Source organism: Accipiter gentilis, chromosome 11, assembly GCF_929443795.1.
Source record: "Accipiter gentilis chromosome 11, bAccGen1.1, whole genome shotgun sequence".
NCBI classification, from domain to species: domain Eukaryota; kingdom Metazoa; phylum Chordata; class Aves; order Accipitriformes; family Accipitridae; genus Astur; species Astur gentilis.
The window spans coordinates 33,223,339-33,367,517 of NC_064890.1; the positions used below are offsets into that span (position 1 = coordinate 33,223,339).

A 144,179-nucleotide genomic window follows, 5' to 3' on the forward strand; every position below is an offset into this window, starting at 1 on the left:
GAAGTATCAAAAATAATGAAGTAGAAATTGTTTACCTCAAGCTGAAAAAACTAGAAGTTGTATAGCCATCTTTAAACTTAGTGTCTAATTTTTAAAGTGGATAAAAATACAAGTTGACCCGTCTTTCATTAAGTGTGTTTACAAGTACCTGTTATTCTTCCCCTGACATGAATGTCTCTTAGCAGTCCAGTCTGCAGCAAAACAAAGCTTTCCAAATGTTTTTTAATGCTGTTAAAGACTTGTGGTCCTGCACCCCAGCGGAGGTAAGGGAGAAGTATGTGCCTCGGAGCATTAGAAAATATCTAAACTAGCTCTGAACAAGCTGCTTAACCACTGGAAGGCAACAACGCTGGAGCACTGCTCCCCTAGGCATCACTCCTTGGCTGAGCCTGGTCTTGAGGGAAAACAGGTCAGAGCGCCTGCCTCAGGCTGGAAGAATTGCTGCTGTTCAGGCTGTTTGCACGGACAAATGTGCCTCTCAATTTTTTTTTCCGAGTACAAGGAAAGGTCTCTATCCGCTGCCAAAGCTTCCAGCTGAAAAATAACGCTATAAAAGGTGGTGGTGGTAAGTGTCATTACTTACATCACTCATTTTGAAGTACCCCGAGCCTCTGCGGGAGCAGGGAGTTCGCAGTGCGCCAGCAATGACACCTTTAGCCCGAAGTTATCCTTGGGTTTTGTGTAAGGGCATGGGGAAGAGATTTAGTTTGAGCTTTAGAGGGAGGTAACGTGAAAGATAGTTTGTAAATGAGGCAGTTTAGAGATCTGTGTTGAACAGTTGGTTGTTGAGGTTTTTTTAAACAAGTATTAAGAAGCAACTAAAGCTGTGGAGAACTTCTATCATCTAACCCTCCCTAAGACATTACACCGTGGGAGAGTACGTACGCTGTATCTCAGGAGATGGTGTAAGATCAGAACTATTGGTGGAGACGTTTCTCCGCGAGACAGTTACTTGCTCCAAAAAGGAGACGGCAGTAGCAAGCAGAGCGTTTCGTTTCTGAGGATCCTGGTTCCCCGTATTCGGAAACGCAGGTAAGAATGGAAGGTCCCAATCATTGTTTGAGCATCCTGGGCAAAGTATTAACAAGTCGGCATCTCTCCTCAAGTCCTGGAAGTCCTGGCAGTCTGGGGGTTGTAAGATACTCAAGCACAACAGGCATTTGGCTGCTAGGGAAGCAAACGCTGCCTGAGCCACCAGAGCAGCCCGCCAGCTGGAAGCATCCCACGAGCCGCCCATTGGCCCACGCGATGTAGCACGGTATTACTTTGATCAGCTTTTCTGTACACAAGACTTGTTTGTACTAGAAGAGTGACTTATATGGTGAATACCACCTCTGGGAGTAAAGGATCGTTTGCTTATTTTACCCTGAAAAATACAAGCAAGTAACTGCTAGTTTGGTTTAGCCTTAGCAATAGCTTCATTTTCTTTGGTGTAAGCCAATACTTGTGTGTCCATTCCCTCCCTTTCTTCTAGCTGCTTTTATTTCCAAATTTCTACATCCTCAAGAAGGGCAAGCTTAGTTCAATTTGCCAGGCTTTTTTAGTAAGAAGCATCTGTTATTTCATTAATTACCTTTCTTCAGGTGGTCAGAAAGCCAATGGCTTTAGCATTTACTGTCTTAATTGGTGGATGTCACTGTTAATTCAAGTAACAGATTTCTGCCCTTTATCTAAAAAACTGAAAGTAGTTTATTGTAACTTAAAAATAGCTCCTACTCCACCTATGAGTTCAAGGCAACTTCTGGGATTACCTACTACTTTATAGGTTTTTGCCAGCTTGCCTTCTACAACCACCCAGCATTTCTCTTCCTTTATGTAAGTGAACTTCAGAAACTATTTTTGGACAAGGAGTGGAACAATAATTAAAAAAAAAATAAAAAATCCACAACCACAGGAGCTGCATATTTGTTGTACTGATATATTCCAGGCTTGTGTGGTTTTTACATTTATATAGTTTACATTTTGCTTGACCCATAAATAACACTTGCAAGATTAAGAGGGCCATAGTTTAGAGAGTATTTACATAGCCCCACCATGCATACAGAGCTTTTAATATCTAGTAGACAAAATTAAGCTGGTTTTTGCACTAAACATTTTTCAATATTTTTCAACTTAAAACCCCTGACTAAAATACAAGCAATATTTCATCCATAATGCTGCTGTTAAATCCCTAACAAATCTAGTTTGATATTGTAACAAACTTCTTCAAATTCAGGGATATAAAAATATTCAGCTTTTAAAATTTTAACTGTACAATATGTACATTAGTATTTGCACTGTTAAATTATGAATACATTTAAGCCTATGAAATACTACATTATAAATATCAATGTTTTTTGATTTAGAATTGCAGCTAATACATTTTAAAACCTGGATAATGCATTTGAAAAGACACAATTCTGGAGCCTAATCCTTTAAGCCCTTATGAAAGTATTTGTTACGTAAGTAGATTCATTGACTTAAATGGGGTTACATGCCTGAGCAAAGGACTCCAGCAGTTGTACCTCTCTCTCTTTCACTGCTGGGGGGCGGGGGGCACGGCCTAAAAACCATCATCCCTCATTGGCAGCTAAATCCAATTCCAGCAGCTGAATTAATATCTTCCTTTAAACAGGCAGAAAAAAAAACCCCAACCCTTACAGAGGGATGGCATTCTTAAAAAGCTGCGGAAGGAAAAACATGAAAGTTAAACATATAAACCATTTACAGCTGCTTTAGGATACATCAAGGCCTCAAGCATTTCAGCTCCCACATTCTGATTTTTGCCTCCTTAACAGTGGACTCTTTGGAAAAGGAGCGTTTTCCCAAATTAAAAAAAAAATAAAAAAAAAATAAAAAATCCAGTTTTTGTAAGGAAACTTCAAAGAGGAAGAGTGAGCTTTATCAATGAAGAAAGGGCACAGTACAGAGCCTTCTTTTTCTTGGTGGTTAAGAGGAAAAAAGTCAAAGATCACCCTGCGTGGGTATAGCTACAGCACAGGACTGACAATTGTATTTATTGATCTTTGTTGAATCCCCTCTCTCAGATAATTCAACATAGGTGAATAGCGAGCATAAAATGTCTACAAAACGTCTGTATCGAGAACTGCAATAACAGTATTTTGACAGCTGAAACATAGTATGTAAACCTAGCAATATCTGAGCAGATCATCATTCGGCATGGTGACATTTCTGAATGTTACTTGTACAATGTAAACTCTGGCAGGGTTATAATTTACACTGGCAAAGCATTAAGAACCTTAGCAACTTGCCTAAGTACAACTATTAATATAAAAAGATGTGGTTCAGACTGGAGCTACAGCGTTGACTGGTCTTCCCAACTGTTAAAAACAAATTAAGAAATGATGCAATTTTTTCCTTTGTGTCCCCTCTTCTTCTTTGATTTGGTTGTCCTTTGTCCAAACTGAGAACTAGATAACGCAGTAGTTGGACCAGAAAGGTCATCTGTATAGTACGGATATCTCAGTGATCGTGGCTGTGGAATTGGCTGTCCCAGAAAATATCCTTCCTCTTCAGAATCAGATGACGAGGATGAAGTTGAACACCAGGAGTCATCTTCGTCACCGTACAATCCAAAAAATTTATCAACCACCTGATTCCGCAGTGCATAATCAGATCTAGTATGGGCATATTGTCCGTACAGCTCCGCATTTTGAATATATGCTCGAATCTCACGTGAGCTTCTGTTTTGAATAAATTTTTCATGATCCTGAGGGGAGTAATAACGAAATCTCTCTCTTGGAGAGCATCTTCTTTCTGTGGCCAAGTTAAGTGCATTATCTGAACGAGACTTCCTACTTCTTCTACGATGATGAGAAGGCCGATTTCCACGCTCTTCAAAATGGTAAACACGCCTACGTGTCCTTTCACTCATTGGAGGCTGACGTATTTCAACATTCTCGTAACTTCCATTATCAATAACATCATCCGAAAACTTCACTTGCTGCGGTCTAGACTGGGATTTAGATCTTCTCAGTACAGGCATATGCACTGGCTTTTCCTCTGGCAAGACCTTTTCCTGACACAACTCTGAGCTCAGGCTCTTCAAGGACTCTGTGCTCCGGTGGAGCATTGAAGAATTCAGAGTTCCCATGTTGCTCATTTTCTCACAGTCCTCTACCTCCAGTTCTTGGAAAGTTTGCAAAGAGTAGAGAGATGGCCGTGGCTTGCCTTCTCCATCCATTGAAGCCCCTGCGGGGGGAATGGAGACAGGAGGAAAAGAAAATGAGAGGACCATCAGAGAGATAAGTATTGTAACAAAATAGTAAACACTTTTCAGTAAAGCAGACCTTATTAGTGGTTTTTGGAAATATTACCAAAAAGACTAGCTTCACAGAAGAACAAGCTTTGTTTTGACTTAAAATGTTTAAGTATTAGCTCTGATTACCAAAGATTTAGATAACATTAGGACATCAAGAGCGGAAGAAATTTAGTTTAAAAATTGTAAACGCATACAGCTAACCCTTTAAGAAAAAAGAATTACTTTAAATTATTCTACAGTCCATGCTTGCCATTTTTAAGGCTAAATATTTCATGTTTCTGGTATCACTTAATTCAGTATTCCAGCTGTTGCTACAGGAAAGCTAGGCTTAACTGCCTTGCAAAGAAGGATCCTTACCCTCCAAAAATCATCAGCAGTAAGCTCGCCTGGTTTACTCCCGGTTTGTGTCCGATGACCCTTCACTCCCACAACAGAAATGTCCTCTGCCCTGTAACCTTCCCAGGTGCAATACCTCTAGTTCCTCCTCCTCCTGTGCCCCCTGAGCCAAACTCCCCTCATTAGTTCCTTGATTACTGCTTGCACAATGCAGCATGGGGTCAGGCCTGAGCTACACGAGTAGCTACAATAATTCAGGTTACAGAAAGAAAGGAATGGAGATGACGATAGGACAACTTTTAAAATGGGTCTCTCATACGTAACTCCCAGGTTTGGGTTTTTTTGTAGGGAAATAGGAAAGGAAGGTTAACACACACACACGCACGCACGCATGCACACACTTGGCATATCTGACTTTTATCCCTTTGGGTAATTTCAATCACGTTTGACAAGGAGGTTCACAAAAGTGGATTATCAGTTTCTCCTTAGTCAATGGAGAAAGATAATCTCATAAACCTCATTTCCTAAGGCTAAGAAGTTTATGATCCTTTCAGATTTTCTACATATTTTTACAAGCAAATCAGGAAATTACCTAAAGTGTTTTGCAGATTATCTTTAATATTATCCTAGTATGTAATGCAACTTCTTGTACTTAAGGTATGGAAAAAAAATCATCTTCATTTGCTTAAAGCGGTGGTTTGTATGTAACAAATGGATAGTTCAAGACCATTCTTACTCTGTTTAACATTATGGATTTTTTTTTTTGTTACAAGCAAAGGAAAGGGAATTCAGAAGGAAAGGAGAAGAATTTAAATAGAATTTGAGTAGCAGAAATGTAATCTTGCTTGATAAAGCTATTGCCTACTTTACATGCATCTCTTGCTACTAAAGCTTTTTAGAAATTAGACACAAAAAGTTCAAAATACTCCAACACGCATGCTTTGGTGGACCCCTCCATCAAAAGCAGTCAATTTTTCCCCCATTACCTGTTATGTTGGACAAAGCCAAAGAATCCATTGAGTCTCGAACACTTTGCTCTTGCTGTTTCAGGTCAGACAAACATTCAAGCGAACCTCCATACCACGGAGTTTGGTCATGTTTGTATCCTGACGCCCCGTGTTCCATGTCTAGCTCCTGGATTTTCCTGCTGCTGGCAGGGCCTGGGTGGCTGCCATAGGCAGAGTCACCCAAGCCATCTTGTGACTGAGCCCAGTACATGTCTGACTGATATTTCTTACTTGCTAGGCTTGGATTATTTTTTTTCAAGTCCAACTTGCTCTTGACCATGCTGTCAGAAATCCAGTGTTCGCTTGATCTAATGTCTACTTCAGCAGGCTGCTGGAAGAGGCTTTTATCACCAAACTTCAGAAGAAGTTGAGTCATGTAGTCTTCGTGCTCAGCCCATTCTTCAGGGTCTTCAGGCATTTCCTGCTCTACTCTTCCTTTCCAGAAGTCTTCGTTAACAAAGCTTGCCTCTTCCCTTGAAAGGCTTAAGTCATCCAGCTTACGAGAAAGAGTATCGTCAGCATTGCCTGAAAGGCCAGGAAATTTGTAATTGAGGGCAGGTGAGAGGAGGAGAGACTGGCGGCACTGGTCAGCTGACCGGCTGCTTTTTCCCATGCGAACGCTCCTCCTGGAATCTCTAGATCGAGCAGACTGAAATGCAGAATCGGAAGAGTCGGAGGCATGAACATCCTCTCCCAAGCTGCAGGTTTTTGAACAGTAAATCTGCCCTTGCTTTGGAAGGAAAGGGCAGCCAAGCAAAGAGGTCTTGCACTGAGCACAAGAAAAGCAAGTCTCTGTCGCATGCCAGTGCTGTCCATCATAGGTCATCTGAGCATGGTCAACACCTGGAAAGGGAGAAAAACCAATGCTTTGGGTTTCTCAAAAAAATCACTTGAAGAATCCACACTTCTGGAACGTGAAATAATTTCATAAATTGGCTTTCCCTTATATATAAGTTTAATGCTTTAAAAGGACAAACTTACCAATGTGTTCCCCACAGGTCTCACAATATTCCGCATAGAGAGATTCGAAACAGTTACAGCAGAACGGTCGCCCATCCTTCATGATATATCTCTGTCCACCCAGGATTGTTTCACACTCGAGGCAACAGAAGTGCTTCATGTGCCAGTGGCGACCCTCAGCTTCTGTACACTCATCAGCAAAAATGATCTTTTCAGAGATAAAAAGTAAACTTAGTTAAGTGGCCAAAACCTCACCTGGGGAGTTGAAGCATACAAAATACCCTAATTGTGCAGTTCGCATGCTAAATTTATTTTTATTTAGCTGCCTTTTGAATACAAAGATAGAAACAACACTGTCCCACAGCAACTGCAGCATTCTGACCTTTTCTGTAACAAAAAAAAACCCAAAAACAAAACAAAAAAGAAAAAATGTGTGTGGTTTTTTTTCTTTAAAAAGATAACATAAGAACTCAACCATTAAAGAAGCTGCTCTCAGGATGATATTTTGGAGTACTTGTACAGATCCTTTTTCTAATTCAATCTACAAGATTCAGGTCTAAATACAAACAGGCACGTGCTTTCTAAATACCGTCACATTGCTTGTAATATTGCCAATTTGACAAGAAATGAAACACCTCAGCCTTCAAACATATCTATGTAGCAGAGTCCTGACTTCCTAAATGAATGCAGCTGAAGTTAGTAATTGCCCAAGTGATGCAGTTTGTTAACAACAGGAGTGCAGATTGGCTGTAAAATGTGAATTATTTACCTCATCGCAGGCTGAACATCGAGGTTTGAGAAGTTCAGCGTGGTGCCTGCCACAGTGAATTTTCCCATCTTGGTAGAAGTAGATAAGGTCAACGAGCAGCTCGTTACACGTGAAGCACACAAAACATGAGGGATGCCAGCACACACCAGGCCCAGCTCTTGAGGCAAAAACTGCAACTTCACCGCCGTTTACTTTTGTACCACACTAGGAACAAAACCAGAAAGTGAACACACTTCCCATCCCAAACTACTACCTTCTAGCATTTAAACTAAATTAAAACACCAAACCCAATATGCAGGTTTTATCCCAAAATTCTGACAAGAGGGAAAAAATTATTCTCAATTCTGGTCTAGACAAACCCTTTGTGAATACAAGTTTATTTTATACATAATAACACTTTTTAAGCATATGCCTGGTTTTGACCTGTCATTACTTTAGTATGAGTCAGCAACAGGGGGTTTTGGGTAGGAAATATATCAAAGCTTCAGTTCATTCCCTGTATCAAAGGTTGTGTTTTGCTTAAGCAAGCACTACCTTCTTTCTATTTACATGCATTTTCAAAAATACTTTTTTTTTTTTTTTTTGGTGTTCCAACATAGCAGAGATAAGCTTACACATAATCTAGAGATACTGCAAGTTTTACATTATTCAGCCCCCTAGCTGGCTTGTGGCACCAGTAGTATTACCTGTTCACAAACTGCATGCATCACTGCTCTTGAGAGTAGTTTAATAGTGCCCCGGCCGAGTGCCTCCTTTTTGCGCTGAGAACTGAACATCTGCAGTTCCTTCTTTTCTTCTTCACTTAAAGACTGGCAGTATCTCACCTTCCAGTGAAAATGCAGGAGAACTTACTTTAGATACTGAGCTTTTAAAGTAATAGATTAATAAGTGCATATATGCAAGAAATTCATCAGGTGTGCTGGCAATCATTAAACTTTTCCATCTTGTCTTCTCTACCATCTTAACGATTAGCTAATATGGCATAATACAAAAGTAGCACGGAGAGAGATTTTGCATTACAGGATAAAAAAACCCACCATACCAAACTAAGAAGTTGTCTAGGCAAGACATAAGATTTTAAAAAGCCAAACCAAAACCTGCTGCCATCCTAAAATAATGGAACGGTCCTAAATCAGCCATAACGTTGTCCTTTATATTTATGGTTAAGTGCCCACAACTAAGTATTGCAGTATACACAAGATCTTAAGTATTGACACCCCCGCCCCCTTCCCTTACAAAGAGCTTGTTTGTTATTTCCACTTCTACTCCAAATTACACTGCATATCTGAGATGCAAACCTTTTACTATCACAAAGCATCCTTTTTGTGTGCTACAATGCAATTCCAGGAATTTGTAGGTTCCTGGTAATTGGTGGGTGGCTGCAAACACTATAAAACCAACTTGTGTTAAGTTTATTGCAGTGACACCAGCCTCCCTAACAAGCAAAGGCAGTGTCCTTCCAGACAGCTCTTATCTGCACACAAGCCAACCGGACAGCTAAACAATGGACTCAGTGTACACACCGTGCTGCTTTATAGGTCAGATGCCACGGTTTAGGCCTGTAATAAATACACGGGTAGGCAATTCTCCACGTAAAAGCCGCCAGGGAGACCTAAGCCCTGATGGTGCATCCTAAATTGTGTATTTACCTCATTATCATGGGGTGGCAGCTGATAGAGAAGTTGTTTAATTCGGTGTTTCTCTCCAGGGCTGTTAACGTAAGGGACCTTCTCCTCTGGCAAGCAGGCGAAATACAGCTGGACCTGACCAGGAGGAACGCAGAGTTCAGACCGAGGGACACGCATCACCCAAGCACCACAACCGTCCTTCAGCTACTGTTTTATCTCGGGTCTCGTTTATGAAGAAGGAAGAAGGTTACGCTACATTAGACCTGTGACAGGGTTTCTGCTGGAAATACGAGACCCAGATGAACCAGCTCAGCAAACCTGAATTGTCTCTGATAAAACTAGCACCCAGCTGCTGAATTGCTTTTCTGGAATGCAATTTGCAGTGACAATTAGGGGGGTATCATAAATTATGCACATTTAATGTTCTCATTATTCCCACCCCCTTCAGGGCTGGTCAACAACCCGGTGGAAATTCCAAGTTTCCCCTCTGCAATTTACCACACAAGGCATGAAGCTTTCCAGAAAACAGCCACTATATAAACAAATTTAATTTGCTCTCTGCATTTTACACATTGTTGAGACAAAAGCTGTTTTGTAGTCTCCTGCTGATCAGGTTCACCCAAAGCATCAGCTTTCATTGCTTCCATGTGGGCTTTGGTAAGAAGGTGGAAACATCCTTCCCTTGGGAGGAGGCTGGATCCAGCCACATTTCAATCAGATGCAAATTAACTACAAAATTTTCACAGGCTGCATGTTTTTGATAAAGAAATCAATATTAGGTGTACACACCTAACAATCTTCACTCTTTTTTTTTTTTTTTTTTCAGAAGAAAATTATGACAGGAAAGCTGTAATGAACACTATGACAAAGCCCAATGGCAAAAAATATTTTTGTGGAACAGCTACAGATTTATTGTTTTTCCTATGCAGTTTCCAGCTTGTCACGAGGCCTGGGGCTGTAAATAAGAGCTGACTATTGGCAAAAATATTACTTGCCATCCAGATTGAAATAACGCTCAGGTCAACAGCTTATTACTGTGCAAGACTGATGAAAAAGAAGCAGTAATCAGTCACTTGACTCAGGAAGCAATCAAAATTATATGAGAAAGGTTGTACGAAACATGACTTGGTCTTCATTTAACCAGAATTTAAACATCAGAAGTCTACTGTAAGCTCACTTACTACTGACTGTATTTCAAGAAGCTGCAGGAAAAGATAACAACGTGCAGTAAGAAGTGAAGCTTTAAAAGGTACTTTACGCCCGTTTCTCAAGTTTATTGCACTGTTCTCAAAATAAGTCATTCTTCTTGGGAAAAAAAATCTTTAGTGAGTTTAAGCTAGCTGGATTATGAGGATATTTTAGGGCATTTAATTGTGCTGGCAGAACGTTAGCTTGCTGTTTGCCTTAAGGTCTGATTCATCAGGATTCTTATATATGCTTAGGTAAGCAATAAAAAGAGTTTCCCTAAAAATAGCGCATTATTTGCCATTCCTGCTGACTTGTTACTTTATTCATGATTAAGAAAATCTCTGCATAGCAAAAAGGAGACATCTTCTGCACCTTTATAACTATGGACTGTATTAGCTTGCCAGCTGAAGGAGGTTTGCTCTGCCTCTGTTAGCAGATGCTACAAAGCCACTCTGTCCATTTAACACTCAAGTCTGAGATCTGGATATTACTGAGTACACAGCTTCAGCACAATCATCAAGTAAATATAGCAATAAATCAAGCAATATTATCAAGTAAATGAATACCATGAGAGGTTCATTTTGATCTCCCACAGCAACTTGCTCATCAGTAATTTCACTTTTATTTCCATTACCGTGATGTTATAAAGAAGGAAGAGGAGAGGGGAAGGAACAGCCCAACCAACCCATGAGTTTCAGCTCCAGAGATCATACAAGAAAAATCCTGGCACGAACAAATGGCAGGCATACAACTATTTAAACAAGTGTAAAATATATTACTACTTGTCACAGTGACAGAACACTTGCGTTTATGTGCGCTGTAGTAACATACATGTTCTAGATGTCAAATGCCTAATTATTTAAAGACTTGGCCAGTACCTCACTGCACTTGTACAAGTAGCACAATGCCACAAGGTATGCTATGAGCTTTAATTTAACCTAGTAACATATTTCAAAGAGAAAGCAAATTTCTAAGCTGCTTTTAGACCTGACAATACATACCTCTGTGGCACACATTCATTGAAAAATATTGACTGGGAACCTTTTTTTTGGAACCTAAAACTCCTCGGTGTTGAGGATTTTAAGCTCTCTAAACACAGCCTCATTAGAATAGGAAACAAAACAAGAAGAGTTCTAGACAAATTTAAGTTTTCTACATTATAAGAATTTAATTAGACTTGTAGAGGCAGTGTATCACTCCCTTAGACAGTCCTTACAAGGCTTATTTTAAAAACGCAGAAGCACAGTTGATACCTGCTCTGGTCTGAGGCCTGGGGGTACCCAGGCATATTCTTCCAAGGCACAGCCAGAGTCATCGTCCGATGTTGAGCTTCGCTGACACCCGAAAACGAGATTGTTGGCTTTGGGCTCCATCTCCAGTGGCATAAGTGTGAAGCGTTAAATATTTCAGCTGCACCTCATCAAGCAATTGATCTGGAGAAAGAGATTAGCAGAGCTTTAATACACCTGAACATGCAACAGCTAATTATCAGTGTAAATGATCTTACAACAGTTCAGTATTCCTTGTGTTGCCCAGAACAATAAATGATTGAAGCATCATTACAACTTGCTACAAGCAATTCAAAAGTGCTTAAGAGAGCTATAAAAATAAAACTACTCAAGAAAAAGAAAACTAGACACACACTACCACATTTGGCAACCACAATGTATTTCAATATTAACGCTTGTCATCTTTTACGCTTCTGCTTGTTTCACATCACAGGTTATATGTAGGTGTACCTAGGAAAGACTCATTGAGCAGATACCAACAAAAGGAATGAGCTCTTAAGCTCAACAGGAGCTCTTCCAGAAGTCATTACTACCACCAATCTAGTAACACAAAAGACATGACAACCGCTTGTCAAAAACTAAAGAAATTGTTGCGAAAAGACGGTTGTGCAAGTAGCATCCTGTTTTTCACAAGGTAGGCATAGAGCAGTGAGCGTCTGCTGGATTCCTCTGAGAACTCTGTTTTAGCTGTATTGGAGCGGAAGGGCGTTGGTCCAGTTAAATATCTGAAAGCCAATTAGGCCAGATTAGGCTCTGTAAAATACATCATGATTGTTCTGTTAATTTAAAACCCTACAGGGAGATGCTTCTGTTGATTCATGAAGCCTGCAAAGCTTAATATCAGTGGGATCATTTTGAGTCACAACTGGCAAAGGCGGCTCTCACCAACATCTGTAGCAGTAGAAAGCTTATTAAGATAAGTATCTTCTTACATTAATTCTAGCAGAAGTTCTTAGGAAATTCAGACCAGGAATTTCAGTGAAATACAGATAATGAAAAGCAAAGAGGATGTACCCTACCACGATAGACATCCTGACCACTGGGGTTAGAAACAAGCTTGCTTTTACAGTACCACGTTACACACCAGCTGTGCCTTCCCCATTTTTGGCAATTCTTTCACCTATGCATCTAAACACAGATGCCATTTCTTCAGTACTAGAACCGAGCTGTAGAAAATTTTAATCTCCTTGACATATAACCTTGCTGGTGGCTCTTAAAGGGGAGAGCAATCTAAAAACTTCCGGTGGGTCCCACATTACATTGCCAGTCTCATCACCACCATATTAGAGAAAATAAGTTGCTGCTAGGTCACAGGTGGTAGAAAGATTTAAGACCGCATACCCAAGTATTCTGCTAGTTACTCAACATGAGTTTCTCTTCCTTCAAGCATGAGGCACTGGTTAGTGCCAGGCTCTGTTGATTCAGTATGTAAACCCAAACCTGCTCCATAAAAAGTGGCCACATGCATCCAAAGCTACAAACTCAATGAAATGACGATATTCAGTATTACACAGTCTATCAATCACCATTTTCAATACGTCTATACATTCTCACACCCAATAAAAAGAGATGGGATTACTTAACTCTTCCGCTGGGCTAGTGCTCCAAAAAATTAGCTTGTTAACTTTACTCCCAAAACTTCTGGTTCAAAAACATATGCACTGTTTCTGGTGCACTGCTAAGATGCCAACACACTTCTATTACACTGCATAGCTGCACTGTAGTAAAAGATTCATTTAATACTTGATGGGGCAAGCAAACCTGCCAACCTCCCCTTTGAGAACAGGCTATGTCTACAAAGCTTGTGAGCTGTCAGGCAAATTTCTGAAATCTTACTCTAGCTGAACAACTGAAGGTTAGCAAAACAGCTTCAGAGCTTAGCATCACCATGTCACAATCTCTGCCAAGGAAGGTGAGAAAAACCAAACTCAATCCTAAAAGCTCAATCCTATATATTTAAAATAGAAAGACAGACATCCCAGTACATACTAGATCCCTTGAATTAGTTTCCTTCAGAGAAAAATGATAAGACAAGTGATACAAAACTGTTTCCCTTCTCCACGTACTAGTAGAAATGAAGTCAAGCATCAGCTATGTTTCTGTTATTGCTTGTGTAAAACTGGGGTATGAGGAAGGAGGGACAGAGGAATACCGTGACACAGTTAAGAACTTGCTCTAGCAAAAAAAGGCAACAGTGCTCACTGTTGCAGATGGATGGGGATGCTCAGGTTGGCAGCTTGTGTCCCGCATCATCTATAACCAATTCTTAAATGTAAAATCACTACGAGTAGCACTGAGAAACCCAAGATGATCTTAGCAGCAGATGAACTGTTTTACAATTTCCCTTCAGAAAGGGCTAGATACCTGGTTTACAATAATATGCCACTCACTGACACCTAAGCTGCTATTTCCAATTCTTACAGCACTACAACATGAGAACTTGTGTTGGTCAAATTATCACTTTTCAAGAACTGACTCCTGCCCAATAACCCAGGAATAAAAGCAGTCACTAGGTGAAACACCTTCACCAACACTTCATTAGGCAGCCTGACCTCAGCCACACCACAGAAAGCAGATCTGAAATGTAATTCAGGCAAAGGGACAGGTTCAAGCACTGCCAGTCCCCCGGCACTCGAGCAGGCTGTACCCCCGGCTTGCTTACACGACACCCACCGCTCACAAGCACAAAGGTAATTCAGTAATTGTTTCTTCGTATTGATTGTTCAAAAACCTGTCTCTGTAAGATCAAAGATTAACTTCTCTGACTTACTTTCTTCTCTTGAAAGACAAGGAAAAAAACCCAGAATCTGAATGCATGAAGACTTGTTAACCTTTCTGAGGATTTTTGAACACTAAGGTTACGTGCTACTTCTACATGGCAAAAAGCAGCGCTGGGTAACACTGGGATTTCAAGTATAGCGAATGTACGTAAGTGCGAGAGCGTTGCCTAATTCCAAAGGAAGACAAGGCATTGGTATGAGAGAAAGACCACGCTGCTTTTCCACGGAGATGGATCCTGCCCAAGTCACCTCTGACCCATCCATTTCAGACAGAACACAGTCCAGGTCCAGCAAGAGAAAACCACAGACCCACAGGCCCACTTCCCAGTGACACAGGGCAGGTTGAAAGTATGGCTGGCTGGTAGAGAATAAAGGAAAAATACACCTCCCCTCCAACTGTTAAATGCAACTTTACAGTCAGGGTGCTCCTCCCCAGATAAGGCGATTGGAAATGTTTAAAGCGAGGTTCCTAAATCTCAATGAACCAAGATTACTCAAAGGACAGCATTCACTTTAAAAGAAAAACACTACCATAGAGCTAATGGTAAGCCAGCTATAAAATGACTGACAGCGCACCATATATCATTATGGTCATGTCACAAATATCGTGGTGTTGCTGACAGTGAGGTTTCTAAAACAGCCCAGCTTAACAGCAGGCTTGCTGCAGAACTGTTTTAGCAATTGCTTGTTTAGGAGTTCTCCTTCCTCTCCTGCTCAAGTGTAATTTGGTTTGCATTTTAAAACTACAGGGTTCTTCCTCCCTGCCCCCCACCACACTCATCCTTCAAAGTGATCTGTTTAAAATGATTACATCCTAAGGAGGATTCAAATGAATATAAACAACAGCTGAAAAAATAAATGCTTTCCGAGGGATGAGTAGAAAGGTGGTCCTTCTACTCCTGCCACGACATCTACAAAACACAGCTAGGATGTTTTGTTTTGCTTTCTTAAAAGTCTGTGGAACGTTTTGAGGTTTTGGCTCTGTTCAAATACTGCCTCTCAAAAAAAGCTTCATAGCCTACAAGGAGGTATTTCACTGACAGCTTGACAAGTATGAATAACATAATTGAATTAAACAGCTAAATTTCATTTCAAAAGAAAAGCAATTAATACCTTTTTTCCACTGATGTATTAAAACAACCGTATTCTGACAGCGTTCTTAAAAGCAAAGACAAACTACACTCCTAATTACAACAAACCTATTGGTACACAAAACATTAGGGTATCAGACTTGGAGCAAAGCTGTTGCTGAACCCCATATGAAGGTTATCCCCGTGCTAGGATTTCCAGCTCACTGATTATGTTCACCCCTGACCAGATAGAAGAGGTCGTGATTTGTGAGCACAGTTAGACAAACATCTCCTTGCCCATCCCCTGCTGTTTTACTCTGTCCTGCAGGGCAAATTGTTTAACAACTTTTTTGTTAGAAGGCTTGTTAACAAGGCTATAGGGGATACAAGATGCATATCACATGCATCCATTCACAATGAAAGCCGAATGAGTTAAGATTAGCATGGCCAGCCCATTCACCTGCTTATTTAATCCCTGGTGCACGATAACTGCATTAGAAGAGCGAGGGTGTAATACAGCGGCAATAAACCACCACAAAATAACTATTAATAATTTAAAAACCATTTCCAATACATCTTACGGGAATGATCAGAAAGCCCCATTCCCTAGCTACAGTACAAATAACCTATTTACGGACAGCTCTGTACTTGGGAAATCTGGATCTGCAGTCGACGAGCAGAATTTGTGTGGGCACCAGCCCACAGCGACCGCTTCAGCTGTTGGGTCCTTCCAGTAACGAGCTATCCAGAGCAGCGGGGAAAGGAATGAAGCCTGCGTACTTGTTCATTCAGCAGGCCTTTAGACGGACCCTAGAAGCAAGGACTGTTTTCCCCTTCCATTGGCCAGCCCACAAGCACCGCCAGAAGAACGAACTGCTTTCCTCCTCTAGCATCCTAGTGCAAAGATCACTTTCCCAACTGGAAGCCGGACGATCCTTCTCGGGATGTTTTCCTTGGACGAGCCATACTGCAAAGGCAGGCTACCTGCGTTAACAAAAGGAGGAAGCACGGTGACAAAAGCATCGCCCCACGCCAACACCTCGGATTTGGATGTCTTACGCTCGGCGCTGCGCAGAACACGACCACAGGCTGCAGTTCGGCAAAAACCAAACCTCTCGCCGAGGAAGCGGTATTCTCACGGATGCTTCCCCCCCCTCCTCTCCTTAAGAGGGTGTACAGATTTAGAAAGAAAGAAATCTTGCCTTTTACAGTCTCCCATTGATTTTTTTTTTTTTTTTAATTCTATTTTAAACAGCAGCCAGACTTTACTCCAATGTACACATATACTCAGGTTTCACCCCGTCACCTGTTGGCTCCCGAACAACACCCTTCTTTGTTAGGGCTCACAGCCCTCATTTGAGACGACTTTCCAGAGAAAACACTTCAAGAAAGTGTTCAATAAGTCACAAGACTGGAGTTGTAAAAAAAACCAAAAAAACCAAAACCCCCAAAACCAACGAAAAAACCTAACGAAATCCCGCGCACAGCCCAGCTTATCCTGACAGACCGGCCGGGACGATGCCTTCTTCTCCAGCAGGCAGAGCTCCCTCAGGGATGGCTGGGGGGTGATATTTCCCATCCCGCCCAAGTTTCAAGGACGTGACGGTGGGTCAGAGGCTCCCGCAGCACCCCCCCCCCCCCCCACCCCCGGTTCCGAAGATACCCCGTCCCCCACCCAGCCGCTCCGGCGAAAAGCAGGACCCCCCCCAAATTAAATTACCTCTTGACAGCACCGGAACGGCGGCGGAGCCGGGAGAAGCGGCTCAGGAGAGGCGATCCCCGCTGCAGACCCGACCCCGCGCTCCGGCTCTTTTCAACCCAGACCCTTTCCCCGTGTCCCCCCCCCCCCGTGTCCGTCCTCCCCCGGGGGGTCTGTAAGGACGGACAGACCCGCTGAGGCGACCGCAGCTCCCAGCTCCGCCACGGAAAGCGGCTCCTTTCCCTTCCCTTCCCTTGCCGGGCAGGTCCGGAGGAGCGGCCAGCGCCAGGCACAGCCCCACAGAGGAAAAAGCAGGGGGTGTGTTTGGGGGGGGGGGGGGGGGGCTCCTCCTGCCCTGTCCCGCCTGCTGGGAGCCCGGCGGGAGAGCTACCTGCGCCGCCCCCCCACCCCCGGCCCTCCTCCTCCTCCTCCTCCTTCTCCCCCGGGGCTGCAAACCGGGGGTGGGGGGTGTGAGCTGCCTCCCCCCGAGCGCCGTCCGCCCCTCACCGTTCCTCCGGGAGGAATTTCTCTTCGCCCCCCCCGCAGCCATCTTCCCTTCAAAGTGCTGCCCGAGGCGGGGGAGGGAAGGAAGAGGCGGGGGGGGGGGGGACACACGGAGCCGCTCCTGCCACCGACCCCCAGGTAGGAAGGGTCGCATCTCGGGGGCAAAGCGGCAAAGACACCCCCCCACGGGAACCCCTTATCTGGGGGGGCCCTGCCGTGGCGGACGGGGAGACGGGGTACTTCGCAGACACTTATCGCTTCCCTCCAGGAAGGGAATTTGCATGAATTTTAAGTTCACTCTTCCAAATTTGAATGCCTTTGCCCGCGGGGTGCGAAGGGGAGCCGGCCCTGAGGGGTAAAGGCGCTGAGAGAAGCATCCCTGTCCCCATCCCCGTCTCCCCCCATATCCCTGTCACCCCCCAAATCCCTGTCCCCATCCTTGTCCCCCTCCTATATCCCTGTTCCCCCCACCCCCGTGCTCATTAACCATCGCCAGACGCAGCCAGACAGAAAGGCAGGCTGATGGATCCGGACCAAGGCCGGGCTTATCTGATCTCAAGCCGCAAAGCCTATCCTGGGTTAACGACGTGAAAAACCAGCCGATCCCCATCACTAAGCCGACCCTGCCGTGAGATGTGCCCAGAGACCTCGCAGTCACTCGCAGAACCGACCGTGGGCGCACGAACGAGGTCCCGCACGGATCCAACCCCGTGAAATCAAAGCTGCAGTCTGCAGCTCCTGCAGCAGGGGAAAAAAAAACCCCAAACCACCAAACCAAACCCCCAAACCTGCTTAAACTCCAGCAAATTAACCAGCTCCAATCCTTCCACACCCCATCTCCCTTCCATAAGCAGTTTCGCTGGTTGTACCACCTCCGTTCTTAAACTGCTAAGTTGTTTTGAGGTCAAAGTTGGCCTATCACTTGGATGAACTAGAGATTTTGTCAGAGCTTTTGTCAGTGCTGGCTTTACAAGACCCAGACTGTTTCTATTCTGTTTGTTGGACTGAGCAGACCCCATCTGGTGGCCAGCTGAACATCTGCCAACTCCATTCATCATTAATCAAAAATGGAAATGTCAGGAATAATGTTTATTCTTCCCCACTACACGACTGAATTAAATACCAACAATTTGCATATATTGTCTACTCCTTTTCCAGGGGTGCCTGACCTTTTCTCAGTAGTTCCCCGCAGCGAGGGCTCACCGCGTCTGCACAGCACATTGCAAAAAGGGGAATCTCATTTGGGGACTTCTGCAACACAACCAACTCAGCTGCCGCAGATGAGTTTGCAACGTTTTCCTGACCTAGAGCCTACCGAAGCCAAAGAAGAGACGCTCCCCGACTCTACCGGGCAGTCAAACTGTCCCCGATCTCGCTAACACTTTCCCTGACACTGAAGTGTTTGAGGGCCTACAGAGATAGTTGGCTGCACTGCTCTTTTTTCCCCAGATTTTTCTGGCTTGAGCACAGAAACTACTATATTGTTCTGGGCAACGCACTTTCAGGTTATCAGGCCAAAACCAACCATTGCGATCTTCTAGCCTGAACTCATGTGGTCATACGCTTTTCCTGAAATTACTGTCTGCGTGAACAAAACATTTGATTTTGATTTAAAAGTACCAGCAATGAAAAACCCACTACAACTCCTGTTAAATCCACTATAGCCCTTGTTCAATTGTTTCAAGTAGTCAATAATTTTAATTTTTTTTTCTTTTTTTTTTTTAAAATCTTGAATTGCTGCATTTCAATGCTCAAATGCTGGATGGTACCATCCCCTTGAATGTTAGGCTTAAGAACCAGCTATCGTAACTCCCCCCAGGCATTCGCAAATTCTGAAAGTCATTCCTTAACTATCTCCTTTGATTCAGGCTACTTTCCACAAGAACAAATGTGTTGCTATGATATTTTTTTTATTTTTACACAACAAATACGACAGCATACATACTTGTTATCTGAAGCATAAACTACTTGTTATCTGAAGCATAAACTATGCTACAGAAGTTGCCTTAAAAAAAAAAAAGCTAAAAAAAGACAGGCACAAACCAACTTGCCCTTTAAGGCATGTTACAAATTCTTGACTGTGGCTGGGTAGAGCTGATCCTTCAAAGAACCGGATGCTTCAAGGGACCTGTAATGGATATAGGTCCTTTTGCCCTAAGGTATTAGCACAAATTTAGCCTAGGTAACAACTTTCCTGTACTACTGACCGGGCCAGGGGTGTTCTTCTGGCCTGTAAGAAATACCCTCAGCTGTATCAGTGTGGTTTCCCAGTTTGCAATTATCCACATCAGGGAACATCCCCTGAGATAACACTGGTAATTGCTACCTTTGTTGGCAGTCACAGAAGAGAGACCAAGGAGCAGAAAATGCATTAACCTCTTGTGCTTCAGAGGCGGCTTCTCTGGGTAGGACAGTGGCATAACACCCACCTCTCAAGCCCAATTAGTTCTGTGGATAAACAGGAGAGTTCATCCTCTACATCATCACCCTTTAATGATCACCACCTCCACTGCAAGAGTTTTAATTAAGGATCATGTCACCTGTTCATTTAAAATAAAAAGTCGCAAGTCAGCTATTGAAGGTGAAAGTACGCAGTAAGGTGAATGGAAGCTAGAACAACAACAAAAAAATATCTGAGTAATAATTCTTCTAGAGAAGTCAATGCGAAACCTATTAAAAATAAACCAGGTTTCGTGTTTTGAAACAAAACCAATCAATAAAGGTTTTGCATGTTTCCAATCGCACATGAGGAGCCCACAAAGCAGGAATTACAACTGCTCCCCAAGGATTTAGGCAAAAATCAAAGCCCACCTACCTAGTGCAGGCAGGTCCAGCCCTTCAGGAACCTGAGGGACAACGACCGGACCAGGTACGCTCCTGCCTGCAGGCTACGGCACAGGGAGCTCTAGGACCTGTTCACAGCACCAAGGTCCTTTCCACCTTCAGTGGGCCTAGGTCTACGAGCCCTTGAGGGAGTGAAGAGGCCAGGCTAAGGGATGCAGTTTCACCAGGGTCTGAACTATCTACTGGAAAACCCAACCCAGTGAAAAAACACCAGTTTAGTTCCTTGGATCTGCCGGTGTTAGCACAAGGGAAAACCAGGACCAGCTCCGAGGAGGCTGGACTGCCGTGGAGCTGCAGGCTCAGCTGTCCATTTCGCTCCCTCTCTCTTCTGGGCAAACAGGGAGTTGGGGGCCTTGCAAACACAAGGGCAAGGGGGTCTTGCTCGGCTGATGCATAAATGGCCTGACCTCCAAGACCACTTTACAGAACGCTCCAATACAAGTGAAATTTAACTACGTTCACCTCGACACATTCAGATACCCTTGTGGACATCCACCCGCATCTCCAGATATTTGAATGTCTTGTCAAACCTGGCCCTAGGCCTCCTCTCACAGGTTAAGAGCATCAGTGTGGAAGTAGGTGGCTTCGTAAGTGGGAACTGTGTGCACAGTTCTACCACTACGTATGATCCCTAGGAGACACCTGACACGCTGGATGCCCTTGAAGCAAAGCTGAAGCCTGGAAGGACCCTAATGGGCCACCAGAGCAAAGCCACCCTTCTCTGTGCTGCTCCGTGCCTACAGCCATGGGTGAAACCTCCTTGTGCTCTCCCCATTCAGCACCGATTCCTCCTGCCCACCCGAACAGGGGGAGTTTGGCACCAACAGTGGATGGCCACGTGCTGCTGGGAGCAGAGGCAGACCAGTCCCCTTTCTGGTGCATCGGGGCCTCTCAACTGTGTCGCTGGCTGGCGTCTTTCTGTGGTTTTTTTTTTTTTGAGGCTGCAAAGAAAGGGCACGGAGGCAGCACCTCGTGAGTTCTGACAGCTCCGAAGTCTGGATCTTTTAAATAACATTTAAAAACACAGAGAAAACCAGCTCTGTAGGGGATGTGCAGGCAATAGACAAGAAATGATATGCAACAGAGGGGGAGAGCTATGGGGCTTAAACGCATGAAACGCAACATGTTAAAAAAATATGGGTAAGACAACTTTTGCCCACCACAGGTTTGTGACTGAGTCAGGGTGCTCAGTTTCCACTCTTTGCTGCATTCCCTGTGATCCTACCGGTCTGCCCTCTGCCTGCCTCAGTGTCGATGGAGCAGCGACAATGCACCAAACAACTTTAGAAAGCAAGGGAAAACATTCAATGGAAATATTAACATCAGATAACAAATCAGGAGACAATCAAGTAGCACGAGACAAGTAATAATAATTAAAAAAAAAAAGGCCCATTTTTATTTTCACCTGCCAAACAATAGCACAGGGATCTGCCGAGGCATCCAGCAACCAGGCATCAAGGAAGGCAACAGCACCTGGACAGCTTGCTATGGAGATCTACACCAGCTACCGCAGGCATGGAGACTGGCCAGCTTCAGCGACTGTGTGTTGGGAATGAACGTCTAAGAGAGGTTTATTTTATTTCCTTTTCTTTTTTTAACGCTCTCAGTGTTGAAGACCAACACACCTTTTAAAACCGCGATCCTACTTTGCTTCAGCAGCAAAGAATTAAAGTTTCATTAAAATGCCCTTCCTTGTTGGATCGGGCTAGGACTTGCTCCTGAACCAACAGGTCTGTTGCCATATCTGGAAACTCGTAACCCCACAGGCTTTTCTGAAGACAGTAATCTTGATTTTATCGTAATTGGCTCCATGCAGCCCACAGTCGCACAGGGCAGAGGTAACCGCCCGGGTGCCCACAATACCACTGCAACCGCCAGCTGACGGGCGCGAGCGTGGCTCTCCTACCCACATCGACACCCTTGGTTAATTAGCACCCTGTTTCCCAGGCTGCACAAGGCACAACAAAATGCGTTGCAACAACATGCGCCTGCAATGCTTTGCCAGTAGCAGAGGCTGACGCAGGGTGGAATCGCTGCCTGGGTTTTTAATAACACCCCAGCGCAAACATCATTATGCAACGGGGAAGGTGTTGCAGGGCTGGTGCTAATGCACTGTTTGCTTATTGAGGGACTTTTCAGGCAGGTATTGTGCCAAAGCCTGTGTAGATGATGAATGATGTCACTCTTATCTGTGTCGAGCTCCATTCTCAGGCCTTGCCTCTGAAGAACTCCTCACAACTTATCTAAATTGGTTTGGAAATTGGTTTAGATTAAAAAATAAAATGGTGCAAGCTGTGTGGCTCTTCTACTATGGTCCACGCACATACACACATGTGAAGGGATACTCACACCAGGAGAGGGGCATCCATGTAAAGAAACTAAAACTAATATTTAAACTAGTATTTAAAAACAAATTTCAAACCCTTTGTGAGTACAGTTTTGTTGCGTGAGTAATGCTCCAGTTACACTCAGTCTGCCCTGTCTCTGATGATGCTTTTTAACAGCCTAAACTTAGGGGAAAAAAAACCCCAGGGGATTGAGTTTAAGCAAAGGCAAAGTTTGACTTGGAAGATTACTACTGCTGCTGCAGCATTATATCCAGAGAAAACAAAATTCAGTTTTAAGCCACAGATGAGATTTGCAAAAGGTTTGCGGTAACCTCCTCTTGCTTAAAATCTTCAGGGAAAATCTAGCAGTCACTGAAGCAGGTACCCAGCAGAGCACTACATTGCCATTTTCCAGAAGCCATACCCACAGCATGCTACAAAGAGAAGAGAGAGAACAATCCTCAGATTCACTGTTAGTTTATTTTACCAAATTAATCTCACAGGCCATCCTCAAGGCAGACAGTGATGCAAGGAGGATGTAAAAAAATGTCAGGTGGATAACGAGATACATTACACCTTTATTAGCTTTCTGTAGTGCAGCAGTTGCAAGAGAAAAAGAGAGACTACCAGATGAGCTGTCAAGACTGAAGGCCACAAAACTCTACCAAAAGGCATCACCAAAAAAAGGTAAGTGTTTCAGTCTTTTGCATAGGAAGATCAATGGCTAAATAATTATCCCAGCCAGGTAAGCCTGGGAACAGTCCTCTCACTTCTTGCTCAGCAAACAAAAACCTGTCTCAAAGCTGGGCAGGCTTCTACCTCAACAGAGGTTCATCACCCTTCTATCCACCCAGCTCATGCTCTCTGCCACTGCTGTTACTGTAGCTTTCTTGATTTTTATAAGGTTTCTTTTTTCTTCATGCTTAAGAAGGCTTGTCATGGGCTCGGCAGCATCCAAATGACACCCTGACCCGAGACACTAATGCATAGTTTTACAATGAGTTTCCATGCTTTGTCACTGCCTTAAAACAGAAGGGATACTAAAATCTCCTCTTTCCCCTTCTTCTCTCCTACCTGTCCAAAAAAGAAGAAAAAAAGAGAAGAAAAAAAAAAAGAAAGTCCTCCACCTAACTGAAGTTCCTTCTATGAGAGCAATGAAGGTTTCCCCCTCACTCCCATGACTTTTGAATGTGTTAGAAATCTCCACAAGCTGGCATCCTGCTAAAAAATTTCCCATTGTCTTGTTTCCCAATGGAAGTGCTGTAACATAAACCATTACCCCAAAATGGGCACCAAGCCAGCCCCTATTTACATGCCTGGGCAAATAAAAACCAATGTTAAGGGGGTTTTGCCCTTAGTACAAGCTTCACCTTACTAACATTAATCAAACTGTGTATGACCAAATAAGATGTGGGGTAAACATGCAAGGTTTAAGCTTGCTGTCTCTTTTCCTAGGAGGGTTATGATTCAGCACGTTTTCTGAGAAACCCGAACAGGCTTTCCACTGAACAGAGTGAGGAATGATGATTTGGGAGGTTACATACTTCACCACCACCACCCCCACCCCCCCAAGTATGATTAGTTTTTTTCTGCTGGTTTAGCTCCCAGAACTGGTTTATTACAGGATGAATTGAGCGCAATTGTCAGTATTAGGGAGGGGATGGGAGTAAAGCCCAGAGGGAGGGTCCCACTCCTGGTCAGTAGCTAGCTATTAAAACTACACTGATACATCAAAACCACATCAAAAGGCAGCCAGGGAAGATGGCTTCACCGGCACTTCTCTCAATTGCCTGCCAAGTGCCCTTGGGATTATGGACACACAGGTATGAACAGAGGAGAAAGATTAGGCAAGAAGTGCTAGATCAGTAAAAACCCCAGACCTAGTAGAGTCACACAGTCCAAAGGCATTTGAAAGAGTCAAATTTCTCCTCCAAGTATTCCCTTCACCACAGACCTAGATGCTTAGGATTGGGTGGTTGGAGACATAAAGCGTTCCTTTCCTTCTCTTCATCTCCACTGCACTTGAAGTTCAAGGCCAAGTGTCTGTTCCAGATGCGAGTTATGCCTGGTTTTCAGCAGGAAATAGTGAAGATCTCAGTTAAACAAATATTCAAATAGAAATCCAGTTACTTATGTTTCTTAGCCAGCGGTCATTACCCTTTCCACACCAACTGGCAAGATATTTAATTGTTACTACAACAGGGAAAAACAGTTTAAGTCCCCTAAATATCAAGCTTCACTTCATCACCAACATGACATTACTATAGACAAGTCTGGAGCCTCCGATATGTGTGTCTTTCCTTAACTGTATTTACAGAAATGTTTGCAGAATAATCATATTTTCAGAGTAAAAGATTTTAGATTATTCATAGTAATGAAAGTCCTTATGTATGAAGCACACAGTACAACTGAAGATTGTTTTAAGAACACTCAACTGGCACTCTTGACATGAGTGACCTTTGTACAAGCATCCATTTATCCTTAAGTCCTTACGGTACTGTCAGCTGCTGAAACAGCAACTGCTTGACAATACCTGACACCTGATACTCAGCTGGCAGCCTCCAAGCTTTAAGCTACACCCACCTGGGCTTGCCAGCATGTCCCAGCTTTTCTTACCAGCTTGCTCAGGAGGATGGATTCCTTCGGATGCGTAGCCTTGAAGTAATAATGCCTGCCTTTGAAAGAGTACCAGAATTTAATGGAAGTGAACAAGTACGATTGCAATCTATGGCCATAGACAACACATGCTTCTAGAACAGACAACCTCCACCCCCATTTTTAAGAATATATTTACATTCAGCCACTACAAAGGGAAGCATTTCATCGTTGCTATGAGTTCCAACATCAGAGGTTGAGGGAATCTGCTCAAGTGTCAGGCCACTTTCACAAAGATAGGTCAGGATTAAATTCTGCAGTTTCCAAGGAAGAAGTTCAATCATTTTCAGGATGAGACAGCAGAAAAACATCCAACCTTTCCACTACATAATGCTTCAGTATCTTTTAAACAGGTTTTGAAAGCAAATATTTGAGGTAGCAATGTGAACTCAAGGCAAAACCCCAAACTGCCACAAATCAGGTTTTGTTAAGTAAAACCTGTGAATATCAGAGCTGCTTGATCTGGCTTCAGATATGTCTGACAGGTGATTTGTCAAGACATGGCATTTTTACAGGTCTGAGAAATCGCAATTGTCACATACAGAGTCTATAAAAAGTCCTGAGAATATTCATGTATGTTTAGGGTTAGTTTAAGTTTTCAACAATTTAGTACCTTTAAACTTGTGTATTTTCCTGACTTGCTTTCCTGTCTACAGCAATTATTGCTGAGACAAGATTAACTCTTAGACAATTAGTAAGCAGAGGAGAGATGAGAATAAGTGTTTCACAACAGCCATATACACATGACTCTCCAGCTTGATGTAATCTTTGGATTTTTGTGTCACATACACATCCCTCCCTCCTCAGTCATCATCTACTTTCTCTTCAGTGGTACTCCTTCATAATTCTCCTACCCTGATATGCAGAACTAATGAGTCAGTGATAATTCAGTGATAATTACATTGTTTTTGTAAATGCAATCAATTGACAACTGGCCTGGACTTTACCTCCACATCGTAACAAGAACTAGAGTGTTCTGAAGGTACTCTGAACCTTGCACCAGCCAAATTTTAAAACAAGAAACACTTTTCCCAACAAAGAGCAGGGTGGGGATTTGGGCAAGAATCACTTTTTAGGTTTGGAAGATTGGCTTTCATCAACAGATATCCCCCCCACACACCTCCATACTGGTGTAAGCTCCATTCACAGAAAGAGGATCTTAACAGATTACTAATGTGCACATTAAAGAAAAGAAAAAAAAGATAAAAGGTTTAAAAAGACAATCTAGTTAAATTAGCTCCAGTTTCATTAAGGAGACTTCAGTTACAGAATGGAGAATCCTGACCTTGTTTTGAGCACTGCCACTGCTTTCTCAACCAGCTTGGTGCCATTATGCAGTCGGATTAGAAAGTCCTTCCACAATCAATTCTTGGTGTGCTGATCAGATAATATCTAAGATTTGGCAAGACTTAGTTACCACACAAAGGTCCAGAGAGGTGCCCACTCAGCGGGAGTGAAACCAGCTCTCGAAGAATTTTACGTAGCCCGTTTGCACCACATTAAACTACAGAAAATAAGGAATGTCCATACCAACCCAGACTGGATCTGTGTCAGGACCACAGAGCCTCCAGTGTTACTCGGCTTCCTCTTGTAAATGAGGTTAAGGCTGGATTTACTTCTCTATGCATCACGGCGGGACGAGTATTCTTGGAGAAATCTGCATAGCCAAAGCCAGCTTGTAGTGCAGGGTTAGAAGCATGCACTTGGCACTGTCTGAAGTACCCAAGCAGGTGATGACTTGTTAAAATTGCAGCTAGATCAACTCCTGCTTGGTACCATGAGACTATGCCACTATCACTGATCAATTCCTCAAGACATGAATGATCAAGTGGCATCAGCTGTGCCACTGGGATGGCACACCTGCAAGAGGAACAACAGACTTCACGAATGAGGAAGAAGAATGCTGGGGGAAGTGGAAGAGGATGGCTAGTACTCTACAGCTTAGATGCTAAAATAAGACCTTTGTACCTAATTACGACCTTATTACTCAGCTGCCACAACTGCAACGGGCAGGTTGCCTCCTCTTGATTTCTCTAATCCACAGAAGACAGTGGAGCTAATGTAAAAAGGTCAAAAACTTAATCAATATGCTGATCATCCCAGCAGTGGATTTTCAATGGAGAACTATTAGAGCGCAGTGAAAATGACTGAGGTTAAGTTTAGGAGATGCAGTTATCCGTAGCTTTTCCCCATTAAGCCTTGTAACTCTCTCAATGAGAATTTCAGAGCATATATACTTCAACTTCTGTGTGAAGTTAATAACTGCACAAGAGACAAACAGTGGAACAAGCCATTCACATCTTGTACTATCAACAAATAAATGCTGGAGAGCAAGTTTTTGGATCCAACTATTACCTCTAATTACACCTATCTCTATGAATAAATGAAAACTAGTTTGCATTTTTTCCCTGATCATTAGCCTCATTTACATAAGTGTTATGAGGCCAGTTCTTTATCCATTAGCGTGAATTAAGCGATACCCTGCTGAGTGCAGGACTGTTCAGACATGCTGACTGCGGAGCAGCTGCTCTCCTCCTTTGGTATTGAATGTTGATTAGCATCATAGCACATTGACACACTGCAGGGCATATCATGTGTCACACTATGGCATACAACATTTAATGAGAACCCAAAGCAAATCCCATAGTTTAGAAAGACAATCTCTGTGCTGAACAGCAAGGCAATAATTAAGCACATGGTCTGTCTTGGGAAAGACTGAATCCCTTAAAACAGTAGGCATTCATGTTTTGGGACAACACTGACTACCTGAGGCAGAGCTGTACGGTTTTTTTAGTTACTCTAAGCAGTACCAAGTGTACCCACTGCCAAATTATCAAATCTAGCCACATTTTCAGCATAACAGTTGTACATTACTCTTGCAATTCTGATCTACGAGACAGAACAGAGCTTCTGTATCATTAGACTTACACAGAACATTTAAAGAAAGACACGGCAGCTGTGAAAACAGTGCACAATACAAAGTCAACTCAAATACTGAGCAAGGTTTAATACAGATCTCCAGTGGAACCTTTACATTCTTTGTCAGCTTTCCTCATCTAAAAGATGGGTTGACACCACCTTGTCTTGCAAAGACTCATTACTTACTTGAATGCTACTTTAACAATACTGTAAAATAGTGCATCATTGTATTATCAACATTTCACTACTTTGACACTATTAAATGGAAGCAAAGAAAAGCTTTTCACAACAGTGGAGAAGTTAACATCACAACCATTCAAATTTATGGAGAAACTCTGGCTATTTTACACAAAACCATGTTTCATGATAAGAAGTAACGACACAAGAATGCTGAAAGCACTGCTGCCTCAACTCATCCGCAAAGCAGCATCCACGAAATACAACAGTTAGTTTGTTCTGAATGACTGAAACTTGATTAGTAGAGTTTTCAGCATGCGCATCTTTTCTCTAGAAGACCAATGCAGCAGCAGAATCCACTTTTCCAGCTAAATAACATGTTTTGCTCTGCGTGGCGCTCTCTTGCTCCTAGGCACTGATGTAAGCAAAACAGGAAAACCCCCTGGGGAAGAGCGGGCCAAGTTTGGTCACTGGAGTTGATCTAATTACCATCATAATTGTACAACTGTTTCAAAAAGCAGAGCTAGAACCCTTGTATGAGAGGTGTTAGAAGAAATTAGACATCACTAATCAGAAGAATGATGATGAAGCATAAAACAACCCGCTACTTTTTATGTGCTGTTCACAATACAGTGACTTTGCAGGACAACATCATAGCATTAACAAGAGGCCAAAAAATTTTACATCTACAGGTCAGTCCATGGACACAGCTAAGAAGGGATACCTCACAACTCTACTTGAAAAGATAAAGGAAAAAAAATAATCACAAAAGGTCTCCAAATTGCACACTCTCTTCTTTTTCTTCTCCCACAACTCCAGGGCACAAAGACATTTTTTGGATTTGGTGGAAAGAAGCCACTTCAGAGGCTGGGCTTTGTATTAAAAGGGGCCTTGCCTTTTAAACTGAGAACAGACCTGGGTTATGCCAGAGATCTTTATAAAATGGGTTCCTGGTTTTGATAGCATCAACCTGCCCATGACCTCAGTAACACTCTTTGCTAGAATGCTGCAGTAAAGAGTAAGAGACGATGCTACCTCTGCAGCAGTATTGTAAAGCAGCGATGCTCAGCTTTGTTTCTGGACAGACCACTGATCTCAGTTGGGTCTCAGAAAGGGTTGCCCATCGCAGCACCTCCTCATCCTTGCTCTTCTTTTTATACCATACCCTAGATTAACTTCTCATGTACTGCATATGCATAATAATCTCACTGCATATTTATCTTGTAGGTGCAGAATGGTGTTCTGGGGACTCCTGTCCCGCTGTCCCCTTGGAGACAGGCAGTCACCAGAAAGGAGGCCCCCAGGAGCAGACTGGGTGGACAGCTGTAGCATGCAGGTCACACTGAGAACTTCTGCTAGATGACAGTGCCGAGAGCCTTCAGCCCCCAGCCCAGGGGCACTGGAGAGCACTCAAGTTGCAGCGTGCATTCAGAGGACCAGCAAGACATGAGCCACGAGCTTTCAGTGCAGCTGCAGCCTGCGCAGTCCCAAATACAGCCAGTTGCTACAGCCAAGAAGCACTTAGGAGTATCTCGGCCCTCCTTTAACAGGAAGGACACTCCAGCCACCTCTGCACCAGTAAATTAAACAGGGCCAGGGCACAAGCTCAAGCACTAGCCTGCAGTCAGCTACACCATCTCACTGGTGGTACGCTCCACGGTGTGGTTTTGAGTAACCAGCACTACTGGACACAGTGTGTGGGACATAGGAAAGGCCATGGACCGTTCCTACCAGGTGGGCCAGAAAAGTTGGGCTTCTTCACCTTCCCTCCACAGCCCCTCAACATTAGCTCAAAGAGGCTTTGAGAACCACTCAGCCCACGCTTTCATGTCGTACCCCAATGCAAGCAGCACACACCCTCAGCTCCCTGATGGGCGTTTCGGATATGTTGAATGGAGAAAAAGACAATCCACCGAAGATGGAATGTCTCTGCAAAGGGACATCACACATCACATGTGTGAATGTCTCTGCAAAGGGCACATGTGTGATGGGGTGCACAGCACAGTGCAACTATGGGCAAGGGCTAGGCACCATGGATTTGGGCAGTCTGGCACCTGGTCTCAGGGTCAGGGGACCACTTGATGCTAAATGAAACACTGCCCGGACAGCTGTAGTCTTGGGCTTCTGAGAAGTCTTCCACCGCCTTTAATAAACACATTTAAAATGTGGAATAGCAGAGTAACTGCTGCCGTCCCTCAATTTTTAGGCTTACATAAGGTTCCTTATAAAACAAAGGTTTGGAACTATGATTTACTCCAACCTGAGTGCTGGAAGTAGTTACAAACTTTAATGCAAAATATCTATGTTATAAAATACTTTCAGAAACTCTTTTGATAGAAACTTTCTGGTAGAATTGAATGTTTAATAAAAATAGCTTTTAGCTATACACATTGGAGAAGCACATGCAGAAAGACCATTGTTACAAGACTGAAAAAAACCCCAAAGTTAGAGAGATTTGAAATTACTTTTTGGAGTTAGGATGATTTTTTTAATGCATCTTACACTTATAAATGAACTCGAGAGTAAATGCAAAGAAGCAAAGAGACTTTCAATGTCACTCACGCAGGCATTAATTTCAGAGGATACTGCTGTTTTCAATCATGTTTAACAGTGTTAATTTTTACTCATTATCAGCAAAACAAAATAAGTACATGCTGAGGATAAGGAAACAGCTTTGTTTATCTTCAAAATCATGTGCTTACCAGAACTAAAGCATGTATTTGCCATATGTCAACCCCTGCCCCCCTTCTTTAAATTACAAATTCATTAATATAGCACAGCAGTGCTACATTGTTAGCAAGGAATAAAGCACATTTTAAAGAGTAATTACGTGGGATAAAACTACTTGGAAGAGAAAGGTTTTCCACTGCAGCAGTGTTTTAGGGAGACCAAAGGGGAAACCTGACACGAAGGAATGTCAGCCTGAACTTGATTAATTTGTACTCAAAGCAATGTATCCCGTCCCCCACTGCAATGGCAGCAGCTTCCCACATCGCTTCGCAATACCCTTCCTTACAGTTTCCTTTTGTTCTATAGGTCATCCACCAGATTGATCTGTTCGGATCGATATATTTAATAGAGCCATATCTTCCCTGTTAATGTTTCAAACTTTGCAACTCAAGCCATCTGTATAGGATGTGTAGCCTGCCAGAGACGGCTGCTTTGCCAAACAGATTGTGTGGGCTGAATATGCAACGTCCCTGTCCAGAACATGCGAAGTCGACTCAAACACTCCCGCAGCCTTTCCACAGGACCCACACTGTGGTTTCCTGGCATGGTCATACTGGAAATATCAGTAGTCCAGGACAGGGACATAACAAGGCTCAAAACCAGGTCAAGTCTGAATTTGTTTCCTTCTCTTTGCTTTTTTGGTACTGAGATTTGAGACAAGAAGTCTAATGATTCAGTTTTATGGCTTAGAAAGAAAAGCCTTGAAATGCTTGAACCCTGCTTTAAATGAAAGCAGATTCTCACCCACACAGAAGCCTAGTGCTTAACAGTGCTTTGCTTACAAACATTATGTTGTTGAGACAAATGTATCTATGAGGTTTAATGTAGAAGAGGGCATTTATTTCTATAGTGAAATGAAAACAAGAGTTTGTTAAATATATTTCCTGTTATATATATTGTTAAATATATATATATTTTTAAACGTTAACAGTGAAAAAGAACTTTGTAACTCTTCTGTGAAGACGCTAAGAATATCCTCACAACTCCTCTCCTTTCCCTTGGGAGTTAGGATGTTCAGCAAGTTTGGCTCTTAAATCAACATACGTTTGTTATTTAAGTTACATTGCCATTGCTTCCTTTCTGTTCTGTGAGAACACGGTATGCCTATTCCTTCCAAGCCTGGAAGCAGCGTCTTTAAACTGTGAATATTACATTACCACACACCTACCAGACTAGAGAGAAAACACTTTTGCTGCATAGAAAGACTGACAACTCTAAACATGCTACAATAAAAAGCAAGGCCTGATAAAAATTCCATTACTTGCTTATCTGGAGAGATTCTTCCCAGTTCAAAGGGTCAATTTCCCAGCAGGGCACCAGCGCTTATCAGCCAGCTCTGCTGAGCCTTTCAATTGCAAAGAGAAGTGTTGCCTCCAACTGGCATGACAATGGCACTATTAAACAGGCACTTCAAAGATATAGATGTTGTAAATGCTTTGATTTTGCCAAGTTCTCTATGCCATCACTATCCAACAGACTTTTTCATGCAGAGGTCAGTCTTCACTAGGCAAATGAAAAGCAGGTAATAAAATAAGTCGTGTGAAATGCAGCAAATCCATCACATGCCTCTACTCCCAAAGCAGGTCCCCATATTTTCCTAGGTAGAGAGAAGCCCGTACCTGACCATGAGAGAATCGGGGCTACTATAGTATAAGGTTCAACTAACCTGCTGTAGCAGGGAGCCAGGGCCAGTAGGACTTGCTTATATCCCACAAACCTGCAACCCTCTTTCCCGCAGGAGAAAACACGCGGACGGTAGTATTACTGAGGAGAACTTGCAGGAGCAGACATTTGGAAGAGCAGATCTATTGATTAGTCGCTTGTCTGACACACCAGCCTGGATTCATTTTAAGCCGGCTGCCTAGGCAGGAAAGCCGGTACTCCCTTGGATGATTAAAGAGACATGGGGTTTGTTCGTTATCTTGCTATATGGAATGAAGGCGAGGAGACCGGGCACAGTCAGCATAGACCGACTGGTCATTCTCCAGTTATCACAAGATCACCAGATACAGATCACACATGTTAAGGTGCATATGTGGTCATCCAACATCTGCCAGTTTGCATCAGCGCTGGATGCACGTACCTTTATCTAGATCTTAGATGACTAGCCTCAGACCTTTCCCAGCATTTGATCCGTGACCTTTCCTCACACATAAACCATATGTTTTACGTAAAACTCTCCTGCCCTGAGAGCAAGAAGTTTGCACGTCATTCATCTTTTAAAATTCCTTTTCACTTAGCTCTCTCCCCACTTTCTTTAGAGCAATGTCCCAAAGTCCCAGCCTTGTTTTTTCAGGCCAACCATCTGCTTGGATGGAGCAGCATCCTTTGGAAAGTGCTCTGCAATCTCTTTAGAACCTCTGCAGTGCAGTTCCCTCGACCTGTTAGCTTGTAACCCTTGGGACACCGGTAACAAGATGTGCCAGAAAAGATTGCAACAACAAGAAGCTTCATTTTCACATGAATAAGGACATGACAGGAAGTTTTTCCACCCAAACCATTTCCTGTCTGATCAACAGGCTGTAGTTTACACATAGGAGTAAACATGTGACCCACAGCAAACAAAGGCCATCGACTCTAAAACATATCTGTTGAAAGCACAAACAGACTATGATTAAATTAAGTTTTAACTCTAGAAAGCAGTTTAAACTCAGATAGGGGTTAGATTCAATCTTCACCAGAGGAATTGCCCTTTTTCTAGTTACTCTAGTTCCCTTCAGAAGGGAAAAGGAAATTTTCACTTGGACCTTCCATGCTCAGTTTATGCAAGCATGGTTAAGAAGGACATGGGACGCAAACGAAAGCTATTACATTATTGCCTGCCAGCCAGTTACACCATACAGCAGAGCCCCACATATTTTCCACCTGTCCCAGCAGCAAATCTGTAAGAGCAGTTCACACCAATGCGTGACACCTTGCAGATGCTGCAGTTCCCTCGCCTTAGTTAACAGGCAGCAACACAAGTATTGCCCAGTGTGCGCCTGTAACACAAGGCACGTTGTAGTTTTAATAAAATTGACTAGGGCAAAATAAAACCCTAATCTCCACTGTTGACAGGCTGATGTGTATTTAACACACAAGTTATAAACAGTTTTGTCTTAGGGCTTTATTCCATCTTGGCTAAAGTATATTTATATACCTTCTCCTTCCATGCCCCTGGCAGCAAAGAAGTACAGCTTGTGGTTGTGACTTGCACACACATAGGCTCTCTTCCTCTCTTTTGTCCTCTCCCTCCTACCTCCCTTCTACTGCATTATATTTCAATTAGTCACAAGAGTACAGCAAAACACACAGCTCTCTGTTCTTAGATGATCTTTTATCTATAAAGATTAGTAGTTGCCTTCTCTCTAGGAGGAGCAACCTTTTCAGAAAGAACCTGCTTTTCAGAGAAGAATAAAGAAGAAAAATTGGAGGAATTAGGTAGGAGATGTTTTAAATATTTATGCTAGCAATGCCTAATAAAAACACTGGTCTTGTTTCCATCAAATATATTCAGAAAGGACTCTCTCAAAGCTTAAAGACAAGCAGCTGTGCCTAAGTCTACACAACCAGCACATACACCAGCAGTCCCTTCTCTAGAGCTGCCCAGTTTCTTTAGCCCTCAGCACTTGAGTGTCAGAGGCAACCTGTACAGGTAGGTCTTTGTGCTTCTATAGACACATTGTTTTAGGTGTACATACTTTGAAATAGGAAGCATTTCAATACCAAGCAATATACCTTGGCCCCAGCAGCTGTGCTTCCCCAGCTACCCACTACAGCACTCTGCCAGAGGATGCTCTAAACCTGTGCCCAAGGAAGGGTTTATTACCCCAATGTTTGCCAAGGACCATCCATCCATTTCCCTCCATCACCAATTAGATGCAACATACTAATTTCTCCCTTTAGAAGAAATTCTAAGCTAGTATTGTTGAAAAATGATCCATGATCCTCAGGGATCTAACAGTGGTTAGTAGGCTTTACAGGAAGAAGAAAGCTAGTACTAAGACTTCAAGTTTAGTAAGCACTACATGCACTCCAGAGCCATGGGTTTCCAACTATATTGCACACATCTGTTTAAAACAAGTCACTTGCAGGGCATTTAATCATCATGCCATTGTGCACTGGTTTTGGCAAGTTTTAAGTAGATAACTATGGGACAGCAGTCTAAGATGCACATGTGATTTTTAACTCAAGGAGAACAGTTAGTTTAATGCCACTCTTCCAACGCATACATAAGCAGGGACCTGACTGAAAACAGCTCTATCATGAAAAGCTTAGTTAAGATCTCATTAGTTAATATCTAGATGGCTCTCCTTGACAACACTGCTTTAACTGCAGTGCAACCTGTCATTTTGTAACTTTACTTGAAAAAGAAACAAATACTGATAGAAGATTTTGCAATGTTCAACTTATCCTAAAACATCTCTCTATTGGTCCAAGATACAGGAATAAGTCTTTATTAAAAATACCACATGTACATGCCTAACTTTATAGCGTAACATATAAGCAAGCCAGGATAGACCTGGGAACTGAACAAAGCAAGATTCGGCATGTAAAGGTTTATCAGAAACTGATGGATTAGGTTTTCTAAAATAGTTACTACTGATGTAGAAGAGCTGATTGCTTCATTGATGTCATCATCTTAAGTTACTCCATCACTCATTTGGGTTTTCTCATCACCTTCTAAGCACATCTCCCTAAAAAAAGTCTTGCTGGAGAGTTATTTCACAGTGTTGGCAAGAAGAAAGTTTTACATCCTTTTTTGCAATTTAAAGTTCACAGCTGCCCACTGTTTTCCTGGGAGAGTGCTTCAAACTGGAAGGCCAGGCTAGTCCACCCGAAAGTTTGGAGGGTTCAAAACTTAGGTATGACTCCAAATGGAGTCAGTGAAGAACATAAGGCAGTAGGCAACATGCCCTTTGCCATATGGCTGCTGGGCTCCTTGCCAGTCATAGCTCAAGAACCAGTACTTGAAATGGTAAGATACAAAGAGTTACAGCCACCTCAGACCGGACCCCTGAGCGCATGCATCTGCAAAGACGTGCGTGCCTACACCGAGCAACAGATCAGAAGCAGAGATTCATGAGCTAGTGGAGACTCAGGCTCATAAATCCACATGATGCAGTGCAGCTGGATATTCAGCTTGGGCCAGCAACGCTATAGCTGCATTTACACAGCTCTTGTGCCGCTAAACTTGGATGTCTCTATTGCATTCCCCCACAGCTTCTGCTTCCAAGGAAGTGCAGCCAATCTGGGAACACTGGGAACACACATCTGGGGTCTAGAAATGCTCCGAGCCAAAGCTGACAGGATGAATCACCATCTTCCTGCCAGCTAAAGGATGGAAGAGATTTAACGACCAACCTCCTCCCCCATCCTAACAAGCAGCTGCGATACCCAGGAGCAGAAGGGGGGATTCAGGTGAAGAGGAGAGCTAATGCAGACAGTCTGGATCTGGAAACAGATGCTCACCGAAGAAAAAAGATACCTAAGAAAAAAGAAAAATGTTCAAAGTGCAAAGCTGTTTAAGGGTAAATTTCAAATAAGACTTCAGTCCTTGACAAAAAACAGAATAAGCTCAGAAAGGATTGTTGCTTTCAGTTAAATCTTTGAATATCGGTGAGGCTATGACAGCTTTAGATGCAAACAGCACTGATCTACCAAATAGCCTAAAAATTATACTGAAGCTTTATTTTAATGATGTCCAATGGGATAAATAAGCAGCAGAGTCAGCACTGGCAGTGTTGGGAAAAAGCCAACACCAACGCAGCAGATTGAGCTGGGACTCAGAAATTGGGAAGAAAGCTTCTCAGGGAGGCCCATAGCCCTAGGCCAAAACACAAGGCACTGCTGCGCAGAGCAGGAGAGGGAAGGGAAAGGCAACAGAAGACAACTTCCATTAAGCCACGTAAATCACTGGAACTACTTACAGGGAGTGAAAAGTATTGGGAAGAGGCCTGACCACACACTGGAGGCTGTTTGAGACTGCTTTCCTTTCCTTTCCCTTCCCTCTTCTTTCATATTAAAGAGTTAATATGAAGCAATACAACTGTGTTTTCTTTGTTTTGCCCACTTGAAATGCTTTCCTTTTGAGCACAGGGGACAGGAGGCAGAGAAACACCACCATGCTGTCCTCCCAATTCTGCTCCCCATACCCCACTGTGCTAGTCTGGAGGACCCTGGTCCCCCAGGCACCAGCAGTGCCGGGAAAGGGGACAGCAGGAGCAGGCTCGGTGACAGCATCTGCACTTCCAGAGGCTGCCCTTGCAGTGGAAGCACCACCGGGGCAGAGCCACCTTCCCCCAAAAGGCAGAGCTTTCAGAACAGCAAGCCGGAAAGCCTTGGTACACCATGGTTAGAGAGAACAGGCTGCTCAATGGAGAACATACTCTACTATACATGCAGCCTAGCACCTCCTGTTCACTCCTCTGCCCAGGGATCAGGGATAGCCAGCACCACCGCCAGGCTTTGCATCAAACTTCTTTCTGCTTAAGACCTAATGGGGCTTCAGCTCTTGACTATTTGGTGATGGCAACAATATCCATGGCAGCCTGCCTGGCAAAAGGAGGACCCTGCCCCATCATCAGTCTTACTATTCAAAGTGACAAGAAAAGCCATCTCGGTTTTTACAGCATCACTGCAGTATTGACCCAGACACACTCCCTCTTTCATTTGAAAAGATGTAAAATGAAGTAACCTCAACACTCTGGTTACTATTCTCAGGACAGGACTCAGAAGTGCTGGGAGGCAAAGATCTTCAGCCAGGACAACAGGCCACACAGACTGTGAGCTACAACAAAGACACACTTGGCTTCATGCTCTCGCTACACATACATACAAGATATACACTGCATGTGTGGGTATGTATGTATACATACACAGATAGGCAAGACTATATGCAGGCAAGATGATTCCAGAGCACTTAAGGACACAACAGCAGACAGGCTGAGACAAGTATGTAATAACACAATTTAGAAGAGCAAGCTGACAGCTAAAAGATGCAAAGTAGTTTATTCTAAAAAGTACCTCCGTCTATTTTATGGTGGAATAATTCATTTTGTATTCAGTAAAATTTGTTTCTGGAGTAATTCATGCAAACAGGCTTCAGATAACTTTCTTAATTATTTGTGTGGGTACAAGGTGAGTTTGACCTGAAATAAGCTAACTTGAAATCCCCACCAAGCTTAACAAGCCTTAAATTGTTGGGTTTTTTCCTTTATTTTATTCTATGGCTAGAGCCTAAATAGCTATAGCTATAGTTTGTATAAAGCCATGGCTGCTTTTCTTAAAGTGCTAACCTCACAGCCAGGTGACACAGGTCTTCCAGCCACCTGATTTGCTGTACTCCAGAGCTCTGAACCAGACATGGACTGTTGAAGGAGAAGCAAATCCTCTTCTACTTGGACCAAGAACCATCCACAGAACTTACATTTCATAAAGTTTCACCAACAAAGAAAAAAGGTTAACCTCTCTCATTGCCAGCCTTGAAACAGGCTTACTGAGTATGCAGACTCACACTTGTTCTGGCGAGCAGCACGAAGATCTGTTTTGTTTCTACCACAAACTCTTGCAGTCACTGGAAAGCCTGAACACAAGCACGTATCTGTGACCACATTTTGCTTCACCAGGGCAAACAAATTGTGGGTACTCCTCTCCCCAGCAAGAAAGATTTCTGGAGCTCATCTTTGGAACTTTGTCTGTGCTGCATTTCCAGTGCATAGCACTAAGCACATATGAATTAAATTGTCAAGTAAGACTACCTCCCCTACCTCTCCAAAAAAAACCCTCAAGAAATCCTGCATCTCAAACCACATCCTTATTAAAAAAATTAATAAGTAAATAGTCAGAAGGGTGTGTGCAAGCCACTAAACCGAAATTCCTAAACTGTAATCCTTTCCAACAATAAAACTTTCTGCTTCTGCCAAACCACTTGGTCCATCTGTTTCACTTTCTTTACTGTAAAAAGGAGAACATGGCTTCCTCCACTTCACAAAAGCAGCCTGTGGACTCGACATTTATAGTGTCCTTTTCTGAGTAAGCTTTTTCACACTAAAGCTTCAGGTTTTGTCTAACAGAAAGCTCAGGTAATTGTACAAGCATTAGTTCTTGTGCCATTGTCATAAACACAGGATTATCTGCTTTTAGTTCCTGTTCACAAAACAGCTGGAAAAAAAATTTAGGTATTGACTGGGATTTTCTTGAGGGTTGAGGGATGGAGGAGAGCACCTTCCCACATAAAATGCCACTGCTGTCTTGAAAATTCTAAATTCTGAAGAACCAGAAAAGCAGTTCAGCTGAACTGCTTCCAGGTTTCAGCATTTCATTTGAAAGATCAACCTCTTTCCTGAGAATCCAGAACTTGGAGAAAGCCTAAGTATTTACTCTTATGTCTTCTCATCATGAAGAGAAACCTAATGTAATAAAAGTAGAATTTCTTTTTAGTTAGTCAGTAAAGAACTGATTAATAATTTTTAATACTTCAGTGATGTAAATTTTGAAGAAATTCCATTTCTGGTCCTGTACCTTGGTAAACCTTCAAAAAACACATGCTGTGGAGAACATGGCCACCAGTCCATCAAGATCTAGGCAACTAATTGAACAACCTTCATACCTAAGGCAAGAAACAATTATTTAAAGAAATGATACCACTTAACTGCAACCATTTTTAGGCCTCCTACTTCGGGGTATGAAGCAAAGGTGGCTTGAGAGCAACTTCAAAAATGTCTTCTGTAGGCTACCTTTAGAGGAATTGTTCCTGTGGGTGGATATATGTAAATCAGAGTTCCTGCTCCTCAGGGTTTCATATGGAAACATTTACCAAGTTATACCAGCATAAATGGCTGTAAAATATCAGAACAAACCTTCTCCTTCAACATTAGATACTTCACCTCAGATTTTATTTGTAATTAAAATGTTCCACAGGAAATAATAACCATAGCCTTAATTAGGTAATTAAACCTGTTCTTGAAGACTTATGTAATGCAAAAGAACAATCATGCAGATGGAAAAGTTTAAACCTACTAATTATATGCATGCACAAGTTACAAGAAAAAGCTTCTTTCTTAAATCTCTTTTTTTAACTTTGGCAAAATTACATGTTCAACAACCAGCTGCTGTGCATCTCAAGTGAAGAGCTTACTAATGCAAACCTTCTATATCACAGTGCTGCACTAAAAGACACACCAACTAATTCTCATAGAATTAGAAGACTCAGAGCAAGTAAATCAAAGATTCACAAAAAACTTATGTTTGCTTTCTAGATCCTCACATGCTTAGATGTGCCAGGAGTTCAGAATAACTTATCTCTACATCGACTGTAGATGTTCCTTCCCCACCTGCCTGTCCCACCCTTCTCCAGGATGAGTGGTAATAAGGATGTCTCAGATGCTCATGAAGCAGCTGTTAAACCATCCTAGTTTAGAGTTATAAAAAGTACAGGATTAAAAAGGGTGGGGAAAAAAATCAAGTACAATTCTTTTTCTTAGTGGATAAGTGTTCATACAGTTGTAAATGAGCTCTGAAAATTTAAGACAAGGATTTGCCCCATGCTGAGGAGCTTTACAGATATTAAAGGGATTTTAAAATGGGTGCTTTTCATTCTCTTTTGCAACTCATTGCTCAAAATATGTACAGGCCAAGTTGGGATCTGCATTTCAAAATTAACTTTCCTATCATTAGCCTGTGGTTTCATGAACATCCGAAAAAGTATAACTGCAGTTACACCTATTTGTATAGGAATGCACTTCCCTAAAGCATGTAGATTAGTTTACACCAGTGCCTCAAGTAAACAGGCAGTGGTATGTTACAGCAAGTCAGCTGGTTCTCAAAAGCTTTTTAAATAGTCTTGTCTTTCCTCACAGAACTTGGACCACAGAAAGGGAGAAAACATTGGTCTTCCACACAGCTCCCTCTGCTGATTAGAAAGAACTTCATACTTTGTCACATTGCAAAACATTCATAGACCATTCAGCCATACAGATTTTATAAGAGGTCAGAAATACTTGAGTGTTATTATATAAACATTTAAACAACAAGTCTTAGGGTGGGGCAGCGGAAAAAAGCATCCAAACAAGTCAGCCTTGTGTGCCCAAAAGCTACTCAGTTCCATGAAAACCCTGGGGGAAAAAACCCACCACGCCCCCCCCCCCCCCCCCCCCCCCAAACCCCACAACAACAAAACAACAAACCAACTAAATTCACATCTCCCAACTGAAACAAAACTAACCATACTGAAACCTCATGGAGAAGTCCAGTTTTTCAGAAGCTGGGACAATAACAATGCCAAACTTACTTGTATTTACTAGCCAGGGTTTCCCAGAAGTGTTGAGTAATTTGAGATTCTTATCCCAAGATCACATAGGCATCTTGGTATCAAGAAAAATGCAAGTCATCTTGTCGATAAAGGAAGTAGCAAATAAAGAAAAATGGAAAACCAAGCAACTTCCCTAGGTCCTAGATTGAGTCCTATCCCCAGAGAACAGATGCTACCCATCCCATTGCCGTATTTATTGCAACTTTAAAATGCTTATATTTTGCTTTTCTCTTTTCAGTAGAAATTTGCCTGAGTTTAAATGTATAGATTTTCATTTACGAACTGAAGGCTGATCTCTCAGCATTAAACACTGATGAAAGTTTCACCAAATATTAAGAACTAAAAAAGTTATCAGCCATTTTAAGACAATCTTACAACAATACTTCCAAATACATCACGTGGTGCACTTGTGCCTGGAACTTAAGAATCCTGACAAGGATTTCATTTGAAGCCTTAGGGGCTAGAAATCGCAGTTTCCTTCTTTTTCAGTAATATTTGCTTATACAAAGTCTTAGCAACATTTGTTACTAGTAAAGAGTACAACTAGACAGAAATCTACTTAGAGAAATCCATATGTGGTGAATACTCCATAGATCAATCAATGTGGGTCTAAATTAAGAAAGTCATCTGCAATGCAACAGAGAAGACAACATAAGAACAGTAAGAAGTTTTATACTAGTCAGTTATCTGGTTTTAATTTGGTTTTAGAAAAAAGTAATGGTTAATAACCCACTGCCCATCAGAAAAACACTAAGGTTTTCTCTGACCTAAGAAGCTACAACTGTAGACAAGATACTTAGTAGTTACTTCACCTGACCCAGTCAGCAAGGATTCACTTGTGCACATTTAGATGACATGAGAGTATAGTGGTGTAAGAATTGTGATCATCAGCATCTGTATTAATACTTCGAAATTGCAATTCATGGCCAGGTTGTATCTGTTCTTTCAGCTAAGTCCTTTATAAAATCTATGTATGCCTAACACTTTCTTCATATTATAGTTCTCTCTGTGCAGCATGTAAGACTCTCAGTGTGTGCTCTCCTCACTTCTTGTAGCATATTAAACAGACAGTGGTCAACAACTGCTCTTTGAAGATGGGTCTTCCCAAGTATTCATCTTGCCACTTTGATTTAGTAAGACAGTCTGTGTTTATTCCTGCCTCTATGGGTCCCCCAGTCTTGTAACTGGACCACGAAAGAGTGGATCAGTAGCCCTCCTTTCTCTCTTCCTGGGAGTGACACAGACTGAAATATCACTGGCTTAACAGCGTGAGGCCTCTCAGCATGAACCATTATTATTTTATTTTAAGATCAGTGGAAGTAGCTACTAGGTGTAACAACGCCTGTAGAGAAATAAGAAAACCATGCTTCGCAGCTGCTTATGCTTCAGGCCAAAGGCTATGTTTCCAGCAGCAAGACAACCCCACGAGTGCTTACCTGGCTTTTGTAGCCAGGTTCTGGTTACTGTAAGGCCTTTATCTTGGCCTTCCACAAACAGATCTCCAATTACAGGCAAGCATGTCCATATACATCCATTTTTCTTACTGTAATTCCATTCAGAATTCCTTCCTGTTTAAGTGTTTCCCTACAGGTATCTTGAAACTCATGAAATGGATGCATAAAAATACCAGTTTTAAACACACTTCTCCCAAGGAATACCAATCATCTCTAGCTTCAGAAATGTTGATGTCCTTTGGGAATGGCTAGACAGAGCCATCTCCTGGCTAGACACTAAACACAACTTCTGTAAATATACACCTTTATGTCTGTGAACAAGCTATTTGTCCATTGCAAGAGAAATCCTTTGTGCAGATTCAAGGGTTGGTTTCAAAGGATAGTCTTCATATCTGTGTACTGTAGTTCCTCAGAACAATCATTTAGTAAGTACTTAGATGATTGAGAACAACACACCCTGTTTGCTACTAGGTTTTTGTAGAGTATAGACATGAAGTTAACAGCAACCCTGGAGTAAAAAACCCAAGCCCTAAATCTCTCCTGCTCTTTGAGAAACACTGACACAGCAGTAAAGCTTTATCCACTTGTCATTAACAGAAGTCCCAGAAGAAAATCCACAGTCCAGGAGATAAATCACACGCAACCCAGTCAGTACTATGAGGCATCCCACCCTGCAACCCTGTCTGATTTCCTTAGGCACAACACAGGGATAATTAAACTCAGTTACCATGATCAATTGGTAAAAACAAGTAATAGCTATGTTTTGGGGATCTTGTTCAGGCTATATGATCAAGTTAAAGTGATGAGTTTAGCCCTGTTTAAGTTTCTAAATATCTCATGTTGTGGATTTGCTTTTGAAAAATAGAAATAATAGTATCCTTAGACAGCATTCCATCTTTTGCTTTAGTAGGTTTCAAAGCTGTAATTATTGCTTCTTAGACAGAAGTCAGTATTAGAACGCTTTCTAAAACCTCTTCTCTGCACAATATATCTACAACCCATATGCTAGAGTCATTTTCCTATTTCTACCAACATGGAAGAAAGATGTGAGCATGGCAAACAAGCCTTCTTCAGTATTTGAGCATATCTCTAGGTTCCTTGTTAAAACAACACCCAGGACACCTAACAGATTTGAGAGGTTACAGATAATTGAACAAAATCCACTTATTTAACAGTTTATGTTAGTTTCCCTCCCTCCTCAAAAAAGGTATGTCCATCTCTTCTGAATGGTTGCAAACATTGACCCACCTGTAAACATAAACAGTGCAAACACTACACACATTAAGGCGGGTAGGGAAAGATGCCACAATCATTAGGCTGAAGCTTAGCAGCATCATGAAATATAGTGGAATAAAAAACTTGCCATGCCAGTGAGAGCAATCTGTCATCAGTATCTTCTCCAGATTGTGAGTGCAAGCAGTAAGCAACTGCAGCCCCTTGAATCAAACTTTATTTTATATTGCTCCATGTAAGCCCTCACCTCAGAGGGACTAGAGGCTTTTAGATCCTAGTTTTAACTACAGCTGAGCAACTATCCTTCTGTTCCCTTATTAGAGGCATATGAGGCTCAGAAGCCTCTTAAAATACACTCTTCAGCCACCACTGGAGTGATCTACTGTCCATATAACCACTTTCAAAAGATTTGTGGTTTTGACCCTTGAAGTGAAAAATGCAGCTTTCTCTGTAAAATCCTCATGAGTTGCCCTTGATACATAAGCTCTTGCTGCAAAGGAAATGTTCTGAAGAAGTGTCAAAACACAGCGTTTCCAAAGTCTTGGTTTTCCTGCGTACCCACCATTCTTAAGATGGCAGGAGCACTGGCAACAGGAGCAGCTTGTGGCCCTGCGCCAGCCTGGGAGCCGTTTCAAAGTGGATCACATATACCAGGATTTGGGGATCTCAGGCTAGAGCAGTGTGCGACTGAGGTCAACGAAGTGAAGCAGAGCACTTTGGTCCTGCATTAAGGCTGCCGTCCCCTCCTACACGGGTGCATGAGCAACAGCTAGATCATTGGAAGCATTTCACGTAGGCAGTCTGGCAAGTCACAGATGTCACTTTTAAGCAACACAGACATTATTCATAGCCAGTCACTGCTTGCTATCTACAGATAACTGATTGCATTCAGACCAGATTGGAAACAAGGTTAGCTAAAAAAAAGAAAAAAGAGCCAGACAATCTGTTCTCTCAGAGCTCCAGTTATTCCTGTATGCAGAAAGTGGGAAAGACTTCAACAGCCGGGACCCACACTTCAGCACAATAGCTGCTCAAAGTCAAGAATACAGCAAGATAATGCATTACTAGCCAAGTGCTGTACAAACCTCAGCAACTAGAGTTTGAGTCTGCTTTTTACGGCAGCTGGAGAATCTGACAACTTGGTTTTCCAGTCCTTGCCTGGTCTTTATTTGTGTAATTTTTTTTTTTTTAAAACATTCAGACTTTCTGCACACAGTATAACACTAGAAGAGATCACGAAACAGTTCAACTGGCCATGTGAAGATGCAGGGACTGTTTTGCATTTCTAAATTGCATGAATAAATCTGGTGCCTTTTTTTTTCCTTCTTAAGATTTATATTTACAAGAGTACACAGGAAAATTCAAACACAGTGAGAACAGCAGAGAGTATCTACATCAGCTCATCATCACTTAACTACAGGTATCACCTGAAATGAACCGATTTCTACACCTATTATATTCTTGGCTTCTTCGCTAAAGCATGGTGTGGTGTACTTATTACACAGCTGCAATCAGGATCTCCCTTCCCTAGGAGCAGAATATAATGAAGTTACAATTTTTGGCAAGTACTTCATAGCCACAACTTGCCTAGATCAAGTTTAATCTCTGTTTAGTTCAAAAATTTATGAAGTTTGTTATCACAAGTTTTTGGGACTCAAAATAACATACTGCAATCAAGAAGTTTGCTCTCTGAAAGAATATACTAATATTTTAAAAATGTAGTTGTGTTCACAGTATTTAAAATCACATGGAACTTACTCTATGACTTTTTTTTGGTAACTTAACCATTAGATCACAAAGCTGAACCACTAACAAAATGTTTTATGCAGGTGTCTACAAAAACAGAAATTCATGTCAGAGCACCATCCTTTAAATAAGTCAGTTAACTTTAATACTCTGTAACACTTCTCTCTTCATTGAGGAACTCATCTCTGCCAATACCAAACCCCAGTACTTAGTAAAGCTGAATGAGGAAGCAACACAGTTTGGCACTGCACTTCTCTACAAGTCCTCAGATGTGGGACCTCCAAAATCCTCATTAAAAGCATAGTAGTGGACACACAGTACGAATGCAGTGAACTTTCTTTTAAGCCTTCTGGTTTTTCTACTTTTGTACACCCAATGTATACAAGAAGCTGTTTATAAACACCAGACCTGAGTTTGCATTTGTGGGTACAATACAGATCAAGTGATCAAACTATGGATAGAACACACAGGAGATGTTTACAAAAGCATATGGCACAATCACAATGAAGAGAGACTAATTTTAGCATTCAAGATCTAGCAAGTTCCAGCAATTTTTAGAAGTTGATGATTATTGTAAAGCATTCCTAAATCTTTTGCTGCTATCCTTATGCGTATGACACAAACGAGACACACAAAGCCAAACTCTCTTCCTTTGGAAAACGTAAACTCAAGCACTGGAGTCTTTTCCCAGCACTTTCAAGAAAACAAAACAAAACCCAACCAAAACCCCACAAACCAAAGTAAGTTACAGTACCCTAGAAAAAGACTCAGAAGATTGGATGGCGAACTAAGAACCCAACATGCCAATGACTACATACAAAATATTTTATTGATTTTTTTTTATTTGAATTAATTCCATCTCACTGCCTAACACACATTAAAGAAAGGCACTAGGGAAAAACATTGTCAGATTTTATCTACAGGAAAAACATTAAAATAAAAAGTCTGTCATGTAGGAGACTTCAGCTTTACTAATTACTTCCCTCATCCTAGACCTAGAAGATCTGAGGATATGCCTTTTTTTCCCAGGGCATGTACTCTTTACTTATCATTTGGGTTTAGACCCATTATTATCCATAGTTTAGACTGAAACCTCCCTGAAGTGGCTGAGATCTACCCAATCCACCCTATACTCCATCTCCTCCACTGGGGAGGGGCAGTAAATTTTGGCAAAGAGGCCAGGGGTGACAGCCATGCTGATGCAGACAAGGCAGGCAAAGGGTTCCAATCCGTAATAAACTTTGCGCCACCAAGAGCAGTAACCACCCGTAACAGCATCCCCAACTACTTTAGCGCATGCCATCATCTCTGAGGTCCATCTCACTACACAGGAAAGTTGTAAGAGTGAGCCAATAAGAAGAGCAGAAAGAGAGAAGTAGTGTACCTGCAGAACAAGACAAAGCAAGACATGTGAGAACTGGATAACTGGGGACTTTCAAGGCACAACTTAAACACATTTATCTTTGGGATGCTGCAGGGACTCTGCCTTCTTCCTCTGTGCTGACTGCGTGCAGTCTCCTTCTGCCACCATTGGCACTCAGCTGATCACATGGTAGAACTGTGCAAGAATTTAAACAAGCAGAAACCTAACTCTACCAAAAGAAAAAGAGAAAAAAGTGAAATTTCCTGTTGATTTGATTCTTTGAACCAATTCACCATGAGGTCAGACAAGCAGTAATGCCACTGCAAGGGGCAAGACAGACCACAGTGGCACACTTACCTAAATAATGCTCTAAGCCAGTGGAACTGTGCACACTTTTCTGTTCTCAAACTATCATCCTTGCATCTGTATGTGTGAATCCACTTTCACATTCAGAGTGATACCCCAAATCTTTCTCCTCTTTTGCATTTGCACCTTGGGGTAGGGGAGGAGGAAGACAAAGATAAATTTACTGTAGGTAGGAATTAACTGTTTGTATTAGTTAAGAGTACTGGAGTTTTAAAGCATAATATATGACCTTCTATAACCAAAATACCTGAACACTCACTCTATACAAAATTAAACAGGGATTAACAACTTACAGAACAAATCAAAAAGTTTTACTTGCTTATCTGGAACAATGTAGACTGACTGAACAGTAATGACTCACATGCTAGACAGTAACACACAAAAAAGTGCGCTTCCTTTGGAGCTTGGATTTGAGCATCAGTGCAAAACAGTGGAATTCCTCGAAAGGACATGTTTTCTCTGCGTGGCCAACTTACATACCAGCACTCCCTGGCAACAGGCCTATTTTGCTCAGATACCTTGAACAGTTCTCTAACCACCCTCAGACACCCAGAAGAGCCATAGGAATCAAAGGACAGCCTCCGTGATAATCCCTACCCAAATCCAAATTCCACTAAATTGCTGTAGATATCTTTGGGCATCTGAAATTTCAGAGTTGTTCTTTAAAGCATAGCTATGACTTATCAAACTCCCCCTTTACTGCCAAAATACCTGGAAGGAACGCGCACGTGTAAAAATTTTGCCTGAAAGGGTATGAACATGCAACTTAGCTGCTTCAAGTGAGCATGATGCAGATGTGCCAAATATAAAACCAAAACAAACTCAAAGGTTCAAGTTGAGCTGCAAGACTTCTACTCGTTCAGAATGAGCAGCTTCTCAACCTTATTTCATACCATGCAGGTTTAGGAGATTACAATCTTTGCCTTTTATTTATATTTTCCTCTGGAAGTACTCTAGACTGGCACTCATAAGCAGTTGCTTCTGAAGACTTTCCTGATCTTGTAACATTTTGAGAACAAGTCCCTGACCATTCATGGGCCATGGATATGAGTAGTCTGCTGTTCCACATAATCATAGAATGGTTTGGGTTGGAAGGAACCTTTAAAGATCATCTAGGTCCAACCCTCCTGCCATGGGCAGGGACACCTTCCACTAGACCAGGGTGCTGAAAGCCCCATCCAACCTGGCCTTGAACAATTCCAGGGAGGGGGCAGCCACAACCTTTCTGGGCAACCTCTTCCAGTGCCTCACCACCCTCACAGTAAAGAATTTCTTCCTAATATCTAAATCTAAATCCACCCTCTTTCTGTTTAAAACCATTACCCCTCGTCCTATCACTACACTCCCTGTTCAAGAGTCCCTCTCCATCTTTCCTGTAGGCTCCCTTTAAGTACTGGAAGGCTGCTAGTAAGGTGTGCCTGGAGCCCTCTCTTCTCCAGGCCGAACAACCTCAGTTCTCTCAACCTATCCTCATAGAAGATGTGCTCCAGCCCCAGATCATCTTCATGGCCCTCCTCTGGACCCCCTCAAGCAGGTTCATGTCTTTCTTACGTTGGGAACCCCAGACCTGAACACAGTACTCCAGGTAGGACCTCATAAGAGTGGAGTAGAGGGGCAGAATCATCTCGCGACCTGCTGGCCACACTTCTTTTGATGCAGCCCAGAATGCAATTGGCTTTCTGGGCTGTGAGCACACATTGCTGGCTTGTATTCAGTTTTTCATCTGCTATTACTCCCAAGTCCTTCTCCACATGGGTGCTCTCAATCCACTCATCGCCCAAGCCTGTGTATGTGCTTGGGATTGCCCTGACCCATGTGCAGGACCTTGCACTTGGCCTCGCTGAACTTCATGAGGTTTGCATGGGCCCACCTCTCAAGCCTGTCAAGGTCCCTCTGCATGGCATCCCTTCCCTCTAGCACGTCAACCGCACCACACAGCTTGGTGTCATCGGCAAACTGGCCAAGTTGCCTTAGCATGACAGAGCTCAATTGTCCATCACTTATGGCACACCCCTAAACAGCAACATGAAGCCTGTAGTTCATGAATACAGCTTCTAAATTAATATTTTAGGAGGTATTTTCAAACGAAAACCAACTTAGAGCCTAGTTGAATCTTAATCACCTTCTAACAATGCTGCAAGATATTGTTACTCAAGTGCCACTTTGACAACCATGCAGCCATCTACTTCAGCAACCTGGCACCCATGAATGAAGCCAGCTGTACAAACAGGTCAACATATGCTTTGCAACCAATCATGATGCAGTACAGCACCCTCGATGAATAACTATAAACACAAGGGAAGGAAAATTGTGTTTTTCTATTATCCCCATTCTTCTAGTGGGAACACATAATTTACTGAAGACATTCTAATTTATGAAGATACAATTTGTAGAAACATTGCTTTATTTACAAAGAGACCTGCTGCATGCTGCAGATATCCAAATGCTGCACTGACACAGGGTGGTCCAAATTCAGTTGAGCCTGCTTTGAGAAGGCTAGATCAAATGACCTCCTGAGGTTGTTTCCAACCAGAACAATTCAACAAAAGCACCTGTACTTTCTCCTGTGGGGAACACAGTGAATAACTGTGCCAGCTCTCACACAGGATTTGTATCAGGGTTGACCTGACACAAGTAAGCGTGAATAATAAAATAAGTCTTAAGGGTCCAAAACTCAGTTTTCCAATGATCCATGGGTGCAAAGACTGATGTTTTACAATTGTGATCAAACTCCCCCATCCAGCATGGTGGCTGCTTCAGTTTGGTGACAACAGGCTTGAAGTGCTACAGAACTTGTCCTCCATTAAATTGAATTTGTAACATTTTGAGCATGATGTCCATTGTATTTGCTTTTTAAAGCAAACTATAGGTGGTGCAGATACAAGCACTGCTCATACAGTAACTTTGTTTCCTGATGAGTACAACACCCTGGTTAAGTTATCCTTTGAAGGGTACAACTCCCACTTAGGTCAGAGCTATACTGCCATTTCATTACCAGCTGTATCAGGTCACTATAATCTTGTTTCTATTAAAATGAAAGGAGGAACTGTTCGTAAAGTAGATAAGGTAATTACTTTCTCTTCTCCGTCTCTCCAGATTCTCAGTTAGTTGATCTTTACCTCTTGCATCTTTACTGTGCCCCCACGAGTCCCATTCTCTTGTAATCACCACTGTAATCATCAAGGACTCAAGTTCTTCAGTGGGAGAAGAGTAGACCCAAGTCTGGACCAAGTTAATCACTAGTAGGTAAGAACATATGCAATACTTTAGATGGAAATGAGTCTTGTTATTGAATAAGTTTAATTTTCAAGATGTCCTCCTGACAGACCCTACTGATAAGAAAAAAGGACTGGGGAAAAAAAGAAAAGCACACTCACACTTGAAATTCTTCAATTCTTGAATGGATGCTTTAAGTACAGATGCAAAAAATGTACTTTTGGTGGAATAAACACAATCTTGTATAAGTCTGCCAAAGTAATCAATACTTGCCAGATGTCACTCTATCCCAATAATTTAAGACATTCCTTCGCAATAGTGCAGTAACATTTTATGGGACAAGCCAAAAGCAAATCACATGAACAGATGCAGCTTAAGCATAATCTATAAATTGAGTATGAACAATTCAAGAAAAACAATGGATTTTAAGTGACATTTTTTGCCATCATTAGGGTACAGATGTTTGATTAAAGATGTATTTGGTCTTAAGGGAGAAGCTTCCAAAGACGTTGCCAGTAGTAGTCCAAAGTTGTCAAGTCCGATTATTTTTACATAAGGTAAATTTGCCCAAGAGTTGCCTTCATGAAACATCAGCTTAGAAGAGTTAAGAACTTCAGAGCTGGAAATGCTACAGAAAATGGCCTTTTTCATTGGTTTAGATATTCATTTTGTTTTATGAGCTAGGTTCCCCAGCAGTACTACATACTTCTGTGAAACATTTTGTCCAGATGCTGCCCTGATGCACCATATGGTGGCTTTACAGAAGCAGCTCACAAACTAGGTCCATCAAATGAACTCAATCCTACTGGGGGGGGGGGACGGGACAGCCAGTGGCACCAGAGCTATACATTCTACAGAAAGGGACAGGGAATAGCCTAGGTTTTCATGAAAAAATAGCTTTATGAAACAAAGAGGTGCTGTGTGGAGACAGCAGTCTTCAGTAGTCATTGATGTAATGTCAGCCCTCCAGTGAACTTACTTGATCTTCCAGAAGAAAAAAAAAAACCCACCACAACCCTGTCCTTGCTTTTCAGTGCATTTTGTCTTATTTCAAGAAACATTTCTGACATTTGGTAGAAGCTTCAGTGAAGGGGATAGAGCTGTCTGCCTTTTAAAGAGACTTTTTTAAGATTGAAGCAACACTGAGATGAGAATAATTTTATTTACATCACTAGGCTTTCCTAGAGCTAACAATCCTGCCAAATCTTAGCTTGCTTTCATCACAACACAGACATTGAACTTTGGAATATCAACTGCAAACTGTTGCCTGTATTGTCAATTTTTTGTATTCCTGTACTACTCTTTACATATTGGGGTACAGAGAGCACATTATCTACTTGGAGGTGAAAGAAGTGTTACCCAATCAATATTAGCTTCCAAAATTCACGCTAGGAGAATTAAAAACAAAAATCCCACATGACCACAGCCTGTCATCCCCTGAAGGCATGTGTCATGCTGCCAGACATGATTAGAATGTGATAAGAAAAGAATTTTAAAAACACTAAAGATCATGTACAGGAAGCAGCTTCAGGGTTATGACTTATCAATCGAATCTATTTCTAGCTTTGTAACTAATAAGAAGTGGTCAGTCAGACAAAACATTCTGTTAGTACTTGCAGTAAGACTTATGTATATTCTAAGTTCCAAATAAAAGTATCTGTATTTTTAAAAGCAAAGCATATTTGTTAAGAAACCTTAGTCATTATAAGAAAAAAAACTGTTCAAAAAGTAAGGGCCAGTTCCATTCCTCCCTTGTTCTGAAGGTGTCTCTGTCTATTTGTCAAACATACCCATTACTGGGCAAAATTATTTCTAGCTATTTGTTATTCACACTCTTTTGGTGTGAAATATGGGCAACTTTGATGCTTGAAGACAGTTTCTTGAGCAGGTTGCTCAAGACCAAGAGGATCACAGGCATTACACACTTTATCATTACATACTGAATCCTGAAGTGCTCCAACTGCTGCTGAAGTTCAAAGGACTCGCATCTCAGATGCAACTACATTGTTTTTAAAAGTTCTTTTTTTTAAAAAACTTATCTTTCAGGCATATTTGAAGCTGTGCATTGTCTGATGAAAAATGAATGCTAATGCAATAATAGTCAAACATTTGGGGCTTGGTTTCCTTTTTAAAAGCAGTACTGCATCACTGAGCACTTCTCTATGGCAATATTGATGCCTCGTGATCGCACAATAAAACTAGCATCAGGGCTGAGCAATGCTTCACTTAAAGCAAGATGTCACTTAAGAGACATCCCATTTTCTAGAAGCGCATAGGAGTTGACTATTTTTACTTTTCAGTTGTTGTTGGTGGTGGTTTGTTCTTATTTACTTGCCCTTTCCCACTGGCTAATGAGTACTTCCCAGACTGCGCTTATCTGTACATATTCTGCACCAGTAAGTCCTGTAATTTGGAAACATTTTTGAGAGTCCCTCATTACACGTTGAGTTTCAATCCATTTTAACACCTTATAAGATGCTCAGCACCGCAGATCTAACTCCCTGTCACCCAATGGCCAAGTTACATACTAGGTAAAGTACGCTTCATAGCAGCTCTTGCTTCTACGTCCCCATATTGCACTTTTGGCCAGTCAAGAGGCAATTGGCAATGTTCTCTGTTCAAATGCAGAACAGGATGACAACAGCAATAAAAGAAACCTTACAGGAGGCCCATGAATCGCTTCATTTTTTCCAATATGAGAGAGTGGAACAGCATGTTCCCATCAGTAGCTTACTCCTCTAACAAACCAAAAAGCAGGTGTGAACGACATTAAATAGGGACTGCTAGAGACATACAATTAAAACCTGGCATTTATCTGCAATTATAGCTTCTTAGGACAGAGGAGACAGTAGCATCACATAGATATAGCTGTATTTAGAGTCCGCGTATAAATTTGTCAGCAACAAACAACTGGGAGGAAAGGATGTGGAAGAGAAAGGCAGAAGGAAGACAGAAGGATTCCTCGAGGAGGTTAAACTGCTGCCACACACAAATACCCTGTTAAACACTGACCAAGGGTTTGTGTGCCATGTGGGAGAATGTTAATTGTTTACAGGTACTCAGGGCTGGACGACTTGGATGAATACCAGGAAGCAGCATTGAGAAAGTCCATTGTACAATTAAGAAGGGAGAGGAATCGCTGAAGGAGGCACTTTCATTTAAGCCCATCCTGCTAGTTCCTAACCTAATTATTTACCACTGAGGGTTTCCTTTCCCAAGATTGAATTCAAGGAACAAAAAAACACCCCGAAAGAATGTTTTCTTTCTCTTGTGGGAAGAAGGGTACAACAGGAGACAGGTCTTGTTTGGTGTAGCACTAACCAGTATTTGTAGAAGATAAAAAAAAAAAGCCCTGGTCCATTTGAGAATGGCTTCAACACCTGCCACTCAGGTGATTCAATTATTAGTACCTGTCTCACAGCCCCATCAGAAGTCTACAAAAGCCAGCAACACTTTTCATGTTAACAGGGTAATGCTTACAAGAACTTAGCTAAAAACTCAAATATGCCTACAATTCTGAGAAATGACCGTTCCCTTTTTAAACAATATTTTGGTCAAGTTGGCCAGATGCTTGAGTTCTGTACTGCCAGCAATTCCTCTCCATTTCTTTTCTGCAGAAGATGTTCTGAATGCTTATTTATTTCACCCGAGTGTAACAACCTACCTGAAGTCTCAGTGGCCTCCTGAGGCACCCTTTCTCCTTCCAAGGCCTTTAGAGGGAACCTGTGGCAGCCACAGCCCGCATCCCAAGCGGGATTAATCCGCAGGCCTGAATTTAGCACCTGCCCATCCTTCCTTCAAAAGCAGGACCAACAGTTACTGACCCCAAATGGCCTCTTCATGATTATCAACAGAACGCATTTCTGCGGCAGTCTGGGGCAGGCCTATCTCGCTCCCATACCTTCAGGACAGGCTCACTTCAGCGCAAAAGCTCCCCAGGAATGAGGGTGATAAGGAAGCGCTCCTTTGGCTATTCGGCAGAGCCCATTTTTTCCTCCCTCTGCTGTCTCCAGGCCTGGCTAAACTAGTTTGGGCAGCTTACTGGGGGGCCTAGAGAAAAAAAAAAACACATCAAAGTGCTTGCTTTTCTTCTGTCATCTCCTCTGCTTGTGGAGGGGCTGTTCTTAGGCTCCTGCCTCCATCTACGCACTCGGACCACCGACACCCTCACGGAGCTGCCACCGCAACAACAGGCAACACACGTCCTCATCCCACCAGAGGGTCTTCTGGGGAACAAAAGCCTGCTGAGGAAAAGCTTGCTCTCCAGGCACGGAGTGCCACAGCCTGCCGGGCTCCTGCCGTACCCCTCCGGTCAGCTGGGGCAAGCCGAGGCCGAAGGCTTCGTTTCACTTCACGTTCTCCAGCTCTACCTGCAAAGTCACATCCACCTTCTCCCCACAGAAAGAAAAATAAAAAATGAAGCAAGATGTCACCCCAAAGGATGTGCATCTAAATGTATCTTTGAGCATATGGGCTGGGACCTGCAAGCTTGTTCCCTTTTCCTTTGGGTTTCAGTACAGTTTTGAACAGTGGCAAATTAACAGAGGCACAGCAAGCAGAGGAATGGGGGAAAAAAAAAAATTCCTCCATTTTTTGAAGCGGCAGGTTGCCGTCTGTCCTTCAAATTCATTTATTTCACTCATTTCAAGCAGGATTCTAATAACTTGAGGGAAATGAAAAAAGCGCGCTCTTCATTTTGCTCCCAGCATCACAGCGAACAGGAGGAATCCGAAACTTCACTCTTGAAATACAGTCAGGCAGAAACGCTTCGAGTGCCAAAAAAGCGCACACACACACACAAAAACAACAAAAAACCCGCGGCGTCGCTTCGACACCTTCTCCCGTAGGACCGGCTTCCCACAGCGCCCGGCGGGAAGCGGGCTCACCGCCAGCCTACGGGCGCCATCTAGCGCCGCTCCCGCCCTTTTCTGCCCCGGCCGCCCCGAGCCGCCCCTCCCGCCCTCGTTTCCTCTCAGGCTGAGGCGAACGGCGAAACGAGCTCTCGTTATCGTTCTGCCCGGCTAGAAATGAAGCCGCCATCACAAGTCACACCAACTCCCGTGCGGCTGCAACGCCACCGCACCTCTCCCGGGTGCCAGAGCCCTAACACCACAGGTCCTGAGCTTTCCGTACCCCACCAGTCAGCTAGGACATCTGCCACCATCTTGGGTGTCTGGACACTGCGTTTGCCTGACCAGACGCGGCCATTGCCCTTCTCATCGCAATGGCCTGCCTCTCAGCCCTTCCCTGGAGTCACCAACTGCAGGAGAGCCCAGGCAGGCACCATCACGCTAGTCTGGTTTTCTTTGCAGAACCAGAAAGGTAGTTGGAGCTCAAGCCCCGTATTTCAGTATTTAAGTGAAAACATCCAGGACTGTCACTAACTCTACATATTTTTCATCTATGCAGTTTTAAGGTGACTATCCTCAAGCATCTCTCCTGCAGGCAGCCAGCACAGCACTGACTTGAGATCCACCTGCACCTTCTCAGGCAGGTACGCTCTGCCCTCCATGTTGTTAACGCACCTTCCCATGCTGGCCCAACAGCTACAGAAACGCTTCAGTTTTGGAGATGTGGATCTCAGGCTTTCTTATAGAAGTGTGCTTGGTGCTCATCTATTGCGTTACAGGTGTAGTGTGTGCAGACAGGTTCACGTGTCTTCCAAGATGTTTTTCTTACGGGCCAAATTCATAGCCGTACCAAGCTGTGTGAATACTTCGGTCAGAAATTTAGAGATAGTTGTTTTGCAGTGTGTCCTCCTGGTACTTATTTTATTCTGCAAAGTGTGGCAGAACAAACTAACTTGCAGGTGAGGGCTGCAACTGTTCCACAGGAAAGAAAAAAAATTGAGGCCACCAGAACGCTGTTAGACATCAATGTTACAAAATTGTCTTTAGCTAGTAATTTTGGAATGCTGACAAGAAGTAATCTTTTCTACGTACCCTTCCACTGTGTACCAATTTTTAATCATTTTTACCTTCCTTAACCAGGACACAGTTGGATAAAAACTGAGAGGCTGCTGGCATTATTTAAAACATTGCTTTACTTCACCCCCCCACCCCCACTTTTGTCCTTAACACATGCATATTCTTAAAGAGTTTTAAACACTTTCTTATAGTGTACACTATGACATGCACCTGTAACTGAACAGAAGGATTACTCAAGAATAATCTATTCACACTCCTGACCCCATACGTTTTTGCTTACTGCCACAGAAGACACAGGTGCCAAGCATCTATCAGAGGCCTCTTGTCAGAAAGCATTTGTGTGAGAAAAAGCTAGCTTTTATAGATGCCTGGAAGAGGTACGCAGTGACCTATTCAGTAGTCATAGTTTTTAGGATACCTACATACAAATCAAGACTGCAAGCAAATGGCTCTGGAACTATTTACCAGAAGGACTGCTTCCTAAAATTTACCTTGGGTTCTATGACAGCTCCTCAAAACTATCTCTAAACAAGTTCAAGCTCTGATCTCGAAATACATCTCCATTTCCTGAGGTCAAGTCTTATTCCACCAGTTTCACAACAGGCAAAAAGTTACTTAAGTCTCCTCACAGACTTTAGTCACCAACCTTATTACGCGATACTGTCTTTGACTAGTTGTCAACCACAACAAATAAACAGCCAGAAGCATGCTTTTCTATTCCCTTATCTTTTTCAATGGAAGCTGCTTCATCCCTGAAACTGATAAGGTGCTTCATATTGCTTGGCAAAGCTTTCAGCCTTTTTTTCAAGCTTGCTGTATATACTAATTTGCATTAGAGACTAATTTTTCCAGATATTCTCATACTCCAGCCACAGCAGCCTTTTGTTTCTCTTGTACCCGAAGATGACTTCGCACACCAGACCTTATGCTTTGAAAGTACTACCAAAAGTAGTTTCTCTTCCAGACATGCATTGCAGCCTCCACAGTAATAACTCTCAGAAGAGCTTAAAAATGCTCCAGGAATGGTATAGCAGAACGACTCCCAAAGCTATCAGATTAAAAACGAGTAAAACCTGCCACCCCCTGCACATCTCTGCATTCAGAAGGCTGTCAGTTCCCTAGTCTGCAACAAGGACTGCTCCACCAGAACAAAGCTGAGAAGCTTCCAGCTGAGAAAAGTTTATTTGATCGACAAGCATACGTATCCCTATAATACACACTTCTCTCCCCCCCCCCATCAGCTATAGGCAAGCACTACTGCACATGATCACAGCAGTTCACAGCAGCAGTGGTTTAGTCTCCATCATCATGCTACCTCACTGCTAGACAGCTATACTTCAAAAAAGCCACAGTTAAAGCAACAATCAATTCACTATGATAAACGCTCATTTTTTTCCCATGGTAAGTAATGCAAAACCTTGCAAGGACACGGGAGAACTTGTTATTGGAATCAATAGCTGTAGTCAAGAGGTCAGAAGCCGGTTGCGCATCGCCTCTGTGACTGGGAAGCCACACTGAAGATGGAGGTCTGCAACACGGCAACCTCGTGCAGCACAGAACGCTTCTGTGGCATCTTCTGTCCCTGATACTTCCCTGATACATAAGGCCACCACATACTAGCTAAGCAACCTTGTGACTTTTTTGGCGGGAGTGGTGGATTAAAAGTTGAAGGGGAAAGCTAAAGGACTGAACAGCACAAGAGGCTAAACACCACAGGGTTTTCACTCTCATCATAATCAAGTTAGAGATAAATGTTAAGTGATAGACTAAGCCTACCACATTCTTCAAGTTTAAAGAGACTCCCTTGTGGACACCTGCGATTTGCTACTCAAGCAGGAAACAAAAATTCAAATAAACCAATAGATCTACTCCAAGTTAGAATACATTACAAGACTCAACTATTTCATGTTATTTTTTTAAACTATAAAAAGAGGCAGTCAAAGCAACGTTTCAGTTAGGTAGAGAATGCTGCATTAATTTCAAAAACTAAATAGTGGTAAAGTTGGAGTCTGTTGCAGTGGTTAATGAATGAGGTGACTGTTTTCAAAGATATCCACACATGTACAGATCATAGCTAGCATGAACAGTTTTTACAGCACTGCTGTATAATCTCATTCAGTTATTTGACTACTGATGGTAATTAAGGACCAGAATCCATTGCCAAAAAATAAACAAATGCGAGCAACCACCAAAACTTAGGCAATGGCAGAAATTGTGTGTGGCTATTCCAGGTTTATTGCCAAGTACTTAGCTGTTCAGAGAAAATCTTAAGTTAAAATAAGTTCTTGAGTAAGTACAAAATCTAAGATTGGAGCCAAACACTTTACAAGCATAGGAAAAACAACGATAACCGAGAAAGTTTGTTTACGTAGAATTAGTATCTTGAACCTGGATAATGAGGAATAAGATTCACAGATCAGAACTACAACAAGATTCACAGATCGGAACTACTACAGCAATAGAAAACCACAAAGAAAGTTTAAGTTGTATGGATAGAGCCAATCCAGCCTTCTTTCCTTCAGGACTTGCACTGGAATACAGCTATACCCCAGACTTTTTGTAGGATCTGACCCTAGTAAGGTAAGTACTTTACCATTCATATTGCTTGTTAACTACCAAACCTGATGTAGTAGTACTGAGGTATTAAATCAAAGAAATGTGCATCATGATTAGGGGTGCTAGCTGTAATGTATTATATATGAAAATGAAACATTATGTACGAAGAGAAACAAGCATAGCAACTGATATCTACAAACTAAAGTCACAGTGGCACATTGAACAATTTTAGGTTAACCAGACTCACTTAAAAATAGAAACCAGAGGCTGGGCTCTTCTCTCACCCCATTTTACATGTCTTTACTTCCATTGATTTCGAGTGGAGTTCTTCACAATTTATGCCATTGTGAGAGGAGAATCAAGCCTTGTGTGTTTGAAAGGAAACAGCAGACATGTTTCCCACCAGAGTGCAGGGGGAGATTTTAAAAAAAAAAACACAAGTATATGAACTGTGAAACCGATAGAGTACACAAGCGAAGGCAGGCAAAGAGGCTCTAGCTGGGGGTGGTGGTGGGGAACTTGCAGCTTATCCAGGGTGTTTTGAAGACTGGGGATTGGTATTAAGAAGTCAGAAGCCCAGTCATGAAACTGGGTTTAAAATAAGATTTTAGAAATAAGTATTTTCTTTCCACGGACACCACTGATTTATATTTTCCTACAGTTATTCCATAAAATGAGGAGTAGGTGATTTTCTTTGCTAAGGACAGAGACTTTCCATTCCCAGAAACTGGAAGGCTGGGCAGAGGCCTTAACTATTTACATCACTAGAAATGGTGCCTAACCATCACTCAAGCTCAAACTGATCTTCCAAAACCCTTCAGGATCATCCAGACAACTAATTTTACAGTAGGTAGAAAGAGCAACACTCGTGACTGGAACTCAATTCAGACAAAGGACTAGATGATTTACAGGTGACAAAACCACCTCATGGTTTGGACCCACGGCACAACAGAAGCTGCAGCTTTATGGTCTATTTTTTGGGGTAGCAGCACATGGTTAGGAAGCTGCTCTTTCACCACCCTGGTGAGCAACTCTGTGTACTAACACAATCCTTGTACCAGTCTGTGCTGTTCTGGGAAGCTCCCTTAAAACAAAAAGCAAGAAAACTCCCAAACCCACAAATGTTTGCAAACCATCTCCATGTCCCTGCTCAAGCTGCGACAGCACAACTAAGTGACAGTGCAAGGGAAATAACTTGAGTATTTTACAGAGGGAATACAGACTTACTATATTGTTTTATCAGGTTTATATACCATAGAAATGCAAGATTGAAGTAATTCATACTCATTCAGCACCCAACACTGACAGAATATTACTGTAACTGCCTGTTTGGAAATGCTTTTTCCCCCACTCATGTGCACAACTGGTGCTGCAGCTCACATACTGGTTTGTAAGTCTCCCCCTGCACTCCAGTAGGAAGACGTGCCAGCAATTTCCTTTTAAAAACAAGTCTAGATTCCCTTCTCACAGTTGCATTAAATATTGGCTGATTTAATACATGACAAAGCAGGAAGAAGATAAGTGCACAGAATTGCAGGAAGGAGGATGACTGCTACCTGCAGAAAAAAAAATGTTGCATAATTCAAGATATACCTGCTGATTTTCATGAGACCTCTTCTTTCAAAGCATTAGTCTCCTTCCAGAGGCCATGGGAAGATGGAAAGAGACCAAGAACAAACACATCTGCCCTTGAATATCCAACTTTGAGTGTTTCAGAGTTAGTTTAAATGCTGAACACTGACTTCCACATCAAAGTAAGGAAAAAAAAAAAGCCTTACATGAACAGAAGCCTGGTATCACCTCAATTCCTAAAATAAGGCCACCAAGTATACCTTTCTACTATACCACAGTCAAAGCGTCCTCATCATAGCAGTACCTCTTTACAGCATCAGCTCCAGGCTAATAAGACATCAACTAATAGGTCAAAAAGGTTTATAAACAGCTACAGTATGAGACAGACAGGGAGACATTAAAAACTAACCTACCAAAATTACAGCCTAAAAGATGGCAGATTCAGAACTAGGCATAGAGCTCTGAGTGTCAGGGGAGATTTTGCAAAGAAATCTGAAAAGCAATAAATCTGCAGCAACGAAACAGATGCCTGCTTGTCACTGTGGTCACTTCAGTTCAATCAAATACCCGCACTGCTCAAGTTCTATATGTTAACAGCTACCCTGAAACTGTAAGAGCTGTTCTTGCATGAAATCAAGAGTTTTATATAACTGGAAAATCATATATTGAGAAAGAAATGGCCTATTAGCCTGGACCACTGAACTACAGTTTCACACCACCTGAAATCCCCTCGAAAGATTGTCCAAGCAGATTGTCTGTATAAAAGGTCAGGAGGTAAAGCTTGATGTTTACTAGATTCACAACCAGCTAAATCAGCCATTCAGCTCACTAACCTACTCGGCAGCACCGCGAGCGCTTCCACAGCTTTTTGGCTGCTCGTGCTTGAACACAACAGTGGCACGTAGGGCTCCCTCTTACCACACGGATGCTCACTCCAGCCTCACCCTAGTACACTGCTCACTTCCCCAGAGCCTCTTGCAAAAGGGGACTCACACTCTCTGGGATCCAGCTAAAGAGAAGAGCTGCCATGATACAACTGCTTGCTTTCTTAGGCAGTTCACATTTCTCCTGACTAGTAGTGGTGCCTCCCAGTAGATACCGTCTGAAATCCAAACCTGCACCGAGCTGCTAAGAGGACAGAACAAAGCTGCATCCTGGGTAACAACATTCTTACCAGGCTGGAAGTTATGTACTTTTCTGGTAGATGAGAGCCTGGTCTGCTTCCTACATGTTTGGCAGTACTCTAAGACGTTTGTTGGCTATTGGCCTGCCAAGCTGTTTAGGCTTATAAGTTCCTTTGCACTCTCTTTATACTATTAATTTTGTTAAATGTAAACATATCCTCTCTGTATCTTATTCCCATATTCCATATGCACAGGACGAACTCATTTCAGTCCTAGGATGAATGGGAACTCAGTATTTATCACACAGATCCACCATGCTTTGCAAACAAGACTGAAAAAAACCCTCTCGCAATGAAGTTATCCATATGATCTTTCTGATGAGCAAAGCATGAGGAAACAGTTCAAAGCTCTCAGAAAGCCATATGTATACTTTTACAAAAGACATCTGCAATTCACCAGCGAGATTCTAGACCTAGCATAATTCATTTAGCAGTCTGTATATAGAGATGCAAATACACTAGGTTCAGACATTTCTTCAATACCTTCAGAAAATTCATTTTAACGTACATAAATATTCACACTTTGAATAGTCATCTCAGCATGCGAAGCTTTTGTTTTTCCTACAAAAATACCGATTCCTGCAAGGAGGCTGAAATAAAGTAAAAATACATTAGTCCTGAAGTATGTACATAAACACATGCAATTTCTTTACATAAACACTTTTGAACTTGTGGGTGATTAACTGTAACACTTGATTACAAAAAGAGATCTTTAAAAAACATCTTCACTAATCACGCACTAATTTTTAACATACTTGAAAACAAGTCAGCTTTTGCTGTGGTTAGACAAGTCGATCCACACTTGAAAGTGCAAGGCAGCTTTCAATTTGTGCCACGGTTATTGTGCATTCATGTTGCTACAGAAATGGGCCATGGGTGAGGGCAGTGTCCGACTACTCCATGCGCTCGACAGGTTGAGCAAGAGTGCCTGGGTGCCTCGGTGAAGTCTCTTGCTGAGCTAGCACCACCTCTGTCGCAGGAGTACTTTGTTCATGAAGAGATTAGGGGAGGATAAAATGGGTAGAGCTGAACACTTATGGCGCTTATGTCAAAGGTGGTTTACATTGCTCCAATGAGGAGCATGGGAATACAGAAGAGATGTGCGCTTTGAGGAGTGGTGCGCCAGTATCTGTCTAGATATGTTTAAAGATTCAATTGCACATTTCTTAACATGCAAGTTTTTCATGTCAGTCTTTTTAAGACTGGTGAGAGAAGATGCAGCTTTCCCACAGAACAAGAGGACGGGAGAATCCTACCACGCAGCATGATCTGAAGTCTACCTTGCTATATTCATAGCTGCATCTATGTTCTTATTTTCTTTTTAAAACACTCAAACACCTTCAGAAATGAAGACGTTTGGACAATGAAGACTCCCTTTAAGAAAACTTAAGGGACTAACATCACCCTGCTTAAAAAAAAATCTCTAAGTTTATTATAAGCATCATGATATTGACATGCAGATTTTTAATCATGCTGGTTGCAATTATACAAATCAGTGATCAAATCCACTGAGAAGTCAGTTTTCATATACACCACATTAACACAAACATTAGAGATGGATTTGGCACGTTGCCGTCAGAGAAGCCTAGTTCTGGAATCATGTAATGCTAAGATTGGGGCTACTTGATGCAAGATTAGAAGGCAACAAGCTCAAAAAGGTGGTTATAAAAACATCACAGGAAACAAAATTTATTTTAAATAAAAGCAAAGCAATCATATTTCAATATTTGGATGGCAGTTGGAAATGCTTTTTTGGCATGCAGCTATTCCACGAAGCCAATATTGTGTGTAACTGGAAACATTTCAAAAAAACAGAATTGTTACTAAAGTCAAAGACTGTAATTGCAAGCTGTGGGATCTGTGCTTAGATAAAAGAGGGGCAACTGAATAAAACTGTTACAGATATAAACCTACAAGCACACTCCATAATACTCTTATCACTTTATTGCCAACTCAGTGGAACTAGAGAGCAAGGCAGGGCCAGGGGGAGAAGAGAAGGAAAATGAACGAGAGAAGCACACACGGCAGAACAGCAAGAGCTATCAGGTGCTATAAATCAATGTTTCAAACACAAACCTTAGACAGGAGTACATGACTTTGGTACAGAACAACTGAAATAACACAGCTCCAGCTTTTGTTGATGTGTAATCCACTGGAAATGAAAGGCCTGCCTGAGAGACTGTCTACCCCAGGTTTACTAGCTAGCAAAACAGTCTGAGCTTGATAGGTTCAAAATTATCTTGAAAAGCAACTCACCAGTCTTACAGTCATATTTAAGAACTTTTAAGGAGTTAGCTTTCCAGGCAGAGTTCCAAGAAAAGGTAAACTAGCAAAAAGCTGTCATTTACAGATATTTTAAAAATACTAAAAATGTTTGTATTGGCTCATACCTCTTGTATCTGAGCACTTCACTCATTTTGTACATTTAAAAAAGCCTCCTTGCATAAGAACGTGCTTGAAGTATTGTCGGTTTGTGCTGAGAAGTCATTTGTTCATTTAGTTTTGCCAAAAAATGTATGAGGTATTTAGCGCACAATACAAACAAGAAAAATACAAAGAGGAAGAGTTATAGCAGATCACTGGTGAGATTTTCTTCAGTAATCAGAAATATCCTTTGACAACGAACCAGCAGCCAAAGAGCTGTTCCTGTAAAAAAACACGTAATTTTGGCAAATTGTGATCTGATAGTCCATCTGGGAATTTCTGCCAGAAGTGCCACGACTTCAGTGTGCTATCACTTGCAAAACATGTTTCTTCCCATCATTCTTCAGCCACAAGGTGGGAGGGGGAAAGATGAGCGATAGCTGTGCTGTATCCTTCCAAGCTGGTTCTTCCCACTATACAACTCCTAATCCAAACAATTTAAGCACACAAGTAAAAGCTACTCATTTCTGTAAACATTTCCAGGACCAGGACCTAAGCATGCACAGCTTACACCAAGCATTTACTAATGACTAGAGCTAACCTCAAGTTTACCTCCGTTCAAAGAGCATAAGCAGAAAACAGTGCTGGCCAAACTGAAGCTTAAGGCTTAATACAAGGGGGTAAACTGATACCAATATAAGTCACTTGGTCATTACGCACCCATCTCGATCAAGTATTCTTAATGCAATATTGTATTATGCAACAATTTTCCCAGAAACACAAATGATGCTTTGTAATTTTTTTTAAAAAAGTAATGTTTCGGAGCATGTTTTTATACCCCAACAGCAGGGTTCTCTTTACTTTAGGATAAGGTAGTGGTAGAAAACAGAAACAAAACCCAGCTTGCCCGTTTGTTTGTTTTAAATGGACTTCACCACTGCACATACAATTAACTCCAGAATGCACAAGACGGCATCCAAGCAAAGAGAGGCTTTAAATTTAAGCGCAACTCTCAGCCTGCTCGGTTAGAAGCCACGTATAGCAGCCGTTGACAATGTATTACACAAGATCCGTATTACAAAGCGAAGGACTTTCAGGCTAGGATACAAAGGCTGCAGCATTAGAAAGGGTCAAAGCAATCTGCAAAGACATAATATGAACCAAAGCCATTTAAATTACTCTGTAAAATGGAGACGTTCATTAGCATAGAAAAGTTTCACAGGAAAACAATGACAAAGTAAAAGCCATCTGATTTTCATATGCTAATTAATTAAATATGCCAAATGCATTTAATCTCTTATTATAACCATAGGGGGAGACAGACCAAACTCTTGAAGTTCTGAAAAGCCAGGTCATTAGCGTGCCAAGTCGTTCTTCAGATCTCCTCCTTATATACAAATTTACATTTCCAACTTATTATACATGTAAGTAAAACCTGGCTCCCCCCCTCCCACTCCCTCCTTTTCTCCTTCTTTGGAAGACACTTGCTACCTCCTACTCCTGTATTCTAAACGGCTTATTAAATGTTAGAAAGAACTCGTTTGCTAGGAAAAAAACCAACAAAAAAAGCACAGAAGCCGTTTTGCCAAAAGCCCGAGTTAAACGCCCCAGTCCCACTAAGATGCAGCATAAGCTAGTTGAAAATGAGATTAATAACATTCTTGCACATATGCATAAAAATCCATACATAGTTTGTCATCTTTCACTTTTAAGTTCAGATGACATTTCTAGCCATTTCTTGCCTTTCCAAACAAGAAAAGGATTCTGATGTTTATGTAAGGTTCTTCTTGCTTAATAAATCTTAAATCGAAACAGATTTTTTTTTAAACAATTACCTTCTTCAGAGTTATCATACTACAGGATATTAGGAAAAACCAGACTCTCCTGTTGCTTTTACCCACATCTGACTCCAATCTTAATAGTTTAGCTATTAACCCTGTAAGGTCCCCACACACACACACCTTTCCCAGTTGATGTTAAAATTTTTATGTGACTGATCTGAGCTTACTCATTACAAAAACCTTTTGTTATACAGAAAGAGAGCAGCTCCGTGGACCTTGATTTACAGGACACAATTAACCGTGCTGTTGGCAGAACCGCACCAGCCCTGCTCATCCGGGGCTCTGCAGTGAGAAATGAAAGAATCTGTCACTGCAGGCAGAGTAAACTGCTCTCCTTCTCTCCTCTCCCCTTCCTTCCCTTTCCAAGCCCACTCTGACCTGCTGACATTTGGGGATGAAAACCCGGCCACTGTCATACACCCGTGCTGTAGAACAGCAATACAAGTCACAATAATTCCTCCTCGAAATAATAATAATAACTAGAGCTAAAGGGGGACCCCCCCCCCCCATCCTGCTAGAAAATCTCAGCAGTCACTCCGAGTTTGCCATGCAAAACATGCAGTTTCAAGACCTCGGTTACCAGCTAAAGAGCGAAACCGGGGAACTTTGCCAGCAGCAACGCTAGCCATTTATTTTTGCCACCTTTTACGTTTTAGCACGTCGGGAATATGCATTGTTAAACTCCAAATCCTCTGTACAAACATTTCTCAGAGAGCTTGTAAAATATCCCCCCCTCCCCGCTGCGTTTCCTGGCTCTCCGGTTGATGGCATTTAGAAACACTGGTACCGGCGGGGGCTTTATTTTGCTTTCCTCGGCCCCCCCGCCGGGGTCCAATGACAGATTCCTCTCCAAGGCCAGACCCGGCCCCCCCAGAGCTCAGACCCCAACGAAGGCGACCTGGATTCGGCCCACCCCGGCCGGATGATTAGATAAATGGTGGCTGAACACATATAGCCGGGGGAAGGAGGCTCCGGGAGCGTCCGCCGCCGTTCCAGAGCTCTCTTTTCCTCGAGGAAAGCTCCCGCATCCTTCACCCTCCTCTTCGGACCGGCGGCCCCGGTCCGCAGCGCTACCCCCCCCGGCCCCAGCCCCGCTCTCCCCAGCCCCCGTCCAACAACTCCGGGCAGGACGGCGCTGCCGAGTGCCGGCTCCGGGCTCCGGGGGGGACACGACACGCTCCTCACGGGCACGTCCCGGCGATGTAAAGCCCGGGCGGGGCGCAGGACCCCCGCCGCAGGGCGGGATACCGCGGGAAGGGGCTCCGCCGCCAGCAGCGGCACGGTCCCGGCGGCGGCCGGGCTTCCCCGCCGAACCCCACCAGCGGGCGTCCCGCCGCAGAGCTGCTCATCCAAACCCCTCTCCCTTCCCCGGCGAGCCGCCGGCTTACCGAACCACGGCGACGTATCCCCCCCTCCCCGGGTCGGCGAGGGGCGGCGGGGGGTCCCGTCACATCGACAAACGGGGGAAAGCGGGGGAACCCGGCTCTGCCCCGTAGGAGTCAGCGCCGGCGGGAGACCCGCATCGCCGGGGCAGCGTCGCGGAGGGGACCGACCGCTCCGAACCTCCTCGTCCTCCTCCTCCTCCGCCGGCAGCCGCCGCCGCCGCCGCCGCGAGTGGCCGAGCCCCGCGCCCGCTCCCCGCCCTAATGGGGCTCCGCCGCCCCGCGCCCGGGACGGCGACATGAGCGTTCCGCCGCCCCCATTGGCTACCGCCCGCAGAGCCCGCCAATCGCCGTCGGGCCGGGGCGGGGCGGGCGGCTCGGGAAACCCGGCGGGGCGGGGCGGGGCGGGGCGGGGCGGGGCGGGGCGGGGCGGGGCGGGGCGGGGCGGGGCGGCAGGGAGGTGGCGCGCTGCCGTTTGAAGCTCCCGGTTTTCACAGAAGTCGTGAAAATCCTTTTTCTCTCCCCCCCCCCCCCCCCTAATTTGGGAAGGGCAGGGACCGCGGTCAGACGGAGCTCTGAGGCCGATCGCCGGCTTTCGCCGAGGGAAAGTGAATTAAAAACTTGCCCCGCTGATCCCTGCAAGGGTAGGCGATGGAGCCTGCTCCGGATGTCTTTGGGGCCCACGGGATGGTCGGTGGGTTGCGCATCCCCACCGATTGACCCCACGGCCCTCGCCATCCCCTCGCCCTTCCTGAAAGATTTGGCAGGGGAGGGCACTGCCCAAAGCAAAGCAACCCTGGTGTGAAGGTAAATAAGACGGTAGAACGAACGGGATAGGCGTTAAAGGGACACAGAAGGAGCCAGGTAGAGATTTAAATCCTGTCCCTTCTATTCTTAGGAGCACTTTTGGTATCAGCGTAAGCCATCGGAGTTTGCAGCCCCTGTTTTCAGTCTCACGCGCTTCACGCTTTTTAGGCAACGCGAATTGGGCTCCTGGTTCTCTAGTGGTCTCGCAGTGTTTAAATCCTCTATGAAAAAAAAAATCAAGCAGAAGGATGAGTAACAATGAAGACGCTTAACTTCGTGCTCTATTTTTTTCTATAGATGCAAATTGCAAGGTGAGGTAATTTTACCAGACTGACTTCTAAGCGAACACAAACTCCCCCCACTTGGTGAAACAAATGTGCTTGGAGCCGTGAAAGCTTAATATAAAGCTGAAATTTGGTCTGTTGTCTGGCAGCGTCTCTCTCGATTCCCTAAACAAGGAATTATTTGAGGTTAGGAAATGGCAGTTTGCCCTTCATGTTTTGAAGCACATTGGGTTTTCCTGTGTTAGCAGAGTAAGTTTCTTATCTGGAATCCAATCTGGTCAAAATCATCTTTCTGTATATGAAAAAATAAAAATGTATCTCACGGGAAACAACTTCAGACTACAACCCTAGGCTACATCTTTATTACCAGCAAGAGTGTTAAACCTACTTATCACCTTAAAAGTTTCAGCTGCAATCCTAACCCTTGGGTGCTCTGCTCTGCTCTTTCCTTGCAGCCCGTATGTAGTATCGCCATCGCATTGCTGAACGCTTCCTTTTAAATCTTAACCAAGTCTGAAAATAAACACTTCCAGATTGCATCTGCGTGGAATTTTTTGGAGAGAAAGCAAAAAGATGCTGGTACAGGCAGGTGAAACTTCAGAAGAGGCGGCCTCCACCACTCTTGCCATCAGAATGAATTTGTATTTCTCCTGTAATTTAAGAAAAAACATGAAGGATGACGTAGAAGTGTGAAAAAAAAGAAATTCTAAAGGTAACACGAAGGAAAGGATGGCAAAGATGGCAAAAGGGCTGCTTGTAGCCAACTGCTGCTATGGAGCTGTTTGTCCCTATCCTGTGTTCTTCCCTGCCACCTTCTCAAGCATTTCTGTAGCACTTATCTCTAAGATCTAAATACGTTTAGACTGTGCTGGCAGCATTGCATGATTTCCGTCATTTACTTCTTCCCACTTCAGGTTCCAAAGGCATAGGAAATAAGATTGCTTGGCTTTTAAATAACCTTGTCAAAGGTGTTTACAGTCGTATATTAGTAGATCTGAATCTGGAATGAAAGAATTTATGGCCAATTCGCTCTTTCAAGTTGTGTATCTGTTTATCTGATCCTCACTTACAAATGCCTCTAATTAAGCTATAAACTCTTAGTTTCTACTTAACCATATGGGTAGCCGGGGAAGTTTGCTGCAGTAATGTAATTTACCTGTTCTACAGCCATGTCTGCAATGCAAATCCAGCATAACTGCTTTAACAGTGTTACAACCTGCTCTCTTTTTCACAACATGGACAGAAATAAAGCATGTCCCCGTTACCAAGTGTAGTTCTGATGAAACAGCACAGTCAGTTTTCTCTTTGGACCTACGGGACTTTGTCTGTGTCAGGGAGAAAATATTCCCACAACCCTGCAAACAGTAGGAAATAAGATAAAAAAATAAAATCTGCAAATGCAAGTCCCGGGGAAGGGGCTACAATAGTCTCCATCAATTTTTTTGCACTTTCCGTGGGAGCCACTTGGCTCTCCTGTGACTTTGTTGCATCCTACCCTCACCTACCATTTGCAGTTTTTAGTTGCATGCACTTTTCATTCAACTTGAGGTCTGCATAATTTGAGGATGGGGTCCACTCTGCCACTGGAGTGGGTTGAGAGATGGTACAAGGAAAACTGGCACATAAAAAGGGCCCAGAGTTACAATATCGATTTGTATATCTATATTTTATTAAATATTTCAAAAATACTTATGCAAGAAAAACCACATAAACTACAGATCAGCAAGTTTAAAAGGGGCTTGAGTCCCAGCTTTGTTACCTTAACATAGCAAAAACCCCAGCTTCCTTGGGACTGTTACCTATTGTATGAAAAATGTATTCTAAAGTATGTTCTATATTTAGGATTTTTCTCTAGAAAGTAATGCTGACGGTTATCATTAATTTCTTGTAAGAAATGCAACTTTTGGCCTGTGTTGCAGGAGCTTAAAATTTAAAAATGTGAACTATGAAAAGTTTTTGTGTGATTTTGAAGTAAGGGGAAAAGCATCCATATAGATTCACACAGGTGCCCTGGAAGGAAATGCCTAGAGCAATCCACCAGACCTTCTTTTCCAATCCTACCTCTTCCAGTGAACACTTTAAACATTTCTTATCATCTTGAAAGTATCCTGTGTTTTCATATTGAGACCTTACATACGGAGTTGCAACCGCAGCTGCAGGTAGGTGAACAAAACCAGCTCCTTAGCTAGGTAGCAAAAATATAATCTAGCGCTGATGTAGCTTTGAGGCTGGCCCGATCTGGAAGAGCTGGCTGGAGCAGATGGTCCCCGGAGGTCCCATCCGACCCTGATCCTATGATCTAGAGCTGTTGGATTCAGCCAATACAGAAGATACAGGTCTGACTGTGCTGTCGAATTACTAAAGCAGTTTAAGTCTTGGGGAATAGAAAAAGGCTGTGCCTGGAGATGGAGAGCTTGAATGAAGTATAACGGTCTTTATACTGACATTAGGCCACCCCACAGGTGCTTACCTGGTGGTTTTAATGTGTATTTAAAACAAAAATTTGTGTTAGATTAGGGGCAAGATTTTGATTATTTGCAAGGTCAGATTGTACTGTTTTGTTTTGGTTTAGCTTTCCTCTGTGGTGTGAAGCATAGGCCAGCTTTACTGGGGGATTTTGGAGGAGGAGCAATGCTTTGATTTCTGCTGCTCACTTTCTACAACACCGCACATTGGGTTTATACTTTTTATTTCTTAGTCTTTCTTCAGGAAGGGAGCCCGCAATGGGTACAATGGCCATCCTTTTCCTATTTGTACTTCTAAGTAGTAGTAGGAATGCCTCAGTTTCCCTGTTTGCATGCAGAGAATAAAACTGTCCTATGCCACATGGGTCTTGTAAGTCTTAGTTAATCTTTGTGCAGCACTTGAGCTTTTCAGACAAAAAGCTGTATAGAAGCGCATCACTGATTAATATCAACAAGAGCACCTTGTTCTAGTTCTGCGTTGGGTGTTTCTGGGCCACTTCAACTGGAATCAAATCATGTGGGCCAGCGGAAGCTATTAGGCATAAATTTTCAAATGCTGGTTCTCATAAACCCAACTCTTTTCTTTGGCTTGTACCCAGCAATATGTTCTTGACCAGTTGTACAGGTTTGGCTTAAAAACCCAAGTCTTAATAGCAAGTTTCCAAAATGTCGTTGGTTAAGAGGGTTGCTTTCTCCGTTACCTTAGCAGGTGTACAGCTTTCCTCCTCTCTATCCTCAGGAGTCTCAACAATCTACATCAGACCTACTCCGAGCGCTGGGTGCTCTTTGCAGGGTAGTTGGAAACCTGGTCACCAGTCATTCAAATCAGGCATAGACTGAGGAGTCCTATGACTCCATCTTAGTGTCCAGGTTTGATTTCTTTTCCTACGTAAACCTGGGTGTAACATGCATGGAGGGAGGGAATTGCATCCTGATGTGGAGTCAGGACAAAGCTGGAATGCATGCTTGCATTTGGGAGAGAGGATGGCTTCTCAGGTTTTCCAGTTCAAGTATTGTTCCGGGCTACAGGGTTTCCTTTTCTGATTTATTTTTGCAATAGTCCTTTGGTTTTGTGTAAGAGCTCTCCTGCTGATTTTTGCCTGTTTTGTTTGTCTCGGCCTTATCCTATAGCTCCATAATTTTTTCAGCTATGTGGTCCTTCCTGATCTCTGTTTAAAAGTCAGCCGAATCCTTGCGCGGCCAGATGAAAAAAGGTTCTTAATTCCCAGGCATCTTCCCCAGCTGTTTAACTCTCTCTGTCCTCTCTACCTGGGCTAAAATGTTATCCTTAAACGAAGGCTTCACACCCTGCCTTTGATCACAGACTTCTCCATTGGTTCTTCTAGCCTAGTTATCTCCTGCAGACTGGGATAAAATGGGCGACTGAACCCAGATGAAAAGAGCAACATTTAGTTTACAATTCACGTAAGTAATCCCAGTCCCGTTTCTGAGATCCACTGCTGTGCCTTGTGCTCCTTCCCACCGGAGCTGGAGTCAGTCCTGCTAGCTGCAGTGAGCTTTGGAGCAGCTCTTGGAAAACATCCCAACGTTTCTATAGCTATTCCAGCCGCGGTTGACTGTACTCTGCCTTCTGAGAGGTCTCAGATGAATCTGGTTGTATTCAAGAAATAATGGCAAAACTCCCTGTGTTTCTCTAGTTCCAGATGAATACTCGGAAATCCGGTGGTCCTTTGCATATCTATTTCCCGGTCCCACCAGGCATTAGAGTCCTAACCGTGTGCCTGGGAGGCTACCATGGATTTTTCACCACGGTTTCCCCAAGAGGGTGGTGGCCATTTCGTTGCCTGGAGGTGTTTCTGTTTGAACAGGAGACACCGAGACTGAACAACCTTCTGTTGTCCCCACTTTGAGGGATGGAACAGCTTTGAGAGCATGTCTGATCCCACATCCACCGAGACACTTGATGATTAGCCGTTTCATAAGATCAACCCAGATTTATAAGTACTACACAGAAAAAAAACTTGATAGAAGGCAATAAATATTATTTTGGGTAAATGTCCGTGATGATTTTAAGGATCTTTTGTTCTTATTAAATTAAATTTACTTAAAAATTACACTTTGAGAAGCCAGGGTGTTAGAAGTTAAGGATAATACACCGTATCATTTGTCCTTTTCCATCTCTATAGTGGCACAAGCATAAATCACAACCCTAACTTGATTAGCTTTTGTTTCACTGTGTTACAGTTTTAACATTATTAAAACAGAGTTCGTTATTTAACTGTGCAGAAGATCTTAATCTTTTACTTATATGTAAATTGCAAAGTACAATCGCTAAACAAATTGATTGAATACCATTGATTATTCATCAAATAATTGTGACAAATCATGTAATCAATTATTCATCATCCTCAGAGAAGAATAGATGACATGAAGAATAAGCTGTAATTAAGGTAAAACAGTATTGGATTCTGTACTGATAATTTCTTTTGAAATTACAATTCTTGCAATTAAATCAAATTGAAATTAAAATGTGAGTAGCCTGATTGAGGCACTGAGTATGATTGTACAAAAGTGTAATCTGCTAGAGTCTATTCATGTATGGGGACACAGTCGCCATTTGCTGCCTGAAATATTTTCTATTTTTCCCCATGCATTACTTCTGTCTAATGCAAGGATGCTGTTATGATTATGGATTCTAGTCTCCTCCATTATTATGTGAGTGATGCACCAGTTACAAAAAGTAAAACACCTTCTTAAAAACAAATTAAACATTTAATTCCCATGCTAGATTTATCTTTAGCCTAATTTGTGTTTTTTCATACTAAGCGCCACACAGAATCTAGATTCAAAATGGACATGGATAAATTCACATTGCTGTAAGAATTTGGTTTTGAAAATCTTATAGAGTTTTGACTTCATTCATTGATTTATTATTTCCATGAATACAGGACCTGACCTGGTGGGCATTTAAATCAATGGGAAAATCTCCTTTTGTCTTCAGTCATGTAACATACCTGGAAAAAGTATCTCTAGGAAACAAAAAAACCATCAGCATTAGTCTTCATCAAAACCACTCTTAATGAAATAATTTCTCAGTCAGTTAGACTCAGGTAAAAGTGAAGTCTGATTTTGACAGCAGTCCCCAACACGTATGAATGCTGTCTTGAAATAGCCAGCATTTATTGACTATCACGCTAAAAATGAAATGGTCTTCCACCTGAAAAAGTAAACTGGAAGGTCACTAATGTAGCAAATTGTGTTTCTTTTTCAAATTCAAAAAATATTTCAGAAGGACTGATAAAGTTAGGGGATTTTTTGATACCAGGGATGAACTGCTGTCTAAAAGTAATCGTTATTCAAGCTATATAACTGAATGCAGCTACTAGTTGCAAGTAATAACCTCACATGACATTGCTTTGATGCTGATAGGATGAGTGCGGTAATACACAGAGTACAAGTATTTAGGTAGATTTGAAATTCATGTACTGGGAATAGGCTTTCAGTTATGATTAGGCCTATGATTTCAATATGAGTTGTCTCACAGTTTTTTAGGTCTTTTTTTGCTTCAGTGACATGCATTGTATCAATCAGTTCAGAAGCCATACAGGCAAAGTTTGCAAGTAATATACACACACATGGAAAAATGTATTCCATTGCTTAAATAGCCATTATTTTGAAAAATGAAAAGGGGGAACAGAATTCAATCAGATTTAAATAGCATTTTAGCTAGACCTCTAAAGTGAGGCAGAAATGGTAATGTCATCAGAAGTATTTCTTTTCTCTCTCCTCTCTGCTAGACAATATACATTTTATTGGGTCTTTATTTTAAGTATCAATGAATGAATGATTTTCAACATTTGTTGAAAGTAATTTTGGAAAATGAATGTGAAAAAAACCAGACCCAAAATAAAGTAAAAAATACTCAGATTTATATTACTGAAAGCATACAATAAATTGCTGTGTTTTAAATGCATATCATGTTTTCAGTATTTGATGTTCATTATTCAAATTATTTGTGTTCCCATGTATTAAGCTGCATGACGTTGTTTCTATTTTCTTATTGGGTAAAGGCATTATGCTGCTCGTATGTGCACAGAGAAATTTAAGATTCTGCTTCCTTTAGCAGTTTGCAATGACTTTGAAATGCATTTTCAGAAAACATTTGATTTGTAAAACTTGGTAACATGGGAGTTCACGGAAACATAAAAGCCGCGAGTAAATAAATCAAAGGATGTTTTCTGGAGATGGTGAAGAGCCAGAAATCCAACAGAAGGAAAAGGGGATAATGAGTGGGCAGCATTTCTGAAAATCAGAAATGTTTACAGCATTTGAATGCTTGTTCTTTTTTCCCCCAGTATTTGCCAGATTCAGATAACAAGTATCTTCACTGAAGATGCAAACCAAATAGTTGATCTATTTTTCAGGTTTCTTCTCTTCCATGGAATGTCACAACACCATTTGCTATATAGCCGTGACAGCTCCCTTTAGCACTAAGTCTCTCTCTAGGTCTAGTTAGAGGGGAGTGTTGCCAAATTTTTGTACTTCTTCATTCTCCATCCTGTAAGGTTCATTGTATATTAATTGCCTCTGTGAAGTGTCAATAATTAAGTAAGCTGAGGTACTGGATGTAAAAAGGCATCCTTGTTCCTTTGGAGGTGTCATTTTCTCAGGCACTGCCTATCTTATCTGTCAAGGTTGACATGTGAAAATATGTCAAGTCGCCTGATTTGTCAGCTAAATATGCCTTATATTTCTTTGCTTGCATTTTATGTAGTTAAACCTGATATAATGGAAACTCCAGAAAGTCAAAACACTGGAGTCAGCGAAGCAGGATTTGGCAAACTCACACTGAATTATTTGGCCAGTTTAAGGTAATTGGGAAGAAAATTTCTCAGGACCGACTGCACTCTTCAGATTGTTTTGAGATTCTCTGTAATACAATATGATCTTATTCTGTACATTCTTTAATCGCATCAAAGGAAACCACCTGAGCCAATGCACTTAAAATTCGTTACAAAAATTACAGAATCACAACCTTTTGTAAAATCTTCAGCACATTTCCTTCGTACTTAGAAAACTATTTTCTTGTGAGTGTGTTAGTTGGGATCCTTTTCATTCTTCTCATTGTACTAATCATCTGAGAAATTTGCTCACCCACAAAGATATCTTACAAAGTCCCTATTCTTTCATCCAGTGGCAAAACTGTATCTTGAAATGTAATCAGCGGGAAATTTGTCAGGATTAGTCAGTACTTGTCAAATCTACGTTAAACCATGGCAATATCTCACTGACCTCTAGCTCATGATTTATCAAATGTAGCTAACACACACACAAAATGAAAACAGATTTTAAAAGGGGGAAAAGAGGGATGAAATGGCATTCATTAAGTGAGAGCATTTTCTTTTCTTATCTATGTGGTTTCGAAGTTAAGACTTGGTCAAAGACATTGCAGACAATACCAACACAGTGAGGAGAGCACTTTCTTTAGAAAATGTGTATCTGCATTGGTACTTCCTAAAAAAAGGTGGCCTTGGCTTGGAAAATCGAGGGGGTCTATGCCCGTTGGAAGAGGTTCAGGCCCAGATCCACATAGCTGGTGGTGGAGAGTGTGATTCCCACCTTTCGTACATCAGCCTGGTCACCAGAACACGAACCTGAGGCTTGGCTACCTTGCTTCTCTTCCATCCACAGCTTAAGGGCTAAAATTCCTATCTATCTCCTACCTTGCAAGGGAATGACCTGAAAACCCTGCTGGAGAGGCAGGGTGCTGGGCAGGAGGGTGACCATTCATTTGACCAGGGAGGGTGTAAGAGGGAGCGGGATCAAGGAGGAATAAGGAACTATAGGTACAAGAAAACACAACTGGAGACCTGGCATTATCTGCCTTCCCAGCGCTGTTTCTTATTTTACTCATCACCGTTTAACTCCTGCTGTACGAGCATCCTGAAGTTGGATGGTGATGCAGCTTTGACTGGGGCAGAAAGAGTTTTGCTCTCCCTTATTCCCTTGTTGTTACTCTACTCAGGGAAATTACTTCATCCTAGGCCTGCCGCTTAGCCAAGTGCTTTAAACAAGAACGTATTAAGTAAATAATAGATAACCACTGCAGGACATCTTTAAAATAATGAGAAGCGAGTCACTGAGAGCCAAAGGGATAACTTAAGCGTCTAAATCCAGATGAGGTTTCAGGTTGTCATTCATTAAATCGCTTAGGCAGGTATCTGGGAAGTGACTAGAAGAGAGGTGGGATCTCAGTTTTACCTTGTGCTATGACATTTGCTATTAGGTTCCCCTCCCCTGACATACCATCCCCGTACCACCTGCTCGCTCAGCACCTCCGTTGCTGTGTGTGGCACTGTCAGGAGGTGCCCGCCAGGACCAGGACCTTGTGCAACAGATTCCATTCTGAGAGCAAGAGAGCATCCAAAAATGAGGGGTGCAGTGCTGTGTCCAGAACTGTTTTTATCAATCTGACTCCTACAAGCAAAAATTTTGAGCTTTCTGAAATCTGATTTACTGTCCGCAGAAATGGAAGAGAAACATGCTCCTGTGTTTTTGTTTCACAAACAAAAGTAAAATAGCAGGTGCAAGGTAATATGTGCGTATGTACAAAATGTATATGAAGTAGCAGATGTGTTTGGTGCATGAGTTTGGACTTGGTAATCCTGGAACAAGCCGTTTCTCTCTCCTTGATTCACAAAAAAAATGAAGGGGACAAACTCTGCCCTCAGATACTCACCCATGACTCCTGCTGAGGTCAGTGAGAATTGGCTGTGTTACTCTGGAAGCAGAATTTTGCCTCGAAAACGGAATCTAGTAGAAACCATGCTACTCTCTTCACTGCTAGAAATTTGCTGGCCTTGCTTTCTTTACCTGCTCCCCCCCCCCCCCCAATTCAAATGGAGAATGTTGACCTTGTGCACAGGTACCTTTGAGATGCTGGGTTACTATCAGTGTGCAAAATGAGCCGCCTTCGATGCAGGAGACTTGCAGAAGGTGTGGTGGAGGGTGAGAAGACAGTGTGCCAGTAAATACATTCAAGGAGGGGGAGATGAAACAGTCGAGAGAAATCTTGAAACAATCATCAAAATCAATGCCATTGGGGGACATTGTTGGACATGTTGCACTTCACTCGATTCCTTTGACTGATTCCCGGTTACACATCAACGTGGTGGAGAGCTCTGCTCTCTGGGACTCTGCCCCTGAATCTCTGAGATGCATGTGAGTCTTCATGCCCCACGTGCAAGATCCAAGTCACAGAGAAGTCCTCTAATAGGACTTCCAGAGATAAAAAGATGTAAATAACTTAAGTACAATTTCGTTGACGAGTGCGGTAATAATGGAAGATGTAAGGCTGCTAATCCAGTCCCTAGGACCAAGTGATTGAAGAAAATATATAAAGAATAACCTCCAAGCTAAAAAGGGTAACTAGAGTCTACTGAGCTTCTCGCCATCATCCTATCTTGTCCTATTGCTGCTCCACTCAGCAGTAGCAAAGTTCTTAACTGTTACTCCTGTTTCATAGACAACCTCCATTTTCTCTCCCTGCCATTTTTCAGGCAGCTGTCTCTTGATTGCTAGGTTTCCTAACTCTCCTGAGTGTTTCATCCTGATTTCATGTGGGACTTCTATATTCTTTGCTCTGAATCTCATGGGGACCTCCACTGCCTGGATGTTTTTCATAATTTCCCAGATACTAAAGTATAGGACACACCATTGCAATTTGGGATGCAGCACCTCTCTTCCCCAGCTATTCCCTCTTCAGCCTTACTCAGTAGGCTGGACCTAGTTTTAAAGATACTGTCATGTGGAAGTACTCATTGTGTTTCGTAACATTGACTAGGTAGAATTTATACTCATAAACAGGTAACCATTCTTCCTCTTTCTTACCTATGCAATGCTGTAGTATCAGAAAGCCAATAGATTACCACAAAATAGACATAGAGGAGCTGGGTCCATTGGAAAATGTGAAAATGTTAAGTTCAAACCCAAAGTGCACATTCATCTCAAAACTGAATTTCCATGTGAGTACACGATCTTTCGTAGGAGCCTCTGGGTTCGTCTTAACTCATAACACCTATGTCATCCTGTACAGTTTTCGTTCAAGGAATTTGATCCATGCTCTATGCCTAAATGCAGGGGTGAAAAATGCATTGTTTTCATTTAGATTTCCTCATTTTCTTACTGGTCCTGGGGTAACTCCAGCAGCTGGTTCTAAATGGGTAGTATATATTTATACTAAGAACTACAATAAACTGTCTCGGAAACCGAGGCCAAACTTCAAGCTTGCCTCTCGTGTGAATGAGTGATTACCCGATTTTACTACTTAAGTATGGAACTGTGAGTGTAACTGATAGCTGCCTGTTTAAGCACAGCTTGGTCACGAAAAGTAATGAGAAACAGTGATAAAGTGGATATTTTATGAAAGGGAGTGCCAGGGAATTCCTGGTTGAAGAGATAAAAGAAGTCACCGGAAAGCGGCTCTAGACACAACACATCTGCTGCTAGGGCGACTGAATACGACCAGCCTGACGGGCTGCCCGGGAGAGGTGGGAAGAAATAGTTTTGCCCTATTTTAAGACTTCTTGGTAGGAAGAGCGTGTCCAACAGCCACTGAGGTCCCAGTGGGGTAAGAGGTCGAGTCCTTGCACGCTGCCTCTGCCATGTCACGGGGAACCCAGCCCCGGGGGAAGCCCACAGGACTCCTTCCCTCTCGCTGGCGATCTTTTCTGTCGGCACGTGGAAGAGGGAGAACCCCATCTTAACCCCACAGGAGGGAAAAAGAAGAGGGGATCAGGAAAAGACCCAGCAGTTCAGAAGGGCTGTGGGCCTTGCTGCCCCATCGCTGCTCTTCTCATTTTGCTGTCTCAGAAGAAGGCATCTGCCAAAACCTCCATCCCTCTTCAGGACAAGGAGGAGGGGAGGGGGATGAACCCTCCCTGGACTGACCCCGTTAGACGTGGAGCCTCCGATGCTGCAGAAGGAGCAGGGGTGATGCTAGGTCAAGAAACAGATGTGAGGCTGGCGGCTCAACTCATCTAGAGCTGGAGAAGGTGGGCTTGCTTTCGCTCTCTTTGCTGCTTGCAAAGTTAAGTTGTAGGTGTGGGGATGAACGTCGCCGAATTGAGGGGAAACTGAGGGAGACGGAACGCTCAGATGAAGCCACCGTGAGCTGACCACAGGTGGGGCTCCCAAGTGGAGGTCTTGTAAAGAACTTCCAAATCTACTTCTCCGTATTCTTTGTATTTTGGATCTGGCACCACTGTAAATATCGTATGGATATCTGGCAAGGGAAGATATGATCTAAGAATATGATCTAAACTTTCTAATGAAAAATGAAAGAACCAGAAAAAAAGCATCTATGGATTTGGGAGCTCATCACATATTGGCCTGGGGTACGAGACATGACTTTTAAGCGCTTGAGGTTGACAGGAGTTGGCAAATATTGATTCAAAGCTCCAGGGTGTAATGTGACAGGGAAACGCTCCTTTGAGATCACTAATATATGTCCTGGGGAAAGGAGCACATGCTATAGCTTTTGGAGAGTAAGCGAGAACATCCACTAATTGTGCTTTCCTTCAGGTTCCTGTAGGAATAGGGGTTTTTGTTTTCTTTTTCCCCAGCCAGTTTCTGTAGGCAGGCCAGGCTTTTTAAATTCTCTGTACAATCATAATGCAGCTGTAGTTCTGGGAGATATCACCGCACACACTTTTCCCCCTGGTATTTCAGTTAGACTGGAAACTTTATTTTCTTGCATTGAAAAAAAAAAAAAAATTAAAGTCCTTGCACATAAGATGTATCACACACAGTCTTTGAAATCACAAGGTTTGGGAGAGGAAGCTTAGCTGGAAGATATTCAGCTGAGATGAGAAATAATGTCTACAATAAATTTCATTTTCAATTTTTCTCAATATCTCCCTGTTTTCCAACACACAGCTTTGATAAGAAAGGATAGGACATATAATTACCCATTTTCTCTCCCTGTTCTTGCATTTATACTTATAAAAGCCGTATATTTTGGAAAGCCTGCAATGTGGGAAAACAATAAAACATTATGTCTGTTTAGCCAGAAAAAGACGATATTAAAAAATCTCTGAATGCTCAGATGAATTCTCAGCCTGATCTAAAACAGAACGGGGGGGGGGGGGGGGGGGGAGAAAAAAAAATCACCAGAGTTTCATAAATTCTAGGTACAGCTTTGACAGAAACTGTAGTATAGGGGCCAGATCATGTGCTTTGCATCACAGAGTCAGCAGTTTCTGGCCGTAGTGTGGGCATATCTGTTCCTAGAGAGACAGGGGTGTGCCTGGGAGACTCTTCTGGGGAGCTGAGCCCCTGCCTGCTGTTCCGATCTCCTGTGGCTGAAATAAACCTGGAAGAACATTTTCACAATTAAAAATGACGCTGTTAAAAAACCAGGAGTATTCCCCCTTCTGGTTTTTGACCAGCTCTAGCTGTTACTAGCTGATGTAAAGCTAAGCCTGCCTGGTGTGTGGTCCGCGAACGCAGCCAAGGATTTGGGCTGGCGCGTCTGACTCTGGTCCGAGTTACGCCGACGTATGCCGAGCGGGACCGAAACCTGCTAGCGGAGCTGCAGGAAAGCCGGATCAGACTGATCCGTGCCAGAGAACTAAATAGCGGGAGGCGAGAGCAACGTGGAGAAGAAGCTGCCTCCGACTGCTCGCCCCCACCTGCGATGTGACCAAGAGTGGGTGCAGGTCGCTGGGCAGCGTTGCCCCCAGGTCCCGCTCCTGCAGCGTGGGACACAGCTGCCTTTGTCGGTGGGTCACGGTGCTGCAGTTCCAAGAGCATCCTCTGTTAAAAGAAGTAATTTCCTCTCCGTTTGGGCTCCCGGGGCTCTGAAGAGTTAATGTCCTGGAATTAGATCAGTTCAAAAAGAACTTGATTGATGAGGGACTTGCACCTTTATGACCCAAAACCAAACCAGGATTTGGTCTTTGGTCAAATGCTACGTTTGTTATGGAAGATTTTTAGTTCTCACGTTCGATCTAACTCTATGCTCCTCAGCTAATACGCGGCAGTTCTAAAGCACAGTAGTGTATCAGCGAGTTTATGGTCTCAAGCAACCTGAAAACGAGAGCTATATGTTGCAGTAAAATATTGACATGAAGTGTTCCTTTTTTTTTTTTTTTTTTAATACAGGCTCCAGGTCTTTTGTGTTTAATGTCTGAGTAAGATATACGATACTAGGAGATGCGAAGTATAAACTCTAGCAGATTCGTATTAGTTAGAAAGTATGCAAAAAAAGGCAGTACAGAATGTCCATTGAGTACAATGGAAAATCCTCACGATAAATCAATTCCCAGATTTCTGCCTTGCTGCTGTTAAGAACAAGTGGTTTAAAAGACCAAACTCCCCAAAACCCAGTTGGGAAAAAGCCTATTAAAGTAGGGTGGGGAGAACTGAAATCAATCTCCTCAATTAATCCTCTGTTTGGACTCCTTTTAAAGCTTTAGCACATGTTATTTTTCTTTAAAGGGGGATTTAGTACTTGGGCAAATGTTCCCACATATCAGCAAATGTAAAGTCACTTCTTCACTTTTTCCATAGCCTTCCTGATTAATGAGGAAAAATATTTTTATTTTGAATAAAGGTCTATTACTTCCTGATAATTTTCATGCTTGAACCTGATCTCTGGTAAACTAATATAAATCAGGAGCAACTTGGTGGAAACCAGTGAAGTAAGATTAGCATGGGAGCAGAGCTGTACCCATAATACTCTTGCAATAGATCTCTCTCCTCTCTTAAATTTCTGCAAAAGTATGCAAGCCAACAGCATGAATCAAGTATAATTAAGAGCAGAATTTAGCCCAAAAGGTTGCATGTAAGATGACACGCATTGCTGTGGCAGCAGACTGATGTCGCATGCACACAGAAGTCTTTACTTTCTCCCTGTACCAATGAGAAAATCCAAGAGTTGTGAAAAAGAAAGCAATTATTCAGGAGTAAACATTGAAATCAGTCATGGAGCAGTGTGGAGAATACACAGTATTACTGAGCAAGTAAATTGCAATTTATATTACTGGTGCTTTTTGAACCTTTGTTCCAGTATGAAACTCCTTCTGCAAGAAAAGTAACATGAAAGACAAAGCTGCAGCAAAGAAAATACATTAACTTTTGCAATGGTTTCATGTGTTTTCTTGCTATTTAAATGTAATGTTTATCTAATAAATAGTATTTCAGTGTTAAACAGTAACTCTCTGTCCCATTTTGAAAGTCAGAGCGTCCTTCAGGAGTTGCTATGATGCCTTTGAAAGCAGTTTTTCTCTAATGAAAAGACATACTATGTCACTGGAACAGGGTCCCGAGGAAGGCTGCCCACCACTTTCAGCCTCTGGGTAATCTGGCCTCAAACACAACCCTGTGTCAATCTTTCTCGCTTGCTCGCTTTCTTCCTCGTCTGGAGTGTAAACTAAGGAGTACCTTGGAAAGAAAGTTTACCACGACAATACCACAGTCCAAAGTCAAGCCATTAGTCACTGCATGAATAGGTTTCAAAAAAATAAATGTTTTTCTACCGCTTTTTCCGTGGGGCAAAAAAATAGAAATGATTTTTCACACTTTCAGGTCTTGCCTGCTGAAGTACAGTGCAATATTCATGTCTTTACTTCATTAGGGCTACTTACTTGCCTAAAACTATGTGTGCGCTTAAGCACGTTGTTGAATTAATGCCGTAAGTGGTAGCACCCCCCGCCCCCTGCCACAGAAAACAAGCCTAAAGAGAAATGAAATGACTATTCTGCAACTGTGAGGTTTAAAAACAAGCTCCTCTTCTAATTCTTAAACAGAGGAAATTAAATTCATACTTTCCAGTACGGTTAATCCTGAGCTGTTTGACATATTTGAACATTAGCCATTTGCACTGGGGTATAAACCGAGTGTGGCTTTCAGAAATGCACTATTCCTGTAGACTGTTGATCCAAATTGACTGTCAAAAGTTATCTGAAGAATTTCAGCAGCTGACCTGTTTTATCATGGCCACCAGCTGCTAAAAGCTGTAGATGGTGATGAGAGCTTAGGTGAGAGAAAAGGATATGGAGAGAAGTTAAAAGACAGGAGGGCAGAGAAGCTTTGTGAGCTCTTCAGGTCTTTGGCCCTCATTTCTTGCTCATTAAAGAGAAATTGTGGCTGAGGGATACCTACTGAGTTGGGCCCTTGGGGTGGAGCCATTCAGAGAGAACAGGGGAATGGTAAGCTACGATATTTATTTCAAGCAAATAAAATAAAGGGTTATACACTTCATGCCTTGTGTTAAACTGTTCATAATCCAGAAACAATAAGGATAAAGCTGATTAAGCCAAGGTGACTCAAATTGGGATTTGTCTCACAGGACTTTAGTATAGATAACCATGTTTACGGTAGCCAACAAACCCCCTACGCAGCTACTGGAGAGAAAGAAACATTAGAGTAAAAATCATCTGGCCATCATTAGCTGAGATGCCTGTTTCTTTCTGTTAATGGTAAAGGGAACTAACTCGGATATAGTCAGATATGTTTCATTAGGTGAGCCCTGTTCTCTTTGTTTCTAACTGTGGATTAGGCAGGAGGAGAATAAAGGAGTTAACTTTTCTAGATTCCTCAGCAGATTTCGATTTGAGGTTCCCAAGTCCCTGTAGTTAGCAAGACTTGTATAAAAGGTCACCTTCACTGCTCACAACGTGATTTTTATTACTAGAAAGAGGTAATCACTTAGGGCAACAACAGAGTACCAAAAAATATCCAGCTGTTCCCTTCTTCCATTGCCTCACTCTTTTCCCAAGCTGCATTTTTTATTGTCTCGAACAGGACAAAAAGGAGCGTGAGAATGAATTAAGACAATGAACAAGCACTTTGCTGAGCAAGTGGGAGATGTGGCTGAATGTTAATATATATTTTCTGTCACCACTGTTTCTCTTACTCCTTCTTGTCCACTCCAAGCAAGGGGAATGCAATTGGCTTATCATGACAATCTTGAAATAAGTCTTCTGATTTATACGATTGTAGCACTGCTCTTTTGTGTCATAAAATTCCCGTAGAGATGTGGACAAAGTGGGTAAATACTTACTGGCAGCAGTGATGGCGTGCTTGTATCTATTATCTAAAATCAAAAAGGCCTAGAGAAAATGGTGGCCTGAACTTTTTTTTTTCCATGTTGCACAGAGGAGGGGATGGAGCATGGGAATGGGACAGAGGAATTCCTGAGATCTGAACTCTGTTTGGATGCTGAGTCTGTGGCCTCGGGCTAGTCTGGCCTTTCAGTACTTCAGCGACTGACACCCTATAAATACACAAATAATAGATAGGAACAGCTTAGGTCTGGATTTCATCCTGGCCTCAGAAGGCATGAACCCAGGAGCTGCAGACAGTAGGTCTCCTGACAATCTGCCTTACGGCCCCTGAGCCACAACACTGAGTGCTGCAGTCACTTTCCATCTTATTCCTAAAATACCTATGCAGCAAGGCTTCGAAGTGGTACATCACCCCTCTGCCCACCTTTCCTCATCAATAGAATGGGGCTAATAATAGAAATATTTTTCTTTTACCTGTGCTTATTTACAAGACTGTCAAGACTTAAATCAATGACAGAATAAGCAATAAGCCACTATCCTTCCAAAAGTTGTCTGAAATCAGAAGTGCCTGTGTGCCAGTGACCAACAAAACACCACGTGCCAGATAGTGAACATCTTCTGTTGGTGAGCAGATGCTCACACAAGGGGTTACACTGAAGTCAGCAGAGGTTCACACAACTTTTGGCTATTTTGAGTAGGGGGACCACGGTCTGGTCCTGTATTGCTCCTGATGTTAGAGTAACATTAGTGATGAAAGATGTCTAATCAGTACTAAAGAACTGTGAGACTTTAAAAAAAGAGAAGAACTATTTAACAACAGATAAAATTGTGAAAGAAATGGAGGAGTGACGTAGGAAAAAAGTGATTACTTAAGATATCTAACAAACCATTGCAAGAGGTTTTGCTATAATTATATAGCAGGTTTAATAATACATAAACTCTGATGTTCTGTTGGAATTAATTGATGTAAAGCATCGGCGTGGATTTTTTCCCTCCCTCTCTTGCTGGTGTTTGTAATTCAGAAGAATGAAAGGAACCTGATTACTAATTGGGAAGAGTTCAATAGGTTACATTTTCTGAGAGAGTTGTGCTTCCACAAACTCATCGTGGCCAGATCCTCTCAACCCAGCTCAGACAAAATTCCCAGCAAAACTCAGCATTAACGTGCTTCAGGATTAGGTCTTGTCTTTGTTACCTGCCTCTGCCTTTGGGGTCACTTAAGGTTGCCTGTAGCCCCAAGTGAACGAATTACTTTTAAATAAGAAGTTTCTTTGAAGCTGCAGCATGAAAGGGGATATATATAGCGGATTACAATACACTACACATAGCATAAAATCACCCAGCACATACCAAAAGAGCTGACTGTAGGCTGCAAAGCTCAGCCCGAGACTCAAAGTTCACCCAATCTGGGTAACGTCAGCGCCGAGAGGACTGGCGCGGTGTTGCGTTGCCCGTGGACCATTGCGCAGGAGGCTCAGCCCGGGGGAAAATCAGGAACTGCTAACCTCGTCTCCTCCTGCCATCAGCACGTCCCCTGGTACACGAGGGCAGCCCATGGGATGCCACCTCTGGATCTTCTGGTGGGGGCAACCGGGCTGCACGCTCCGGCTGGGTCTCGCCCTCTTCCACGGGAGCCGATGTCTTATCATCATCCACGCCGCACACGTAAGGATTCATCCCCACACTCCCTTGCTCCACAGGAGAAAAACAAGCAACGAATGATAAAATTGCTCTCTCCGGACTCCTCTCCAGCGTATGCCTGTATCTATTTTGTGGTATGCGTTAGAGAGCAAGCCCTGATGGCGTTTGCAGATCCATGTCCATAGGGCTTATTGCTAGCACAAATCTGCCCTTAAGCCGAGACTTGCATTAGAAGGTCACTGCGATGCCCTTATCTCATATAGCAACATAAAGCAATCACATTGTGGTCTTAGGTCCGCCCCAGGTTGCTTTTAAGGACCACTTCTAGTCAAACAGATCTCTGGGGCTTAGAGATGTAAGTAGTTTACTTCTGTAAGAAGCAGAGGCCAGAGGCCGAGAAGCTCTGATCCCTTGGGAAGTGAAGGCAGGACATTTGTTTGCCGAAAGGAGAGCTGCTGGTTTGCTGTGTTTGATTTGCAGTCTCCTGCTGAGGCAATAAATGTTCAGAACCGCTGGCATCATTATGTGCTGCTGCCTGAAGTCTTCACTGTACCAGGAGCCATGCAACGCAACTTAAAAGGTGAACAAAAAAGAGCTTTGCTTCCAGCCAGGACAAGGATAAATAGTAGAAACAATTAAAATCTGCTAACCTGCTCTCGAGTTTGCCAGAAACTGGTGAGCTAAAATGTGGTGGCAAAATAAACGCCAGCTGCTAGCTCGGGGCGTGAGCGAGAGCTGAGCGTGAGCCCGGACACCGGTGCTGCTCTGCGGTGAGCGCGGTGGTCCCGCTTCACCCGCATCTCGGCGGAAAAGCTTTTTGGTGCTCCTGCATCCCTGCTGAGCGACACTGCAGAGGCTTCTCCAGGCACCGGGGGGAAGCTTATCGACTAGTCTCTTCACAGCACACTGACTGTTAATAAGTGAATTTTGCCCCTGCATGGTTCAGGAAACGTGTGGATAGGAGTCACCCAAATATTGTCCAATATGTGCTGAAGCAGAGGTTGTAGTCTGTAAGGTATGCTGCTCTAAGCCTTTGAAATCCCATCAGCAATATGTTTACTCTGCAGCTGTGTCTTCACGTAGTTCGAGGGGAAAAGGGTTGGTTGTACAAATTGGCTTTATAGGAAAAGCCACGCACGCCTGAGTAATCCGTATTGTTCATGCTTCATCTTCAGGTGCGAATGCTGCCAGCTAGAGAGCAAACTTTGGGTTTATACATACTCTTCATGGATGTGGTCCTACCGTGGGTGAGAATGATAGGGGCTGTTGTAAGAAAGAGCTCATGTCGTACTTGCTGCAGTGCCTTGAAGTTCACCCGGAGTCTGCCACGGTCTTTGTGTAACAGCCCGAGTCCTTGTAACAGGAGCAGATTTGGGGATAGACCCACGCTGCATGGCCGAGGCCCTCTTTTGACTTCCCAAGGTTGCTAGAAGGAGTAATACGTCAGATAACCTGCTCATCACTTGTGCCTAGTGTTGGAGTACTGTTTCCCCTCTGTCTTATGTGTAGAGGAACTGCTAAGCTTAGCATAAAGAGAGAAACGCAGTTAGAGCACACATGACTAACATTAGAAAATCATTCTTGAGGCTTTCACTCACTGAAAATTACAAAAAAAAAAATAAATCTCAGGCCCTTGAGACAAACACTTTGATGTAGCTTGAAAAATAACAGAAAAGCTGCTCTGAGTGCTGGGCAACCCACCAAGAGTTCATAAGTTAATAAGACTCAAGAAAGCATTACTGTAAGCAGCATTTCAGTTTTGGGCCTTAAATTAGGCATACATTTTCCATAATGAAGAGAAATGCATGCCTGGGATTTAAAGAAAATGCGAAGAAGGTTATGGGAATAGGGCATAGTAGAAAAAATTTCCCTATTATGCCTCGTGCCTCTCTGCACACTAACATCACCAAAACCGTCAACAACAAAACCCAAGATGCTGAATTTGTCTTTCAGCAGCGATGGAAGGTGTTCGGTCTGGGATTGTGATTTATGGCTATTCCAGTGACTAAAATGGACCATGGCCTCTGAGGGCGTCGAGTAGTGGCCCTTGGCACTCTGAGGGCAAACAACACGGCACAGCTCAAGCCGCAGTGTTTTTCCTCTCCAAACAAGGTGGTTCCCCCCCATGTTGCCAATTAGGAAGAATCCTTCGTAAGGACTCTCACCCAGATGCGAAGAGTGTGAGCTGTGATGGACAGAGATCACGGGGAGCTTGCTGACAGCTAGACAGAATGGACAACCATGTGCAGGTATTTCAGCCTGGTCCTGTTGAAGTTGCTAGAATAAACCAATAAAAACTGAGACCCATATGATGGGTCTCCTACGGTCACATTTGAGCGATATGCTGATGTGTCCCATGGAAAGTCTTTGCATGATGTCGTCAAAAAGATTTTCTGAGGAAAAATGGGAGTTCACGGACTCTTTTTTATTATTATTTATGTATTTATTTATTAATTTTAGGAGTTTGGATGACTCCGTTATTGTGCTACTGAAGTCACACTGCTCAGTGTGGACAGCCTCATAACATCCTGTGTGATAAGGGAAACTATTTTATGAATAGGGAATCAGATGCAGAGCGGGAATTTGTGGTTAGATCATCAGAGAAGAATATCTGAAGCATCCTTCCTTGAAATTGGATCACTTTTCTGCTGCATTGGTTCATCTTTTTTAGTTCTAGAAAAGATAACAATCTATTAACTCCATGGAAATCTCACCAACCTTTCTAAAGAACTGTAGAGCATACTTCAGTATGTTCCTCGTCATTTAATCTCTGGCTCAGCCAGAGAAGCTTGTCCTGTATTTTCAACTACTTTAACAAGACAACGATATTTGAAATGAAATATTTTTAATTGAATTGCCACTGAATCAATAAATATTTCAGAATAATAACTTGTGAGCATTCTTCTCAATAAGTCAGTAGATAATCATATCAATGTGCAGAGAGAAAAGGAATGTTAGTGGCACAAACTAGGGACTTATGTCTGAGCCGTGTGGGCACAAGGTAATGCTGGGACTGAAAGCAGGTTTAGGTCCAGCCTCAAATCAGCATAACGTATTCTAGAGATCCAGTTGCTCTTTCAAAATCAAGAGTTTTGAGCAAATTGGTCTGTCTGAGAAAATGCTTGTAATACATATGTTGCTGTGTGCTGTTTAAAAGTTTGTGTCTTACCCCTGAAAGACGGCAGTAAATGATCCCTAGGTGTGTAAATAATTTCTAGATCTACATAGTCAGTTTTGGGATAGAACACTGCTACGTTCTTACAAGCTATATTTAATTACATTTTAATTAATTTATCTTCTCAGCTACTTAATCAAATGTTATTTCCAGCCATGAAACTGGATAGGGGCTGGTGGAGGTTCACATTTATTTGACAGATCTCGCTTTTGTGGCTTTCTAGGTGACAAATTAGTCTGACTTTTGCAGTGCTCTGGCGACTGTAGTGATCCAAATATACTTTCTCGAATTCACAGCACCTTGTTTTCCTTAATGCTCTTCTTTTTTTGAGTCTTCGAAGACATCTGTACATAATCTTTTCTACAGGTGTTCAGCTGTGGTCTCATCTGTAGAGAGACCTAAGGAGGATTTGTGTTGAGCTGGTCTGCATCTTATCCATTCACAATATGCTAGAGAACGTCTTTAAGAAATTCACTGACTGATACCTACACCTGATATTTGGACTAATGTAAATGAGCTTTCGAAGGCATAAGCAATGCTTTAAGATTCCAGTGCTCAGGATGTTTTGCTGGCTTTTTATATCACCAGGGACATCACTAACATGAAAACTAAAAATTATTCATGTTATGCAGCCACTCAAAAGGAGTGGCATGATAAACAAGGGTGCGATACACATTTGCTTTTGTTTGATATTGGCCAATGTTTTGTCTCGCATCCCAGCCTTCTGATGCGTACAGCTATTCATAGACTATGTCAGAACTGCCTCCTTCATTAAATTAATCCTGATGTTTGTATCTGACGAAGCTGGAAACCTCTTCCAAATTATATTGCATCATGTATCTTTGAGATATTTTTCTTCACAGTGTTTCAACATTATTTGTGTGGTTCAGTACCTGAGTTGTAGATGCAAGTAGAAGCTTGGTCTCCACGTGTGTCTTAGTGTCTGCTGTCTGCAACCCCAAAATGTGAGTCATGCAAAGAAGGTTCTGTAGGGAATTTGTGATGGAGGTCCATGATTAATTTTATATTTTTTATATGAATAAGACTTGGTTATCAGAAATATTAAGTATGATTTTAATACTTCTAAAACTAAGAATCCCGCTTGGTTTAAACCCTTCAGAGATGAAACATGCCTATTACTTCGAACAGTATGAGCTTTTTAGGTGAAGGTTTTGTTATCAAACATTTTCCAGTATTTGATTCCAGTAAAGGAATTGTTTGTAAAGGAACCAAGATTTTAAAGCTCATCTGAAAATCTATGTGGGTGTGCTCACCAGAAAAAGAAATCCCTCTGAAAGTATGGATATATGAAATCTGTTGCTTAGATGTATTTATTTATGTTGATTCAAAATTTGCTAGGAATGGAAATGAAGTCTTTAAAAAATGGTAACTAAATCAAAAGCTACCAACATTTTGTCAGACACACGTATTTCTGCTGATCACAAAATAATAATAATGATGCATTTGAAGTATTTTCATCAATGAACTTACGCCTTGGGACCAAGGAAACGTTTGGCCTGTGGTCTGTTGTGTACCAAAGACAAACAGACTAAAATGGTTGTCTTGGTCTGATTAAGCCTGTTTCAGAATAAAAGTGTGAAATCTATGACTCAGCTACTGGTTCTTTGAACAAAAAAGTAGAGAAAAAATACTTAAACAAAGTGCTCAGCTGTTGTTATGGTGACACATTAAACTATCCAGTCATTCTGGTTTGGATCCAGAAGCAATTAAAGATGTAAGGAAGGTGTGCTCCCATTTTGGAGCACTTCAAACTTTCTGCGAGCTGTAGCCGAGAAATATCTTTAGAATGAGGATGAGAATTGTCACAATAAAATAAAATACAGAATCTACATTGAAGTCATTTATAAGCTAGGAAATACCAAAATTAAGATGCTTGTGCAACCTCAGCTCACTTCCTTTGCTGTGCCCTTTGTATGTTTTTCTTTACATGATCACACACCTCATTTAGCAGATATGCAGCAAGCACCAAATAAGCAATTGAAGTGTTCCAAGGAAAGATCTCACTTCCAGGACAGCAAGAACAGTGCAGGGTGATACCAAACAGGGCCTGAACAGTATCGACAGAGCGATCTCCCTCCCTCTTTTGGGGCAGTTTCTCTATAGCAGAGCTGCTAAGTGCATAGGGGCACCAGCGGCATCTCTGTGACCGTAAGACACGTGTATGCGTGTGTGGATGTGTGTATACATAAATACATATTTTCACTTAAGATTTTTCGGTGTAAGGTGTCTGAAATATGAAGGCGATGTTGCAGACTGATGGTTTTATAAGATGATAGCGAGGGTATCTGTTGTACGCTTACACGTGAGCACGTACTACGTGGCTTCCTGGGAACCAAACCTCTCCCAGTAAGGAGCAGTTCCTGAAGTAAACTATCCCCAGAACCGCACCCTGCTTTTGCTTAGGGAGCATCACTTTTTTCACTTGAAAAGTGAATCAACGTATGAGCAGCGTGGATAATCGTGGGTCTAAGTGATTTGAGGAATCCTCTGCAACCCCATGAGACCAATGCTTATTTCTGATAGTCTGAATGACTGCCCCTGGTGAGTTGGGCATTTCTCCTTTGCCTCAAAAAATCTGTTTTCCTAGAAAACTGTCTTTTACACAACTAGATCCACCTCCATAAATGTGGTTGTCAAGGAAAATGGTAAAATAACTGAGGAATATTCGCACCAGAAGCTGTAAGCTGCTCAAGAGCAGCAGGAATCCTATAAGGTGCTCTGTATTTGTGCTGTGCAATGAACCTTGGGACCACATTACTGGCTGATCCCAAAGTGTTACTTTATTAAACATCGCCACTATGAAATTGTCATAGCAATAAGATGGTGGTGACTCTGGAGGCAGTGGCAGCAGAGTAGCTGCTGCCATTATTTGTGCTGTAACCCCTGTGTGGATGAGCAGGGGATTTAAACACTTTCATATGGCATCCTGATGGTAAAAGCATTTCCCTTTTGCAGCATGTACGTGAGTTAAAACATTTTTAAATACAAAGTGGAATGCAAGAGGAATCCTTGCAGCTCCCAAGTACAGCGCAGTCTACGTGGGGAGAAAATGTATTAGGACTCGAGATCCTAGCGGAGTCAGTTCTGCTAATGCAAACCACGTATGGCTTTGGTTTTGCCATTCTGGGAGCAGGTATAGTATAGCTCCTAGAAAATACTGGGCGTAATCTCTGTCTAAAATAGAATACTGGGGGGCAAAAAGGGGTTGGTTGTGTGGTATGTCTGAAAGTGGGGCAGCTATCGAAGCAAGAAGGAGACTGAAGAAGCAGACACCCCTGCGAGTCATTCTTACCGTTCTCCTAAAGCAGCAGCCTCGTCTTTGGCTTCAGTGGATCCGGGAAGGGCTCAAAATTTGTGTTGTGGTCTGATAACATTCCAGGCCAAACACGTGTCATTTCCTCGGTTAGCCTCTTCAACTCCTCTCTTTCAGGGTCGTATTAAAGCACTTGAGAACGTGTGCCCATGGTTTGGCTGAGCGGGAGTCAGCGTTGTCCTCTCTGAGTACAGGACAGCAGAGGAAGAAGACGACCAAACGAAGAACCTACCTGCCTGTTGCTGTCGGTTGCATCTCTCCGAGACCGAAGGGAAGGGACAGGACGCAGAAAGGGTCGCGGTCAGGCAAGGGACTCAGCCTGAGATCCAGCGTCTGGCAGAAAGCCTAAGTTTCAGATTTGTGAGAAACTGTCTGGGGGAGAGAAACATCTTTACACGAGATGTGAAACAGGAGGGCCTGAGGGAGGCTTGGAGAGAAGCCCAAGAATGAGCACAGCCTGCTGCAGTCATCGGCTCCGGTCGGGGCCTCCCTTCTTCCACTCGCGTGAAACTATTTCTATTGTCATTAAGCCTTAAAAAGCTGTTGTGTATCTGGATGTGCACGTGTGTGTGTGTGCATGTGTTTGCAAAAGTGACATGTTTAACTTCAGATCTGACGATGTGCCTTTGGCAGATTCAATGTAAAAATTAACTTGCTCTGTGCCTTTTTTTTTTTTTTTTAAAGAATAAAACAAAACCAGATTGAGCTTTTACACTTAAAGCCCTAAGAAAATCATAAAAGTGAATTATGGGGTGAGAATTAATCTTTAAAGGAAAGCTTTACACTGGAGTAAACTTGGAACATTTATACATAAAATATTACATATAACATTTATGTGTATAAAATCTGCTGAACTGGCCAATTTCTGACTATTATATAAACTTTATGCATTTGAGAAAGCAGACTTTCTTTCACAAAAAATAATTTGTTCTAGCTTCTATTATAAAATAATAATCCCTCGGTATCAACACTTGACGCTATTGTCACAAGCTGTCTCCTCCGTGTGCTGTTTGGTTAAATAATTTGTCCTTTGTAGATTGAGCATGAAGTGCATTGGTCTAGCAAGCTAAAAACACGATGCAAGCCAGGAGAAGAAAAAAGATAAGGTTGGGAAGGGAGCATGTACTCCAGACAAAGGACACACACCATTTTGGGGTGCAGAACTCGTATCTGAACGACTCCACGTTCAAGGTTAGCTTGGAGAGGGAGTCGGGGTCTGGGCAGACAGTGAGTCCCCAGATTTAATCTTCCTGACGTAAGACAGAGCCCGGGTTTTATGGCCAACCTTTGAGGTGCCTCAAAGAAGGGGCTGGGAGAGGGTCCCCAGGGAAGGCAGCATGCAGCAGCACGGAGCTGAGGACCGGAGAAGCGTTGGGAATCCTCCATCAGGAGAAAGCCGCCTCTGCTCCTGCTCTTCCCCGCGCTTGGCTGCTTGGGGTCCTGAGCACACGCTTGGCAGCCTGGGGCTGGGACCCCCAAGGGATGTCCCGAGGGAGGACTGTGAGTGGCAGTCATACTTCTCCAGCATCTCCAGCACGGTCCAACTTCTCCGGCATCTTCAGCACGGTCCAACAGATGAGTACCACCTCCTGGAGCAGTGAGACCTCCTTGGAGATGGTAGGTTGGCTTTCCAGAGTAACTGGACCCATACAAAGGACCGGACGCACGTGAAGCGAACGGACCTAGATAGATAAAGGTCCTCCACTGTGCGCAGTGCTGTCCTTATGAGGAAGGAATGATGGAGAACAAAAGAAAACGCGAGGGATATCAGTGCTGGCAATTCGCGCCTGGATGTGCTCACATAGCATAATGACAAGGTCTTAGAAAAGGCAGTGCATTGCAGAATAGCCCGCAAAAGCTAATAGGCATAAACAGGCATTTCTTAGCCTGTTTGTAGAAAGACTGGCAATTTTTGCAGGTTGTCTAGTATTGGGCTACTCCGCAGCAATTCTGCAAATCCACTGTTTGAAAGCTACAACTTGTTTTTGCAGAAATTATTACAAAATGATACAAAAAGTAGATGAAGGACAGAGACTGTTCACAGAATTGTAAGCTGTAGAACTGTTAATTTTTTTCTTACTCAAAACTAGAACAGAAACTAAGCATTTCAGTGCCCTCAGAGAAATCCAGCATATATGATCTTCTCTAATTGCCTGCCAGGGAAAAGCTGTGGTTATGAAGCAATCACTGATCTGATCCCATAGCAGCTTTTCCTAAGTCAAAATATTCTGTTTTCTTTTCACTTTGCAAGTATTGCGTCGTTTTAAAGAATTTCCGAATGTCCTTTTCACAATGAAGCAAGCATCAACACTGGATTAACAGAATCAAGGTTTATATCCTGGAATGATAGGAAGAAAATAGATGAAACATTTAATTGAATTGCAGATGTTATGTCTAGAAAAGCAAAATACTCTGAGAGTAATTGAGTAGGTTGCCATCTACACTAAGCAGAGATTTTTGAAACAGAATACATATGGAGAATGCAAATGTGGAGAATGCAAACATCTGTGTTGAATGTTAGTTTCCAGTGGTATCAAGGAATACACATGTTTTTCTTAGATTTTAGAACTTAGTGGTATCAGTGGAAATAAAATACAATGTCTGATTATATTGCTGAAGTCAGCAGAGGAAGAATGCAGAAGAATCTTATTCTCCTTCCTGAGAGACATCTATAATAAATCATTAGTGGTATATTAAAAAGTAGATTATAGCCATGGGACCAAGTGTTTTCCTATTCACCAAAGGAATAAAAAAGGAGGATATTGAATTATGAACAATATCAATCGGCATTTCAAAGTATGAAAACATCAAAATGATCTGTATGTTGTTCAATCCCTTAAACTTCAGAGCATTTTAAACAACATCTGGTGGATAGAAAAAGAGAAGAGAATTTTTTAGGGAATATTTGTAGTATTGAAACTATAAATTATGCTTTCTAGTTTTCTAAAACAAGCAGTTATTCTGAACACTGAGACGTGATGATTGCGTGGAGTCAGTAGTCCATCATCGAATTTTAGCTTCTCAGGTAAGAAGAAATATAGAATTGCAGATGTTATATTAAACCATTCATCTTACCATTCATTTACATTTCAGCTTGCAGCACAGAAGTCTGAATAACTAAGAAGATTTTAATTAAATCAAAGGACAAAGCATGACAATTTAATGACCTGATATGAAACCTCATATGTTTCCATTGGCCCCAGGAGTCTTCTTGAAGAGAAAACAGTAAGAATCAGATTTTCTGATCTGTGTGGGCTTGGACAGCCTGTTCCCAGGAACAATGACTAGGAATTGGGATTTATTTCCTATTGGTGCTCAAACCCCACCCAAATTGCATCAATTCTGGATTAAATAGATACTGCAATTATATTAATTAGGCAAACATGCCAAGTTAATTATGAAAGTTACCTTTGTTTGACTGCAGGAGGGCCTTGTTAGGGCCCAGCCACATTTTCTGGCTTGAGATAAAATCAACATGGCAAGTCTTGGTCTTTTCTGGTTTTGAAAACAAAACAAATGATTATTCATCCCCTCTTTTCTGTTCACAGCGAAACCATCTCTGTGGTTTAATTCTAGCTCGGGCTGATAACACACCAATCTTCTTGACACACTAAGACGGAAATGGCATTTGGATCGCTGCTATGGCTTGGCAGGAGCTCTTGATGTGATGCCTGCACTTTGTCAGATGGCTCGGGAAATTCCGCAGCCGATACTCAAAGCTCTAGTTCAGGCAGGGATTTCCAATCCCTGATAAGTGTGAAGTTCACAAGAAGTTAGCCACCCTACATTTTCTGCATCTGGTGGCTGTGTCAAGGCTTGCATGACATATGCTGGTGGCCAGAGCTCCACTTAACACCAGACTTCGTTACGGCAGTCTGGGACGGTGAACGATTTGACTACCTACCTTCCTCTTATTGAAATGGAAGTTGAAGGCCCCTTACTAAAGGTGGTGTAGTAGCTGAACCTGATGCAGAAAAGACAACCCAAATACTAGAATATCTGGTTATGTAAGTATTGAAATGACTAATCAGGTAATTATGAATATGATTCAGAAAACATTCCATAAAATTAATTAATTTGCTCTTCTTTTCAAAGAGACAGGTTTAGAAAACACGGGTAGTTGGGAAATGCTTTATTTAGTTAAGAAAAAGGAATAATGAGCGGGGACCTTGAAAAGTTTCACTATATTTGAAATATACCTGGAACTGGTACAATCGAGGGGAATGATCAATTGTCTTCTAGAGTAAAGTTTGGTTTAAACTAGTCAGCTGAGGCTTCATCAAGAGAATGTAGGTTAGGTAGTAGGAATGCATTTTCAATGATCAGCACACCCTGATAGTACAGGAACAGCTATCTGGGGAAGTTTTAGACTCTCTTCTATTAGAAAACTTTAAGAACATGTTACACAAAATTTTCTCAGATGTATTCTGTTTGTATTAATTCTTTAACACAGGAGAAAGTTGGATTCAGACCTTACTTTTCTATGACTTGAGGATTCTAAAGGAAATGGCCAATATTATCCAGGAGATTATATGGGATGGACATAAAGATCCACAGTAGAAAGTAGTCTGTAGATAGTAGAAAACTATATGAATTTGTTTATATTTTATGAATTTATCCCATACATAAAGACAGGAGTTCAGACCCAATGCTGTTGATTTGAAGAACATTGCGTTACTCTATTATTTTATTGACTTAGTCAGACTCCCAGAATGAATCATTTTCTTAGCTTAAATAAGTCAATCACATCTGGAGCTGGTCAGAATATTTTCAGTGAAATGAAATATGTCACTTCATCAAAGCCAAAATGTTGTATCAACATATCAGTTTTGACAAATATTTCTTGAGAAAGTTTTTGCCTGGGGTTCCCTTGTCACTTTCGGCCAGAGGAGAAAGAACTTGAGCTGAAAAGATCAGGTTTTCTATCCAGACACAGACATTTCATAACAATTTCCATTTGCAAAAATGTTTGAGGGGTTTATTTTCATTCCTCTGAATAGTGAAAACAAATTCTGAAACCTCGAATTTTACAGCAAAATGGAATCCTTGTCCTCCGAAAAGCTTTAATCACATCTGAGCATACAAAATGCTGATTCAGTAGGTCATATTTAGAGGATTTAGGTATACCAGAAGGCACAAAATCAGGAAACCGTGAGAAATGTAGCCGTAGCTTGATATTAGTCTTCTTTTTCCTTGAAATAGCATTCATTTACCAAACAGCATGTAAACATCATTGAATTTGACTCTTGCCATAAAGATATCTCTACAAAACATGCATGATAGCGCATTCTATATCTTTGACACCAAGGATTAGTGAAGTGCGTAGCAAAGTCCTTCCTAAATGATGTAGGATACAGATTGGGCTCTAGGTGATTAAAGGAACACTAGAAATCTGTTTTCTTTAGCTCATTTAAAATTTGTGGGCGCTTCAGTTATTCAGTCACGGTTAAAACATTTCGACTGCTCCAAGGGAAAAAACCCAAACCTGCTTGTACCAGCTGGAACGGGAGGTTCCGTCGCGCCGGCGAAGCTCATTAGCTGCTCGATTGCATTCTGGAAGAAATGGGCACTGCACATGACTGTGCAGGAAAGAGGAAGGTACAGCCGGGACAGACGCTGCCCTTACCCTCCCCGGCTGGCATTTTATAGCCGTATTTCTGTAACCCATTTGTAGCCATTAGAAAATGATCTTGCAGAATATGTATTTTAAGTAGTTATTACTAAACAGGGCAACTCCTGTGGCTGGAACACATATAGTGACTTTTTCAAAATGAAGGAGACAAAATACTGTAACAAAAAGAGATTCTGAAGTTCTACTGTAGGAAACAAAGCCTGTAAAAAAAAAAAAAAAAGTGGGTTAAAAAAGCGTTTCTGAGTGCTTCCTGCACTGCATCTTGAGAAAGATCATTTCCTTCCAACACGAAGGAGCCATGTGTCAGGGGAAGAGGCTGAAGTCTGTCTTCCAGTTCTCACACAAAATTTTCATAGCGGTATCCACACAGGCAGTACGTGTGCTCCCCACGTGTACAGACCAGTACGACCAGTGGTAGGAACGCCTTCAGAGAAGGCAGCGCTGGGGCTGAGACCCACCTTGGGGTGGAGGAGCCTTACCAGAATAGCAGGACCACTGCTCCTGCCCCGTCGTCTTCTCCACGGGTGGGTTATGCCAGAAACTGCTGAGGGGCAGCAGAACCAGCACGTGAGAAAAGGCTGTCGGGGGGAAAAAAAATATTCAGGAGATATTGATTTCAGGAAAGGGAGCGCTAATGCTGCACGGAGCCAGATGTGTGACCACATATACGCATGTGAGATTGTTCCCGTTATTCTCTAGGAGTGGAGTAATGCTGCGTATCAGTAGAGCTCATATTGCAATGCAGGCGGTAATTTTTCTGTAGGGAATTGGTTTAATCAGTTTACAGAAACATTAAAGCATAAAGTGCAGTTTTCCAGTAACCATCTTATAATGAAGAATGTTACTGGGTGAATTCTCTGCAAAGAAGGATAAAATCCACAGCTCTTATTTTATTTTTGTCCCCTTGCAGTTCACCTTTAACTCGGAAGGTCCGGAATTTTTTTCTTAAGCTGTTTTTACAGCAGAAGTTCAGATTTTAAGGAGTCTGGAAGACTCCATTTTATCTGTAGAGCTAATGGCACTATGCTGCGATAAGACTTGAAAGTGAAAGCTGAACAACAGAAAGGAGGAGAGATTAAGGATTTTATTTCGGTTGGTACACGGATTAGTTTCAATGGATTTATGGCTGTTGTTTACAATTACGGAGCCAACTTCGCTGATGCCTGTGTCTCTGATTTAGTGGTACCTATTGCCAAACCACATCACTGAGAGCTCTGGTAAGGCTTCAGAAGCCTTAATAGAGAGGGTGCACGCTGTTGGCAGCCTCAGCCTAAAAGCCAGAGATAAACTGAGACTAGAAACCGATGTACAGCTTCACCTTCTGGCTCTCCAGAAACTGACAACTTTATACCACGTTTTTGGCCTATCTTCTTAATATGTGGAAATAAAATCACAGCTGTTATCTTGTCTGAGACTTGTAGATCTACTGCTGAGCGAGAGGGTAATTCTTATTTCTTACACATGCCGCTGCGTTTGTTCTGATTGCTTCTTTTTAAACGAAGTTGCTAAAAATACATTTATTTTCTGATTCAGAAGCAACAGTGAACAATGTTCATGAAACACTCCTAAAGAGGAAAAAAGATAAAATCTTCACGCAGCTGGCAGGATATACAAGATAAAGTGTTTTTTAAAAGGAATAATTAGGGGAAAGATGCTCTTTGCTAGAATAATTGAATAAAACCTTTAATACAGATGATAGCCAATGACTCAGTGAAAAAGGAAACCTGAATTTTAAATATTAAGGACAACATCTATCTTTGCCTAGATCTGGACATTATTGGCGCTCTCCATAAATCATCCTATTTTTAATTTAATATGAGCATCTGTAAGGTCCAGAGATAAATTAATTGCTGCCAGATTTAAATAATACGCTTGGTTTCAGGCATTTCCTGGGGATTAATGACAGGTTAGGGGGAGCCGAGGGCCTAAAGTTCAGCCAGAAACCATTAACCTCAGGTTATCATTAACCTCAGGAAACACCCTACGTCTCAGCCGTGTCTGCTTCTACAGAATGGAAATGAAAAGCGTAGTGCCATGTATTTCTTTTAGGGGTTGATGCCATTCCGGGTGGTACGTACGGAGAATTTTAACAGCCGACATTCTACCTGGTTAGATGGCACGACTCAAAACGTGTGCATCCACTTGGCTTATCATGGCTCCTCCAAAAGGAGGAGTTCAATGCCAATGATATATTGTATGGATGCCTTTTGTTTGGGAGCCAAATGATAAATCCGTAGAAGCCCACGGAAACCCAGGCGTACGTTAGCACGGGGTGGGTTGACACCTGGAGGTCAACGTTGGGGTGGCACATGCACCTTCCCGGGGCGTGTGGACCGCATCTTCTGGTCCCTGTTCTCAGCTGTTGTGCAGCAACGTTTGGGCGCAGGGAAGCTGGCCTCATGTTTCTTAATTTAAGCGGTAGAAAATTGTGTCTGGAGGAAAATTTCAGGGTTCCCAACTCGACTTATTAAGATCCGAATTTTGACCTACTTTAAAATTGCAGAGACCTCTGGAGACGTAGTATCTGGATACAGAAAATAAGAACAATATTTATAGGAAAGATTTTATGCATTTTTCAGCCTGAAGCTTTCCAAGCATTTTACGAGCATTTATTAATTAACACCTACAACATGCCTGTGAGATAACGTGTTAGCCCTGCTCCGTGCTAGTAATGACATCAGAGGTGACACCAGAGGAAATCTGGGGAGGGAGGAAGGAGATGGCACCACAGGGGGACGGGGCTCTGAGAATTCCCACTTCTCCCTTGTCTCTGCGGTGGATGTGGGGTATATTCCGGGCTCTGTCCACACAGACAGGGGAAATTGGGAGCTGAGACTAGTGCTGTATATAAGGGCTTGGAAAAATATCACTATGAGATGCCATTCTTATGAAAAAGAAGGGAGCAATTTAATTTAAGCTAATTTCAACGCACAGCCAGTGTGTGTCAGAGAGAGGGAACAAGTTGCTGGTGAGACTATGGTGGTTTTCAAGCACCGGTCCAATGAGTACTTGGGCTATGGACAGGTTCTGGTGGGCTGTAGCAGCTACCCGGGTGTGCAGCGGGGTTTGGATTTGTCTTTCTAAGCCCCAGATTCCCTTACTTAATGTTAACCGTATACAAATTGGTGTCTAGCTCGAGCTAGGCATTTAGGCTTCCTCTGTAGTCAACGTAGAGTCTTCCATAGTTTTAAAATAAGTGTCTAAAATACTTGCTTCCTTTGGAATTGCCCAGTTTTCCCCACCGATTTTAGTGCGGGATTCTAAAAGGCCATTTTTCAAACAGCTGAAGTTAGTTGGGGTGAATACGAGAGCAGGAGAAGGCCAGGGTAATCCCAGTGAGGGGACAGCAAAATGTCCGGCTGGCTGTCAACTGCACGAAGACTGTTGGTTTGGGGACTGGACAAATAACCTATATTTACACACAAGCACACATACACCAGTTCGCCTTAGGCAGCAAAAAGGCCGCAAGCTCATGTTGGCTTCGTGGAGGGAGATGATGGATGAGTGCAGAGAGATACACTGGGAACAACACTTGCAACACAGATTAATCTTAGTGAAACTTGGTATGCTGACAGGGCTGCTCTTTGTTTTCTGGTCTGTTCAACTGGGTTTAGCTCAATGTTCATTTTTTATGATAGTCCTTACGTGCACAAATCTATAGTATCGTATATAGCTAGACGGTTTGTATCTGCTTTTCATTATAATGCAACTTCTCTGTACATTACTAAAATATGTTTTAATATATAAATCTTATCTAGTTTATGTTTTTGTAGCCTACGTGTTACTTTTTTCTTTTTTGCTCTTTATGTTCAGATCTTCTTATTACCATATTTTAAATGCTTCTCCTGCCAGGCTGCTTTAATTATGCTAAGGGCAAAGCCCACTCCTTTAAACCTGTGACAATTCTGCAGATAACCGTAGAGCACTTTTTCATGGATTTCAGTTGCTAAAAAGAAATGGCACAGCTGTCTTTTAAAGCACATTAGGTCAAAACTGTGGCCAAACTGCAGCAGTATGACTGGAAAAAAAGGGCTCCCTGGAAGCTGGTAACAGAAGAATTTTCTAAAGAAAGAAAACTCCAAATATAGAGCACACAACATCTTTCCAGAAGCTGGCAGAAAACAAAGGATTAAACTTAACTAAATCTCTCTCCTGCTTTTAGTCCACAGTTGGCTGCAAAGAAGCAGTATTAGGCCAGCTGTACAACGCAACCTAATTCCACACAAAACATAATAGCAGTGGGCTATGGAGAGTTGGAGTCTGACTTTCATGTGGGCCGGTGGGATAAGATATCTCTGGTTTATTAGAGCTTGTGATTCCTAGGCCCTATACTTTTGATTTTAGTAAATCTTGCCGTATCTGAGCTTTACCGAGTTGAAGGACAAAATATTGACACCGCTTTCTGCTTGCACACAAGGAAGGAATGTGAACTCTCCTCATTCTACCAAATACCCTCTCCTCCACCTGGCCTTTAGTGCTATTGGAATTGCTCACTTTTGCAGTTCATCCTGTTTTTCACAATACTCATGCAAGTCTCGCAGAGGCGGGCGTTACTAATCCGAGACGGATGTCTTCTACTGCAGTTCCCGGAGTGAGTAATGCCACGCTGGTCTCTGTGAAGGTGGTGAGGCTTCTCCCCAGGTTTTGGAGGCCAGACAAAAACTCTGCTGTGTAAGCAAGATGGGGAGAGTAAGCAATGAGGCTCAAGAGCCCCTGAAGGCAGGGATGGTTAGCTTTTTAATGCTCTTTAGTCACTTTTTTTTTTTTCCCCAGCCCCACTTTTGGAGGTAGAGCAACAGCTGTGCAGCGATACCATCCCTCAGGCGGAGTTGCCAACCCAGTCTGGTCCTACACTTCTTCCTCTTAATTCCTCCTCGGACAAAAGAGTGCCCCGATCGGCTTGACCGTCCAAAAACCCACGCTCTCATGGACCAGGTCAAATAGCCTTTGGGCTGGCAGAGGGTCACACCTGTGTGATGGCGTGCCGCGGAAAGAGTTGGAGGTCCTGCATTCCCAGAGCTACTGGGAAATGAATCCCTTTTTGAGCAGATGGAGAGCAGAGCTACATCTGAAGCAATACTTTCTATAGAAAATAGAAACCCATAAAACAAAGAGACACACTTCCAAATCCAGCATCAGATCTCTAAATCAGAAAGCAGTCAAAATATTGCAGTTATTTTTTGGACATGATGCTTTAGGACTAATTTTGTAATTTCTTTCATCTTTTAATTCCTTTTGCCTAAAATGTGCAATTTATGTCTTTATTGTATACATGCCTATATGTTACATACATGTAATATGCATTCACTCTGAAATGGCACTCCCCAAATCATTCTCAATTCCTATGACAGCAGTGTCATACAGACAGCTAAATTAGCGTATTAGAGAATTTCAAAGATACTGATTCTCAAAAGGGGAAGATACAATGTCACTCATTCCTACCCAGGTCAAACAAGTTATATAAACCACCAAATAGAGTTTACAAAATGAACCCTATGTAAGTAGTCTAATATTCCAGGTTCATGCATCCTTATTTCAATTGTCTGGAACTAAAAGCAAAAGGATACTCGATATCATTAAAAATAAATGGAGGTTATAATTGCTTAAAAGATTATAGCATAAAATTTGCATGACTGATGTGCTGCAAAATGCAAGAGGGATTTGCTATACAGAATTTAATGTTGCTTTGCTTGTAGATGCAGCTTGCATTCAGGCATATCAAGAAATAAGATCATTTAATGGTTTATTCATTCTATTTAACAGAATATATCCATGGCCCATCATCCACATATTCACCTGCTGTCAGCTGCTATTGAGCTCTGTAATGAACAGCTGTGGAAAGGGCAAAAAACGTACAACAACCTCTGGCTATTTGCATTTAAGATACTTAGTTCCGTGTGAGAAGAATGACATGTAATCAACTAGGCACACGGGTAAAAATAGCAGACTCCAATTCTGCCTACCATTTTTCTCTTCCCTTAGAGATGTTTACAAAATTCATGAATTATTTGCATTTCGACTTTCAGAACAACATGCAATTTTGATAGGGCAAAGGGTTAGATTCTGTCAGTCTTGTTTCCGAGGGGTAAGCGGAGAAGGAAAGCACTTCTCGGCGTGCACCGTGGGAGCAGAGTCTGAGCTGTTGCTGTCGGGAGAGAAAGTCTCATTAACAGGTCGGTGATAGAGAGCGATGCCCGCGCAGCAGGGGCAACACCTCGATGAAGAAGCAGATTTAGATAACCGGAGTAGTAACTGTTGGAGTTGTACTGGTCGGTAATGGTCTCTGCGGAAGGAGGTGGGACACCTATTAAAATCTGCAGGAGGTGTCGCGCAGCGACTCCCGGAGCATCTCTGCCTGAAATGGGATTGCAGCTCCCTTCCCTCTGTGGTGCGTGCAGGTCGCTGAAGCAGTCCTCGAAAATACTGGACACCAGCCCCGTGAAGGCCCTGAGTGACTTCAGAGAGGCTGAGAGTGCTCCTGGATTTCAGTGGGAGCTGGGAGCCAAACCAGAAAGCCGGAAAACAGGAGACGGCGAGCGGCAGGATCCCCCGCCTGTGAGCCCTGCTGTTGGAAGCTGAACAATAACTAAGCCTGTTCTCAGATAAAATTCTCGTAGAAGTTGCCAGGCATCCGTCGATTGGGAAAATACGAGGGCTCATTTGATACCAACGGCAGTGTTATCTGCTATTATCTACTACGGGTTAGAAAATTGTATTTTAAAGGTTATTTACTAGAAACAGCAGGAACATTTAGCTCTCCAGTCATAGTCAGTAAAATCTGGCCAAAGGAAATACACCCAAGCTTTTCCAAATAACAAACAAAGATTCTTTGGTTGTGTGCCTTTTAAGTTTCCTCTCAGCTTGAGGGTAGTATGTAATAGATGGAAATAATAAAAAAGATACAGAGAAAGTGGTGTTCCATGAACCAATTTGCAGGAGACCATGTGACTTTGATGGTTGGAAAAATAATAAGATTACAGTGGAAGCTTGTAAATATTAGGTGTAGCTTCTAAAATCGTTTTTAACCAGTCGAAATGATGACTAAATCATTCCAAGAATCTGAAATAAAAATATTAGATATTATAAAGCATTTATGGCTTTACTAAGTAGGAGAAGAACCAGTCTGATCTGAGAGTTAAAAGCACCATAAAAAAAAGGTCGAACAGCCACCTTTCTGCAGCCACTTACACCAAAATGGGCTCATTTTAAACCCCCAGATTTTTAGACAAATTTGCAGCATACAGTGAAAATCAAGAACATTACCCATTTGGAAAACAGTTGAAATAATTCTCTGGTTAGTTCTAAAACCAGGTTACTGTCAGCATTTCAGTAAAGAGACTTCTGCAAGCATGTGCAGAACTGCATGAACTGGAAAGGCCATTTTCAGAACGAATCGTCCCGCTCTTACCAGTCCGTGACCTGCAGATGGAAAAGGCAAAAAGCTTTTTGACCTAGAATCACAACAGCAGTGTCTCTTTTCCTCTGTGGCGTGATGGTGAGTGGAACTGAGTCATACTGAGCATCATCACTCGGTACCGGTGGCGCTGAGGAAACAGTGTCAAGAGGGAAGGGGACTCAAAAGACATCGTCTTACTCAAGATGTGATTTCTTTCCCTTGGAGGCTCCATGCACAGCGTGGGAGTCCTGCATTTGGCCCCTGCCTCCCCTTCCCATGCACAGAGGATGGTACCCTGCTCTCTTCTGAAGGACATGGCCCCAAGCTAAAGCCTTAGCATCTGGGCGTCTTCCTCCTGGCACATGAGCTGAAGATCAGACGTGTCCTTCACCATGTGAGAGGACAAGGCGCTGCCTGGTATGTTAGAAAAACACGGGAGGATAATCAGGAGGAAGAACTGAGGAAGAGTTGCTTGATTCTTCTGCAGTTTACAGAGCCTGAGAATAGCTCGGCTCATCTGGGTAAGAGAAGAAAAGCACAGGGTAGACGTTAACTGTCTTATATGCTGGAAATAACTGCAGTGAAATCAAAAGATCTTTTTTTAGTGTGAGTAAGGTAACATGAGAGGCTCTGGGTGTAGAAGTGACTTACTCAGAAGCGCCGTCAGACCAAACAATTTAAACTTCAGATATACTATGAGATTAGTGTCAAAATATTTCTGGCTACAAAGATGGAAATGCAAAAGAGAAATGGCAAAAAGCTTCTATAAACAGCTCGATATCCAAGTTAACAAAATGTGCCTGCTAGCTTTATTCCCAAACGCAACGGAAACCCAGATGAGAGCTGGGATTTAGGGGTTTTTGCGCTGCTCTCCTCCTGTCCCCGGCACAACCCTCAGGACCCAGGCCCAGATTCACAGTCCTGGGCTCAGAGACGGAAGGAGGTAGAGCCTGAATAGTGTCCCGTGACTTGAGAGCCTCTTTCCTTTTGCAAACTAAACCAGCAACAACCTGGCCTCAGATTTGTCTCTCAGGTTGAGAAACCCACAAAAGCAAAGAAAGCAACTTACATGGAAACTGGGACCGTATTCCAGCCCCAGTAGCTCCTTTGGATGCTTTTCCTTTTATAAGCACAAAGGTCAGGAAATCAGCCTAGATTCCAGCTGCTGCTCAAAACGTCCATGCTCCCATGGCTTCAGCTCAGACAATTAATGCTGCTTAAATGTCCCCGTCTGAGGGCGGAATTGGTTTCTCGTCTGGGTTAGAAACCAGACATGAGCTCTATGCCTCAGCTCCATCAAAGCCATTCTCCTCTCCATGCCCCTTATGTGCAGTGCCTATAGAATTATCAATCAACTGCTAATGGAAAAATAGTCATGCAGGCTGGCTTGCTCCACGCGCGGTACTCCCCTTGCATACCCCGTCACACCCGCCTTTTGTTTAAACATTTGTAGACTGAAACATCCTGTCGAGCCCCGTTCTGTGGGAGAACATATTTGTGAGACAAAGCAATGCTGTGGTCTACCAGGAGGTCTATGACTCTCTCAGTGAATTATTCACTACTTTGCTGTGGACTACATGCCAGGTCACCCGTGTTCACAGCAGAGAATGAAGCATTATTCATTATCAAACCTTTGGTTTTCTCTTCTAGGAAGTTCTTCCCCCCCCCCCCCAACCCCCGTTGCCCTTTCAGGTTTTAACAAGACATTGCATTCTTTCAGACTTCCCCTGGGCAGCAGTTTTTTGCACTTGCAGAGGTACGACAATAATAGGTAGAAAGCCAGAGCAGTTGTAAATTGTAGCAGTTAATGTCAAATTGATGGGGCAGTGATCAAATGAAGTTCATAACCACAGAACGCAACCTGGGGGTGGAATGCTCTTTCAAAGATTGCTAATGACAGGGTTATAAAATCATAAAATAGAAGGCTTTTTCCACTCTGAAAGTTTGAAAGAATTTATTTGGCTGACCGAAGGTATTAGCGGTGTTAGGGTCAGACTTTTATAAGACATTTAGCGCAATTGCTAATCAATGAGGAGACTGACCGGTCCATTTTGAAAAGGCACTGAGGGAACAACACCTGCATTGTGTTTCTACTCTTGGACACTCCGAGTGCACCTTTAATGATCTTTAGGTCCTCTAGTATGGTGCTGTTTAATTAGAAACTGCTGACACAAAAGGAGAGCAACGCTTGACTAAAAAGAGCAGTTTTGGGGATTTCAGATCTGCCTTTTAACCACCAGCATTCAAGAAACCAAAGCGGTGGGCAACGTCACAACGTTAGCACAAGGGAAAACGTTTATAGCTCATCAAAGCTGGACAGTACACAGCTGTACCCCAGCTGGGCTTTCCAACCACAGTGCTAGAAATGTCTCACAGAGGAAAAAAGAGGTTAGATCCATGAAAATATCGTAAGATAAATAGGCACGGAAAATATTGAAGACATCCCACTGCAGTTTACGTAGGGAAGTGAGGAATGAACAGTGCAAATGAGGCTTATGCTTTTCTAGATGGATCCTTCTGTATTTTCAGATTTATTTGTTTGTTTCTTTGTTTATTTTTGTGGCTTTTGCTTCAGTTACTGAGAATAATCTGTCACATGATTTATCATGCTCTCCTTACTTGTTTGTGCTTATCTTGGTCAAGAAAGAGCAAAGCCAGGAAAAATGCTTAGCTTGGAACTGGCCTTTCCCCCCCCTCATGGCAGAGCATGGAAAAGGGGAAAAATCTACTTGTAAAAGCTACAACATGACCAGGTTTTCATTGGAGAGGGGTTAACACCCTCAGATTGACACATGGCCTCTAGCAGCTAGACAAACTTCTTGGCTTCCCTACCAAGGTGCCAGCCTTGGTCATTCAGATATATGAATCACCGGAGTCCCTAGAAGTCCACACCCCGCAGAAACGGGGCTCGTCTCTTTGCACGGTCACTGTGTTTGGAAAAGATGCAGGCGCACAGCAGTTTCTGGCGTTGTTCATTAAAATCAGCCGTCCGATTTCTGACGTGACGGAGGACCGTGCCAAACAGTGATTTTTTTCTTTCACTTCCAGTCTTCCTGCTCCTGCCCTATTGCCTACTCTTCACAGCGGGGCTTTTGAAGCTGGAAGACACCTAGAAGCTGGTTAGGTGCTGTTTCACTGTGCAGCCCTCTGATTACTTCTTTCCCTGCTCCCAAAGGCTTGGCACCATCAAATTGCATCTTTTGCAGTTTGTGGCCCTTTGAATTGGATGACAATCATCTCACAAAATGCACCCTTCTGAAATGTACCTTCCAGTGTTGAGATTCAGGTCTTTAAAGGTTTTCAGGTCTTTAAAGCCTGTTGGGCAACTCTAGATGCTGCAGACATACCCTTGTGGGCTTTGCGTTGCCTAAGGAGTACCTGTGATAGCTGTCAGCTCCACAAGGCTTTTTTGCAAACTCCGCCAGATGCTTATTGGTTTAAGTTAGGTCTTCATATAAGGGAAGAAAAAACACAACCCCACTTTTCTCCATTAGTATATAGTATTAGATATCAGGCTCCTGTGTTGAGAGCATAATACAGATGTTCTGCTGTGTAGGTCTGCTTGGCTGATACATAGCTAGCAACCATTTACATTGTCTGTTAAGAAATAGATCATCGTGAGTCAGCAAATAACTCAGGGCTGGGTGCCGTCAGGTAGTGCTAAATTAGTTGTTGGTCAGCTAGTCATTCTGGTATCACACAGTTTTGTACTGCGGATGCCCTGTGGAAATGGTCTTGGGAGAGCAAGTAGGTTGAGAGACGCAGATATGTAACCTGGTTGTGATTTTTGGGAATAGAAGGCAGCTGATTCCTTCAGTGCAAAACCTGGAGAATATTCTCCTTCTGGTAAGTAATTTACACTTTGGCAAAGAATGCTCGAGATCTACAGCGTCAGTGACAACAGCAAGCTGCCTGTTGCATCTTTCCATAACATCTGCTACCACATCCATCAGCTGGTGATGTTTTCACAAAAGTGAGCTGTGAAATGGATTAAAACGTTGATGTAAGAAGTAGCATTATGCTTGTAATTAATATTCCATTGTTAATATTGCATTGAGGTGAATGAGTGCAGGTCACATATCAAAGCTGTTGCTTTCACAGTGTTTGCAACATCAGAGAACTGATATTGGCTACCTGACATTTTCCTTTACTGTTAATTATGCTAATGATTTTAATACACTGAAAAAGAAAGCTTAGATTTCTGGAGCAGGAATATGTGGCTGATTTAGAAAGAATAACAATTATGTTGAAACATATGAAGTGATGGTGTGGCATTACAAGTGACCGCGCTAGAAATCCTAAGGAGGAAGGCAATTTCAAATGGAATAGGCAGCCCCTGGTTTATTGCAGGGATATTGGGTAGAGTATCTCCAGTTTTTCTATGTTTGTTTTTCAAACAAGGTCTTCAAGTTACAGTGTCTGGAACTGACCTGTTGTTTCTTAAATGCTGGGCTTTGTGAGTAACCTGGTAAGAATTTTATCAGGCCATCCATCTCATGCTTTGTGAACACAGAAATCTGGAGTCTTGCAATCCATGAGTGAAACCCATTTCCTAGAGAACATCCTACTTATTCCTGGTTGTCCAGTGACAGGACCAGAGGCAGTGGGCACAAACAGAAACACTTTTTCACTGTGAGGGTGACCGAGCACTGGCCCAGGTTGCCCAGGGAGGCTGTGGAGTCTCCATCCTTGGAGATACTCCAAAGCCGGCTGGACACGGTCCTGCGGGACCAGCCCAGGGTGGCCCTGCCTGAGCAGTTGGGGTTGGAGCAGATGACCTCCAGAGATGCCTCCCAACCTCAACCATGCCATGATTGTGGGATTCTGTCTTTTCCTTTAGGTTGGTTTTCAAGACCCATTACTACCACAATGTCCATACCAAACTGCTGGCTTGTGGAAGGTGCCCACCGGTATTATTAGGATCTCTTGCTTCTCTTCCTAAAAGAGGACGGGCCCAAGTCGCACTAAGCCAAGCTGTCCCGCCATATGACCTTCCTTTTCGCTGCTTCTCCCTTTCAAGCCCTCTTTGTTTGCTTGCACCAACTTGTCACATTTTATTTTAAGATCCTAAAATATTCTGGGAAGGACCTATTTCTCAGATAGTGTTTGAACAGCAGGTAGAACTGGGCTTCCCTAGTATGACAAGCTACTGCCAGAAGAGACAGTGCTGTTACTAAATGCCACCCTGCTGGGCATATTCTTGAAACCAAACATCTTCTCTAATTAAATGTAGATCTCCAGCATTTTCTCTTTTCCCTTAAAAAAAAAAAAAAAAAAAAGATTAAAAATTAATTAACCCAGTCTTTTTGTAAAGGCGTGTGACTCAGCTGCACTAAATTAGGGTCAGGTTTGTGCCTTCATACCTCTCAGCTGTGTTACATCAGGAATCACAGGGACAAACGCCGTTTTTTTCAGGGCTTAGAGGCTATAGGAGCAGTCACGGAGTTTAGCATGAGTAATGAAAGTAAAGCTGTGTTAAAAAGTTCCCTCATGTTATTACTTGGCAGTTCATTAAGATATACCTTGTTTACCTGCTGCAGCCTGCACACCAGATTTAGCTCTCTGCAGGAATCTGAAGGCATTTAACGTGAAGAAGCTGTGAAATGCAATGGAAAACAAAACACTTCTGCTTTGTGCTTTTATGAAAAGCAAGGTACTTAAACAGTGACTTGAGAGCCTGCTCATCCCTTCCAGATTTTTCCCCATGGCAGATACAAGTGTGGAACAGAAAAGCAGAAAAACAGATCGGATGATCTTTACTTACTGGCAGGCTGGGAAACATGGTACGTTTCCTATTCAGCTCTTTGGGCTTTCTGTGAGACGGTATAATCTCCTTTGGCTTGTTAACCACTGCTGAAGCAGGCCAGAATTCATCTGCATTCTTGTGCTGCTCAGTGACCCTCCAGTGATGTCAGGTAAGAACACAATTTTAATTAAAAATCTCAATTTTCAAGCACATTTCACAGTTAATACATGGCAAGAAATTCTGACCAGCTACATTATTTCGCTAAGTAGTATGGGTTCAGCTGTCTTCTTAATCACCTTTGAAGCAAAAAGTCACAGCTTCACTCCTGAAAAATGTGACTTCACAGAACAATGAATACATGAACGGCCGATCTGCTGTACGCACCAGGAGTTCCCCATTTGGAGGAAACGTCAAGTGTGTGAGAACAAGAAAACATCCTGTGTTTAAAGATTTTAAAAGCCCGTGATGGCAGTGTGATATAGTATACGGCAAATTGCTATGTAGTATACAATAAATTGCAGGTTAAAGTGTTCCCAAGTTATTTGTTTTACTTGTTCCGGGTTTTTAGGTCTTTATGAGCCCATCACAATAGGCACCCATGAGACATCAGTGACTTTATCATTAGTCCAAGCTCCTCAAGATCTAGGAAAGCATTACCCACCCTGTTATACCGAGGGGCATGAGGTATCAGGGCCCAGATCTCCAGCTGGTATAACTGGTCCACAGAAGCAGAGAAACCTCTCACAGAGCTACAAGGATTTGCATCTGCGCATCCAGGGATCACCTCAGGTTGCGCAGAAATCCTGTGGCCCAGCTGGGAACTGAATTCACATCTCTGAATTGCGGGCTCAGGTTCAGCCTCCTCACCTGCCCACAGTGCCTGTAAATACTGTTAAATATTTATTTTGTCCATTCACAGGCCGTCGTGCTCTCAGTAAGGATGGTTGGCTGCCCATGTCAGCTCCAGCTGGCCCTTCAGGAGCTCGCACAGTGAATGAGAACCTTTCGTGCTCAACAACCATTCTTCCACTTTTTTTGACTGTGTTGTGGTTGACTGCTCCCCCATCCAAGGCTTTTCAACATTTTCAATGAATCAAGAAAAAGCAGTTCTGGGCTGCTTGCAACATTTAATTCACCTTGAATAATTTGGTTTCATTTTGGGACATCGTAAAAAAACCCCAAGGGCCAGATTCACAAGAGGAATGAGGTAATGATGAGAAGCTGGTATTAAAGCTCTTTCTCCCTCCTGTGCCCTAGATCCCAGTGCTGGACATTCACTCATATGTGGGAAACCTTGGGTCCGACTGCATCTTTGTCTGGTCCACAGCAGGAATTTTAACCCCAGGCCGCCCCACTCAGAAAATATCACAAGTGTTAAGCTGCAGTGTGAGCTGAGGCAAGGGTCTCATGACACTTCTGTTATGGCTGGACTACTTAACAACAAAAACTTAAATAGTTATTAGATAAAAGATAATATACATATCTCTAAGATGGTGATTAGGTCATCTGACAAGGGGAACTTCAGATTTTTAGTGGCTGCTTCAGTGAATGTTTATTTATGAACATGAGTGGAAGGATGTCAACAAGAGAGAATAAATGAGCCACATCATTACCTATCGCCCAGACCCCAGCACCAAGGAGCCCTCGTGGGAAGCTGTGCACTTAGTTATATTTCTGACCTGATGTTTGTCCTACCCACCCGACAATACAGCCTTGGTGTGAGAGTGGGGAAAGGGGCCATTGGCTCCTCTATGAAGTTTATACTCTAGGAATTCAAACCAGAATTTGCAAATCATAGAATGGTTTGGGTTGGAAGGGACCCTAAAGATGATCTAGTTCCAACCCCTCCTGCCACGGGCAGGGACACCTTCCACTAGACCAGGTTGCTCAAAGCCCCATCCAACCTGACCTTGAATGTTTCCAGGGATGGGGCAGCCACAACCTCTCTGGGCAACCTCTTCCAGTGCCTCACCACCCTCACAGTGACAAATTTCTTCCTTACATCTAATCTAAAGCTACCTTCTTTCAGTTTAAAGCCATTAACCCTTGTCTTATCACTACAATCCCTGGTAAAAAAATCCCTCCCTGTCTTTCCTGCAGGCCCCCTTTAGGTACTGGCAGGCTGCTGTAAGGTCTCCCCAGAACCTTCTCTTCTCCAGGCTGAACAACCCCAACTCTCTCAGCCTGTCTTCATAGGAGAGGTGCTCCAGCCCTCTGACCATCTTCATGGCCCTTCTATGGGCTCGCTCCAACAGGTCCGTGTCCTTCTTATGCTGGGGGCCCCAGAGCTGGATGCGGTACTGCAGGTGGGGTCTCACCAGAGCGGAGCAGAGGGGGAGAACCACGTACCTTGACCTGCTGGCCACACTTCTTTTCCTGCAGCCCAGGATACAGTCGGCTTTCTCAGCTGCACGTGCACATTGCCGGGTCAGGTTGAGCTTCTTGTCTACCGACAGCCCCAAGGCCTTCTCCTCAGGGCTGCTCCCAATCCATTCTCTGCTCAGCCTGTATTTTTGCTTGGGATTGCCCTGACCCATCTGCAGTTTTGGAGCAGACTAACTCTTCAGCAACAAAAGTCATCATCCACCTCTAGTTGTACGATTGCTTTTAAAGTAGAAGGCTGAGAGAAAGCAGTAATGTCCACCAGAACGTAACACCCTGAGCTGGCCCAGTGTTCAGTTAGGCAAAAAAAATAATTAAGAAAACATCACCCAACTTGCAAGATAAGGATGGATGACTGGGAAGGTAATTGTCAAATGTTGAAGGCTACATTTTCCATTTCTTCCCCCTCACCTGCCCTTCCCCGCCAGGGGACTCAGAAAAATGAGGTTTCTAGATCGTAATCTCCAGAGAATTCCTTATAAACCCCTTGGATAGGTTTCAGTTTTTAACATTGTACTGAACCAACTGTTATTCTTCTGAACAAAGAAGCAAAAAAAATCAAAAGCTTTCAACTAGGTCATGCTAGTATTATCATGAGTGAGTGTGAGTGGTATCATTTCACACATACTGCATCTCTCAATTAAGGAAAATGCCAGACTTCTGTTAGCAAGACAGCTGGTGGTACTCAGTGACTAAATATAGTACTGTCATCACCTAGGAGTACAGCCAGGACGTTTTAATGGTTGGGACAACTGATATTTTGGTTTAGCCAAAACAATTTTTAATCATATGCTATTATTTTAAATAACCAGTGTAAGAAATCAGTGAATGAATGTATTTTAAATATATTTTACCGATTTTATTTATTAAGTCGATTTTCAACTAATATGCAACTGATTTTAAAGAAATTACACACATTGTGCACATTTGGGATAGAAAAAACAGCTAAGTAAATACAGCTGGCATTCAGCTGATTCTCCGATTGTCTGTACATTAGATAGACTAAACTCCTTTAGACAGTCTTTTTATTGTGTGTACAGTCCCTTGATCGGTAGGGCTTGGGTCCTGCGGGGAGTGATTATTAGGGATGGCTCCATTGCTCAGGAGAGGCAAAGCTACAAGTAAATATATGTAGCGCATCTTAAGTGGAGCCTCATCCAGTTCACCCCATACTTGATGAAAATGCTTTAATCTGCAGTTACGGCTGGATTAGGTCCTAAATTCTGGCAGTTCGCAGTGAATTTACCTTCCTAAAAAAGTCTTCCAGGCAGAGGGAAAAAGATTTCTCGGTTCTCACCTCTCCAGGAATGTCCCAGGCATTTCACATTTTTGTGTTAGCACTCTTTGTACATGCTGTGGACCAAGCCAAAAAAAAGATACGCAATTAGGTATTCCTAAGGATGAATGGAAACAGCTTTCTGCACATAATGCTGTTGTAACTTTAAGGTCCGTAAGCCTGAGCCTGCCAGGTTTACAAACAAGGGCTGTGCTCATGTGTAGCTGGGGTGCAGAAATGAAGTGTCTATTTCTTCCCTCTTTCCAAAAAAGATTGGGTTTACGTCTGGTTCAGCTATGACTGAGTAGGTATTTAAAAATATTTATTAACAGTTTTATTGCTTTATTTCTGCTGCCAGTTCTAAACAATAGGGGCCAGGAACACCAGGTTTGTTTGTACTTATATTAATCCATGGCTGTCTGCAGATTTACCTGCAGAGGTATCCTCTGCACCCAGTGGATTAGAGAAGGAGTCGTTAGTCCTGCTACGTGTTGAATGTGAGCTGAAAAACGATAATGCTAGATAGCTTTCTCAAAATGAGCTACCAGTGTGAAAACCTGACTGTTTACCTCTGTGCTAACATTAGCGACAGGTTTTTTCAGCATCTGTCTTTCGTTACCTTCCTTAGCCAGAGCAACGAAGAGCATTTTAACATTAAGGATTTTGCGCGTGTGATTAAAAAAAAAAGAGATAGAAGCTAGAGAGAGAAAGAGAAAAGCTTTAATACATCACAGAGTACTTGTAAAGGCAAGCTTTTTATCCATGCAGCCAAGGTAATGTGGGCAGCAGCGGTGCAAATTTCCCTCTTGGTCCCTTGCCCAATTTCCCCTCCAGCCTCCCCGCAGCCTTGGCCCTGGCGGGACTGTTTTGCTTTGGATCCACACCTGGGTGAAGGCTAACTCCGGCAGGGCCACCAGCAGGCACGCCGCAGCTGATCACTTGTTTCGGTCACTCCTTTACTTCAAATGTGAACTTAAGAGCTGGTGCGTATCTCGCCGCGGAGCACAGTAAACAGAGAGGCGTGCGTACGCTTTGTTCTGTCGCTGCCGCTCACCAAATTGTTTGCATCCAGCCGAGGGGGCTCAGCTGAACGGGGAATAAACTCGTATTTTCCTGAAGGCGACAAGAGCACTTTGTGCTTCTGCTGGTAGCTATCAGCACCAGCCTCCCTTCCTTGGGCCCTGGGGGAAACCAAAACTGCATCAAGCTTTGTAAGGGAAACAAAGTTCTTCTCTTTGTTGCTCTCTACCAAGGGTGTTTCTCTGCTCTAGTACTGGAAAAATAACAATAATCTGGAGGAAATCGTGTTTTCTGCTGCCTGGTGCTGTTGCGCTGGCTTGAGGGGAGGGCTGAACTGTACGTCCAGCTGCCAACATCTGGGAAGCACCCCTGCCTGCTCACCGGAGAGGACCAAAGACCTCGTCTTCTTCTGGTCTTTTCCTCTCTTGCCATTGCAGCTGAAGAAGATCCTGGAAGATTGAGTATCAGTGGTAGACAAGTTTTGCTTTTGGATTATTCTCTTGCTTGAATCGTTTTCAGGCAGACACCTACAGCAAGGACAATGAACATATCCTTCTGTTGAAAAGCATTATTTTTTCCCACCCATTCGCTCTTTGTTTGCTGGACAGGTTTTTAGCTGTTATTGCTTTAATAGCTCCGAGTTTGTCACAAAAATACAGTATTGTTTGCGAATGATGTAATAATTACAATCATAACCAATAAATCTATCCTTTGTGTGATGCTGCTAGGCTTATCGCTCCGGTTTTAACCTTACCGGAACCGATAACTTCAAAGCTTTAGTTGGTAAATTATGATAGCCTTTTCTCTTTTAATAGAATTTTTTTCATTACTTCCGTGCTAAATTTGTTATTTAAAATAACTTTTTTTGAACACAACAGAAAGGTGTAACTGGGAAGCATTAATTTGTGCTTGAAAGGTGTATTTAAATTTTTTCTTTAAAATGAACACAGACTGTGACCTAGTTTTTATAAACAGAGAAAGCAATAAATGCCAGATCTGAAAAAGTGGATTTAGCCAGATAGTATTCTAACTTTTTAATTATTTTTTTTTTTTAATGTAAGAGATGATTTCACCTATTTACATACTGCTAGAGGCTAAGGGGAAAAAAGCATTCATCCTGAGCTGAGTTCAGAGCGTCTGCTTTGCCAAAAAATAAAGCCAAACACATTATTATACAGGCCTTCTCAAAGTCTCGGCAGCATCAGGAATACACTTGAAAGAAGAGGAGCTGGTCTGGTTCGTCAGTCTGGCAAGTACCAATGGCAAAAAGTCCATCGTCTACCAGCCAATATGTCCCTGCACAGTCAGTCCTACAGCCGTGAGGGGTCTGCGCAGCATTTCCACTCCCAGGGCCCGAGCCCCTGTTAGTGCCTGAGCCCCTGTTGGCTCTGCTAGGGAGAAAGGCAGGAGGTGAAATATATCGCAAAGATCATTTTTCTACATAATATTAAATTTGCTCAGCATAAAATTTTACAAGCATATCCTGGACCACCCAAAAGCTGTAGTGATTAATCCAGAGATCTCCCTTGTCCTTTACATGATTACTTTTAAATGTTCTTTCACTGCGATATACTTTAGATGGTTAAACGTAGCCACATGGAACGTGTTTGTAAAATACATGTGTAATCTAAAGTATACATGCAATCTAAAGGCTTGCTTCTCTTGTTACAGTAGAGCTCCAGACATAAACTCCTTTTTTTCAGGAATTCAACGGTTAGATGGAGAAACCTCTCCAAAGTTGAAAACCAAGACTGATGAATTTAAAAACCTGAGACACAAATGCAGACTTGTTTTTAATTTACTAGACTGAAAAACACTTAGTTTAGTGGGTACACAAGCCGGCCTATCTTTACAACTGTTTTTTTGGCAGATAATTGGTTAACTCTCGTAGCAATGGCCTTTTTGAATACCAGAGAAAGCACCCCCAAAAATGGACATAATTTGTTTTATGGGGAGGGGGGAAAGATTTGGTCTTTTTTTTCCATGAAAAATTCCAGGGCTTAAGCGAATACGTTCACCTAGCAGTTACACCGACGTGAATCGATACGTAAACCCGTATGTGTAAGACAGCTATGAGTACTAAAAGTAACAACTCTGAGCTATTAAGACGTCTAAGTGTGTCTTTACATAAAAGCCTTAAAGAGCTGCACAGGGAGTCATTATAGCGTATTATGTCAGGACCTTACTTACTCAACATGTAGAAGTTGACACCGACACCGTCAGCTGTGATGTAAAACGCTTGGAGGCCGGTTTCTCAGGGCAGGCATTTCCAAAAAGTTCAGCGCCCACCAGTTCCCACGTAGGCAGCTAAATGAAGTGATGAAACTTTAAATGCTCTCAGCTTTCGTGGGAGCTGGTAGATGCCGGGTGGATTTAAATCGTAGGCGCTGAAGTCCTTTGAAAAATCCAGCTTTCCCTGGCGTAGATTTGTGCTCCCCGGAGGGGTGATGAGGGGGACCGCGTTGGGTACCGGTGACCTGTGGAGGTGGGTGCTGAGGAGGGGGTCTTCTAAGCCCCCGCCGGGACGCCTAAAGCAGGCTGAAGGAACAACCCCTGCTCTGTCTGTAACGTCCGCGCCATAGCACAGAGTTAGGGAGCTAATTAAAAAAGAGAAAGCTAAGGACTACCTGCTCTGGAAATGCCCTCGCTCAGATCATAGGATAACACTGTATTTACTGTGTGAACACGGTATCTGCCGCAGCAGAGTCTTATTCTGAATGTTTTCAGACATCCCGTTCCAGTACACACGAAGGCCAGCGCAACTCACAGAATGCCTTTTGTACCCTAGTAATTTTATTTTAAAAAGATGCAAACAAAACAACGTGTTAGATTACATCCTGGGACTGGTCTTCAGATGTTTTATGCTATTGCTCCAGCAATAAAAGGCACGTTAAGCTCCTGAGGCCAGAGCGAGCCTAGCTATTTTCGGCACCTCTGGCAGGCTGGAGCGGAGCCGAGGCACCTGGCTGCTGGGGACCCCTTCGGAAAGGCTGTCCCCCACCGCGGCCGGCTGGCCCCTCGCTCTGGACCCCCAGCTCCCTGTGGGGGCACAAATATCCCCGTCACCGCAGGGGACGGGCTTTGTTCGCGGCGTCGGAGGGGGAGACCGCGGAAGGAAAAGCCGTCAAGGGCCGTCAGACCCGAAGACACCAGGAATTACGCCGCGGTGAGGCGCTTTCCGAAGGCGAGGGCACGGCTTTGCCCCTCCACCCCCAGCTGAGCCTCTCAGTGGTCAGCAGTGTCTCCTGGTCAGCATTCAGTTCGAATGCTGTTTCAGAGTTAATTAACCTCATATTTCCCCCTGGTCGACTGTTTCACAACAACTGTTTCAGTTGTTTTCCCATCCTAAGTCGTGGTGGCAAAACCTCCTCCCCTGCCGTGCACAGGTGGGTACCTACTGTCTAGAGTAAACTCCGAATTTTAGATCCCAACTGGACAAAAATATCTATGCGCAGTCTTGACTTAATTGCATACGCTGCAGAGGAAACATCGCTATGCCTGGCATTTCTGTTGGCCGCATCTAGGTAGTTCTGCGCACAGCATGGGAACATTAAATTGCTCTTTGGTACCGACGTGTAATGAAGCCCCAGTGACATTGCACTTAATACATCCTTAATTTTGGGACTTGCTAGCATCTGTGTGCTGTACTTTGCAGCTTCAATGGTCTTTTTCTACAATTTCAGGGGCACACGTAATAGAACGATACTGTGTCTGACTGATTTGAGTAATAGATGTGTGATCCGATGCATCTTTCTCCTGTCTAATAGGAGATGAAGTCGAGATAATTTTTCAGTATGGTGCATTAGGATATTATTTCATGACAGTCCATCGCAGAGATTATTCTACATTCTTTGCAAAAAGCCATGGAAAAGTTTGACCCCCTGCAAATTAATTGTAAGTTACACAGAGAGAAATGGATCTTCTGCAGGTAAAAGAAAAACAGGAATGATGACTTGGAAGAATAATAATTAAAGAAGATAAGGTATCTTATTCCTTCTCAGGCTCTTTCATCTTAACTGACATTCTAAGAAATGGGCAATCTGAAATCTATGATTTATTACCTTAGAAGTTTTAGGACTTGCCTTTTTTTTCTTAAGCTTTGTCAGATTTTAAACTTCCACGAGATTCTGCCTTAAGTCCTTTGAGAATTAATAAGCGAAATGTTCCAGTTGCAGAGAGAGACACATTTTTCACGCTTCCCTCCCTCCCAGTGACTTGTTTTCCGTGTTCAGCCTCCTCAGAATGAAAGGGGGGAAAAATTGCAGCCAGCAATGTCAGTTCGTGTTATTATTCTAGATATAGAAATGCCTTAGCCAGCATTTATACAAAGCTTGGTAGAGTGTAATAAAAAAAGACTGAATCTCTTATGACTTCCTTATTTTACTTGTTATTTTCCCAAGTTCAGACAAAAGGGTGAGGTTCATCTGACTTATGTTGAACTACATAAAACTTAAGTTTCTCACTAAGCTGTTTGCCTAAGTTGTCCCCGCAGTCCCATCTCCCCATAGTTGAGGATAAATGTCTCCAGATGGTGATTTATCCCCTTCTGGCACTACCGGGGTGACTCGCACTGTGGAAAGTCCATCTCTGCACTGGGTGCAAAGGACCATCAAGCTGACCAGCCTAACTGGTGCCTACATTTTGGGTGGCTAGAGTTTGGTCTGATTCGTCCTCCTCTAAGTTCAGCTTTTCATTTAGGAAAGCTGGGGGGCAGAGTACCCGAGAAGACTGCAGACTCGGTCACAAAAGCATCCCCTCCCTTACCAGATTTCCAAGGAGGTGGCCACCACGGTGTTTCCCGCCTCATGCCATCGTTCTTCCTGGTCATGGTGGCTACCATGGTGTTTCCTGTATTTGTATACATATATATATACAAATACACATGATTCTATATTTTAGATCTGGTCAAATACAGAAAACAAACAAGCAAGCAGAAAAATCCAGGAACAAATGGTGAATGAAAAAAAAAACGTGAAAGGATTGAGCTGGTCACTGCTTTATGATTCACTAAGTCGGTCTCTTTACAAATGAGTTGAAATTAATTTCCTGGTATGAATAAATCCCCAAAGTCTCATGAATTTTAGTATGAATTATTCTGAATGCCTTAAAATTCAGTTGGGAAGTGAATTAATCATTCTTCCTTATTTTCTTGTTGACAAAGTCTTCCTTCTCATTCAATCAAGGCGAGGACTACACAGTGGGTTCCTAGCTGTGCTCAGCGAATGTTGAGTAGCACCCATCAGCTGAAAGTTTGTCACAGAAAATATTTGGTGGATCCTTGAGTACGCAGAATGCATTAGAATGAAATCAGAATTTATTTGCAAGTGATTCACTGACTGCAGAAATGTCTGCATTTATAATGAGTAGTTTAACAGTCTCCACACACTTTCATGGTTTATATGGGGCACATCTGTCATTTAATTAAAAAAAGGAAATATGAATTAAGTATAGAGATTTGATCAAGCCATGTGTATTTTAGGAAGGTATTAGTATGGATGACAGCCCTCTGCACATTGTTCTAGTACATAACTTACCTGAGGAATGTGGTCAAAATGACATTATGACTACTTCTAATACGACCAGATTCTGCAGTCCTCACAAATGCGCAGTGTATATTAAAGCTCGAGAAAACTTCATGTATGTTTTTGTTGGTATGAGAAGGGGTAAGAACATACGTGTGCTTTTGTGTTCATGTATGTTAACGAATACATATACATATTTATCTTTAGTGTATTATATAGTATATCGCAGTCCTTGTATAGTATATGTATTATTTTATGATAATATATCTTCCCAGACTGCACAGCATTTTTCTTCTCTGCTTGAGTCTGCACTGAATGACACACTTTTGCTTGAAGAGAAATCTGGAGTTTGCATAGTCTGAATGCATCTTGAGGAGATTTTGTTCTACCTACATGGCAATCTGAAATGAAATGTGGACAAATGTCTTTCCCAAACAAAGCTAGGTAGGAAAGAGTGAAAGAAATGGCTTCATTTTCTTCCTCTCTTTTATAATATTTATTCACCATCTGGAAGTTGAGAAGTGTTGTGACTACGCATTTTTTTTAATGTGATACCTTCAGTTCAGTTCTTTTTCTACAGTTGCTATAATGACGTTATTGACGCTGATGTTATCGATAAATTTCTATAAACCAAATCTTGCTCTGACAATGCAGGACTCTCCTACCTGGTCGTCCAGTTCCTGCTGGCCACCCCTTGTCTATGCACCCACCTATGAATGCCAGCGTGTGCAAGTGCCTTCTGTACCCGGGCCGGCATTTATAGGTCAGGGCTGACCTTTGGATAGTCTGGGAAGGCACGATCAGATCCAGAGCACAACTGAGCTGCTGTGAGATGAGCATTAGTTCTGTGGTTAGTCTGTAATTACATGGCTGGTTTGTGATGGAAATTACCGGTTACACCGAAGGGTTCTGCAGCCACTTGGGACCACGTTCATGGGGTTAACGTCAAGTTCAGGTTCTTTATTTCTGTGTATTAACCAGTCTTCCAAAGTCGCTTTGCCAGGGTGGATTATTCGAAGGACATTGCATGTCCACAGCCTGTGCATGTTCCATATAATCGAACAATGAACATCCTGGGGGGGTTATACGGAGGGCCAAAATCCCCGTTGGCATGGCTCCACGGGCTCGTTAGTGTTACACCAGCAGGGGAGCTGACCCCAGCCCTTGCTCAGCGATTTGGCAGGCCACCTCGCCATGAGGACATTCCAGCGCTTCCAGGGACATGAATTTGGAACAAAGAGTTATTTCAGCGAGACGAGGTTGACAATTGTTTGGTTTTTAAAGAATTACCACATAATGTTAAAATAGTGTCTTGCCTTAATGCAAAATCTTGATGCGGTGGTATCTTATGATCTATTAATCTGGGAAAAAATGTAAACCAAAAGATAATAAATGTAAACAGCGATTAAACCGCAAGCATTCCTCGGAGTAAATGACAATATAATTAAACTTGAACTCCACAATGCAGATTCTTTCAGTGCATAATTGAAATTGTGTAAGATGCTTTGGCAATATGTTTAACATTAACTTAAAGCAAGTAATTTTAGGCACCAGGGTCTGATCTTTCTCTTACTGACATCAGTTGTGCAGCTCCCGCAGGCTGTGTCTGTGCTATGGCTTCTTCATGACGTGCCTCACGGACCCGTTCCCGGAGAGTCCCCCTCTGTGTCCTGGCTCCGTGCTGGAAGGGGATGGAGCTGCACACCATGCCTCTCCGGAGCTGGGGTCCCTTCAAACGAAACCGGAGCATGCAGGCAGCGTGGGGAGCTGCGGGGTGATCTGTTGGGAAAGCCAGGGAGAAGGAACGCCGGCGTGCCCAGCACACCTTCCCACAGCTGGCATGCCCTCCTGGGGCATGTGTTCAACCAGAGGTCCAGCTGGCCCTCTTGTCTGTCTCTGATATCAGCTGAAAATGTATGCTTGGGAAGAGTGTTAAAAAAGAGTAAGCACGTAGTATTGCTCCCCCAGAATATCCTCCTGTACATCTGCAGCCTTCAGGTTTGGGACTTCGGATCTACTTTCAACTGATGTACCAGTGGTCCTTCCTGCTGGGCAGCATGCATGCCTGGGAACCAGGACTCTGGCAGTTCTTGCTAGAGAGACCCCAAGCTTTTGCTTGAGGTCTTCAGCTAATGAACAGAAACTCCCACATTCAAGGAGACTGGATGACAGTTTAAAGCTTCCTTTGCCTTGCTCCCTGCAGATAGCTTTTGAGACATCTTGGCCATGGGAAACACTTAAAGCCCACACTTCATAGGCTCATGTTGCCAGCTCGAGGAGCACCAGCATCGCAGGAGCTGCGGTCCCATGCCATTTTCAGGGCAGAGAAGCTCAGGCAGGAGGCTCATCCCGTGGGCACTGCTGCACACCTGAGACCTAGCTGGGAAGATGTCTCTGGCTGATGCATCTGCCTTGCCCCAGCCCCAGATGACAGCCTGAGCCCCTCTGAGGTACTTGGGGTGGTCTTAGGACAAGCGAGGGCACTCCTGGCTAACCTGTACTGCTGTGACTACACTGCAGGTAGGCATGCGCTCAGCTCCGTAGTTAAGAGTGAAATAAAATAGGGCGTTGATGATAAGTGAGGAAAGATAGGGAAAAAGAAGACAGGTCCTCACTGGAGAACTCTAGGGACTGACTGCCTTGACCTCAGCACCTAAGAACCATCAACAGCCACAGCCAGCACTGCCAACTAAACAGCATCGGTTCCATAGTATTGCGTGATTAAAGAAACATAAATGATAAATAAATATACAAATAGAAGTAACTATATACATAAAAAAAAAAAAAAATAAAATTGCTTATAGCTCCTTGCTGTGCTCTAGAATGAGGCTTGCTGGGAAAGCTGTGAATTTGGGGTTTAGTGGGGGCTACAGGGTTGCCAGGCTGTGGTTCCCAGAGCATGGGACAACAGCCTCTGGGGACCTGGCTGGTCACATGCTAACGGCTCCTCTTCGTTGTTTCCAGCCCCTAAATTACAGCCACAAGAACCAAGAGTTATATTAAGTGCATTCTTAGCGTAGTGGTTCCTCAGGCTCTTCCCATAGTGAGGAGAGACACAATTTCTACATGGGCTTTGTGACTGAGAGTAGCATCCAGGAGATCTCAGCCCAGGAGTGAGGCTGGGCATAAAGTTGTGGACCAAACTGTGAAAAATTCTGGAGACTTGCTTAATGCTGGTAGTAGTTCACATGACTGACACTTAGGCAATAGTGGTTTCCCAGAAGTAGGAGCTGGTGGATTTGTGAAGATGGTTCTTTCTGAATCCATCTAAAAAAGCATTTTTCGGAGATAAACAAAGAATGTACAAACATTTTTATTGAGATTCTCCTCCCTTCTACAGAAACCTGATTTAAACTACTGCTAGACTCATACCACACGCACAGGAACAGATCACAGATTAAAATAAACAAGCAAGCAAAAGTGAATATATATATACTTCTTCCTACCATCTCTCCCCTCAAGGATGGTTTTATGGCTGTTCAAATGTACACAGTTGGGCTTTTGGGAGGACATTTAAACTGGAGTTCAAAATCCTGGATTTGCCCACAAGTGGTTTAAACCTTTTGATAGTTGATACTCAATGTTAATGTGACCAGTCGGCATGCATAGCAAACAGCTGGCAGCGAGTGCCAGCTAGCTGAACTTGTTTCACTTCCTTGCTGTTGTCACTGGCTTGAGAAATACCTTATTTTTTGGAAATTATCTTACTTTTTAAAAGAAGAACAATTGACAGAGTCAGCCAAGGGACAAGAACAAACCAACTTCTTCTGTTAATGTTTTCCAAAATGGAAGTGAAAGTCAGGTAGAACTCTCTTTAAAGTTTATATGATTCGGTTAAAAAAAAATTAGATCATATATCTTCATGGCACAGATTTAAGTCAAGTTACCAATGCCGTCGATCACAGAGTTACAGGTTTGGAGTTCTAATTAAACCCGAGGTAAACAACTTGTAAAAATTCCTTATGCAATTCACACACTCCTGATTTTCAGCCACAGATAACTAGTGATCCCTGCACCTCCGACCCCACGTGGCGTGGTCCAGCATTCAAACGGGTTAAAATTACACTGGTACAATGTAGAGAGATGAGCAGTGGATTCTCAGGAAAACTTTTTATGTTGGAAAATAGGAGAACAGTTGCTTTTCTCAATGCGAGTGGATGCTTCTCGCTGGAGTATTCTGTGCCGACCCAGAATGCCAACCCTGCTCAGAGCCTGGAAATGGCTGTTTTGGAGGCTTGGCTTGAGGTAGCCCGTGCCGCAGAAGGTTGCCTTTTCCTCTCTCCTGGGCAGAGACTTGAATTCCTGCTTTCTGCTGGCCCGCTTAGCTGTTTTCTGGCTGCCGTATGCACGCGAAGGACTGGATCCTGTTGAGAAAATGGATCTCAAGGAAACTTTAAAAAGACATCTCTTCTTGAAGAGATGCTGCAGTAGCACAGCCTTGGGCACTGCGGGCGGCCGAGGAGTTGCCGTTCGTGCAGCTGTGCTGCCCTTAGCGCTGCAAAATGGCTTGTTCTATATTTAACTCGGAAAGGAGACGACAGGGAATGTGGCTGCTGCGTATGAAATACTGACTGCACCAGGCAAGGTAATTAGGACACTTCATGAGGAGGCAGCAAGAAGTTTAAAGCCGAGAAGAGGTTGCGCTTTTTCACATGAGGGGGAACGAATTTGTGGACACAGCTGCACCACGCTGTTAGCGCTCAGATGTTAAAAGGACAGAAATGGGACTAGAAGAATTTAATAGTGGGGAAATTTGTAGAGAGGCTTAAAATGCTAGTCTTTCAGAGAAAATAGGTCTTGGTGAAACAGAAAATGTTCTTGCACTTTTCTCCCTCAGTTTTTTTGTTGTTTTCCCCCTTCAGACTGGATCCCAGACGAGCAGCGTTGCTAGTCGGTGCCAGGATGGCGTGTCTTGTATTCCCATGGCGATGTCAGCTAAAATTCAGAGTAAGTTTATGCCATTTAACCAAACCAAACACGTGGGAGAAAAGGTAAAAAATGGTGCATCAGTTTGACTGAATACTTACAGATACTATGAGACTGAAAAAAACACATACCAACCACATTGCTCTAGCCACAGTTTCAGCCGCAAACGGTTTTATCTTTCCATTTTTAGGAAAGGTCAAGAAAAGTTTAGGTCACCTTTTCATATGCCTAGGAGACAGCTTTTCTTCTCATACTTCCCAGCCACAACATTTGTCTGGATGCCGCAGCAGAGGGGCTGCTGATGGGAAGCTCTCCCTGTCAGTCCATCACGTCGGGGTTGTGTTTTGCCCTGGAACCCACATTTGTAACCGGGGCACGCTGCAAAGCTTTTCCCTCGGCTTTGTCGGGGAGGGGGAAAAAGGAGGATTCGGGAGGATGGGGAGCTTGTAACCCAGGTTTGGGGACAGACCGGTTTCCCTACATGGGCACCGATGATGGATGGAAGTGGGTTGTACCTGATGCGTTTTTGTTTTGGGGAGTTCATAAAGAGCTATCTAGAGCTTGGGATGAACCTCCCCATTAAATGGTCTCAAAATGAATCTAGGTAAATAAAGCAGTATTTCTATCTTGCAATGTCAGTACCACAATACTGCAAAGCAACCCTCATTTCACACTCCTGCTGGACATTTTGGGGCTTTGTAAGCACGTTTGCTCCATTCGGAGCAATGTCTCTCTGTGCTGCTGCTTTATAAAAGAAGCATAAAGACGGGAAGCATCCCACCCCAGTCAAGTCATTGCAATGGGGGAAACTCCGACAGCCACTGTTCAAAAGAAAAGGACTGGACAGTTCAGCTGATCTCTTCCATTTGTATTAGTTTTAGGTACCAGTTGCTATGGCAGTAGAGGAAACGATTTCAAACTGTGTCCTTTTCGAATCTGCAGAATTCTTTTGTGTTTCAGCAACACAGAGAGCGTTTCTAGTTAGTGCCAGACATATATTGGACATATTTTGTTTTGTGGCTGAGCAGTGACCAGCTTAAGCTTTGTTTTAGATTGGCTGGAGATTTCACTGGATATTTCATTTCTAAGTTATTTCTGCCTTTAAAATGGTATCCTTCAAAAAGGACAAATTTTAAAATATAAAGATAAAATATATTTTTAAAATATGAAGTATTTTAGCCACTTTCATTTTTGCTCATTCAAAATATCCATGCAATAAGATCTGCCTTTATAAAAGCTGCCAAAAATCTGAACTTTTTCAGTGGCTGTTTTAGCTACTAAAAGAATTGAAGAAATTAATTCAGCCATCTGCATTTTTAAACACAGCTTACTTCTTCAGTCCTTGCTAAAATGCTGTTCCCACAGAGTTCATTCTAAGTTGTTGTAAAGATATTCTCACCTTTGGGGATTTGCAGGAATGAGTCCAACATGTATGTTTTTAATGACTTTTTTTTTTTTTTGTTAGTAGTATCTTATAGTCATTCGCCCTTTGCTGCCTCCCACTTTGCATAATGGTTATTAGGCTCTCACTGAGAAATGGTCTCTTAGAAATGACATACAGAAATTAAGGAAGGAGAGCCAGCAACAGAACGCTTAAAGATAACGATGATGAGGATGCTGAAAGAGAAGTCAGCAAGATAGGAAATAAGGGGATTCGGAGGTCAGCGGAGCGGGAGTGAGCAGGAAATGGAGGGAGGAACTGAGGGGCAGAAGCAGCTGATAAATTCATTGACTTGCATTTTCTTAGGGTAGTATTTCCTCCATTGACATCAGCGGCCGAGGCTGCGTCGCCTCGCATGCAAAACCTCCAGTCGGAGTACCTGACAAACGCTGCCTGGTGACTCTGCACTTACGTTCCTTCTGCACGTCTTAAACAGGTGAAAATCCTGCTTGCTCTATAACAGAGATGTAAAAACATCCAGGGACAAAAGGAGGAGAAACATTTGCTTCACTAAGTGACATCTAGAAAATTCAAGTATTCGGTCAAGTCAGACCTGTTTATAACAAGCACTGGCCAGCTGAGGTTTAATTTTCCTTCTCTCGGGCATAATAATTTCACAAAGATTATGAATCTTTCTGACAAAAGGGAAACGGTGAAGGTATATCCATGGGCTACTTCACTGCAAATCTTAAAGGCTTTCCATATTTTAGAGAAATTAGGTTTATTTTAAAACGAGACTTGAAAGACTGTATTTTATTAGAAAACTAACAATGAACAAAGGATTGAATAAATAAAGCAAAGGAATGTTTTAGAACATATTAAGCGATTAATTTGCTAAGACTTGTCATCTGGTAGTGGGTAGAAAATGAAAAGTAAGTTTCCAATTTTGCAACATAAACACAGTTTATGCACATTTCATGCACATAGACAGTGCATGAAATAGGTGCTAATCAACATTTATTTGGGAATGTAACTGCTGAATTAATTTTTCAGAAGCCGCTTGGACTGGATCTCATTAAGTAGCCTTCCTCTCTGTTCACTGTGGGATACACAAACCGTAACATGTTCTCACAGCTGCTCAAAAGGAGAGTTTCTAGGTTTATGCAGTATTTGTTAACCACGTGCAAAGATCGGCTGTAAAACAATATGGGTTAAACTAAATTAGTAAAAGAGCATAACCCTCATCAAACTACATTGTCCTGTGTTCATCACCCAGAGCATATATAGAATCCATTAAAAAAAGAGCAATACATAAACCTTAGAGCAACCGGTGCCATGTTTGCAAATACAGCCTTCATTCTGGTTTCCCTCAATACCCTTCACAAAGCCGTATTTTAAGAGCATGCCCAGCCTGGGACGGGCACTCTAGGACCTGGCACTGTGCTAGACGGACCTTTCTTCTGCCCCAAACTCTGATACTCTGATGGTGGCCTTTTGCGTAATTAATTCCCTTTCAGTGGCCTTTCTAGGCCATTTGCACATCCCTCTGATTCTGACAGGAGAGGGTCCGTCTGCATCCTGCGCCTGGTCCCTGCTCCCCCAGTGCCTTCCACCAGCGCCCACTGTTTTCCCTCAGGGGAGACGTCCCCATGCTCTCTCTGCCTCCAGCGCTGATATTAAGCAATGTATAAATGCATAAAGAATGACCCAAACCTGTAATCCTGTGAAAATGTTCCCACGTTAATTTGGCAAAATTTCTCTTGCATAAAAGCATCTTGATTGGCATTTCTTTTATTACCTTTTAAAATTTGTTATTAATAGAAATCAACAGTAGCTGTTCCACTGCCTTTGATAGCAGACTGCTGGGAGCATAATTGCTCAGGATGTCTGCTTACACTTCTAACGTATTGTCACAAAGTCAGCTTTCTTTTAATCCTCGGCAATGACTAGGTATTCCAAAACTTACTAGAAATGATGACTAATATGAAAGAGATCCTTGTCTGGCTCTTTTAAAATTAATACATGGGAATTATCTGATTTTGTTGATATTAAATCTTCATCTGGAATCTGCTGCTTAGCATCCTCTTTACAAATGGTTATAATTGGTATGCAAAATATTTTATCATATATCTAAATCTGTCTTTTTCCCAACCACAAGACCAGAAATATTTATTAAGTACTTCTGCCCTCTTGTACTAAAACTATTGTTAGGACTTCTTTTATTTTAGTTATACTTAAATTTTGTTTTGTCCTTAATCTTTTTTTTGCTGTAGATTTTATCTTGTGTCCTGTTTCCTGCCTTATTCACTTCCCACTGTACCGTGATATTTGATGCTGTCAACTTTCTTGCTTTTCCATTTGTTTTAATAATTTTGTGAATTTATTTATTACATTTTCCTTCTAATTTATTCTTTTTTTTTTTTTTTAAAACAAAGCAGAACATTGTCTCTGTCTCTCTCAACTGCAGATTTTTGGCACCCGAGAGAGTGTACTTAAATTCCCAATTAGCATGAGTATTTTTTATCTCTAAAAGAAAATGCGGGCTTGATGACAGAAGTACCGTTTAAGTACTATTTAAGATTCAAAGCCATGTGATCGGGCTAGAGAACCAAAAAGGCACTCTCTGGCCTTGTAAGCAGTAGGAAAATTCAGGAGTACTGCACTTGGATCATGAATATAGAGTTGCATATTTTTTCCTGAGCTTGCATTGATAACATTCCTCTGCAGCTGTTCTAGTAAAGAAGGCTGAACCCTGTCCAGAAACTTTGCACGCCTGCACTGCTTTGAAGTGTAGCTTGTCGGTAACGGCTTTCGGTTAAGTGTTTCGGACATAAAACCTCTTCCACAGGCCTGTGCAAAATGCACGAGTGCATTTTGTCCTTTGTTTTATTCCTTCTTCTTTTGCAAGTAAGTGTTTACAATATTCTTACACTAAACCCAGCATTTGTTACCTTTCAAAAAGGAACACCGTTGATCTTGGGAGGCTGGACGACTACTGCGCAGTTTTTCTCAGCTATGCCCCAGTAATACATAGCTGACGAGAAAGTCACGGCGTCAAAGAAAACTGGCAGTTGCCAAGTCGAGAACAAAAGGAAGGAGTCACCTCTCGGTGTCCTGCAAGGTTCATTCATAGGTCTTCATGTCATGGAACGCTGCGGAAGATAACATCATAGACCTGTTCAAGAAAGGGTTTGATGGATTCGTGGGATAAAAGTCTGTTGAGGGATATTAGATAGAAAGACACCATCTCAGATTCACAGAGATGCTGAACACTGGGGACATCCAGAGAAATCACTGCTTTCTGCTCGCCCCATGCCTATACCGTTTCCTGGGCGTCCACTGCTGGGCACTTTTGGAGACTCTTGCTGGGGTTGATGGACTTTTGGTCTGACCCGCATGGCTGCCCTCTGCAATTAATCCTGTTTGAGTCAACGGAAATAGAAGAACAATTTGGACTGGCAGCAAGGCTTGACCTGCATGTTTTTTTGTGGAAGTGTTTATAATTCTGATAAACCAAGACTGAAATTAAAGACTAAAGGAAACACAATAACTCTTCCCCTGGTTCTTCTTATTGTGGTTTCATTCCTTTGTTTCTTGATGTGGATTCCAGAAAATTAATTGAGCATTAAGACCTAAAGAGCAGTACTTTTGGGGCTGATTATTGCACGCCTCAGCTGCTGTAATAAGGTATGAGTTAATGACTTTAACCAGCTGAAAAGTGCAACAATTTCCCTGTAAATTCAGTGCCTGGAGTTACTTATTGCCTGATCACCTAGTCTGTCGCCCAAGAAAAAGAAGGAATTGAAAAAGCAGAAACTTACTGCTATTGCATTTAAGGAGTGTTAAATAAAAATAAGTTTAAAAATAAATCCAGATTCTTGCACTTCCTGGACATTATTGTCCTGTGCATGACATACCTGGCAGTGAGTCAGCACATTGCGCTCACGTCTGAAGTTTGGAAGCTGTTTCATAACTAAAGAGAAACCTGTGACCAATCTGTAAAGGCAGCCAGGCCTGAATCTGGCAGCATCGCACATTGTAATATTGGTGTTAGATCAGGCTTGGCTGGTACGGGGATTGCTATCGAGTTGAATTTTGAGCACCGTCCTGCTTAGCTGTGTGTGTGCTACTTGTAGGTCAGTTAGTGCTATCAGTAACTTTCCCTCTCAGCTCCGTTTGCAGGAAATGAGCAAAAATCCTGTCTGCCGTGAGTGCTTTTCAATACAAGACAGAAAAAAGGGTAAGCTGAAACTTGGTGCCCCTCGTGTTCCTGGCACCCTGCCTCCCCTACACAGGAGGGCTACGTGGTTTTTCTCATATGGACAGCTGCATTTGTAAAAAGTGGAGTGACTGGCCAGTGAAAATTCCAAGGTTCGACAGGACCGTCCCAGCAATGTGAAGGACTGAAAGGCTTATTTTTGGATTTCAACCTCCTCAAGACAAAGGCCATCCTTTCATCTGTATTTTTACAATGCTTGGAGCAATGGTCTCTGCTCCTCATTGGAAACTGTGCCTGCTGTAACACCGTCTGCGTTTATTAATAGCAATAACAACAAAAGGCGGAAGCTAATGGAGACAAAGGATGGTGAGTTGCAGTAATTTATGTTCTTTTCCCAGTTTTGTCACATACTTGCTATGTGACCTTCAAGAAGTTATTTAATCTCTCTTTTTCAAAGTTCCTCCGGAGACGGACGATAACGGCGCTTAGCAAGGGTGTCGGGAGGCTTAATTCGGAAGCGCTTGTGAAGCCCGCCGGTCTCGGCAGAGGGGACGTGTTCTGTACGTGGCACGGTGGCAAAGGATCTGCAGGGAATGCGAGCGGGTCATCAAAACAAGACGTCTCAATGTTGAAAAATGTCAGACTGACCCTTTCTGCCACCTCCGTATAGTTTGGAGACAGACATGGTAAAACGAGGGAATTCCTGCCCGAAGCAACGCCACAACAGGAAACATTCCCTAAAGGGGAATGGAAAGGGAAACATTCCCCTTGAGCAAGCAAAGAGAAAATGTCCCCCAAGAAGAGCAAGCCTGCCCTGAGTACACGGGCGATTGCTACCGCCAGGACCCCAAATCTCCTCTCCTTTACACCGGAGGGGTCTCTCGGCCTTTGGCAAAGGCTCAGATGAGGGCGGGTGGTTGACCTTGACTCAGCCCTTACCCCACTGATCACCACGGACGCAGGTCTTCTCGGCGGTGGCGGTGCTGGGGCGGGCGGCTGGCGAGCTCCGAGAAACCATCTGCCAGGTCCCGTTATCTCCCAAGGCACGCCTGCGAAGGGAGCTGGCTGGGGACGTGATTTACGGCGTGAAGGCTGGATGCCATCCCTCGTTCTGCCAGCGGGGTGGTGGTGGCGAGAAACGCCACCTCCTCCAGGAAGGGATGGCTGGAGCCGGGGTCCTGACGGTGCGGGATTGAACCGCTAACAGACTTGGATGTGGTACAAGCAAAACCTCCTTCTTCCCGTAACCGATCTGCAGCTCTGAGGATCTTATTTTGAAGGACCTCCGGGAGAAACCGCCCTTCCTTTCTCCTGGTTTATCCCTGGTGCAAAGCCCGGCCGTGCCGTGCCACGCGGACCTGCGCTGCTTTTCCTGGCATTTCCCAATGAACTCCTACATCATGTCACCACTTTAAATTTTCTTTTATTGCTTTTTAAACATTTTATTACAGAAGCCTGATCCCTTCAGTCGGAGACCTTTGCTCGAAGATACCACGCTGCAAACCCCCAGGGAGGCACAGTTGGTCCTCAGAAGAGCCCAGACCCGAAAGTCCACGTTTTATTTGTGGATAGCCCCTCCTGAGCACACGGGGGGAAGAGCTGCCAGAAACGCACATACGAATGTGTACCCAGATAAGCGAAAAAATTGTCACTTGATCAAGGGAACAGATTTTGTGAGTGCATTTTACACCATTCGGATGGTTCATCAGATTAGTATTAACAAGGAGCCGTTTAGATAGATGCCATTGAACCGCTATTTCAACTAGCTTGTGACTAAATGAGAACTCTAACGCTCGGGAGCATTTTGAGGTTTTGTGACCTTCCTTGTCAAATTTTAGGTTTTCAGATCAATGCCTGAATTACACCTATTCAGAGGTCCAGGGCAATGCCAATATATTTAGCATGTGAAATTAAGTCCGGAAAGACACAAAAGAAAGACCAGCGGCAACAGTTAGCCACTGTCATGTAGTAGAAAACTTTCTGCATTTTGTTTAGCTTTTTTTCGTAGTGTCCTGTGTCAAAAACATCACTGAATGAGAATGGCTTGGCTTCATGTGACAAAACAGTTTCAGCATTTTATAACATTTGGCATGGTTTTCAGAGAAGTAAAATGCATGTCACAGAAGGCATTTTCAGCTGGGGCATGTCACTGCTGGATGCACTGGCATTTCATTTCACTGACATGCATGCTATGTGCTGTTGAAATGCTACAAATTTCACTGGGGTTTTTTTTTGGAACCTAATCCCTTGGTGACAGTAAACATGGCATATGAGAGAATCCAGATCCGAAGTTATTTGTGCATCACTTTACGTCACCCCAAACTTGCTGGATATGCTTTGCAAACTGCAGGAAGAGAGAAAGTCACTATTTTAAAAGTCTACTGCTAATTGCTGCATTTTTCAGTAATGACAAACATGGACGAAATTTCAGTTTCGTGATTCTGGGCAATGAATGTATTTAATCACTATAGTTGTAGGAATAAATACCAGACTGGGAATGTGATTGACCAGACAAGAGAATCAAGAGAAGAGCGCTGATTTATTATCTGCTGGAGTAACATTTCAGCTATTTGAGGAAAAGATGGTCCAAATGAAATGAACAAATAAAGCCTGCAACTTTTATATGAACAAGATGGCTATCTCAAGAAACCCAGGCTCTATCCCGGATTAGCTCTGCTATATTTTCTTGCTTTTACATTTGCCACATTTCTTTCAAAATTTATTTAATAAAGTTGCATTAAAGGGTTCTGTTTATCATTAGTAAAAAGTAAATAAAATAAATTAGAAGTTTAAGACAGCGTGAAAGCTGTGTATGCACTTAAAGGTGTCTAAGTGACTGGATCACACAGCTAGAAGCTTTTCCTGCAAAAGACTACCTGACCTGAAACTGAATAAAGCAGAAAAATTCCAGCCTTACTGAATCTTCTCACGGAAGACTACTTAAACCCTGAAAACTTTCTGCCTCCAGTATGCAACCATCCTTACTGACTGGAGAACGAAGAGACCATAAATATGAGAACTGAGTAAAAGCTCATAGAAGTATTTTTTAAAAAATGAAAGAAAAAAGAAATCCTCATTCAGTCTTACTTACGCAAACCAGATTTTCAAAATTACTGTGTGAACTTCAAAATGAGAGCCCTTTCCTTTTCCCCCAAAGCCCTGTTTGGGCTCCTCCAGCGATGGTGTAGAAGAGATGTTTTTGCTGATCTGCAAACAGTTTTCCTGTCTCTTTGGAAAAGAATGAAGCTCCTTTGCTTGGGGACCAGACGTTTCCAGCCTACGTCAAGGTCTGGAATAACTTCAAACCCCTGACTGCTTTGTCGAATCTAAGTACATTCTTCTGGATCTTCTTTTGGCAGGTTTAATCATTGCCTGGCCGAGTTCCAGGATTAAGTATGTAGGGTTATAGAAATCATTTGATACCTTGAACCTGGGGAGTTTCATTACCTGACTATCACTGCGGTAGGAAACACTGCCCAAGTTCTAAAATTTAATTTCATGCTCCATTCGTTTTTGTGTCACTGCTTGTTCTGTGACACCCGGACCCGCAGGTCTGTCCTCCCTTCCCTTCACATAAACATGTGAAAAGACAGCAACGCCCAGATAGACATTTTAATCCCAACTTTCCAGCATCTGCTGAAAAACTCAGAATTAATTGTAGCGTGTGGGTGCTTGCCCATCTCAATTATCAAGCAATGAGGAGGAAGCAGAGGATGGTAGAGCACTCTCCCAGGGAGTGAAAGATGTCCAAACGAACAGTAGGAAGGCTTTCCCACCCCCATCCATATAGCACAGCAGAGTGCAACAAATGTAGGCATGTTTATACTGATCAATACACATTTAATTATTGAACCTTCCCCCCTGATGTTGGCCAATCGGATTAGAGAACTTTAAAAAAAAAATTCTTCTCAGAAGGTAAGTTTCTTTCTGGATGGATGGATTGTCCCTAAAACTAGCAGTAATTCAGACAAAGGGACATACATCATCTTTAATTGACGAAGGCTGGTCCCTGAACACGATTAATCGAAGCTTAGTGCCAACTAATGAATCTGCAGTGCAACGTCATTGTAGCAATTTGGCTTGGTGTTAGTGCTTCTAAACTACCACTTAATTGTTTCAGTTCATATAATTTGGATTTATGAATAAACATGTATTTTCCCTGGGGCTTTTCTAACCCTTTTTTGCTGTGGTGAACAAAGTAAAACTTCTTTTCAATTTTGGTACTTCTGCGGTGTTTTGACTGAAGCACTGCTGGTTTTCTAAATTCTAATAAGAATTTCTCAGGGTAACATCACTGTCACTACAAGGACTCTGTTTGCTGAAATCTGCGATTAAAAGTGCAAATGGAAAATATGATTCAATGTGTTGTTTCTTCTTAAACTCCCTGCTGCTTCCATGAGTTCATAATTTAAAGCCTGTTAGCTTTATTTGAAAACATTTCCGTCTATATAGTATAGAAAAGCATACAGAAATACAGTATACGTCAGCATACAATATTCTTTGCCAGTGAAATAGCTTTATCACAATTTTTAATTAACTTTAATTATTTAACATTAATATTTTAAATGAAACTCAATTTACCTAATAGTTGTCTGTTTATTCTTTTGCCACTTTTCCAGGACTAGCCACTTTTCTAGCCCTCTTTGCAAATTCAGTGTCTGAAAAAGAAATCATAATTCCAAAACGGTAAGACTAATTTTAAAAGACATAAGCTGTCACGGACTGAGTATGCAAATATCCTTGCTTTGCCCTAAATTGCACAGTGACAGGAGAAGGTACACACTAACCAGCTAAGCTTGCAAGTCACAACTTGTGCATTTTAGTTTTTTTCCTAGATTTTGCAGATTTTACTATAAAAAGTAAATGAATCATTGATTTTGAAAATCTTGTTGTGTAGGCAAAAGCTGGTGATGAGTTGGGTGATGTTACTTCCAAGAACATCCAAATCATGCACTCGATTTTTTATAAACATCAGGAGAGTCATCTGCAACCTTTGGTCCAGGTTGAGAACTCGAAAGCCAAAGGGAGTCTCCTCATAAGCAGCAAGTGAGAAACTGAGCTTCAATGAACTGGGCTTTTAAGTCGATCACTTAACATTATGAATAGAGCCTGGCAAAAGAAAAAAAAGGTGTGTAAATTTTTTGTACACATACCGCTGAACAGAGCTAAATGATGTTTGGCACATCCCTGCTTAGTTTGAAAGCTAAAACTTGGCTTGTGTATTAGAAAAGCACAAAAAATATGGGTGAGTTCATCAATTCATTTTTTGGATGACAGATGTTGGAGATAACCTGTACGTATTAGTCATATTCCTTTATTGAAATGGTATGGATTTGGAGTAAAAATATTTGGCAATAAGTAGAGCCATATGAATCAAAAACCTACACATTATTTGAGATGTTTTTGAGTAAGACTGTGGATTTGAAACCAGAGTTTTTTGCTGGGAAGACACGGTAAGAAGGGAAGTACAGGCACAGGAAAAGGTGGTTTTACATAGGCTTGAAGACCATTCTGAGGGTCATCAAAGCAGATGTTCACTCCTGACAGGGTAAGATATCCTAAAAGTAAAATGACTGGTTTCAATTACAAATGCATACTGTGATTCAGTTAAAATTAGACCACAAGAAACGGCAGCTGCTTGAAGTAGGATAGCCAACTGCGCTCTAGCCCATCTGCCAACCTCCACTGTTTTCTTTCAGGGATAAAACAAAATATACGTGAGATAAGAGAAGTTATTTGAGATAAGGAATGACACAGTTCCTTTCCTAATCCGTCATGGCCAACACCGCTTCACCGTGGCTGTCACGGTGTGTAATATATCCCTCTTTCCATCACACCCCCAAGTCGTAGGTGTGGGGCCTCTCTTGCCAGGAGAGATGCGGTTGGCCCCATGGGGACCAGCACTGTAAGGTATTTATTCGCTGTCCTGAATATGGCTGGTGAGACAGCTGCAGAAGTTTTATAATTGTGTTATCTAATATGGGTAAAAAAAGAGCATCATCTGGACACTCACCCATCCCAAGAGGTTTGGGGTTTTTTTGTTTGTTTATCTTTTGTTTGGGGGTTTGCTTGGGGCTTTTTTTGATTGCTTGTTTTCAATTTTGTTTGGTTTGTTGTTTTTTGTTTTGTTTGGGTTTTTGGTGTTGTTTTTTTTTTGTTTTTGAATGTGTGGAAGATATCCTAGTCACTTTATTTATAATAATTATCTTCTGAAATGGTTTGTCCTACAAAGACTCCTTAGTCTTACTCTGAGGCACGGATGACTATATATTTCAGGAATTACACTGAAAAAATATGTGCTGTATGTCAAAGGAGAACTGGTTTTGTGTTTAACGTTGCAAGGACAGTGTTTGCACAGGAGACATCATTAGTGTGATTTACCAAGGCTGCGCAAACCCTGCACTCACAGAGAATGCATTGCCCTGTCTGTTCAGGAGTTGCACTGAATCAGCCCTTGCCTTTGCTTCTTTAAGTAGACGTTGTTTATGGGTATACGACTGTAGAAAGGGTCACTACCTTTGCAACCCGTATTTGGTTTTCAAGCTCAGAGTGAGGTGAAAGGCAGTTCTGCTGCTGCTTGGGATGGGCCCACTTCAACCAGCTTCAGAGATTTTCCTAATTGTTGCCAAGGAAGCTCAGGGAGTAATCAGGCTTCCTAATGATCACGTTAAAATAAACCCCAAAACCTCAAACCTACCCACAAGACAAAGTGCTCTGAAAGGATTTGGGAAGAGGATTTGTGTTACAGCTGGATACCAGAGAACAGTGCTGAAAGGGAAACAGAAAACAGGAGCAAGATCAGCATGGGAAGGGCTCAAATTAAAAAGTGGAGAAAAGACTGTGAGAAACATATATATATATATATATATATATGCATAATTTAAAAGTGAGAAAGCGGAGGAGTCAGCAACATATGGAAAACTGTATTTTCCATAAATTAATGTGTCTTGGTGATACTTATTCCAGGAATATTATTAAACATTATGCATTGAAGTACACGTTCATGTGTACACAGGTATGAGTACGGAGTGCACAAAAGAAAGCAGGAGGGTGTTGCTAGAAACGGCATCTGAACATTTGGAGAAGCTGCTGTTCTGCATCTGTGTTCCCCAGTTAGACTTGTGCAAGAGTCCTAGGTGATCCTTCGGGTTTTCTGATATCCCTGTAACTATACCAACGGCAGCGGCGGCACCCTTCCACGCTCCCCAACGAAAACAAGGTGCTAGCACTCACAGCTCATCGTCGAAAAGCACCCGGCCCCCAAAACGCTGGAGAACAAACCTCGAGCAGCTGTACAAACAAGGAGCTGACAACCAGTTTCTATAACGGGTGCTGAACTTGGTCGACCTGACCACACAAGCAGGACTACCGAGTTCAGCCCGGACAGTAAGGGTAGGGAGAGCTATTACTGTCACCCTGGCAAATCTGGCTGAAAATGCCAACTACTTAGATTTACAGATACAATTCAAACGTGCTTTTTAGGCTCCTTCTTGGTTAACCTCAACTACGAAGAATCAAAGAAGCATTTTCAACCACCCTTTCGAGGACAATTTGGACACGAAGGATCAAGGGCACCTCTGGACTTTGAGAAAGTGAAGGTGTTTTCAAACACAGCTCTGCCTGGGGTAGGCAGAGCCTTTCGGTGCATTAGAAAACAATATTAAAACAGTTGGTTATCGATCGGTTAGGGAGATGCTAGGCGCAAAGCCGGTGCAGGCAGAAGGTTCTGCACCTCCGAGGGACCTCAGGATGTGGCCTCCAGTCTCGGTTCAGGCGGATACCTGGTTCAGAGGCGATGCCATTTACTGTAAACAGTCCTGTGGTTGTCTGGAGGAGCCGCTGCCTGCAAAGCTGTCTACAAGAGCTAATGTATTCTTTATATGTTTTGTCTCCAGGTTGTGCAACGCATTTTGTGAAACTCATAAAAATCTCTGGGCCATTCTTGATGTATCATAAGGGTAGCCACCGCGGGATGGGGAATGACAGCTAGGCTGTGGGAGCAGGTTTGAGCGCTCGACGTGCCTGCCAAGATTTCAAAGGGAAAACAACAGGCAGGCTTTTCAAACTTCTGCCAGCTCCTGCTCTATCAGGTCACTCTGTTTATTTTTCCTTTATAATATCTTCAGTAACTTTAATAAAGCTCTTCTTATGACTAACAGCTTGGAGGGATCAGGATATTAGAGGAAATACAAAGGGAAAGACAACGCTGAGCAGGCCCCTCCCTTGTTTCAGCGTTGTGTCTCAAATCAATGTATGCAATCTATGATCTTTTAAATAATTACCTGGTGTTCCATTACCTACTCCCTCTTTGCAAACCTGTTTTTGTGCTCCTGCAAACCCAGATCCCACCCGAATGCTGCCAGGCTGATTCCAGGGTGTAACAATAGCTGAAATGCTGAAACAGATTGATGTTAAACTTCCATTGATTACTGTAAGGTGATATATTAAGAATTATCGATGCTAATACAAATGAGAATTAAGCATAGAAGAAAGTCTTGAGGAGAGAAGGAGAAGGAAGGGAAGGTGACTTTGTGGCTGTATGCATCCATGTGCACAGAGCGGTGCGGTACATTAATCTATTCATTTCAAAGCGACTAAACTGGTATTAGTGCTTGTGCTTCTCTGCTGTTTTGAACAAAGATGTCATAAACCGACACTAGAATAGCTTTTCGTGCTGTATCTCCATGGATACCAATGTTACACAGGAGGTATAGATTTTTCTAGTTAAAGAAAATTACATTTTTTTCTAACTAAGTTTAATCATAAATGTGCAAATGCAAGAGATCCAGTTCGTCAAAGGTACCTTTGTGGTTATGGCACATACAGCTCCTCGTAGCTCCTCTGCCCAGGGCGCCTGCTGTACTATGAAAGCACAGTTCCCCAAAACAAATATTCCTGTGTTGCAAATGTGCGTGCTTGGTATGTGGATGGGAATTTAGGAATAGCCACAGATATCTGCAGAAATTGGAGACAGCGAAATCTCTGTGCGGAACTCCATAATTGTTTACTCCAGGTCTTACCTTTAGCTTGGCACAATGTGCATGGCAGCACTAACAGGGAATAATTGGTAATAAATGACCTTTCTCTTCTGGCATACATTTTAGCAGGATTTTCGCCCCGGAGTTGTGTTTTCAGTGTGCGCAAGGCACGTCTCCCTGGCTGATGACCCAAAGGAACCCATCCTCCCACTCCTGACCACACACAGTCCAACTCCCAGCACCGTATGGCATTGCTCAACTTAGTTTGGAGACAAAAAAAAAAATAAAAATATCAGCTTCCACCATCTATATACTTGTCTGGAAATGGGACGTGTGGCTGCCACGGGGCTCCCCAGGTCCCTGTTTCCAGCCTACCGACGGAGGGACAGAGGCCCCGCTCTGGGTGCTTGGGTTCTGCTGGTGGCCATCTCCTCACCCTCCTGAAACCAGGGTCCGGCACCATCCAGGGTTTCCCCCCTCGCTTGCAAACGAGCTGTCACCGACCAGCGCAGGGGATGTATTTTTAGCGTGTCGGAGGCAGTCTCCTAGCTACAGCTTGAAGAGCTCAGCCGGGCAGGGGCTGGCAGCCCTCAGCCTGCACAAAAGCAAACACCGCCGATGAATCCCGGTGTTCAGGCCAAATCCTGCCCCAGGCTCGCTGCCGTGTCCCCCACTGCCTGCCCCTTAGCTGGGCTTTCAGGGTTTGGTAGAAATGTTGCCCAGGTATTCCTGCGGGTTCCTGGAGCGCGGCTGGTGACCGGGGCTGTTTACATCCTCCGCTGAGCTAGAAATGGTCTTTTGTTCCAGTACAGAGATGTACGCTCCCCACTGCCAGGATAAAAGACCAAATATTGTTTATGTTGTATGTAGTAATCTATCTCACATCTGCCAGAGTCTGGCTTTATGTAAAGATGTGAAAGAGCATTCATTAATTCCTCTTTAAGGGCAAGGCTGTTAAGAAGTTATTTTAATTTTGGGCACGAATTCAGAATTTCCACTCTTTCTGAAGTTGCTCGTCTTCCTTAAATTGCTATCTGTCTCAGAACTGTTTATGGATAATAAAATGTCTTTAAAGATTCTCTTTTGTTTTGGAAAAACCTCGGAGATAATTTGTCTGGCATCTCCTGGATGTTTCGCAGACACTGCATGGTTGCTGTTGGGCTGTTACTAGGATGACTGGAAGTCAGGCAGGGTTACCTAAGCCTCCAACTTTTTCTGTACTACTGAAACAGGCAAAGTAACTGCTGCAAAGTGCAGAGCACCCCTGTAACCCAATAAAAGCCGAGCATTAGAGAAGACCGGGCTTTGAGACTGATCAATTCTTGTTTGTGAGCAAAATGTCTAACTGTGCCTTGAATTAATCAAGTTAATTTCTTTTTTACCCCGTATTGCCTTCCTTTTGCTCTTTGGAAAGCCTGCACTTGCTCTCTGAGAGCTAAATGACTTTTTCCTAGACTTTACTCAGATATGCGCTGCGTAGGAATAATGAAACCTCTTGTTCAACTACCAGGAAAATTCCCTAAGGGCCTGGACTTCTTTTTCTGCTGCCATTGTTTCCATTTGCCATTTACAATTTCATCTTGTGCATGCACAGATCTCATCAACATTTATTGAAGAGTGGGACAAACTCTGAATTTGTACTATTGCAAAAACGTGGGATGGGTGGAGCATAATCTCAGACCAGGGATTGATGTACGTGTACCTGTATCATGCAAGGGTTTTGCTTGGAACAGGCACCAGCGTTGTAGTCCAAGGAGTTTTCCTGAAAATTATTTCCCTCTATGGTTTCACCAAGCAATCTTTCCTCTTCAATTGCAAGGAGTTCTACATCTCTGAGATAAAAAGTGAACATTTACAGGTGCAATTTAATCGATTCCCATACTACTAAAAAAGAAGGAAGTGAAGTCCTCTACAACAAAAATTGGACATGGTTACGCACCTTATATAGGGGCTGAAGCTGATGAACAAATGTGTTTTGAGGCTTCTATTTTATAGAGCTTAGAAAGAAACAGAGAGTCTTTTCATGTCTTTTATAAGTTTAGGGGTTACTTTTGACAAAAAAAAAAAAAAAAAAAAAAAAAAAGAAGAAGAAGAAAGACAATTCCTTCCAGAAAGCTTGCATACATGATTACAGCAAAGCTCTCTTATAGGATAAATATGGTTATGTCCTCTTCTCCGAGCTGTTTCTTTCTGTTTTGGTGGAAATTAACTATTATAGCTCTTACACTCAACAAAAGGTATTTTTTCATATGCACCGGAGCAATCCCCAAATTTGCTGGGAACTACTCTAAAGAACACAGTAAGGTCATAGTGCTGTGGCCCATCTCT

At 42.7% G+C, this 144,179-nt stretch overlaps 1 protein-coding gene across 3 annotated transcripts; it reads right to left on the reverse strand.

Moving 5' to 3' along the window:
• Nucleotides 1–1,916: 1,916 nt before the first annotated feature.
• Nucleotides 1,917–67,783, reverse strand: PRICKLE1 (prickle planar cell polarity protein 1). 3 transcript variants are annotated; one of them, XM_049814326.1, is made up of 9 exons: nucleotides 17,009–17,086; nucleotides 16,069–16,272; nucleotides 11,403–11,582; nucleotides 8,983–9,096; nucleotides 8,020–8,157; nucleotides 7,334–7,537; nucleotides 6,586–6,772; nucleotides 5,584–6,447; nucleotides 1,917–4,191 (listed from the first exon to the last, which is right to left on the reverse strand). In XM_049814326.1, exons 3-9 carry the CDS (start codon nucleotides 11,532–11,534, stop codon nucleotides 3,335–3,337), a joined length of 2,496 nt encoding a protein of 831 aa, XP_049670283.1. In that variant the 5' UTR covers nucleotides 11,535–11,582; nucleotides 16,069–16,272; nucleotides 17,009–17,086; the 3' UTR covers nucleotides 1,917–3,334. The 3 variants fall into 3 exon arrangements, with proteins under 3 accessions (XP_049670283.1, XP_049670284.1, XP_049670285.1); XM_049814327.1 differs by lacking the exons at nucleotides 16,069–16,272; nucleotides 17,009–17,086 and adding an exon at nucleotides 67,644–67,783; XM_049814328.1 differs by lacking the exon at nucleotides 16,069–16,272 and having other exon boundaries at nucleotides 17,009–17,121.
• Nucleotides 67,784–144,179: the final 76,396 nt, after the last annotated feature.

Coding starts and splice junctions, on each gene's coding strand:
- PRICKLE1 (XM_049814327.1), bottom strand. CDS start 11,534: ATGCCACTGGAGATGGAGCCCAAAGCCAACAATCTCGTTTTCGGGTGT. Junction 6,773..7,333: donor GATGTTCAGCCTGCGATGAG/GTAAATAATTCA, acceptor ATCTCTGAAAAG/ATCATTTTTGCTGATGAGTG. Junction 4,192..5,583: donor GGCTTTGTCCAACATAACAG/GTAATGGGGGAA, acceptor TTCCCCCCGCAG/GGGCTTCAATGGATGGAGAA.